This window comes from Hyalella azteca, unplaced genomic scaffold (genome assembly GCF_000764305.2).
Source record: "Hyalella azteca isolate HAZT.00-mixed unplaced genomic scaffold, Hazt_2.0.2 contig7219, whole genome shotgun sequence".
NCBI lineage: Eukaryota > Metazoa > Arthropoda > Malacostraca > Amphipoda > Hyalellidae > Hyalella > Hyalella azteca.
Window position 1 is genome coordinate 109,472 of NW_025937347.1, and position 144,179 is coordinate 253,650.

The following is a 144,179-nucleotide window of genomic DNA, read 5'->3' on the forward strand; positions in this document are numbered from 1 at the left end:
TACAGATGGTGAAGGTGCGGTGGCAGATGTCCTAAACATTAAATCTTCAATTGATCTGCAGTAAATATCGTCAGGAACTAAGATTCATGCAAACTCTCTTTGGCACTAGAAAGCAGCTCGTGTGAAGCTACCCTTGGGGTCCGCCCAGACTTCGGCCGGATAGTCACCACAGTCGGCGCCCAGTTATTCTGGGTCTAATGGGCAACTGATCTAAATCAGTTTTAGGTCAAAATCTCCTTTCAAACTATACTATATTTTAAAGTCGATTGAGAGTATGAGGAGGGTTGGCCGAGCCTAGTCATACCGAAGTAAGAAGCTGCTCAGAGGCTGCCATTCAAACCCTGAGTCTGCCATTCAAAAAAAATCCTCGAGTCTCAGGCCGATCCTAATGCAGAGCAGTGCCCACCTCAAAATTTTGTTAAGGTGAGCAATATTTGTCATTGTTATTTTAGCCTGCGCCAATATTAACCTTATCCCGATAGCAGATCTCAGAAAGGAAAAGTTCGGAAACGGAGTAAATTGGCAAACTGTGGGATATGTTTCACCTATTGATTTTGGAATTTACAATGATCTTCCAATCAGACTGAATAATTATATTGATCATTTGTATATGCTCAGATTATTTATGGTATACGCAAAAGAAACTAAGAAACTAAAAAACGACGAATAATGTAGTATTATTCCTATTTTACTTTAAAAACATTGAATAATTATTGAATTTCGCACACCTCATGCTCCGTACTCTGCCCTATAGCCGCCCACTTATCATTGTTTAATCTTATCACTATTCGTGAGACCCCGTCTTGTTTGGGTCGATGTCACTCGTGACTCGTGTGCAAATCTTGGGAAATGTTTTTCAGCCAACCTAATATTGAAATTACTTGCGTATTTCATCGATTAGATTTCTCAGAGAACCGGAAGTTGAACATATGTATATAACATACATGCAGAAAATATACAATATAACAATAATTTTATGAGTAGAATTCATAACATATTTACTGTGAAGTAATCGTTAAGTAATTTTACATACTTTAAGCATCATTTCCTCTGGTAAAGTATCATATTTTGTCAGCTGTAATGTTCTGAAGCTACATATAATTCCAGGCGCTCAGGAAGTTTTAAGGAGTCCCGACTTTCTGTCACTGGCTGTACACAGATAAAACTGAGATAGATAACATGCCAAGAGCTTGAAGTGATCACTTACGTATGTTTCTTAATTTAGCGGCACACACATTCAATGTTCTACAGTACACCTCATTGATCACTTCTTAAATTCCTTTTCCAACTATATTCTGTACATTATTCGTTATAAGTACTTATATCATTAGTCTGCTTATATCGCAAGTTCACAAGGAATTTAAAAGCAAAGAAAACGCCAAGAAAATTCACCATATCGATATTGAAAACGTTTCGGAGTCCAGCTCCATCATCAGTTCGACTAAACTAAAAATGAATAAAATCACTTTAAAAGTCAAAATTCAAAGACAGACATAAAACCTAAACAAGACCTAACATTATATCGAAATAAACAGGACTAGTTATGAACAACTTAGTCCTAGGGGTACGACAAGAATATAAAATTCTAGCGATTTACTATTTCCAGATTTATTATTCGTTATTTAGCAAAGGCATGAAAGTCACGAACAGTAAGTGGCAAAATCCAAGAAACAAACCGAGTCGGCCTTCTCTTTAATTATCAAAGTAAGAGAGAACTGACTCGTCTCACAAATATATTATAGATCAAACTAAGATTGATCACTGCTACTAAAAAAACGTACTATAAGAAGGAATGGCTTCTCTCACCTGGGATTTGATAAAAAAATTACATTCAATTTTTTTACGAAGAACTTTAGGCGTCAAAACTACATTCACATCTCTACCTGATAATACGAACGAAGTAATGGAATTTGAGTAATATGAGAAGCATTCCAATTACGTAATTATGACAACGGAAAAATGATTTCCTTAAACTAAATTTTTGGACTTGTGGGAACCGTCTAAATTATTTGAACGATCAAAGACATTTATAAATACTATAAATAAATTTCTATAACGTCTATAGATCGTCTCCGTCAAATTATTGGTGATTTACCTAAATTTGTTAGGTGACAGTAGAATTTTTTAAACAGGTGCATGTCTGGTTATTTAAAGTTCAATAAATTGATTTCCGCTGACAAAATTGATGCTGGTGAAAAAATAATTAAATTTTTTATATATAGGCTACGGGTCTCATTTACGTATATATGCCGCCAACGTATATATAAATTTTGATGAGCTTTCTCTCATTTTCAAATGCAAATATTTTAATCAAATATTTAACTTTATTGGATTCGGCAGACACCATAATATGTTTATAATTTAATTACGAGACCATTTCAGTTTCATAGAATAATTGAAAACCAATTTAATTCAAAATAGGTGCAACGCAGTTTATTTCTCGTATGCTGTTCAAAGTAATCAGTTTAAGTAATTATTTTGGTTAGCCGACAGCTATTTATAAGCTGAACTCACTTCAGTTGAGCCTGGTATGATTTAAACTATTTATCAGCTAATATTCATTCATATCAACGTTTTAAATAATAAATAAAATATTTATAGATGTGCTAGTCAACCTTCCGTCAGATAGTTTATTGATAAACTTTCTTCGCTAACCACTTCAAGGCCTTCACGAGGCAATGAAGAGGCCCACGTTTTATGCCAGATGAAAAATGAGAGAAGTTTTTCGATGACTTGCTACTTCATAAAATCTACAGAACCAAGTGTTAAATACGGGAATTTATATGACCTTTCATTCTTATCTAGCATGATAAATCACTACAAAGCTAAACCCTTAGCTAAAACATTGATTTATTGATGAATAAGCCACCCGGATATTTATATTAAATGACTACATCCACGAATATAGTCAAGTGGTGCTGCTGCGTTGTGCGTAGATAGACGACATCATGGAGCTAGTTTCTCTATCTATAAGCACTATCAGGGGACTTGGCCGGGCCACTTGGATGCTGATAACTTGTCTATATGAGCGCTGATAAATATACACGATAAAATATTCCACGAGAGCTGCCACATCATTTGTTCGTGAATTACCTGTACACTCATTTCAGTATCCGTAAGCAATTCGGAGCGTCAAGCTGTCAACAGTGTTTGTCAATTGGATTAAATGATTTGGTGAATAGACTGATTAATGCGAGCTCTAATTCGTCTGTGTTGAAGTGGAAAAATGGATGCACTAAACGTTCCCTTTAAAATTCTGGTTTCATCAGAGCAGAAAACAAACACAGTTTATTTATCGTGTGATCTGTTCATCTCGTGCGTTAGGCCTAATATGAAAACAAGTTTAATCAATCAGCTACTTAAGAAAATAATCACATATGCGGGCTTTGTAGCTCCAATATATGAATTTTTATCTCTAAAGTACAATGATGATTCTTGTTCTTTGCCAAATATTCAAATCTAGAAATGACGGAAATTCTTTTTAATATTGAACTACTTAATACTTCTCGACATACATTGTGTTTCTTTTTATGTATATTATTAATTAACTAATGAACCTTAGACTTCAATCAATATTACGTTTTTATGAGCATTGAGCAGTGACCTAGGAGCATACAGGTAGAACCGATAATACCGGCCAGTTTTCAGGAATAAGTAATCAAATTCAACCAACAAATACAAATTTGATGAGTGATCCAAATTTCAGTTATTTGGGTTGACTTATAAGTTTTATCACTTTCATTTTTTTCCCCTTTAGAGGGTCTACTATATAGAAAGCTTTCTCCTTAGTCCCCCATTCTCCACACTTTCTTCTGATCATTCCACTCTCAATCTTTTATCCTTAATCCACAATTATCCTCACTTTTTTCAGCTCATTCTAGTCTCAATCTCCCATGCCGTCAATCGTAGCATAACATAACATAACATAACATAACATAACATAACATAACATAACATAACATAACATAACATAACATAACATAACATAACATAACATAACAGCGCAACAGGCCTCACCCGAAGCTATGGTGCAACTTGGTTACTGAGCATTCATTCGTTGGTATCTTTCATCAGTATAGATTCTCGAATATTGTATTTATATTCTCCCTTTCAAAAATACTCATTTGGTTCCATGGAATTGGGTCATGAGAAATTTCATACTTAGCAAAGGTATTCAGATGAGATGAATATGTAAATTTAAATTCTCATTCTATAGGCATTTATCTCCGGGAAACGATTTTGTTTAATTACAAATGCACGTCAAAAAGGGAAATATTTATATTTTTTCAAATTTTGATATGAATGAAAAATCTGCTGTTCAATTAAAAATCTCTGATAGACTTGTGCTACAAACACTGGGAGGAATGCTTTCGTAGGCTGGCATATCGTTTACCGCTGTTGCGCTTTTGTAGAAGTTTTGTTTACATGAAAGGCAGGAGTTCTGGCTATAACTATAGTGGGTGTGCGAAGAGATAATGCAAGTAAAAATATATCTACATTTGGGAATATTTTTTACGACGCTCTCTCAGTTTAAATTGATTCGAAAATTTTTATTAATTGACCGGTGACATAAATTGATAAAATGAATAATTTATATCAGACAGGACATATCAATATTTTTGCAGCATTTTCACTTCGATAATTTTAGATGCGAATTTCTGTATTTCCTTGATTTATTCCATATGCGTGACTTATAAGTCGTATTGTTTTCAATGTATTATGAAATGTATTTATTCAGGTTAGTTCAACGTTATTCAACCGTCGTATAATTTGTGTTTGTTACAAATATTCGTGTTTTATTTCTTAGAGGGTTTATATTTCCATCTAAACTCCTGCAGAATGTGTTGAGTAAAATATTTCAAGATAGGCATCAGTTTTTATTTCGTTCTTGTAAATTACGTTTTGTATCTACGTTGTTAAAGAGCATTTCATAACGACGTCAAACAACAGCAGCCATACAGGATGCAAACTTCGATGTCATATGCAGTATTTCTTGAGCCGCGAGGGTTCATCAAGGTGCTGGAGTTTGTAAGTATCAGCAATCGTGGTCCTCTATAGAATATCAATTAAGTACTTTCGAAGAAAAAGATTTTGATTTTGTTTAAAGTGTAGATGATAATATTATTTATTTAATTTATTAGTATTGTAGCCTCAAATATTACGTACTGATGCAAATCAATCGTGAATCGTTATAATAAACCTCGGTCAACCGTAAATACCTGACCAGCAATAATTGGCCTAATTTATATTATCTTGTATCGTTATCATTTAATAATGACTTATCATGCAGCTTGGAACATACTTTTTATTCCTATTACTTTACACCGAGCGTTGTTGAAGTATTTTATTCGCTTAATTAATATCGAATTACTACGGCAAATCATATTTTCGAAGTGATTCTAGAAGAGACTTTTTAACGTAATAATCCAATGGCATGTCATTAAATGTGTTAAATTTGGCTCTTTTCGACATGCGTTTCTTGTAACATTTTATTTCAGTAGCGTAAAAAATCAATGAGCCTCGCTTTGCCCGAAACTGAACCTGGCATCTTCTATATGCTTATAATTTTACGAAGAAGAGTGGAATATCATTCGGTTGACGCTTATTAGCCCGCAATAGGAATAGAAACTTCGTCTAGATATTTTCTTACCTCAATGATAACATAGATGCGTTGAATAGATGGTAAAATTATTTTTCGTTTTTCCTTACTATGTAAAAAAGATTGTATAAAAATTGGACAACACTCGATGACATGTAGTGGGAATGAAACCAAAGTACTCTCAATGACATGTCCATTGCCCATGCATGTAACGGTTTTATATATGTACGTGGGTTACTTGATAAATATCTTCTTTAATCGTTTTAATTGAAAATTAATGGAACGATAAATAATGCTAACGCATGCCAAGGAGTATTAAGAATGAATCAGCATGATTTGATCACATTTTAGTAGATTCATACTTGCCTTAATCGTGCCTGTTGAAAGCGAGCTGGTCGCACGATACGAATGCACTGCAACTGCAATGGAATAAGTTTCGATTTGGAGAAATTAGTCAACTTCAAAACCATAACACTTTTCGTGAGCTGGCTAGCTGCATTAATATGGTGAATGTTTTGGACGAGCAATGATAATAGAAATGAGATTGACAATTGTAATAAAAGTTAATCGAATCTAAAAACGAAATCGTTTTTGTACAAATTTTAAATATTACCTGCTTCTGAAGAAAATTTGTATTTCTTAACTGAATTCAATCGGAAGTAATATTTAATTCTACTAACAAGTGTTTGACGTTCATTTATTTCAAGTTGGTGACAGGGTTTGCGGGAAAAATTCAAGGTAGGAGCTATTAACAATAGGCCTATTATAAAAAAAATATTCTTTTTTTTTCATATGAAAGTAAGGAGAAGAATCTGTGAGGAGGTATAACTACTTTAATGGAACGATGTACTTTTGATAAATTTTCCATTCGTGAGGTTCAGAACATCTCTAGGTCGTTGATTAATAAAAATTCTAAAATTGACGATTTGAATATTCCTTTCGACATATTAATTTATTCATCGATATTCGCTTCATTTTTACTTAAGAAATTGTTAAACAAGCAACTTTGGGTAGGCTAATAGTTTGCTCATGAATTTAAGTCTTTGATATTTGCAACATAAAATTCGATTATTTGCTCGTTTTGGGGTTTTGAATATAATCAAAATATCACAACAGATTGAAATTTAATCTAAAATTAATTTGCTTAAACTAAAGTATACATTTGACCTTACTTTTGGTGATTCATGACCAAATATTTTGGTATTGAGAATATAATTCATAATTGCCTCTTGACTCGGTAGATAATCAACTAACTTAGTTAACTAACACTTGGTCTACTGAAAGTTTATGTGTGAAAGCATGATTTCATTCATAGCAACCTAGCTGTTAATGTAAAACTTGACGGAACCGAGAAGATTGCGGTTTCTACAATAATGAATCTGCAATTATCTGATCAAATTTATGTCATAACCACAAAACTTGCACGAAACTTTGCACTTGGTCAGCAAATCCTATTTTGTGTAATGAGCAAAGTTTTATCACGATGCTGTCGATCATCCATCATGAGTAAAACCTTGAAACTGTTGCGTCATTCAATAGGAAAAATCCTTAATATCACGCAACCATTAAGTTGACTTTAGATAAATTTTATCAGAAAACGCCTTGTAATAAAATTCCTTATTTCATTGTTTTTAATTTTCTAATTGTATATTTTGAAAAGGATGGTTATTTATTTTTTTTTCACTGCAAGGTTTTCGTGATCTGCGCATTTGCGTGCGCTTGCGACTTCAAAGGTGACGTCGTGCTCAAAGTCAAGTGTTCATCAGACATCAACGTCTCCAATACAACGTCAACAACTACGGTTGGAACAACATCAACAACTACGGTCGATTCATCATCAACAACTACGGTTGATTCATCATCAACAACTACGGTTGAGTCAACATCAACAACTACGGTTGAGTCAACATCAACTACACCCATCCCAGAGATCCTGTACACGGCAGAGTTCAAGTACCCATTCAAGTGAGTCACAAGCTTAACTACAACGAGGATGTAATAACTATAAATGATCGCTAAATATTTGATAATTGTACAACTAATATGAAAAAAATTAATGAAAATCACATCTAAATAAATGGGGTGTTTGGATATTAAATTCGAATGACCCATGATGGTTCGGGTAGTGAAGAGATTACCTTATAATTTGTAACTAGCTGTGATATGTTTATTTGTATTAACACTTTATTAAATATTTTCAAATATTTAATTCAGCCTTGAATTAAATAAAAGATTTTTTTTAATGAAATTCAAACATTTTCTACCTGAAACTAAAAATTTGTTATTGAATGGTGATGCTGAATGGGGACTACAGGTCAAAAATAATTATTTTGAACATGGACGAATATATTTAATTACCATAATTGTATTTCCTAGGGCAACATAAGATCTTGTGCAAATTTGTAAGAAAAAATAGAGACTGAATTAAGGTCAAATGCTAACAGCAGTCTTGTCTGATGTTCATCTCATATACGACTACGCTTTGCATGCCTTGTATTGGACCGACTTGAGCCGTATATTGAACAATAATCAGTCGACAGCAGTCATAGTGTCACATTTTCGTTCAAATTATCTGCTAGTTTGTTCGAAGAAATATTCGTTTTACACCAGAAAATTATAAAACAGGGAGTAAATATGGTTTATAATTTTTTTATTTCTTATTTAAAAATTTTCTCGGTCAAAAGATAGAGTTTGGATAAATTGTTCTAATCAATTGTTTTCGATCGCAGTCACAAGTGGCAAGGTTTGAATTCTGCTATAGAAAGTCCAGTTAGTAATTTGTTTGATCATATTATTGATATTCAAACGACGCTAGCGTTCAATATACACATACACTGCTAGTGAACATACTAGCACCCAACTCTTTGATCATTAACGATAATTGAAGCAGTCCAGGCTGACATCATCCTTATAAGAAACGTAAACGCTTAGAAATAATTAGATCGCCCAGGCTAATCATTCTAATCAAACAAATTTCAGCAAGCATGAAAAACTAAGAATGCCGTAACGGTGGCTGCAGTTTGGAGAATCCTCCTATACAACTGCATGTGACCAGACTTATTTGTGTCATGACGACTAGTTTGTCGTCACTCGACTGTAGTTATCAATTCAACGAATGAAAATTCATTCTATTTTCTGCTGCAAGATAGTGGAAATAGAGTGTCAGCAATAAATAAATAGCGGCTTCGGCGTTTAGTAGGCCGTTGGCCTGTCGCCGATTCTCAACATCACAGAACATTCACAGCATTTTGCGGTCTCGAACTCGCAACTCACTGCTACAATTCTGCTGTACTTAACCGCCCGGCCTCCTTGCCGATTCTGACCAGAAACTGGCGCACAGAGCTGGGATCGAACCCGCACCTCTCTGCACCAATTCTGGTGCTCTGAACTGTAACCACTGGGCCACCATGCCCAACCAGGCAATATTATAGAATATTGTCCAATTTTTTAAAAATTACTATTACTGCATACATAAGTTTCCTCTCCTCATTATGTTACAGGTTGTATAAATCAGAATCGAATAGCGCCATCTCATGCAACGGCACAGAAGAAACCATGACGCTGGAAGGTGACTATTCATCGACCGCCTGCTTCTATGTCTTCGTCGGTGTGTTCTCCTTCCTCTTTACCATCTTCGCTGTGGTGGTGTACGTTTTCTTCCAGCCTACATACGAGTTCATGGAGTGGATACCTATCACTGTGAGTTATTTTATCAAGAAAAAGCCAATTGTAGGTAATTATTTGCAGAAAAAATATTGTCATCTTGTGATCTTGACTTGTCATCAATCATTGCTCTTATACGGTATAATCATTGTACAAAAAAAAAACACCAAAATATGTAATTTTGGTAGAAGCTCGTCTACCCGAAACTTGAAAGAAAATAAGTGACTAGTTTGTAACTGCTTTCAAAATATTTAATTTGTCTCTGTGGATTATTCTTATTTTTGTGACTAGTCGGTTATTTTTCTCCTGTGAAGAGCTTAAAATTTGGCCTAAAAGCGAAAATTTTAAGGTAATAACACCGGAAGCACCGCAAAATTTATTTATTCCTTGTAAGGCATCATTGCTGTACCTAGAGCAATATTAGGGATGTAAGTTCAGAGTCTAATCGAAGGACGTAAACGGGACGTAAACAGTTTCCTCGACGCTTTGGGAGGAGGTGATATTCCCCAAAAAAGAAGAACTGCAGTTTTTCGTCGCCTGGGGCAATACTTGCAAAGATGCAGTATAGTGGACACCCTATAAAAATAATCAATGCCTAATTCTTTTGCTATCTTCTTCCACACAACATCTACCTCTCCGTGGGAGCGTGACAGATATTCTAATTGAGGTGAAGTGGCAATTAATTAAAAATTTCAAGAAAATCAAGTTGTGCTCAAGCTGGGCAACTCTGGTTGATCTGAAGAACCGTACCGGTGCACTCAGTAACAGAAGATATACTTTCTCGTGTAGGGCGAGTTTGGCTACCGTTTAGATGTTTGCCGTGCAGCACAAGGGGGACATTTAGAACATTTATAAATATGTAAAAAACATTTTAGCGTTCTCTTTCCATGGATGCATATATTATGTACTTAAAGTACTTTATATCATTCCTTAAACAAATGCGAATTTATTAAATTGGGTCCATCATTTAGAGTAATCCTGTATTATAAAAATAAAATAATTCAACCTTGAACCAATTCAAGTGTCAACCATCGGCTCAAATTTTGAGCCGATGAATGGCAGGTCGAAAAACTTACTACCACGCTACACAAATTTTTTTCGTATTTCTTCCATGGAGAATGCTTGCTCCATCGGAGTTCGCCTTAAAATTTGTCTGAATTCGTTTTATCACTATCCCACACTATCCGCCGATTTATCACTATATCACCACTATCCATCACTATCCCACACTATCCCACAGGACACTGTGGTGCACGGAGTGCTCACCGTCTTCTGGTTCGGCGCCTCTATTGCCTGGGCTTCCGCCCTCACCGGCATAAAGAAACACACGAAGTGAGCGATCAATATGTTCTTGATTTTAATTGTAACCATAATTGATTTTAATCTTAATTTAATTATGATAGAAGGCTGTGGGTAGAATTTTTGGCCAGTATTTACTTCATTATTTGCACAAAATGTTTTAGATAGGGAATTAATCCCTGGGAATGAAATCTTATCTTATACTTTAATGGTTATAGAATTTCTGAAGATATATTCATCATTTATATTAATCAACTTTATATCTCTTTCATTTTCGTCCGATCCAAAACTGAGACGTTCGGTTCCATTTTAATCAAGAAGATTTTAACCGAAATGTGACAAACTTTGTACAGTCCGAAAGATTTTTTACAGTTCCAGTTCTCAAAGGTGAATGAAAAATTGTTGAATCGATCTCAAAAATTTACTGCTAAACTTGAATTGCTTGGGACTGTACTGCTTTAGACTTATTGCTTCACTGCTTACTGACTTACTGCTTGGTCAATATTATTATCTTATAGATTTGGCTTTTTTAAGCTCTGAAGAGATGAAGTCTACTGTGAGAACATAGAATAGATTCACATGATTCAAGATTCAGTCATTCAAAGTTTCAACTCCTAGTTTGACAACCATATTTTTATTCAAATTTGTATGCAACTGCTCATTTAATTCAATTTTCTAAAGTTCTCACTTCTATCGGAATTCCTATGAACGAAAACGAGGAGTTATAAACTAGAGTGGCATCCAGGTATGGAAAACAAGTAAAAACGCTGGTCTTTTCTTGTAAAAATAGATTTTTTTTCTAAATAAAGAAAACGATACGTTATTTGAATCACAATACTTTTTCTTTATATTGTTTCTATATAACTGCTTATTTCTGCTTGTAATTCTTTCGGGTAACGACTAGAGTTCTTTAATCGGACCGTAAATTAATTGTGCAAGTTTGAACCTAAAATTGCACATTATCCACGTTTTCCTTACCGGAACCACTTGAAGGTGCTCAAAATGTTTACCTTTAATTGTGCTGCGCAGCAATCGATTGAAGTACGCCATGGATGATTTTTCCTAACTCCTTTATTGTCTGTAAACATGAGTTGACGCCAAGTTAGGTAGTTAATTCTAAAATGTATATTGCTCCATTTAAATAATCGAATTGACGATTTTTGAAGATTTCGAATCAAGCTCATGGTATGTATCACAATGGAGTTTGAAAATTTTGTCTTCAAGTAAGGGATACTGAAGTTATTATTCTCATAAAAACTTGCTTCCTCCAATAGGACGGATCTCGTCGCCGAGGAAAATCCTGACATTTGCCTAGAAGCTTTGTCCTGTACGGTGGACAAAATTGAGTACCAGCTGCTGGATTTTTCTGTGGTGAGTATAGCTTCATTTTTAATTGTTTTAAACTTTATGCCTGCTAATGTGTGGATATTGTGTCCGTCAACGGACTTAAGCTCATACCTGTGCAATAACTATACCTCTAATACATAGTATTTAAGATTGAATTTAGTTTCATAGAGCTGTATAATAACCCAAAACTGAAGCAAGATAAAGTTAACGCATAGATATAGCAAACAGAAACGTGGCCTGAAAATCGCGAAAGACATGTAATATTTATCTTTATCACTAGCGGCCTAAATCTGGCACCCTAATCCCAGGGTTAATGGCTTTAAATGAATGAAAGAATTATGTAAAATCTATGGCATACATTTATAAGATTCTGTTTTATTCATATATTGTCGGCCTACGTAAAGTAAGGTTGGAATACTTGAAATATAGGTACACCGCTTAATAATAACTTGAATTCAAGCATTCTTCTTGTCACAGATTTTTGGCTTCTTGAACGTGTTGCTTTTCGGCCTGAACGTTTGGTTCGTCTTCAAAGAAACAAAATTCTTCGGGAAGGCTACACCCCCGAGCACACAGGCTACTTAATTGTGGGTCTTCGGGCTAAAAGTGACCGAACTGAGGTGAATTTCACCAACAAAAGTGAACCTACAGTCAACAGCAGAGTTATTCATTAATTTCGTAATTACAACAGAGCTGATAATGGCAAGCATACCGTAAATGTCAACAGGAAATTCAAGTCAATAACCATTCATGATATCTCATTTTTTTCCAGTTTGAGAATTATCTTCCTCAGTATGCCCACTTATTTTTCCTGAAGCACAATTTGAGGCATTTGATCCATGCTTGCTGCAGCAAAAAATTATGAGTGAGTGAGCTGAAGTAGTTTGATTATTAATAAGACCAAAACGGGATTTAGGTTAGAAGAATTTTAGCATATAATGACTCACATAAAAAGCGCTTCTTTGATGCGGCTAATGTAATATTCTGATTAAGTAGTAAATTCCTCAATACTAATAACATGAAGTGAATTCCGAATCAGCGTTTTTAGTATCACGTAATGCGCGTGATGATCGCATAAAATTTTTTAAAATTTAATTGATTCTTCTTTATGTAGTTATAAATATGATGATACTTTTGATTTTTCTTACTTTTTTTGCATGCAAATATTTTGAGTTAGAATTTCGATTCTCGAAATTAGAAAAGTTTGAATCGTAACTCCTGTGTTTATTTCGTCTAGCAACCATCAAACTATGACAACACATCTAAGAATTTCTTTGATTTAAAAGAGAGTATAGAATTTTGGGATCTATCATGATTTCTGGCGATTTGAGAAACAGGAAAAAGATCTGAGGATGGGTTTTTGTTCCAGTTTTTTTTATTGCAGCAAAATATAATGCGTATATTTTCAAGAAATCATAGAACAAATCTGCCGCCTTCATTTGTGATATAAAATCCGAAATTATATATTTCTTAGAGCGATTAAATGGAATTCTCTTTCCAATACCAATTGAGTTTTGATCTTCGTGTGAATATTTGTACATGTAAGCCATGGAAATTTGAAGTAATGTGGTTTGTGATGAAATTCATCTAACACATTCGGTCGGTTTATTTTGAGATGCAAAAAATTTACTTTGTGACTGCAGATGTTTCCATACAAAGAGAATATGCGACAAATTATTCATCACATCCCATTAAAGGAATATATTTATTTTTATTGCTTGTGTGTATGTGTGCTTTAGTGACTATATTCATTACAGTTTGACTTTATTCATATCACATCATATTCATAAAAGATGCAGTTAACATCGTAGTATTTGTTCTGAATGTTTCATTGACAAGCCAGACCATTCTAACATTCATGACGAAATAATTAGATCAAATCACAACAAAAAGACATTTACTACCGATAAAGTGTCAAATAAATACGCAAACTGATCGATATCTCAGGTTGGTTTCAACAAGCTGTGACCTCCCGAGCTCCTAAGATGGCTTCATATTGTCTAGTAATCTCAGCTTTATTCAAAACAAATGTTTTAGCTCATAAACTTCCTTTCCTGAAGTATCTCATGAGAACAGTTTCCCATTCTGTACTTGAATCAAAAATTTTTTTTATCGAGTAAGCTTTTTTTGAAAGGAATGCCAGTTTTTTGAGAAATGATTTTAGCTGATATCTTAAGCTAATTGTTCTCTTCTGACAAATAATGTAGTATTTCTCTATAAGTAAATTAATTCCGACTCTGCAAACATAATTTATTTTCTGCAGCAAATGTCACAAGAAAACAGTCGCATATGTGACCATCAAGTGTGTGTAGTAGAGTTGTTGTAGTCATCATACAATAAGCGTTCTAGATTTGATGGTGACGACACTTTAATTATTTATATTTTTGGGTGTTTCTGTGTGCGGTTTATTTGACCCAGTATTAAATAAATGTTTCTCAATATTCATGACTTTGATCTATAATTGAAATAGACATAACCTTGTTTATGTATTAATTGAATAATTGTTTTAGGGGTAACAACCTTTAGCAGTTTTTCGTGGGATTGATAACTCACGATATGATCATGCCAAAGAGAAGTGTTCGAGTGCTCAGGTTTTTGTTGGACTGGAAAGCTATTAGCATTTGAACAAGCCGATGGTTATTGGCTTCAAGCTCCATTAAATACGTAATTTATATCAGATTTAAATTCATAGGAAATCGCATAGTCAGGATGAATGCAATTAATATGAATTTGAAAAGAGTTAAAAAATCTTCCAATTTCAATTCTCAATTAGATAGTTTTTGTAAATCAGTTAAATGACTTTCTAAGTAAAGTTTTAGATTCTACTTGGATACAAAATTAATGTGCGGATAGGTGTTAAAATGTTTTTTTTTCTTTTTTCCGAGGTTCAAAATAAATTCTTTTCCTATATATTTACAGAAAATTATTTTCATCTGTAGATAGCAAATTTTGACGATTATTTTTTTTGTCTGGAATATTCGTATTTGTTTTATACGAAGAGTTTATCAAATATACTGCCCAGAAATTTTACAATTATTCACGGAAAACATTCCGGAGTTCTCTCAATTTTCATCTCGAGAAGGCCAATTTGAAAATAAGGTAATCAAGTGATCAAGTGAACGAAATACTAGCCATAAACTAAAATGGTCGGAGTCTAATGGAGAAAACGTATCTTGTTGAAGAAGCACCCCAGTATGACCTTATTAAGAAAACTCACCCTAGTATAAACTTTACAGAATAACATTGTTAATCCCCACTTTCATGAACGCACCCTAGTACAAACTTTACAGAATAACATTGTTATAATCCCACTTTCATGAGGGCGCTCCAGTATAAACCATTAGAGAATAACATTGTTAATCCACACTATCAAGAAGGAGCTCCAGTAAAAACCATTGGAGATTAACTTTGTTAATCGTAGCTTTCAAGAATGCCTATAACGGATTGGAAAAAATTTTTTCTTCATCTGCTGAGCAAGAATTCAGCTACAGTCGTACGACGGATGCATGTGAAGAGGCTATTAAAAAACAGAAATTGAATGTCAGAACTGCAATGTATCAACGAATTGGACTAAACATTCAAGATCGTAAGATGGTTCATTTGGAAATGCCAGAACAAGGAATGTATTAAATTCAAACCAACCGTGACAATAAGGAAAGAATCCTTCAACGCTAAATCCAAATTTTCACTTCAAAAGTTGATTCGTGTCATGCATCTTTGGAGTGAAGGTATTGGAGTAGAAGCTGCATCTCATCAGTTGGATTTAAGTCGGACAACGATGGTAGACATGTGCAGCTTCTTCCGTGAAATTTGTGTCATTTATTTGGTGCAAAACTCAATTAAACTATGCGCGCCTGCAGTTACAGTACAAATATACGAATCAAGCTTCTCTCAAAAGCCGAAACATCATCATGGTTGAGCATCAGCTTCTCAAATTTGGGTTTTTAGCATTGTCGATACAAGCATACACCAGCAGTTGGATACATGGAAATTCTTGAAAAAATATAACTCAGCACTCACTGCAGTGAGTGACAAAAAAGCGCATTTTCTCGTCGACAGACAGACGGACAGACGGACAAACGTACATGACGAGCATAATAGCGCTTTTTTTCCGTAAATGAGAAAATGCGCTGAATTGGGATGCTGCAACTCTTCTTCTTATAATGAAAAGGTTGTTTGGAAAAGATTTATCATTCACAGTGATGAATGGAAGGAATTCAACCAAATCTAAAGCCTTGGATACAAGCATAGAACTGTAAATCCTTCTCTAAACTTTGTTAATCCTGAAACTGGCGTAAACACTCATAATAAGGAATCTTATTGTAATAAACCGAGAATCCGAATAAAGAAAATGTTTGTCTGTAAAAGGAGTATCATTATTTCCTATCTTCAAGAATTCATAAGGCGAGATCGCTTCTCAAAAAATGCTTTTGAAGCTTTATGTGATCATATCGCGGCTCAGTACTTTGCCTAAGATGTTTTCTTTTGCATTGAATTATAATTCTACAAAAATGTTGAAATAGACTTAAATTGTTTGTGTTATTCATTCAATTAACATTGTTAAGAATACGCACCTTGCTAATGTTCTTGTTAAGAATAACCAGCCAGCAAACATTAAGTCTATTGTAGAATTTATCATTTTTTCAGATTCCAAATGTGTTATATTATACTAAAATTAGTTAATTGTATTGCTGGATTAATTTTTTCCAACTTCGTGCAAAATTCTGCTAGACAAAATCAGTCCTACCCAAAAAGAAAGATTCATTTTCCTTTTTTCATGGAGAGTTGTTTACGAATCGGTCTCCATGGTAACCAGATCACGCAACGATGCCCGGCGTCGTTGCGTGTGCAACTCTCAGGCGTCGTAAAACATTTGAATAAGAACAGAGTTGAAAAGGAATTCTTCCTTAGCTCTCGTGACGGGAGCGCCCCGTCATTCGCCAATTTTCCACGAGCGGTCTGCGGACTTACTCCTAAAATTTAGCGCAATGTACAGAAACGAGTGTTGTAAATACTAGTAGGAAATAATGAAGCTTCAAGAACTTTATCGTAGTAAAAGAGGGTTGAAACACTCTTTTAGATAGTTACCCGTAGGCATAGTTATTGATGGACTGCGAACAATTTTATTTGGCGCTTCAACTGGAAGTATCGATTAGCATGGATAGATTAGTGGAATTGAGGTTCTCTGGGGCACATGAAAAGGAAATGAAGAGAAGAAATAATAAAATAACAGGCGGATGCTTGGAGCTCGTTTCCTCGCATCGACCCACGGAGGCCATGTGTCTGGATCAGAGAGTGGGGGACTAGGCCAAAGAACGGCCACTGATCTGTTCTGCTTGCGATACGAAGAGCACTTGCTTCTCATTTCGGATGTACTCTTGGGAGCATTAATGTTGCATGAGTTCTGAAAAAGATTAAAGACATTAATATTCAAAGAAAAAATATGAGCTTTATGGAAAAAAGTTCCTGGCAATGATCAGAGAGTGTGTTGGCCAACCGAAGTTTGATTACTTATCTTCTTTCGTGACCTTAAATGAGAAGTAGTGAGAGACAAATGAATAAAGAGGAAACAGCAGTGAAAACGAGTACTTCACTTAAAAAATATTAGGTCGAGGGTAAATAATATCGGAAGCTCTGAGACAAAACAAATATATCAAGAATGTAAGGTGATTATCCGATTTCAAACAAATTTTATAAAGCATTTGAAAACCATTGAAGTATAGCAAAATAGTTACCGTCTTGACACGTCGAAGTCTTCATCCGTATCGCAGGTAGGTGCATCAGGCGCAGCATGCTATATCAAGTACTAAAATTGATTGTGCAAATCGGGCCGTATTACAGCCGTATTATAATAGGACTGTTTCTGAAAGTTTTATAATTGACGTAGCATTAGAACACAATATATTATGTAAAAATAATGGAAAAAAAGAACGTGCTAATTTTTCCGATAAAATAAAGTAATGCAAGTCAAAGTTTCTAATTAAAATAAGCGCTGTAGCAGATATTGACCATCGAAAGTGTCTAAAGAAAAATCAACTGTCATTCACCAATCGTTGAGATTTCTAATCGGGGTTCAATGATATTGATTGTTTCTTAAAATTGGGAAGAGGAAATTTATTAAGGCCCGGCTCGCCATTTCCTTCATAGAGAAAGACCGTGAAATTTAAATAAAAGAGTTTGGGCAAAATTTGATTTTTTAATGTTCTTTACATACGATAATCATAGGAATGTAATTTTGTTCGCCTCAATTGCTCTCAAATTTTCAAGTTGCTTTTCCGAAAAACTCAGTGTAAGGAGGACCAATATTGCCAATTTACCATGCAGATGAGAACCCAAAAGGCGAATAATGTTTTGAGTTTTCGGCGTAAAACCCTGCATCTATCAAAGAAATCATGCACAGGAGGCAAAAAGTTGAGTCAAGGCAACCAAGCCACTTTGGAGTACAGGTACGAAGAAGGCAATTCATTTCTAAACGTATGCGTGGCAAGTATAAACCTGCACGTTCACAACAAACAGTTCGAAGTTAAATCGGAGCTCAATACAATTAAAAAAGCTGAAAATCTTGAAACTAGTGAGAGTTTGGAGATTCGAGATACTTTTGAGAAGAGTTTTAATAACAGAACCAGAAGAGAATTGGAAGCATTGCAACCAAGAGAAGGCAAAGATGTAACAGAGGATAAAAAGTCTTCGGCATCAAAGACCACGAAGCCGGAGAAAGTCGTCAAAATCAATGTACCAGCGGAAGACGGTAGCTGCTTACTTCACAATTCAGAAAAGGAGAAAAATTCTGCCCGTGATTTTAAACTCGATGAATTGCGTGCATTCGTAAACGAAATTCTGCTCGATAATAATCGGACCAGTGGAGTGCGTTATGGCGTTTTGCCAAAGCGAAAAGCTCATAATAACTCGAAGCATAGCGCTAACGAATCTGTAATAAATGTTCAAGATAGCATTACAGATGCTATGGGAGGGTGAGTCCTCAAAACACATTCCTAATTTGCCTGAACTTATACGAGCTTATAAAGCCAGAACCAGCGTGGTTCTTAAAGCTGGCATTTGATGCTTAATTAGAGAAATTTCTAAGGTGATTTAGTGATCCATGCTTGCAGTTTTTTCTTAACGACGAGAAAGTGTCTCTTATATTAAGCTCTGCATAAAAGTATCGTGATATATCCACATAATAAAAAATTAAACTGTGTTTTTTACTTAACGAAGACTCTGGAATATTTAATGACTGTTTTGCCGAATTATCTGCATGTCCTAAACTGATGCATTTTCCATTTTGCATGTCAAAAGACTGCTTTAAATAATTAGCTTGCAATCATAACTGCTTAACTAACATTTTAATCGTTGCTGGTGTTAGCATAACATGAAGTTTGCATAATTGAAATTAAAAGATGTATGGGAAGTAGAGTTTCAGCAAAAAATAACGGAGTTCAGCGTCAGTTCAGTCTTGAATTTAGAGATTATTGTAACTAAACACGAACATGTTTCAGAGTGTGCTTAACCCAGCTATTGTGTGTACTTCCCTGTTATTCAGAGTGTACTTACCGAACTATTGTGTGTACTTCCCAGCTATTCAGAGTGTACCTACCGAGCTATTGTGTGTACTTCCCAGCTATTGAGAGTGTACCTACCGAGCTATTGTGTGTACTTCCCTGCAATTCAGAGTGTACCTACCGAGCTATTGTGTGTACTTCCCAGCTATTCAGAGTGTACTTACCAGCTATCTTGAGATACTCTTTATTGTTTTTGGGACAATTGGCTCGTCCTATGCTCGTGTCCTAACAATCCAACTATCTTTAAAGAGATATATATACGTAAATTAAAAAAATAACTTATCCACGTGCTTAAATAAAATTGATGCTTTTTCTGATGCGATGTAGCCAACATTTTGTTACAGAGAAAACAGCTGATTGCTAAGCAATAAAAAATATAACTCAGTACTCACTGCAGTGAGTGACAGAGAGCGCATTTCTCGTCGACGAAAACGTGAGGTCACGGACGGACGGACAGACAGACGGACGGACGGACATGGCGAGCACAATAGCGACTTTTTTCCATAAATGAAAAAAATGCGCAAAAAATGGCAAAAACACACCTTTACGGATCATCTCGCAACGATTACCGTGTATAAGTGATTACTTGCTCGATCAAAATCACCGGGTAAGGCAATTTCAATACATCAGATTAGGATTAAGGGAGTATATAGCCAGATGTTTCATAAAATTTAAACGGTTTCAAACATCAAGGTTATTTTCCTCAAAGTAATAGCCGCAAGCAGTGTCACTGATTCAATCTGCATAGTCTGCAGCATGTCATGTAAGTTTTTGGATGTTGTATATGGTATCAAACCGGATTCCTTAATTGAGGAAATTTTTCAATTCAACAAAAAAGGGTAAACTTTGATGAAGCTGAGGCTAAAGCGTGGGCTGCATGGGGAACCTCAGAAATGTAATTTGAGGTTTAATATTACGTGTCAATTTAGACGGTCACACATGACTCGCAGTGGAATAGAGAACTCTAATGCATATGAGGCTCTTGAATGACATCATAAGAGAGGTAGTGGAAGGATTTGATATGAGGAACAATTATTATATAAGGGACTTCAGACTTAATAGGGGACGTCAGTTGAGTGAATAATAAATAGATTTGTAATTTATTTATTTATTCTTCCATTATTAGAATTTTTTTCAAACTTGAAGGGTCCTCTGACCAGTGTCCATTTTTTAGGTGTTGTCCGTTTAGTGAAAAGAAATCAGAATCACGAGTCTTCCGCAATTTCTGAAACTGTTCTAGCTGAGCAATTATCTCGAGATCTTAGCCTGCACTTGCATTTAATTTAGCAAATTATACTATATCAAAGTCAGGTTAATGATTTGTCATTTAAAACCCTTTATTATTTGGTCGGTCACTATACTTACACACTTAGAGGGGCTTTAATATCAGTGATATTTATTTAAGGCTCCTTGTCTCATTTCTTCGTTATTAGATATTCCTTTGTCATATTCAAAATCGGTCGAGAATTTTATGGTCCGGACACTGTAATTTCGCCATATTGGTTCCCAATAAAATCATTGGTTTAAAATAAATTGATAAAATTATCAACTTAAATTCAATACTTAATTCGATTACTTAAATTTAATATTAATTACACGTCCTTATAATGATTATGCAATCATGAACCGATATTAGCCAGTCAAATTAGTGATTTGTGGAGACAATTGTTTTACTCATGTTCCTGATGTTATTTCTAGATTAATTGACAATATTGACTTGGTGGATCAAAACCAAATATTTCAAAACTTGTTTTAGACGAGGTTTATTATAGAAATATTTCATTCGTTGTCTATTTTTGTGATATAATTGTAATTTTACAGCGTAATAAGATGCATAATGCAAATTTGTTGTGAATTTTGCGATATCGATAACCCTATAGGGAGTGTCAGCAATTGGCCTTATTATTGCTGAACAAGAATATCTTCCATAAATTTATTACTATTAAAAAGTTTCGTATTGATCCTAAGTTTACTCGTCATGCTTATGGTGATACTCACCATATAAAGGATGGTCGCGTCAACTGCTCGGTAATTCGCTTTCGTATTATAGATTAACAGACAGTCATTAATTGGCAGTGCTGCCGAACGTGCTCCCGCGCTGTATATACGTTATCGTTGTATTTTCTAGCAACTTCAGTTCACCGAATTTTTAGTTTAGTTGCAATGCGTGGCAGCGGGAGTGGATGGATTAGAAAAATATAACTCAGTACTCACTGCAGTGAGTGACAGTGCATGAGCGCATTTTTTCGTCGACGAAAACGTGAAGTCACGGACGGACAGACAGACAGACGGACAGACAGACGTATAGACGGACGGACGGACATGACGAGCACACTAGAGCCTTTTTTCCATAGATGAGAAAATGCGCTAAAAAGAACGGATATTAAGTTTGTTTTTGTGATTACAGTTTAGTTCATATGTTTCAAGCAATACTGATTATTCCATTCATGTTCCATCATTGCACAACCATGAAAATAACATCGGTCGAATTTTTGCACTATTCCGTTGAATTGTGCGGGAAATAATAATAAAATATAATAAAAAATTATTGTTATATTGACCTCATCCGTGTAGATATACATATATGGCAATGTCTACCCTGCTTTCGAATCTAGACATCGCCGCTGAATTTTCATAGCTAACTCAAGCTTGGAACCCGATGTTCATCGCATCATTAATGGTGTTCGTAAGTACTAAGCCTCCGTATTAATCGCTTTGGTTAAAGTTCTTTATTTACGTAATATTTCCGCCCATGAAACCTGATAGACTAAGCCAAATTTATCAGAAATTTTTGTGAAGGTTTATTTCCACCAGGCCTTATGATTGAAACTAAATCTATGACTTTGTATAAGAGTAATAATTTTTACGCCTAATTGTATGGGACATATTGGGGTTCGTTCACTTACCCCCATCGATCTGGGATGGCTGACACTCCCATGTGCCTGTATTGTGGGGTAGAAGAAACAATTGAACACTTCCTCCTGATATGTGCCCTATATGACCATGAGAGACGGGTGATGGTATCAAGCATCAATGCCCTGGGAGTCCCTTACATTTCTGTGCGTGTGCTTCTTGGTGGAGGCAATTACCCCAGAAGAGTTCAGCACTCCATAGTGCAAGCAACTGCTACGTATCTCACACAAACTGGTCGTCTAACTACCTTATAGCCAATGAAGAGTACTGGACCTAATGACAATTTCCCTCTCATCGCTTCACATCATGAGAAACCAATGACAACGTGGAGAGCATGCACCAACGGAAAGGATAGAAATTGAAAATGAGAGATGAAGACAAGAATTAAATAATCATTGCTGAGTCCAAGTGTTACAACTTACAAGCGGTCGGCGCATGACTTCTTCTTCGCCTTCAAACCGGAATCAAATCAATTAAATCAATCAGTAATAATTTTTTCAAAGCTCTTCCGCGCCAGTGTAAAAAGTTTGCTTGTAGATTTAGTGCGAGAGCAATTTTGGGCAGTTTCCAACTCAGATGAATATTTTAGAAGTATAAGTATTTAATGTTTACATAATGAATTTCAGTTGGGCGTCGAAGATAAATTTAACGTTTTCTGCGAGACAATCGGAGAAACAGAAAATTTTGCGACCATGATTGGAGGACAGGCTACTGTAATATCCTGACTAGCTCTATAACGAAATTTAATGAAATGAAACAAGTTGCCTTTACAAATGAGATGCCTCGAAAATATTTATTGTAGCTTACGGTCTAGATTAATTCTTGAGACGAACACATATTACTGAATCTACTTTTCATAAAACATTCTGCTTCTTTTCAATGCTTTTATGCTCCCACGGTAAGATGGACTGGCCTAAAGTAGAGGTTAACGTTTCAGAACTTCAGAATAAGTGCAGTGAGTTGCGTGTTCGAGACACGCAAGCAGCTGAGAAAATTCTCGATATTCTGAATAGTAGATAGGTGGTTATTGCCTTTTCCGCAATGCTCATGCCGCAATTATTATTATATAGCAAAATTTAATTTTTGTCTGTATAAGCGAAATATGGCCAATGCCATCTCCGACGTTTAAAAACTATTAATATTGTCTGAGCTTTAGTGTTAGATTAAAATTCTCTCGAATTAAAAGCAACAATTTATTAACCAATTAAAAAATTGAATTTTGATTTCTTACGACGTGCTGTGAGGTGAAAATGCTTCATAACTCCCTTGCTTCAAAAGCATGTGATTTTTTTCAAATAATTTAATATTAACTTTGATCTTGTCTGAGTATTTCCTTGACTATGTTTGTGAGATTTAATGATTTACTCGTATTCAATGAGCCATCGTTAACGAAACATTATTTTTATTGACAAGCCTGCGAGTTTCGATACTTATAATTTTTCTGCCAATCATACTGCGTAAAATGATTAAGTATTAACCGGTATAACTTCTGACCCTAGGGCTGTTTTTTAGCAATTAATTGGCCATTGAATCTATTTATTAACACTTTTTTCTTTACTCAGCTTCGCGTTTGTTTGTTTGTTTGTTGTTAACATTGACAACGAAAATTAGCCCACTTCTGATTGCTCTAGAGATCTGAAATTTTGCATGCAGGCTATTTTTGCCTAACAATTTCAGATACAATCATAAAAACTAGCAATTAGAGACCTAAATTAGCTTAATGGAGTAAAGTATATATATACTATATACATATATATAGTATGACGTGCGGGCGCTCACGTTATAGACGAGCAGGCGCTGGCGATGCGTATCATCGATACGTACGTCAAGTCATACTTAATCAAGTCTTAAACGTTTTTCTTGTGGTCTAAAAAGTAGAAAATATAATACTTAAAAAAATTAAAAAAACACGTTTTTCTTGTGGACTAAAAAGTAGAAAATAAATTATGGCTCGCCCCAAAAAACGTGGGTCGGGCTGTACGTTCACCATCAAATTTCCAAAATTCGTGTGTTGTGTGCTTTTCGCTTCAATCATAAATCTGCCCGAAACACGTTTTTTGGGCGAGCCATAATTTATTTTCTATATTTTAGTCCACAAGAAAAACGTTGTTTTTGAAAAAGTTTTTGTAAGTATTTTATTTTGTATCAATTCACAACGAAGTTAAAGAACCAATCAAATTGAATTCATGGAACACCTCCTATGAAAAAAAAAATAATGAATGATGAGCTAGCCTTGAATGAAATGTATTTATGCTTTAAAGGTTTAAAAATGTATTTCTGCTTAACCTATAAACACGTATCATTTCATGAATGTTGATTTATGTCTCAACACGTGAGCAGGACCGGCAGTCGTGTTGACCAGTTAACAGAGGTTCCAATACCGTCGCTGCAGCTCCAGCCTACTAGTCACCTCTCTTCTTGTGAGGCGAGTGTGGCAATTTATTAGGTTATAATATTTAATATTTGCACGTTTGAAACGTTCCATTCAAGTTAAAATGATGTCCTGTTGCCTTGGGTTCTTGAGGCTTATTCTTCTTGAATGAATTTCCATTCAAATTTGCACTGTATAAATATCTTCGCGTACTGAATTACTAATGGAAAGTAGTCGAACACCTGAGTGTTCTAATATCCCTCTGAGTTAGATTTGCATTGCTGGCTTGCTCCCAAAAAGCTGTAAGCAACAGCAAAAGGATTAAGGTATTTAGCTGCAATAGTTCAGTAAAAGATTCAGCAATCTTCAGATAACAGTTTACACTCTTATGGAAACAACGTCGGTTTCCGTTTGATGAATGAATTTGAAATTTTACCGCTCTAAGAGGTTTGAATTAACTCCAGGTCAGCAGCATAGAGCACTCTGTCCGTTGGCATGGATTCATAGCCTTTTAGAATTTGTGTCTTCCCATTAAGAGAAAAGCGAGAACAATTGTGACATTGTAAAATTCTCCAATAATGCTATCGCGAAAATGCTATCACGAGGTAGCAAGATTCTCCACATTTTCAACTGCACTGTTATAGGGAAAGATAACAAAAATTCTCACTCTTGCATCAGCCTATTTAGAATCGTTCCTATTCAGGAGCGTTTATCGATTTTGTCCCAATATGCTACAATAGTCGTGGTAATGAGTAGGCAGAAGGATCGGAATTTTCAGATTCGGAGAATGAGATCCTCTAGCTGTGTGTTTTCAGAAGTATCATACTTTTCAGACCTGCAGAAGTCTTAAAGCTTTTTAAGGAACAGATTTATTTAAAAAACAAGGCGTAAGTACATATATTTTTGGTTATAGGCATTGGCTTCGTGACCTTGGCTTCTTCACGCCTTGGCTTCGTGAATGACTTTCACCCTTGGGGCCTAAAAACTTGCTATGGCGCTAAACGCCATTCCTGAGGAGCCTAACATTCATAAATCATTAATGTATTAAAAACTATGTTTAGGCTTTAAGTTTGCTACTGTTGAACATATTACCTTACAGGACATGGACACCGACGTCCCGGTGAGGGGGCCTGAAGTAGAGGAGAGAATGTCTGCGGAGGGCCAGGCCTCTACAGCCACCAACGTCATCGCCACGGCAGGTGACTTGTGACTTGACCCTTGACGGTATTACCTGTTATTGTCTTGGTAGGAATAGCATTGTGAGTGTGAACATAAATGTGCGCACCGAAGACGTGATGCAATGAATGATTGACGGCTTGAAAGATATCAAAGTTCAATAACTCGTGCGTGGTCTAGTTTTGAGTAAAGCAGTTCAAAATTATATAAAATGAACACTTATTAACAAATGTACAAAGATTTATTTTAGAAAACTTGTATTTATAGGTTATTATCCGCGTTAATTAAGCTGGTTCTATGCTTCTTTTGTAGCTGCAAACAATACGGAGCTAACTCAACAAACCGCACGTTCGTACTTCAGTTTTTGCGTGAGGCATTTCAAAATTTAAATGAAATGAACATTTGTCAACAAAATGTAGAAAAATTACTTTGAAAAAATCGAATTTATGCGTCATTATCCGCGTTAATTGCAATGTGTTTAAACTCATTTTGAAGCTGCAAACAAGACGCGTTCAACATTTTAGCATTCTCATTTTTTCAATCAATTTTACTCATTAGGCTCCACTCAACAGTTAAAAAATTTCCAAAATACGCCCTCTTAAAAGTGTAACTCCTCCTACGATTTTCTAGCTACAAAGCATTGAGAGACATGACATCCGATTCATAAAGACCAAATGTAGCGAGCGACACTAGATGCACTTTTATCTGATTCGTACATGGTTTGTACTATATACTGAAAAACTAGGGTGGAGGAGTAATTTAAATTTAAGGTGATTTAAATTTAAAATATGTACCTAGATTCAATAGATATTTTCTTAACAACAGCACGTACATTGAAGGAGATAGATTTATAAATGACCAACCATTTTGCCATTTTATACACATTTTACGTTTCTTTCATTCATTTATTAAAAAAAGTTCACATGAACAATTTTTTTTCTTATACACAAATCTTATACACTATTTTTTCTCTTACACAAATGTGAACGAAGATTCACAAAGATCCGCCGGTAAATAAATTTGTTTTTCTTACCCAGTCGTTCCTCTCTACGCTGATTGCTTGTGCAGTTATGAAGCTTGTATAGTATTATCTCAATAGCTTCTCGTATAGTCTTGAATCTTGTATGGTTTTGCTAGTATAACTTAGTTTTATGGTTATAATTTAAAAATTCCCCACATTTCAGGTACGGCGGAAGGCAGCGCCCCAGCCTCTTCGCAGCGGCGTCCTGGGGCGTCCAACGAAGACAAGAACTTGCAACTGCTGCTGGCCCAGCGCAGGAGGAGCCTCGAGAAACAAGCCTCTCAGGTCAGAGCAGTCGCTCTAGAATTGATAACACTTGCTTTAAAGAATTTGTTAAGTTTTGATCTATAGAATTTGTTGAGACTTGCTCTAAAAAATTTGTTATGATTTGCTCTCTTGAATTTGTTAAGACTTGGTCTCTAAAATTTGTTAAGTTTTGCTCTCTAGAATTTGTTAAGACTTGTCCTCTAGAATTTGTTTAGACTTGCTCTCTGGAATTTGTTAAGTTTGTTCTCTAGAATTTGTTAAGACTTGCTCGCTAGAATTTGTTAAGTTTTGTTCTCTCGAATTAGTCAAGTTGAAAAAAGCGAGGGAGAATCTCAAATAATTTTGTTTGGACACTTCATAAAATGTCTTTATGATACTCAGGTGTACGATTATTGTTAAATCTCGAGAATATCGCCACACTTAAAACCAAAGCCCATTGCTTATTCAGGAATTTACGACATGACATTTTTTAAATTAACAATCTACAACCAATTTACACTATCTCACATTGCTGATATTGAGATAAATTATTTCAATGGAGTGTATCATTTCAAAGTAAATTTCAACTTCAAACTGTAACTTTTTATGAAATTGAAATTTCATGCCCAAGAAATGAATTTCATATTAGGGTTGGGCCTTCGAAAACCACGAGAATTTCACAAGCATAGATTCTGTCTAATCTGTTATGATTTTATAATTTTCATTCACTAATCCATACCATTATTACTCGTTGTTTTCATTTATTAATTAACACATCCAATTGACATCAGGATCTTCTGGAATATTTAGTGTATCAATAAGTCGGGCTTATCAATCCTTAATGCTGAGAATCATGATTCCCGTAAAAGAATTTTTTCAAATGAGCCTTTTAAATTCTATGACCAGCGTTATTTTCAACTTACCTCATTCTCCAAACCAGGGGCAAACTCTTTCGAATTTGGGGAGAGTCGAAGGTTTTTTTATAGTAGTTAAGTTTGGTCTTCCAATCTGGAGTCATGTCATTCAAACATTGAAAATAACAATTTATACATAGTCATGTTATAAATTTACGGTGTACTTTTTTTTAGATACAAGCAGCCCAATTAACCAGAAGTTAACCGAGATTGGTAATCCATGAGATGTGGGAACGCCGTGACTCCTAATCCAGTAATCCCTAATCTTGTAATCTCGTATCCCGTAGCAAATTTAATAGCTAAAGTAACGTTAACAAATGGAACTTTCACAAATTCACATTCAACATTAAATTTTTATGCAACTACAGTTCTGAAAGTGGAGACAATTTAATTTGTGAGTTATGAATAAAGTTAAACCTACATGATTAAAACAAAAAGTACAGCCTTAATAGCCTATTAGGACTAAGTTACTGCTCAGGAGCCGGATTATCAAAACTTCATAACTTTTTGTACGTACGGCAAAAAAGTTGCGTGTTACGTAAGGATTTATAATTTTGGCATTATCAAAACTTTCGTACGCAAGACTTAGCTAGAAGCGTATTATCAAAACCATCTGGCTAACTGACCAATCAGAGGCTTTGGATTTGCTCTTCCTGTCTCCAGTAACCTCATCTCGACCAGTGCGCAGTGCGCTTGGACGAAAGCAGGATTTATGGTGTCAGCGACATTTGCCGATTTGCGGTGCCTGACGAGGGTGTGTTTGGATAAATGAGTTAGATATTATCCAAATAGCAATTCACTTGTTGTTGTGATTATTAACCGAAATTTTTTGCAATAAGGGCAAATAAATGCATTATTCCCATTCAAAGTTTGAAGAATTTTTTAGAAGGTCACAAAGAATTTAGAAAATTTCGTGAGTTGGAGTTTCGACTGTCATAAAAAGAAATTAATTTGTTTACAGAGAACTAGAAAAATGGTTGGCTTGTCAACCTCAATATAATTTTGAATCAAAAAGGCATTAAGATATTGTTCAAGTGAATGATCATAAAACTCTACGATATGATAATCAACATTTGCTTGTAAATTAAAGCACAAAAGGCAATTGACATTTTTATCCCAAATGCACCGTTCAGCACGATCACATATTACATGTCGGATTATTGATAAAATTCTATCACAATTCACCGTGCTGCTACTTGCTAATAAATCAATAGTTTCCTATTGCTACAGCAGACACTCTATAAACTTGTGCGGAACTCCACTTACGACATCTCCGAGCAGGCATACAGTTACGTTACGTAGCTTCCCGCGCAAATGTTTTGATAATACCACCGCTAGAGTTCCGTCATCATATCAGCACTTTCGCCACTCGTAAGTCGATTTTGCGTACTTTACGAAGTTATGATAATACGGCCCCAGGACAATGCTTAGGGAAACGCCGCTGGAACTCATACATACAAATAAAATATGCCATGAGGATTTATTTCAAGGGTTGAAAATACTCTCGGTGTATGTTGACTCGCAGCTAGCTTTAGATCAGCCATCACAGGAGCCAACGAAGACTACGAAGAAACTTGCCCACGTAGACGCCGATGTTAAGCGACCTACGCCGCTGATAACAACCAAAGAGGCCACTCCGAGATGCAGTCCTCGCTCAGGCAGTGGCGAAGAACGGAGGGAATATCCCGACTACGACTTGATGACTTGGACGAGAACCTCGTCATCCAAGAAGAAGGCCAAGTCTCGCTGGATGCTCATCGGTTTTGGCCAGTCAGTCGAAGTAAAGGTTGAGGACGACGATGCGGACTTTGATGGCACGAAGGGAAGCGTTGACAAGGAGGAGAAAGGTGTGTCGTTGGATAGTTTTTACGACCCAATTTGTAACCTAGGAATTGGGCGAAAGGGTGGCTTGATCCAGTATCTGCGCATGGTTGGTCAAGAAGCAAAGCTGAAGAAAGGCCAAGATAATGTACCCAGCGGACATTCACTACACCGACAATCGTCGGTTGGCAACGAAGCTGCGCGGAAAACGCTCAAACCCGTGAGACACGAGACACGATTGTCCTTCCAGTTGACACTTCGCTGTAAAGTTGGCACCAGTTTCATGTTCAGAACGTGCACACTGAGTGTATGTTTTTCTCTCTGTGGATTTACTCGTACTAATTGGGAGTATTTTGGTGTATACTATTGATACCAGAACTACTATTTATCCAACTAAATTTCATTCATCTTGTAACCTTGTTTAAACCAATGCTAAAATGGCTACTAAATATGTGCCTTTTAAACCTGTTTAACATAGAACACTAAGCACTACTAAAACTTTTCCTAAAACTATAAACTGATTCTTCAAGCTTACTACTCAGTAAACCTGTGTTAAACATAGTGAACAAAACTAACCACTTTTTTACCTAACATAATATTATTTTTTTCCGATAAACAAAGTTATTTATTATACATCCTCCATAAATCGCTAAACAGTTCAATTTGAGCATTTAGTGTAATTTTTTCATTCGATTCACGAACAAAAAATAAATATTCATCGCACTAGGTTATATTGACAACTCTTTATTTTGTTCCATCTCAATCTTTTGTGTTTCAAATTGATGTGATCATAGAAATCCTTTTTAAACCGTATGCAATATTTTCGTTTATTAGATGTCGTGCTTGAATAAGTAATTGCATATAAGCTGATCTATTCAAACATATACTAAGAAGTTTTGATAGTCGTAATTATGTCCCTTTGTGCCTAATATTTTCTACGATTGGGTTGAATAATATTTGGATAGTGATAAAAAACTTGACCATTTCGACGGCCGAGGGCTAGAGAAGCAAATAAATAAATCAATTAATAAAAATAAATCAATTAATTCCAAGATATTTTAGGGATAATTTTTTATAAATATTTACGATGATTGTCATTAACGAAAGAAATTCCTTAAATGAATAGATCCAAGTAACAATTAAACTCTAAATAAATTTATTTTATGATGCAGTACAGTATGAGCGTACAAAATGTTAAAATTATATCCGAATTATACCGCACTCGAATTTATTGAGGGGTTTCAAGTTGAAAAAAGCTTCGAGCGTCTGTTCATATCAAACAACTGTCATCAATAATTTTTTATCAATTTGTTTTCGTGAATGTTATCATGTCTCAAAGAATATTATTTTCTTCTGCTTCATAAAGATTTTTATGAACGTTCTTTTTTGTTATTTATACATATGTTTTGTCTTAATTTTCAGTTGTTTGATTGTAAATATGTAATTCCAGTGAACTGTAAACTGTACAACCTATATTATTACCTATTTCTAAATTTTACTTCAATGTTGTATGAGAATACTGAAAATACATATGGTGCTTCACGTGCACGGAGAAGTTCAAACTTTCGAAATGAATATGCATGATTTTTTAGCTTATTTTCAGCCCATGGCTTGAAGTCCTCTACCGACATCGAACCAAAAGCAACATAAAGAAAAGCATTTGGTATTCTGATGGTGCGACTCTGTCGAGAGTTCAAACGCACGGGAGATTGCGTATGTCAGACATGACCTCAAGCCGATTATTGTGAGAAAACATTCGCTAGAGTCAAGTTTAATTATTCAAAACAATGTGATTAAAGCATGCAATTTCCTCCTATAGCTTTATAAAAATTTCCCTTTTTGTAAGCATTATATTTCTTGTAACGATATTTTCAATATTCATACTGAATTCTTTTTTCCTTAATTAATTATTGCGCATTATCAAATAGAATTAATTATTGTACGGTGTCAGTGTCGGTTATCGGTTTTTTTATAAAGAAATATCAGCTGAAATTTTAAAGTTACTGATGCCACGAATATTGACAATCGATTTACGCACCTAGGAGTATAAATTTTTCTTGAAAAATGTCAGTCCCAAATTTATCATTTTCAAAATAACGAATAATTATATTGGCCACTAATGGTCATGAATGATAAAACTAAGCTTAAACCTTTGGGCAGAGGTTCCTTTCACGCCAGAGAGAAGGTATTGATGAAGTGCATCAACGTGAACGTGAACGGACATGTCGAACTTATCGTATCAAAGGGACTGATTTCATAAATAGAATGATTACTATGAATGAGAATTAGAATAAGAGTTTAAAAGACCCGGCTTCTTAGTCAACATCCTGGCGCGGTACCTAAATATGCAAAGGCGATTCCCAATCAAAATTGATCTGTCGTGCATTTTCGTCGGGTAATCCTGCAGCATAACCATTATCTCAGCAAAGTAAGCACATTCCAATGAGGGTTTATAAATATAATTATTTGTGTGGATCATTTAATAAACACCCGTTGCCACAGATAATTTGAACAGCACAGAGAATGCACAGAATAAAACGTTCCCTTTGAGGTTAAAATCTCAAATAAAATTCCCTTTGAGGTTTTTATTACATTTCTTTGCCAAGAGTTATCGAAATAATTTTTAATCATAGGTCCCTTTATTCTCAGTCCTGGCATAAATAGACAGTCTCAATATAATCATGAGCAATAATGTAATTAGCAAGTCTCTTGTAAAGGAGTTCCTAACGATTTTTGCCAACGATGCACTCAGCAATGCATTGTACTCGTATTTAAGCCATTCAACTAATGGGTAATTGGTTTATGGACTCATTTTTGCATATTGATCAACTTCTCTGGAGTAGCTTTTCAGACTTTCGTGATTCTTCGTCTCATTCCTACCTCCTGCTGCCAGTCTGTCAATGCATTAGGGAATTTTGCCAATAAAACTTTGTAAGGGTGAGCATTGAATGTTTTCTTTGGTAAACATCTGCGAGTGAAGGAAATAACGCTAAAAGATATTGTATTTTAGTCTGATGGACAAATACATCAAGCAACATAAATCGTTGTAGCGGATTGAAAATCCCGCTTAAGGTTCAGTAATATCTTCTTTTTTTAAATATAATTTAAAAATTTAAATGTAATTTAAAATTTAATTTTCTTCAAATGTAATTAAAAAATTTAGGGCTGGAAGCTCAGTTGATATACCGGAATTAAATTTTTTTATGCCCTTTTTACACGAACGATCGAGTTCTAATATAAGGTTACCTGGCTATTTTTTCAGTCCAACTGTTTATCTAAGGCGGCCATTGTTGACTGAAAACTTTTTAGCACTATTGAAGTCAATGAAATTGATGAAAAGAAATTTATGAGGATGAGGTTTAAAATGGTTGAAAACATATTAATTCCCTTCCTTCGGTAACTCAGACATACTCAGTTTAAAATCCATTTCCACATGTATTACATTTTTTCACTGCCTTTCCCTAAGACAGGCCTACTAAGTTTAAAATCAATTCCCACGAGCATTGCTATCTCAATCAACCGTCAGTTATGGAAAGATCGGGTTCCGAAGGCCGGATCCCTTGTGAATCAAGTCACGAAAAGTTCAAGAATCGGCAACAGGCCATGGGCCTATTTCTTCAGTGCCGACACTTCTATTATATTCTATGAACAAGAATCGGCAACAGGCCATGGGCCTATTTCTTCAGTGCCGACACTTCTATTCTATTCTATTACAGCACTTAAATAAAGTTATAATCAACGCAAGCTGAGTTATTTTATACCAGCAAGCATTCGAGTACTACCAAATAGAAAGTGGGAACTGCGGTTACAAATTTAACCACTCATGTTGCGTCCATATTACGGATTAATTTTATTTTATATTATGGCTACAATCAAAGATTGAAAATCACACGCCAAATGCCGCATATGGTACTAGAACGGAAGTTTTCGAATGAAGTTGATGATGCGGAAACGCTTAAAAACAAAGTAAGAAAGAAATCACTAAATTAAGTTCGTATAAATATTTTTCGCTAAGCCTATGAATATCAGAAGAAAAACTCTCTTATAAGATGCAGATATGGGACAAAATAGGGAGAAAAGTAAAGATTGAGACTAAAAATACCTGCAGGAAATCATTGTCATTTTTTAAATAGTCTGAACGCTATCAGATGAAATTTCGGTAATACACTTGTATTAACATAGTCATAATCATCCAAATAAACATCTTGCATCATTTACAAAGTTACTAAAAAGGCCTTTACAAAGTTACTAAAAAAAGGCTTTTACAAAGTTACTAAAAAGTTACTAAAAAGGCATTTACAAAGTTACTAAAAACTAAGAAAGGCCCTCTAAATAAATGTCATCACTATCACCGAAAATATAGACAAAGAGGCAAATATACTTTAAATTTCGAATGAAACCTGATGATTTCACGAGTTCATTAATTCAAAATATATGAAACACTGATCAAGCATGATGCCTACTACATGGAATAGGCTCACTATTCCTTTTTCTTGTAACGGACATGAAAACAAAACTTGATTTGAATAACACGTTTAGCATATTGCAACAAAATACAGCGAATCGACAGACGGAATTGCGAAATTTGTAAATCGAATTGTTTATCGTGAGCACTCAAACATATGCACGTTTTCAGCATGAATGCTCCATGTGGTTCTTTGTACCTAAACTTCCACCACTTATACATATACCCTGAAACTGGGATTCCAGCTATATTCAGCATCTGTGGTTTATATAAATTTGGTTTTTGTAAATACGTATTAGTTTTGTTATTTAAGCCTAAATACCTTATAGGTAACCTAACTTCTTCTTAATGTCTTCCATTAGAATGTTTTTTTTTTGTTTCTACTAAAACTCAGTTGAGATTAGAAGCTAAGTTAAAGCGTAAGTCATAACTATGAATTGAAAAGCATTTATTCTTATAGCATTTTACAATTTAAAGTAGGAGGCTGTACTCATTATTGACAAATTTTTTTGATAATAATGATGTTTTTATTCCTTCTCCGTCATATAGCAGCAGCCTACAGGCATCGGCCCCAGGAAAAGCAGCAAGAGGGCCAAGTAAGAAACTATTCATCAACACCAAAATCATTTTCCATAGATAATCATGAAGTCTGTGCTCATTTATGTTATCTACTCTGTATATGACATTCCTCTCTATAAACATGAACAACTTGGAACTTCTATTTAAAGTAATCGATGTCATTAACATCTATTTTACTTATTGATAATTTTGTTATCTGCTTAAGAATAGAATGTGATACATGAATTAAAATTCCGTAACTCCAACGTTTCCAGAAGCTGATAAAAACGTGAGATAGTATTAAATATTGTACAATTTATCATGCTTGCTTCAAGTGAACATAAAATAACCTCTCTGCAAAGTTGACGACTCTCCTCAAATTGACTAGTCTGTCATGAAAATCCTGAACTAACTTTTTTGGTTTCTGAGCAATAATATTTCAGTTGGATCTATTTATTCGAAACTAACTCACTCCTAATATGAATAAAAAGCCATAAATATAATTGTGCGGGATAAAGCGCTACTCAGTGCGGCCGCTGCATTGCAGCGCTCTGATTGCTTGCTCAACTATCGCTTTCGTCGTTGCCTTTGACGAACACGATGAGTTTTATGGGCGCTAAGTGAAAAGCCATAATTTGCTTCTTGTGTTTGTTCACTTGATTTTCTGTTATCTATTTTGCGGTCCAAGACAGAATGTTATGGAAAATAATATATTTAGCTGCACAGCGAACGAAATACGGCGTTTATAAGATAAAACAGATTACCTCTCAATTGTTGCCTCTGGTCTCTGTACCCGGGGTAGTAGCGTGCTGCGGGTGCAGGCAAACGAGTTGGAGTAAAACTTTAGAATTTTGCTATCAATTCACTTATCTCGAGTTTAGTTTGAATCCTGAGAAATGTTAACCAAACGAAAACGGAAATTAAATTGTTGAATCAACAAACACTTTTACTATTTCACATATATAGGCCTACGTCAAATATTACAGAATTTAATTTACAATGTCTTTCAGTAGAGCCTACAGAATGAGCAGATATTTTTGCAATTCTGTAATTTCATTGTTAACGAGTCTCAGCGTAGAAGCCAGCAATAAAAAATTTAAATCGAATAGGAATGTAGTAGCGCCTCTTGTAGTGATGCTACTGGACGGAATTGTATGTGTCGTGAGGCTGCGACATCGCTCACACCACGTCGTGAAGCTGAGCCTCGGCTAATGCAGCAGTAGCATGCCACGGCGTACTGTCTTAACAGTCGCGTGTCGCACCAGTTTTGCTCAGTTCACTAGCAGTCTTTGTTACCCAAACGGTGACACAACACGCAATTCTCGTTTAAATTTACTTTCCTTAATTTACTTGGAAGCCGTATATGATTATTTCAAACATAGGATTATTTCCTAGAAAGCTTAAAACGTAGAGATTAGTATTTCAAAGTGATAAAAAATCGAAAACACTTTCTTATAAAAAATTAGAATTTCAAGCCACAAACCGATCATCAGAAGCGTCAGTTTTAAAAATGAAAATACATATAAGCACTATATAGTTGTTTTAAAATATCTCAGAGTGCACAGTAATTTCTACTAAAATCTGTGCTCAATTATTCGCATCGAGTTGAAATTGTCTTTAGTAACAGATATATACCAGCGAGAATATTTTGCTTAGAAATATCCCAGATGTTCGGCTAACGCAGACATCAGCCTACTTTCATTTTTATATTTCGGTTACTGAACAAACTAAATTTATATCTGGAACGGAATATTATATTCTAAACAAACTTTAGGGTCATTCGAAAATATTTTTTCGTTAAGTGTCAAACATATTAATATTCATATAGTGATGCAGGTTCTTAATTGAAGCGAATCCGCATTTGAGATCGATTAATGCATTAGATTGACGCTAAAAATTATAGCATCATTTGCGTCCATTATTCATTATTGAGAACTAACTTTGTTGTAAATTTGTGTTGCCGAAATGTTGTCTTCAATTCCCTAAGATGCTAATTAATTATATAAATTAACAATTTGGCTTACACAATAAAATTCCCTTTCTTCGTGACCAAGATCTTATTCGTGTCAACAAGTTTAATATTTCATACGTAATTTAGGTCAGATTTATTTAAGTCTAAACATTTCTGAATAGATTTTATGCCTTTTAGTCTGTCTCTGAAGTATTCAATTGTCTATAATATAAGAAAGATCCCAATAGATTTTCTAGACAAAATTGGCCAAGGAGGAACCATGTTGACACTCAGTGCTCAAAGAGCGGGCAGAAATGAAGACAATCAGAGACTGGAAGGCATAAGTTTTGTTCGGAAATCATATATGCAGCATTGACAGATAAAAATTTTATGCTCTGCTGTAAATAGGCGTTGTTTCTTTCTTGTAAGCTTTCGAAAGTCCCTGCAATGATTGAACGAACTTCTGACGACATATAGCGACAGCTGGGAATTTTTCCTTGCCATGCCTGATTACGAAAGGAAATGCCTATTGCATGGAGATAATTTTGTTCGCTATTTGTGAGACATGGCTGTACTTTTTCGTCCATAAGAGCAAAGTATGATTGAAAGTTTCCTCTTGGGCGACTGATCAAATTCAAATTCCTACTTTTAAATCCAAAGAATATTCGGAAAATGAGGAAAGAAGTGCAGAATTTTGTCTGAAGCTTCAAAACAAGCCGTTGTTGGGCATCAGATTCAATGATAACATCTTGAGTAGTAATACATGAACCGATGCACGTACGACAAGATTTTTGAATATGCTCGTCCCAAATCTCTTTGTCTTTCTGCTGGAATTCATAAGTAATTACTTTTGAAGTGCCGATTTATTTGCATATTTTGTGTAGAATATTTTCAGGATATGTGTTGTTTCATTATAAACGTATGCTTCACAAAAAAAGCCGAGAAGATAGGCTTGAAATTGAAGTCTTTTAAGAATTTTCACGCACGTTACCTCTGATTTATAATTCCTGCATCTTTTTTAATTTGCTGAGGAATGATTCGTGTTTTAACTACCACTGCATTCAGACAACATATCTTTGCCACAGAGCATATAATATATATTTCTTTATTACATACTTTCTATCCATTGCTCATGGTACAGGGATACCCCCCAAAAAAGTTGGTAAAAGTAAAGGCTTATAATTCGAAAAGTATTAAACGTAAAAGATGAAAAAAAAACACATGAAAGAGTATAACTTGCATATGTACTTGCAACGGTAAATGCCAGATAAACTCACCACCGATGCCCAAGAGACATAAAGAGTGCGCGCCTGTTTGCGGTCGGAGCTGTGATAGTTCTCGTCTAAAACTGACGCTCGCGTGACTTCCAAGACAGCAAGTAAATCGCGTCTATTTTGAGGTGCCCACGCAAGAGCTTAGGTCATACAATGAAGAGCAGGTGACTTCAAGTCGCTACAAAATTACACCAGCTTCGTACCTCACGAGCACATTCCACGTGTATGGATGGTATGCAACAAACGTACAGGATTGCCTTATAGATCGGTAGGATTCGGTATGATTACTACTTCTGAATTCGTCTTGATCGGGTCGCTTGATAAAAAAATTAAACTCGTAGTTTTAGAGTTCTTGTGAATTTTATTGAGAACGGATTCCTGTGTGGGATAAGCCATAGGATGATACAAATTGATGCACGCGATCACAAACAGTCCAATGTTTTAATTTTCATTAAATCGAACACTTTCGAGATCGACAATTTTATTGATTGTTTCCTAAAATCCAATGATTCCAAATTAATCTTTAATACGAAGAACAAAAAAGAATCATTAACCTTGAATTGACAATTTTGGTGAATTAAATGAACGACTAGCCTTTAATAAAAATACGCATTGTTGGCTAAGAATTATATAGATTACACGAATTAAATTCAGTGAAGTTTCGAAAAATTAAAGCCAAGGTGATATGTTAGAACTGATTCTATATGCAATATATTTTTAAAACGATAACTAAATATTGATTGAATAATTAAATATACACCGTTCAATATACATTGAAAGGTGTGTATTAGATTTATTAGGTAACTGGATAACACAACTGATCAGAAAAATCTCGTTAGGAACGACCTGTGATTAGAATATCGTTCAGCGCTGATAACCTAACAACCAACCGATAATTTCTAAATTATTTCTCCAGTAAATACAGGACTGAACTATCAAAATTATTTACTCGTATACGCTCAGCGTTCGAACAAACCATATCTTCCATGACGACGCACGAAAAATACTTTCCATCAGTTATTGTTTCTGTTCTTTATAGCATTCAGATTAAACATGTATAAAATCCTGTTTCCATGATTGATTACTAGTCGAATGTAATTAACAGACGAGTTTGTTCCACTATCTCGTTTATTACTCGTTAATTGGTATTGTTCTCTTCAATTACGCTTACTAATTATTCGGCATAATTCGTTATGAGTCCTGATGCTAGGTGCGCGTTATTGAGTGATGTCAATGACCTGAACAAAGGTTCATTGAAATGAGCTCAAATGATGACTTATATTAAAGATGACTTAGTTTATATATTAAAAACTCAGTATAAGTACGTATTGTTTTTCAAATAAGTTATCATGTACTATATTTGTTATTACTTGCTTGAGATTCGGCCTATAATATACCCACAACGAACAATCAAATTTACCATTCAAAATTAGAGAAAGTTCGTCTTTGATGCAAAAAAAAGTTAATCAATGTATGTTTAACGGAGGGGGGAAAACTTCCATGAAATTTGTGTGAACTTACTGCTGTAAAATTTTTAAAACATGTATTGTGAGATGAAAATTCATTTGGATAATTTTTCGAACACTAACTTATTATAATATATGATGAATCAATAATGAAATACATATATTTATGCATGAAACATTCCATATATGATTTAGAATACTCATATTATAACGTTTAGAAGAACAATAATTTTCGCCGTTGACAGAAGTGATTTTCAGAAATTGCTATCCAATTACAGTTATGGGCTTCTCATAGAATTTGACGACGTATAAAAATTAGTACAGACCTCAAGAAAGAAATTTGAATATGAGAATGGTTTATGATGGTCCGTGTTCTTAAAATAGTTTTGTATGGGAGCATCGATTTCATCCTTTTAAATTAAACATCTTCATCACAAAGGAGCTATCGACTGAAGCTACAGAACATTACCGCAGGGTAAACAATGCATGAAGGTAGCTCCCTGACCAAAGACTGCCAGTTTCAGAATAAAAGTAAAGCTGTTTCTCTGCTGCCTGCTGATGGAAGAATGGCTTGTAATCAAGCGAATGCATTAAGACAAAGCTCAGTTTTCACACGAACTCTGCACATCATGCACGTATTATCAAGTTCTGCACAGCACGCAAGTAACTTATTTTCTTTTTACTAATCTCGAACTACCTCTTTTGTTAACTCAAATCACAGTCTATGTACCGCATTTGTATTAGAGATTTCTCACTAATAACATTGCAGATTGTATAGTGAATGCAGAACCTGGTAGGGGCTTGAATGGTGAAAATTAGTCTTTCAATAAGTCTTTTGTTGTCACATTTACATTATCATGAAAGATCGTGAGTGTAACAATTACCGTATAAATAAATGCAACACATCGGTCAGGCACCGAGTAAATTAACTTTCATCGAATTTTTTTTTAATTATTTTGTTTCGAGAAATTTTGCTCAAATTATCATATCTATCATATTTGCGAGCGAAATTATAAAGATGATTTTAATCAATTGATTCGTATAGCGCTGCATGGACCGCTCGCTGATGTAATATGTATTTAAAAACTCATCCGGGTACGGGTTTCTATAGCATAACTTCTCATACGAGCTCCTTTTTTAGCGCATTTTCTCATTAATGGAAAAAATGCCCTATTGTTCTCGCCATGTTCGTCCGTCTGTCTGTCTGTCCGTCCGTCCGTCCGTCCGTCCGTGACCTCAAGTTTTCGTCGACGAGAAAATTCGCTCTCTGTCACTCACTGCAGTGAGTACTGAGTTATATTTTTTAGCACATTTTCTCATTTATGGAAAAAATGCCCTATTGTTCTCGTCGTATCCGTCCGTCTGTCCGTCTGTCTGTCCGTGACTTCACGTTTTCGTCGTCGAGAAAATGCGCTCTCTGTCACTCACTGCAGTGCGTACTGAGTTATAATTTTTATTTACATACACTGCAGCTCAAGGATCCTTAAGAAAAAATTTCACTGCTGCTGCTATTATACCCACAGGCTTATCTGCCTGATGAGCAATATGAATTGAAACATCCGTGAAGTTTGTAGAAATTGTAGATGGACTTTATGAAGCGGAGAAATCTAATACATTACACGTTTACAAGACACCTGCATGCTCTGATTATTATTTGATTTTGTGATGTAATTTATTAAAATTACGCTAAAAAGTCCCCTGCTGTGATTATAATTAAATCTTATTATTAAATATTTTAAAAGCTAAAAAATTCACCTGCTCTGATTGCGATTAAACCTATTGAAATTAAGCTAAATACAGCGTTCTAAAAAAGTTACAGGTTGTTTCCGACGACACTGATATTTCTGTTTCGGAAGTGATACCCGCTAAACTTGTAGATATCAACGAAAATGAGTGTGGATGCTGAATAAAACGTCCAATTTAGGGTCTTCAATTCCGATCTACCTAATTGAATTCTTAAACTAAGTCTTAATACTCAATCTCAACTAAGTCACAAAACTTAATCTCAATTAAGTCATAAAACTAAAACCAAACTGAGTCATTAAACTCAACCTAACAATAATAAATTCGATTTTTACACAAAGTTTCACATGGAACAAGCACCGTTCGTTTCTCATAAGATGCCAGCTGAGATGACTGCGACTATAGAAGCCCAATTCCGGGCCTATACTTTAAAAAAAAGTTAAGAGATCGTAAGTTCATCAGCCAATCATTGACGGCCTTTCAAGCAAAATCCACCAATCATCGACAAGAAAATAGAGCGTAGGTACTTACGTTCATTTAGCGAATTTTGAAAGTATGGCCCCTGAAACCAATGCAGAAGTCTTACCCTACATAGCTAAACTTGAGCTAAATGCCTAAGCAATTTTCACAATCACTGATGTATATAATAGAATGTAAAAATTAAAATTTTTGGTGTAAGACGCATCAAGCTCAAAGTTGATAATAATATTCTAAATAAATGCACGCAATTTGTTCTATCGAAACTATCTTCGTTATAGAAACCAATTCTTACTAAATCTATGCATATTGCGGAAAATGAAATTCCGCGGTATATATAAAAAATTGAAAACTGTGTGAATATTAAATTTACATATTCTTCAAAACTCTCCTCAAGTTAATTAAAAAATGCTGTCTGACCTATGTATATATAAACCCTTAAAATTAAGTTGATCAATTCTCCACCCGGTCGTTAGAAAATTGACTGTTCATCACAGTTTTACACGTTGACCATTTTGTTTTTGTTTCCTGTCGATAGATTGTAGGTTTAACAAATTTCTTGTAAGTAAAATGTAGTATATTTGTAATCAGGGGAATAACAACATAATTATAAACGGATCAAAATCCAAGTATATTATCATAAAAACAATAATACATGAACGATATTTTTATCGAGAAATGGGGAGCAATTTGAATCGGAACTGATTTGACCCTTAATAACGGTTATAATTAGAGTTCCATGAAATAATGGCTGAGGTCGAGTGCAAGTATCATGTCTACAACATGCGTGATCTGCCTGACAAGCGCCGTCTCTGTTACGCCATTAATTTTCCCTCCAAGGTTATCCTTCTATTTAAAAATATATTTTCACGCAAAAACAGGGCTAAAGTGATGCGGTTGCTAAACCGGAGTTTGTGAATGGCTTTTATAGTCTTGGTTTGTGCTTCAATTGACAGAGTTACGTCGAAAAATATCGAACAATATCTTGATTTTGTAAACTGAAGCAATCTTATCAATAATTATTAAAGTGGTTGTTAGATTTAAGGGAGACAATAATTATTGTTGGTGCTAAATATATATTAAAAATAATTAATTTGATCGCATCATAGAATATTGGGAACTATGTGAAAACATGTGCCTTTGATTTAGCCTGCAAGAGCGTTTAATTTTTTTGCTACATTGTTGAATTTCTGTTTTATTTCAAGTATTTTTAATAATATTTTTCATAACATTCACCCGCCCCGATAACTTTTCTTGTTTGGCATAAGCAACATCATGTAAGAATAGAATTTTTACGATTACGATTTTACGATTTTTATGTAAAAGACTCAAGATTCTTTTGCAAGCTTCCATCGACCTTCCACCAGATCCATCTGTAAATTCCAGAGTAATTTCTCGTTAAAAATAAAACCTGAGCGTTTTGGCAACGGAAATTATAAATTATTTATGCAGGGATTTTCTACTAAAATGCAATTTAATTATTGACAAAAAATATAATTTTTAAATTCATTGTTGAACAATGGGTAATATGACTGTGCCAACTCGTTGATTGTGTGAAGCAATCTGCGTTACGCTCATCCAGTTAATGGAGCGGCAGTTGAGCAACGATGGAGCATAAATAGCAGCAGTTGTTCGTGACCTGACGCACATCCCTCGTGCGACGTGACCCAGCTTAGTGATGCCGTGACTCTTACCTGAGCAACTAGCAGCATCGTCACTGACCAGCTCGATCAGTGCTGGTGTTTTCAGCACTGATCGACCGTATTATCGAGCGATATAAACGGCGGTGTTTTCAAGTTAAACGGTTCCGTATTCCTCAATTATTTTTGAACAGACAGTTGCTGATACTAGAGAATTTCATCGAACTTTCTATCTCTGAAGAAGAGATAGAAGTTCTTTGAGGAGAATCTCATGGAAGTTTATCTAATACTTTCATTGGTTGAGCGCCAGAACTTGAATGAACTATTGATCGTACAGACGTGCTCTGATGAAATATTGATCGTACTGGCGTGCTCAGTCAGTGTAATGTACAACCGAAGATTTTAAAGAGTGTTATGCTTACGAATTGATAGAAATAAAACTTTCCAGCAATGCAGATGTCCATTGACAGGCCCTATCTTTGCGATAAAATGTGGTTGTCGTGACGACACTTCGAGGAATCTCCTTTCTTTTTAGCATTCCGAGAAAATGTTTATATTCTTCATTCGCCGATTATAGGAAGTCACATTTAAACGCGACCGTGGATGGTCTAATTAAATTCTAACCAAGATTGTATTGTGGTATATATTAAAACTGCTAATAGTGCGGTTCCTATGATAATTAGACGTAAAAATAATTTACCTTTTGGAGAGTCACTTCACATATAGGCTCGATTGTTGATTTTTAGGCAGCTCGTGAAGTGCTTTATCAAGCCAATGTTTGCAGGCTTGATCTCAAGTTCTCTCTGTGGTGTATAATTTTATCGCTGGTGTTTTAATTTATTTTCTTGACTATTATGGAAAACTTGACAACTTTGCTAGTCCTTTTTCGATAGTAAACATTAATTAATGATCTCACAATTCAAATAGACAATATAGATATTAATTCAAATATATTAACACGATCTATGATTATATATATCATAAATTTTGTATATGTAAATGTCAACAACTAATTTTATTAATTTCGAGGCGAAATTTATTTTACTCAGATTAAATTACCGGCAAGCAAGAAAAATATTACAAATGATGCTAGGAACGATGAAATGGCAATGTTTCAAAAACATGAGCAAAATATACACTGAGAATATTCTTGTTTTCAATCGTGAAAATTATATTAAAACGCTCATTGTAGCCATTTTACTGATATTTTTCTTCCATTTGAATTCGTTCGCCAGGCTGTAGCATGGTAACCCATTTAATTTGATTGAAGGGATCTCAAAATTATATAAACCAAGTGCGAAGTGAATAGAAGTGAATTCAGCATTCATTGGAACAATATTAAACATTGTTAAGAAGCAAGACAAACTGTGAAGAAACAGAACATTAAAAATTGACTCCAAGGAAAGTATTGTTCAGCGCCTAATAAGGATCACTACACACAGTCGTGCACGAGTGTTAGATGCTTGACGTTCTGCGCAATTACAAAGTGAGGGAATTGCTGTTGCTTAATCTTGGACCATTAATTGAGACATATAGTTGATTAAATTTTTATAATCAAAATGATTTTCAGCTGACTTCTTTAGTTAAAGTAATTTTTGTATAATACTCATCCACCTTGCAAGTATAATGCTTCATTTGTTGTTCTTGTGGATGTTAGCAAAAGTGTTTTGTCGCATATAAGAAATAGAAATTCAAAATATTGAAAATTTACATCCGAATACGTGAAAGAATTTACAGATGTAAATTTAATATCGCATATATTCAATCGAAGAGAATAAGATTAATACTAGCCTATACTAAAAAATCATATATACAAATCACTCAAATCATATACCGAACGTAGTTGGAGAGAATTTATTTTACCCAGATTTTAGTAAACGCTATCAAAATATCGAAGTAGCCTATCAACCGAGTTCAGAATCGTGAATGATAAGCTCGAGGAACGTAGTGACTTAAATATACAATTAAGTGCGTACTTGGTTTTTGGTTTCTCGAATATTATTATTTCATAGACACATTTTGTTATCAAGCAAGTACCTAAAAATGTTTTAGCTAGATTGCTGATATATTACATATATTATATATTACATCCTTAAATTCTCGTCCAAAATTTGGTGCTTCGACGACCTATATCAAAATGAATGTCATCATGTCGCTTAAATTGTGCATCTGTATTGAAAAATAGTGTTGCTTTTTTACTTCTGTTTTTCTAAATTTATTTTCATATACGCATCCTTTGAATATTTATCCTCTCTATTCTTAGTTCAACGAGTCAGGTATAAAAAGTATTCATAGTATTTTATCATTAATTAAGAGTATTTCATGTTGCAACACATGGAAAAGGCCAAATACTCTGGAAGACCATAACAGCGGAACAGCTGATCTGTTCAGCAAGAGAAACATTCTTCACACAAAATGTTATTTGCGTCTTGTTTAATACAAAGGAAGCTATTCATTAAGATTGGTTAATTACAGGGGGAAAGTGGACGCTGTCAAGTTACAAAGATTTGGCCCATCGTTATTAAGATCAATTGGTGTGGCTTAGCCGTTAATTCAGAGCAGACTCTGGCTCCTTCATTTATTTTTAGTCAAGTTGCACTCCTGTCGTCAGCAGCCATTAATATATTAAATAATGGACATATAATAACAGTTTATTTTACAAATGAATAATAAAAAAAACGGACTTGGGACAGATTTCCTCTACTGGACTTGCATTTTTCATACATGTCTCAGCAAGACTGCAAAGCTACTAATTAAAATATTTTCACGTACAATAAACGACAGTTTCATTAATGCGCGCTGGTATTTATATTGATGAAGATTGATATTGATACTGTAGTGATTTCGAGTTAAATAATTACCAATTTTTTTCAATATGCACCTTTCTGTTTATCATGAACTTCGTTAAGATTATTTTTATATTTTAATAATAATACAGTAATGAATTGAAATTTGTCATGCTAATAAGAGACAATGACTAATTAATGTTTGCATATGGAAAGAAAAGAGAATATAATGTGAATAAATCCACGAAAATGAAATTGTATTTCGATTTGAAGTTACTGTTTTCAGTTATAGGCTGCGCTTACCTAAGCCTTCTCTTTGATTCACCATCATTTTGTAATCGTTGCACGTCAGTCATCAATCATCAAACAGTAAGATTGGTTCTGGCAACATCATGAAATATTTTCAGGTATATTCTGAATTTTGCTCAAGCTTGAATATTCAAAAATATATGGAATAAGTTTGCTCATAAACACTAAAAACGATAATTAAATAAACTGATCAATATGACTTTATCTCAAACTGGGACCGATAAACGGTGGCATAGTTCCAGCTAGTGACACTGAAACCAAGTCTTGAACGATGCGTTCCATCAACTGCTTTCTATTGATGAACGTGAACAATTTAAGATTTTCTACTTGGAAAATCTTTCTCTTTCGTTTTTTTCTTATTTTAGAGTTAAGTAATGCTGTATTTTAAATGCTTGCACCTATTAAAATTTTGAAACTGATAGTAGATATCCATCCAAATGTATATTAGTTAATTGATCAATGGATCACTTATATAAAAACGTTCAGAAATGAATCCATTCACGCAGAAATATTTAAATAATTTCATTTTATTACTGGAAATTGTTGTAATTAGTACACTAATTTATAGCATAATTACTTAGAATTGCAGTGATTCCATAAACTTTTCCTGAAAAATCACTGAATTAAGTGCAATGATAGGCAAATCTGCAATAGAATTTCAAGCATTTATGCTTGGTTTTCTGCACTGAATAATAACCAAAATATTCAGCTTAGAAACAAAGCTTGAGGTTTCTCTAATTTATATCAAACAATAAAACTTCAAATTTCGAATTTGGAGCGCTGCTTCTGAAATTTACAGTCAGACGAGACAATATTCGGTTAATTAAGTGACAGATTTAGTGATGCTAAGAAGATAAAGGTTAAGGGGACAGTAATTATCGTTCAAATTCAATATCTATCATCAATGAATAAATTATATGAATTTCAAACTTACGACTAGAAAAAACTGTTGAACATTTTTTATCCCATGATTTTAACGGGAACTCCTGATTAACTTTCATTTTTTGAACTGTATGTTCTCCAGCACATCAAATTTGCCGAAATCTCCCACCTTTAAGATAACCAGGCTAACTATATTCGTGGCAATGCTTTTTACAGTAATTTTAAGTTTCTTGTTTTGAAGAGCAGAATCAGCTTGCAATATTTATCTGCGTTCAATACCCATTGCTAATTTGTTCATTATTTGGTGTAATAACCCACATAATTTCTCATTACCACGAATAATGTGATGGTACATTTGAATTCATGAGTCGATTTATCTTTAGTTGTTTTCACTGTCCAATAGAGAGGTCATTTTCATGTTAACTCAAAGTTTTTACCGTATTAACGCATAAACTTGCTACAACAAATTTTACGATCGAAAAACGTAAACAATAATAATCGAAAAAACAATAATAATAATAATAAACAATATTAATCGAAATTTCGATTATTCTTGTTCGCATACAAATGCATTAGATTACTGCGTGACCTTCTCCATGACTCTTTTCATGACTCCATCTCCATCTGGAATTCTTTGACGCCATCAAAGATTAATGACATTATTGGAATTCGTAAAAAAATTTCTAGCTACCAATAATAGAATAATAATTACCTTATATCTTACAGAGAGAACACTCCTCGGCTACGTTCGAAGGGTGCCAGCCTCCTGCTGGCGAGGGAGCTGCAACACAAACGAAGGCAGGCAGGACAGGTATGGTGTTAGAAAAAACGGTGAAAAAACGGTCCCACCGGCGTTCTAGTGGCCGGTCACCCCGTGAAAATAAACTGTTTCGCCGTTTTTATAAGATGTTTTACGGATTTCTAGTGTTAAATTAGAATAAAAACGGCGACACAGTGTTTCTTTTCACGTGCCGACAGGCCACTGGAACGCCGGTAATACCGTTAACGGTAATTTTTTTAACAGTGATATATGGTGTGCTTCATGATTGAGCTAGTATAAGGTTGACCCATCAGAAGCCATTTTTGCGGATGTAATCCGTTTTTCGCTTGTGACGTCACTGATCTCAGTAACTTCACGGGCATTAACCAATTACCGATATGCGATCAAACCAGTCAACCAATCCGTTATGGGAATGGCGGGATTGTTTACGTTTCTCGATCTCAGTGACGTAACAAGAAAGCTGAACTGAAATACGGAAATCCTCGTGGGTCAACCTTTTATAGTTCAACCATGGGTGTGCTTAGGTTACGGTTATACCGAGCACAACGAAACAAAATTAAGTGAATCATTGTTTGTGAAATGATGTCTATTTCCATTGATGGCAGGTGTTATTTTTTTTAAATCAACGCATTGTCGTTAATTATGACTTATTGAACTTTCAGAAACTTGGTATTATTTCAACTTTAAATTAAAACTGCTGATGTGAAGATCTAATGTCATTAGAAACTCAATTAATTAAGTAATGATGATTCAAACCAAGGTTGCTAAAATAATACCTACTTGTGAATGATTACCAAATTCACGGCTATTCGAAACAAAAGGTAATTTAATTCCAGAAGAGCTAAAAATCAATGATAGTTCATTTGTATTTTGTTTCCAAATTGAATATAAATTCCTTGATGGCAAAAAAAGTCACACCCAGTTTCATTATTAACTAGATTAAAACTGTCATTAAATAAAGAAATTTAGCTTCAATTGCGATACAGCCAATTTTATTATCATTACATTTTTCTGCAAAATTTATGTAAACTTTATCTCGTTAAACCTTCTTTTTATTGCATTTTCTCATTTATTGAAAAAAATGCTCTAATTGTGCTCGTCATGTTCGTCTGTCTGTCCGTCTGTTTGTCCGTGACTTCACGTTTTCGTCAACGAGAAAGTGCGCTCTCTGTCACTCACTGCAGTGAGTACTGAGTTATAATTTTTTTATTTTAACTCACATGATAAAATTATGCAGTTGACCGGACTGAGCGAGCAGTACACCGACAAGGACAGAGCGGCAGCCGTCACCATGGGCGACCAAGACATCAAAACATCACTCAAGGTGAGCGACATCGTTGCCATGGTGTCTTACTAATTCATTGTGCTGTTGACGAGCTGAATAAGGCGTTACTTTCCTCAATATTTAAACATTTTCTCGGGTCTAATTGTTAACGCATTGATCCGAAATGTACCAACCGAACTTTTACTTGTTACTTGAAATTTAGCTAGCGAAATGAACGATCTGTTCTGTTTCGATTCCTTTGTGGAGCTTTGAGGAATGATTCAAAAAGTTTGTTCTTGACTTCCCTCATTGTAACATTTGTGAATCTTAACTCTATAAAAATTTTTGTTCGTAAATACCTTATGCGATGCTATCATAGTTTTCAACTGTTCAATTTTTTTAGTTCAATTTGCTTCTAACTATGTCTTCAACCATGTGAAATTTGTGACTGAAATTCTGGTGTTAGTAATCATCTTATGGGCCGCAATAATATCATCAAAACTGCCCTGCTATATAATAGAAATTCTTTCATCACCGACTATGTCGTGATCACCAGGCATGCCTTTTATTTCTACAGTTGATAATAATTCGACTAAATTTGTTTAAACTGCAGCATTTATGTGAATTTAATCTAAGCAGAACATCGCCTGTACATTAGCTAAATCGCTATTTTGTGGATGAAGTTTTTCCACATCTTGGTCGAAACATTACAGGGCAAAAATTTCAATTTTTTTTCATGATTAAACAGTAAACCTCGACATGTCGGCCAATTAAAGAGGGTCATACAACTAACGACAAACATTTATCAGTCAGATATTATCAGTATCAATATCAATATACAGCATGACAAATATGCTTTCATTGCAATTTTCACGCAAATAATGAACACAAATCACTCTATACGACCACCGCACTTTTCCACACATCCAATAATCATTTCATAGCTGAATCGTTGTCGGTGTTCACATCAATCATTCCCTGAAATCTGTGTCATTTGCACCTGTTCCTATGAATTTAATTATGAGTACAAGGGTTTTGAGACTGTTATGATGCATTTGATACATCGGGTCAGCTTCAAATTATTTTATTAATTACTCCTCTGAAGCATTGTGGGAATTTAAAGGAAACGCTCGTTGAAACATTTAACCGTAAAATCGTTACTAGAATGGAATAATAAAACTAAAAAAAACATTCAAATTTCTACTTCTAACACGTTGTACGCTAAACTCATCTTTCGGAAATCTAGCCTGAATTTCCGTAAAATTATTGAGCATTTAAGGTCGCAAATAAACTCACAGAGGCGTCAATGTTGCTGGTTAAGTGAAGTCTTTGCTTTACCAATAACTATGGAATTATACTGTAAATGTATTTCACAGCATTTCTAAATGCATTGTAATATAATAAACATGAGTTCTCACTGAACTTGGAAAGCTGCAGCATTGGAAACAAATATATTTATGAGAGATGCCTCATAATTGTAATTGATCCGTTCCCTTAATTCGACATCGTCAACTCTATTAGGCATATTGATGCCCGTCGACTGCCGAATGTATGAATTTGCCAAAATTGTGCTTCAGTTTTCGATCTACATTTAGTCCTGATAGTCTGTATTTCGGGACATCTCCGTTAAGTTTACAGATACAATTCTTTGTAAATGGTACATTGCAATCTCTGTAGCTCTCTGCGAAAGATTCTTAATCCACTCAACACCTATAAAACATTTGTGCACGCATTAAACAACCCATGAAAACGCAAAAATCATCATCACAGGCATCCCCAATAACTCGATGTCACCACACATCCCATCACCGCTACCCCCCACCTGTCCCGAGTCTCCTCGCCAATCGTTTGATGCCATCACCGCCTAATTAGGATTTGAGGGGACGACAAAATTAAACGGGAAATGCGGCCCTGGCTTGTTTATGAGGAAGGCATTTGAGCGGCAAACTCATACGGCGTTATGTGATGAAGCTAACCCCTCCCCCACCCCGGTCTTAGGCGCCTGGGGGCGAGGGTTTTTTGAGCAACGGAGCCTTTTGAGCCACGGCGCTTCAGGGTTTGATGCGCAACGCATGAAGGCATGCCGGGCACGATGGTTTTGAGGCGCAATGCGTGAGCGCAGGATGGTTGTGAAGTGCCGTGTATAAGTGCGGGTTTATGAGTTAACGTTTGTAAGCTGCAGCACTTCTATGGCACAGATCGTGTGAGTTACGACAGGTGTAATGTGACGCGTTAGTGAAATGATATACGTGTAACGCACAACGCTTTCGTGCGCGGCGCAATGTGTTGGTGGCACATTGTTTAGATGGTATACATGTTAGGCACGGCGTGTACATGTTAGGCACGGCATGTACATGTTAGGCACGGCGTGTACATGTTAGGCACGGCGTGTACATGTTAGGCACGGCGTGTACATGTTAGGCACAGCGTGTACATGTTAGGCATGGCGTGTACATATTAGGCGCAATGTTCAATGTGCGCAATACCTTTGGTGTGCGACGCCTGAACAAAGAAGGCTTAGCAATTTTCTTGCTGAAATTTATAGGAAACTGAAAATTTTAGGCTTTAATTTAACTACGATGCATTTAATTGCATTGCATTGGTGAGGTTGCGATCAAATATTTCAATTCTTTTAAGAAATGATTAAATTTTAACCAGGTTAAATAAATTATGCAAAATATACAATTTCATGGGTGATGAATAGTACACCAAAATAGACGCTATGGTGGCGAATGAATTTTTCAGGAAGGAAAATAAATTGAAAAATAAGGTAGTGGCAAATAGGTGTCGTGAAGAAAATTGAAATCACATGTTATTTTTGTATTATTTTTTTAAAATACGTGATTCGTGTCTTTTTGACATAGAATTATGCCAGCGTGGAAACTGCATCCGAGTCACTGTCTACACAAACGAGCGAATGCAAAAAATTTACATACGGGCTTAGCAAGAAAAATTAAACATGCAAAATGATAACTCCCCGCTAATATAAATCCTAAGAAAACATTAATTTGATGTTAATAACCATATAAACCACGATAGAAATTTTCAGAACGTTGCTGTGCTGTACATCTTGCTGTGCTGTACATCTTGCTGTGCTGTACATCTTGCTGTAGCCATCGGACAGAAGTTAAGCTCCACGCTCAGGATGACGCAAGATCTGTGAATTTCCCTAAGGTCTCATAACGCATTTTATATCGCAGTATGAGGCAATACCATAGTGAAAATCGAGGATATATAATAGGCGGCCAGCTAACGGCCATTTCTGTGTCATCAAACAGAAGATAATATTTTTTAAGGTTGTAATCTTACTCTATGGATGGCTTCGTCGTTAAGTTACTATACGAATTATACAGTGAATTTCAACGGTTGAGTCCCGCAATCAGGCCACACTGAAAATTATTCTGACGTCCCAGTACGTCTGTGAGGTCAAAGTATTAGGCTGGAAATAATTTAACTTAATTTTTTAATGAATCAACTTTTGATGAAGATTCCATAATATTGCAAAATATCTCAAGGCTCAAAATAATGATTATATAATACAGGGTGCGGCGTGGGAACTTACTCTTTTAAAAAAATCACAAAGTAAAAAGTATTAAAGATAGCGTTTTAATTCTTTCTTTTTTACAAAGAGCTACATTTAAAGTTTCGTTGGGTTTACTTACAAGTTTAATTCTTGAATATTACATCTTGTAGGTGACCTCCATGCTGTTCAATACATTTTGTCAGACGAGATCGGAAGTTTCGCTCCACCTTCTCAAGCATGTCTGGACCAATGTCAGCAATAGCAACGCGAATGTTGTTCTTCAGTTCAGCTAGGGTCCTCGGACGATTGGTGTACACTAAGGATTTCAAGTATCCCCACAAAAAATAATCGCAGGGGGCTAAGTCCGGCGAGCGCGCTGGCCACTGGAGATCGCCCCTTAAGGAGATCACGCGTTATGGAAAGTGTTCGCGCAAGAGAGCCATTGAAGCGCGTGCTGTGTGAGCCGTGGCCCCATCTTGTTGAAACCACACATTTCTTACACCAAGTTCATCAAGTTTTGGAAGGAAAAACTCTTGAATCATCTGAATGTACCGTTCAGAAGTGACTGTAACTGCCCTATCGTTCTCTTCAAAAAACCATGGGCCTATGATGCCAGTCCTGGATAAGGCACACCAAACAGTCACTCGTTCTGCATGAAGGGGCTTCTCATGAAGTTCTCGGGGGTTCACACCACTCCAATATCGCATGTTTTGCTTATTCACACACCCTGACAGATGAAAATGTGCTTCATCACTAAAAAACACAAGTGCGTTGTTAGGCAAGTTTTCAACGATGGCTTCACATGCCCTTTGTCGTGAAACAAAATCACGTGGATTTAGTTTTTGCACCACTGCCAGTTTGTAAGGGTGGAATTTTAAGTCTTGGTGCAGAATTCGCCTAACTGTGCGATCGGAAATTCTAAGCGCAGATGCATGTTTTCGTGCGGATCGCTTAGGTGATTGCAAAACCGCCTGCCTTACTCTCTCGACATTTTCTGGCGTCCTAGTGGTTTTGGAAGGACCTGGTTTTTGTTTCCACACACTGCCTGTATTCATAAAAGTATTCACCCACTGAACGATTGATGTACGACCAGGAACACGACCAGTGGGCGCGACATTAAACTGCCTCCTAAACGCACGCTGGGTTGCAACGATAGACCGGCCACTAGAAAAGTACACAGAGACTGCGAACGCGCGCTCCTCTCTCGACCACTGCATGGTCGCAACTGAACTGAATGGACGAAAAACTTCATAGCCCGCGCACCATATTGCGCATGGCGCCACCTTCCTAGGACTAATGGCCGCCACGTGGCGCGCAATTCAAATAAGTAAGTTCCCGCGCCGCACCCTGTACAAATAAATAAGTAATAATTAGTAAAATTTAAATCGCAAAAACTCGTGTAAACGATGTCACCCCAGTGGTAGTTCAGACGGTAACTGGCGTTCCTCGCTAAAATCCCAGATTTTTGTTCCATTAGCGTCTTGTCGTGGGTGAAAAGATTGAGAGCCCTCGTGTCTACCGGTCGACTTGCCTTCAGCCTTCAGGGGTTAACGAAACCTCTTCTCGAAAACCAGGTGCACAAGACACCTCCCAGCAGATAACGCTAAAGTTTCTCCTAAACGGGCCTTTAGAGCAGGAAAAACTTAAATGACCGGCCCAGAAAGTTAGGACAAATTGAGAACGAGTCTTGGGGACCGGTGTTGGTTTTTGTCTGACGCGCTTGAAAAGGTCGTCAAAGACTGCGTGGTTCTTGACCAAGAACTAAGCGCGTATTCGTAGCATGGAACTGGATACGGATCACTTACAGATTTGCGTTGGTGATGGAACAAAATAATTTTAGCTTAATCCCGTCGTGTACGTTATGCTTATGAATTTATAGATTATGTTTAAATCACACATTTTCAAATGTCAGAGTCAACAATAACTCAAATGCTTCATCATTTGATATTAAGCAAATTAGAAATAACTAATTTTCGTGAGATAGCAATATAGGGAATATTTTCCTGACTCAAAGGATTGCTTGCATCTAAGTATCTCCTAAGTTTTGTACAAATTATTCAGGTTTGAAATGTTCAACAGTTGTGCAATTACAGTTTCCCAGCATGTGCCTCCATATTTTTTCGAGCACTCAATTTACTATTTATTCCACTGTAACCAGTAAATTAATTAAACTTCACCACAATCTTATCTTGTTAGTGGTGTCCCTGTGTTTCCTAAATTTCATTCGGGTCATATTTCGCTGAGCTCCATATTTCATAGTGGTCCCTATTTCATTGAGGTCCATATTTCAGAGTGGTCCCAATTTCATTGAGGTCCCTATTTCATTGTAGGCCCTATTTCATTGTGGTCCCTATTTCATTGTGGTCCCTATTTCATTGTGGTCCCTATTTCATTTAAGTCCCTATTTCATTGTGCTCCCTATTTCATTGTGCTCCCTATTTCATTGTGGTCCCTATTTCATTGAGGTCCCTATTTTATTGTGGTCCCTATTTCATTGAAGTCCCTATTTTATTGTGGTCCCTATTTCATTGTGGTCCCTATTTCATTGAGGTCCCTATTTCATTGTGATCACTATTTCATTTAGGTCCCTATTTCATTGTGGTCCTTATTTTATTGTGGTCCCTATCTCATTGAGATCCCTATTTCATTGTGGTCCCTATTTCATTGTGATCCCTATTTCATTGTGGTGCCTATTTCATTGTGGTGCCTATTTCATTGTGGTCCCTATTTCATTGTGGCGCCTATTTCATTGTGGTCCCTATTTCATTGAGGTCCCTATTTCATTGTTATCCCTATTTAATTTAGGTCCCTATTTCATTGTGGTCCCTGTTTCATTGAGGTCCTTATTTCATTGCGGTCCCTGTTATTCCTACACTAATTCCTACTTTATTCCTGATACTCAGTCAGCATCCTGTATGCGCTGTAAAATTTTCAGGTGAAGAGGCGAGGTGAGAGGCGAGCTGCCCTACCGGAGGACCTCGACTGGACCGTTTACCTGACAGAGGCGCACAAGAATATCACCACGGGCCACGTCGAGACTGCGCTCAAGTGTGCTCAGAAAGTCAGTAGACCGCTCTCAAGTGTGCTCAGAAAGTCAGTTGATTATTCTATGTCATTTTGCTGTGGCGATGTTCTGTTTCTGTCACTCGAATTAGGTGCTGTTATGTCAAGGGTTTAGTTCAGATAGTTCAGAGTTTCACCGATTTATATAAATTAGTACAATTCCCTAACAATATTGAAATTTCTGAATTCATTTCCGCTTGCTGAGAGACAAAATTTCCACGTTCCGCGAATTTGTGTTTATTTTGTCTGTGTTACTGTTGCAGCTAGCAAACAATTCTGATCACCTGATTTTGGAGGATTTATGAAAATAGTAATGTTGACATAAATAATGCATTCATATATCAAATTATCGAGTATAAACATATGCAAGTCTGATGAAACTTTACTAAACTCTACGGGTTGCTCCACAATTGAAAATCCACAGATAATTTCGCACGAGTCGAACCAATCTCTCGAGAAAAGTCTTGTAAGTTAATCGGTAGAGATGTCATTATGCGTTTTTTCTGCAATTAAGTGAATTACATGGTCATCGTGCAAGAAAGAAAATCTCTTCGTAATTTAAAATTTGTGTTTGAAATATGCATGTAGATATTTTTTTCATTATTTCGGAAAGCTGTTTTGTATAATTTTAATACCTATTTATAAAAACTCTATCATTAGAATACGTTTCATTGTTCGATATTTAACTTCCGATAAGAGAATAATCTATTCTAACGCTAGAAGAATACGCTCTGGCCGTGTAAAATACGCTCTGGCACATGAGAAATACGCCCTGACACTGGAAGGATACAATCTGACACCTGAAACATTCACTAAAAATGAATGAATGCGCTCATACACCAGCATAACCCACTCTTAAACTACATGAATTCGCTTTGTCACTGAATGAACTCGCTCTAGCGCGGGAGAAAGTTACTCCAACTTCAAATAAATACGTTCCACAACTAGATGAATACGCTCCGACACTGAAAAACACGCGACTACTCAAGAAAAATACGTTCAAACACTTGGGTGAGTAATATAACAAGCTCCAGCACTCGAAGGATACGTTATAACACCAAGTGAATACTTTCTGACACAAGGAGAATAGGCTAAAATAATACGAGACAACGCCCACGCTGAAGTGCCGCAATAAGCTGCGACACTACAAAAATATGATCCCGCGATAGAATGATATAAAAAATATAACTCAGTACTCACTGCAGTGAGTGACAGAGAGTGCATTTTCTCGTCGACGAAAACGTGAAGTCACGGACAGACAGACAGACGGACATGACGAGCACAATAGAGCATTTTTCCATAAATGAGAAAATGCGCTAAAAACGTGGAAAGAGTATGCTGTGACACGAGAATAATACCTTCATCCAGAAGGATAATACAAAATTTTGTAAGCTCTCGTTCAAGATCGCAATTATTAGCGCATTTTTCTCATTTATGGAAAAAATGCACTATTGTGCTCGCTATGTCCGTCCGTCCGTCTGTCTGTCCGTTTGTCCGTCTGTCCGTCCGTCCGTGACCTCAAGTTTTCGTCGACGAGAAAATGCGCTCTCTGTCACTCACTGCAGGGAGTACTGAGTTATATTTATTTTGACTGTGTCGGCATTCGCAGGCAGTGGCGTGCGGAGGTCGTGACCCAGGGGCGCTCACGACGCGCGGCCGCTGCTACCTGCTGCTGGGGCGGCTTCAAGAGGCCATGCAGGACGCTCAGGAGGCGCTGCAAGCTGATCCTACCATGGTCAAAGGTTCTGCAATAATATGACTTTAATTTTTCATACTTTTTAAAGAAAATTGTTCTTGTTTTAGAGAGAATTAAACTGTTTTAATTTTATGCTTAACACGAAAAATGATTTCCGAACAGCTAATATTCCTACTGACTTTTAAAAACTAAATTGTTTAAATAATCATCCGTTCGGAGATCTCAGGCAGATGAATGTTTTGTACCCGCGTCAGCCGTCCTGGTGCAGGCCGAGGCGCTGTACGGCATGGCGGAGTTCGAGCGCGCGCTGGTGCTGTACGAGCGCGGTGCCCGCGCTCGACCTGACATGCTGCAGTTCTGCAGGGGCGGCCACCAGTGTCGCGAGGCCATCCTCAACGTCATTGGAGGTGCGTGAGTTTCCCGTAGAAATAACGTAGGTTGTGCAGTGAACAACAAGAGGTTTGTTATCTTGCCATCGTGCATCAGGTGGCCCAAATGAGGGCGGATGAGCGATAATCAGCGGATGGGCGGATGAGCGATCTATCGTTGCCTGGGACTGCTACGTCCCAAACATATAACAAGAAACTAAGGAAACGCGCAGGTTTGAGGTGCGCAAACTAATCGTTGTCCGTTATTGCCCGATTATTCAGAGGTTTCGCGTACATTAAAAAATACAAATTTATACCTGGAGTTTCATTTTGAAGGGCAAACTGAATTCTGTACGTTAATAGTCCTCGCAATGTATTTAAGATTATTTCATACAGCATTTTATAAGGCCTACTTAGAATGTCGTGTTATTCAAAATAATATTCGTGCCGGACCAATGTTCATTTATTTGTTATTTTATGATGATTTATGTGTAGAGTTAAGGTGCACAACTTTCTATGGAACCATAATAGAGCGAACAATAGCTGATATGCGATGTATCTGACATCGTTGTCAGTATGCCTTTTATACTCGTCATATACAGACTGCTGAACCTCGTTCACGCTTGCCAGTATACGTTCTGTGTTACACTGTGTTTCACTGCCAGCGGTGCGCTGTCTGGTTACCTGTACAATTTATCCCTGTTATCTCATTTTGGAGAGTGTGAATACAAAAGAGCAGAGCAGAACCAAAACAACCTCCTTCGAAGCCTTGTTGGGGCCCCTGAGGAAGTATTTAGTGCGGCTGGAGAACCTAGATAACCTCAGCACATTCTATAATTTGCTAGCCTATTTATCCTGTGATAAGTACATATATCATGTTATAATTTCTTGTTCATTACTAGGACGAGCTATGATCAGACGATTGCCTTCAGTTACGTGAATTACTAAAAAGATAATTTCGATATTTTTGTTAGTTCATCGGTGGAAATATCTTCAAGTAGTACCGACGCAATAAAACTTGATGATCATCGTTGGTGTTTTTTAAGCAAATAAGTAAATGTTTCAGCGGTTGAAGAATCTTTCCTACAAACTAACTCATCATCTCAAGATAACGAACTTGACCGAGGTTTGTGATGTGATTTTCAAGCTTAAAGTGCTTGCTTATCCACGGGGCCAGTATTAGATGCGAGTATTCGCACTCCAAATATTGTGATGATTTATTCTTCAGATGCAAGTAGCTGATGCGTTTGCGTCTGAAACAGTTTCAGTGTAAATTTGCGGTTTATTATTGGTAATAAGGCTGCGGAAGCCGTAGTGTGCACATTTGTGTCGCTCTGTTTTCTACTTGGGACAAGTGTTTCTATTGTAATGAACTATGTCTTGTCCCAACGACGACGTTTATATGAACGTCCATAGGTCTTCAAATGATATTGAACTGCTCTTTTAGTTGTTCCAAAAGTTTGATCGCTTGTGAAATGTACGTCACGATAAATATTTCAACAGAAGCTAATTGAGGAAGTAGTGTTTTCAAACTTGATCGGGACCTAATCAGTCTCTCACCCACTCTCTACGCTGATTTAAAAATTTTTTCACCTCTTCATGCAAGAGAGGCAAATATGCCACCAACTGCTTCTTCAAAAGCACCAGCGGGCTGTTTACCAAATCTATTCTCGTGTATAGGCTTTCAGCCGCCAAAACTATGGGTGTGAAAACTCGCAGCGAATACTTGCAGCTAATACAAGCACCGTGTATAAGCATCTTTATAAAATGATAGTTCATTAGGCCTGGAAAGTCTACAGTCTCAAAGTCTCATTCAGGTGAATAAAATTCAATTTTGCTTCAATTATCTAATCTTAGAATTCGTGTTGACCAATATTTATCAAATCAAAATAATACTTAACTGAACTGCAATATACATGTATTTTTCCTCTCTTCTGAAGAGTTCATAACGAGTAACTACATATATTTGCAATTTTAGTATACGTTTTAATTTAATTTTCGCTACAGGCCGAGTATTTCCAGAAGCGGTAGAGGAAGAGCAAGAACAAGGGGTGGTTGATCAGCAACGGCAAGCGGTTGTCTTCACTGCGACGCCTGCGGGCTCGGGTGGGTTACGGACTGACGTTCTAATAGCAATTCATGATTCTAAATTAGTTTAATGAATTTCTTTTGATAAATTTCTTTCGAACAGAAGTCCGTTGATTTTTGTTTGAAATTATTTTTAATTTAATTCCTGAATCAAAATGTTAATTTTGGCCCATCTTACATAATCCTTCCACCCATGCTACTTTTTCACGGAATTTCTCTAAAATTTTAATTAAAATTTGCAGAACCGTTCGTGTCCGAGAGCAGAAATCGCAAGGGAATCGCTTCCGAGAGCCGCTATTCTAATTCCAGCCGAGGGTTTGGGTCCAGGAGCTCGCGAGGGAACGACTCGAACAAACCACGTCTCCTCATTCCTGAGGTCCAGACGAGTAAACTGGCTTCTAAGGTGCGTTGCAATTGTAGTTATTTCTTTAAAATTATTGAACATTCTTATTACTTTACTTCCTTGCGATTAAATTGGAAATTCTAAATTTATTACTAAGGTGGGTTGAAAGCATTAGTAATTTATTGAAAATTATTGAACATTCTTATTACTTCCTTGCGATTAAAATTGGAAATTCTAAATTTATTACTAAGGTTCGTTGAAAGCATTAGTTATTTATTGAAAATTATCGAATATTCTAATTACTTCTTTGCGATTAAAATTGGAAACTCTAAGTTTATTATTAAGGTGCGTTGAAAGCATTAGTTATTTATTGAAAATTATTGAACATTCTTATTACTTACTTGCGATCAAAATTGGAAACTCTGAATTTATTAAAAGTCGAAATTTAGTAAGTTTTATCACTCTAAATTTGACTGGGGAAGGCGGAACAAAGTTGTTTGCGGAACACTAACCTGCAAGACATGACGATAAATTTCGACTGATCACTGAAGTCCACAAAAATATTTTCAGATACTTTTTATTTTTCAACTCAATGTTAATGCAGCTTTTTTGAGCATTCCGTATTAATCCTGGAATGTTTCAAAAACGACGTCTACAGTGGCTGTAAATTTTGGTCATCTATAATCCTTATTTTTCTTCAGTCATGAATTAAAATTTCCCCCATTGACAATTTACTACATAATTATCTTCTCTATTAATGCCATATCGAAAACTGTTTCTGAAAATCAAAATGAAAAATATAAAACTCAAACTGCGAAAGTTATTGATTCATTTAATCAGGTCATAATACGACAATAACACAAACATATTTCAAAATCAGTTCAAAGTGAATTTGCAACCATCATCAAATGTTACGGCCTCACCATACTGAAGCAACAATCGCTTGGCAAGAGTTAAAATCTAACTTTTTGACCCTCCTCAACTCGGCCTTCAACACTGATATTTGTCAGTAATTGGCATTGAATCTTGTGCATCTGTAAATCTTTCATTACGTATCTAGCAGCATATATTCATAGGTAAATATGCGTTGTCCATGATTTCGAACATATTCATCATTCAAATTACTACGATTATCCGTGTACAGCTCGCTGTTTCTCTGATTTTTTAAATCTAAAATATAAGTAAAAAAAAGCTAGCCGAACTGTTGTTTTTTACCGCATGAATTATTATTTTGATAGCAGACAAGACCGCCATTTGTAGTGAAATCCCAAAGGTTATATTTATTTAAATATTTTGATCACATATTAAAAAAATATTATTTTTACGGCAGGCAAAGCAAACATAACTCAAATGATGAAAATGTTATAAATATACATAAATTCAGAACAAATTATTCACGAATAAATGCAATTCGTGTTACCGATTCGTCATAATCGTTCGGCTCTGCAGCGCCTGGCGCTGGGACTTTCAAAGCTTAAATTGATCACGTTCACAATAATCGGGAAAAACAATTAAGTGTAAAAATGTCTCAATAAAAATAGGAAATCCCGTAGCCCAAATTATAAAAAATTAACTGCATATTCTGCAAACAATTTTGCGTGCTGGTGCATGAAACATCAGCAATTATTGAATTTCATTCAAATTATGTGTGCACATCCAAGAAGAGAATCAGACATTGGAATTGTGAACGCGTTGTCAGCAGAGCGCGATTCTTTCGGCAGCGGTTGTCTCAGTCAACATTAATTATGAAACACTATATGGTTTCCATGATGTATGAGACGAGGTCACGGCGCTGTGATCATAAAATCTGGATAATATATACTAGTGGGTCGAGGCCAGTGGTCTCTGAGCTAGTGAATGCTCATCATTCATTCATGCGACGACAGCGGTAAAGGCGAGCTAATCAACTTCCTCGCTAATTAATGCCTTTCAATAGCAGCGCGCTAGCCGAGTTCTGTCAGGGAACGTACCTCAATGGCAATTGTGAAGCCATTGCTTCATAAGCGATGGTAATTACAATATGACAGCAGGGCCCTTGGGGGGGGGGGGGAGGGGGGAAACGTTCGCTTCTCCGACGCGCTTCATTGAGTTCGACAAGTTTTTACATTTTGGCGTGTTTTCAATTTTGTGACGAGTGTTATTGCTTCTCTAATTCGGAATGGCTATCTAATTGACAAGAAAATTTATGCGCTCTGTCATGGAAATGTCATAGCTGTTCTTTTTATCTGTGTGAGTTGGCTGGTCATTTGAATTTCAACATTCTTCACTCACATGTTAAATGTCGACCAGCTTCAATCTTATTTTCCAAAATTCTTCCAAATACATTTTTTTTGCGAAAGTGCTCCATTATCAAACCTAAATTTCAAATGCACATCTTCATGTCTTGAATTCTTATTACATTTTTTAACAGAAACCAGTCATAGTTAAAAGTTACCAGATATTGACAGAAAAACAAACACCTTTAATCGGTATTCTCAATGATTACGTCATCTATATGATTCACTCTTCAAAATTACTGTGAACCAAATGATGTACATGTACCCACATTTTATCAACCGAGTTTTATTTTTCGGACTTATAAAATGACGCTCGTTTTCTGCTTATGACTCTTCATAATGATTTGTAATTTAAATTTTTTGCTGCCCCATTGTGGAGTGATGAGGACACATAGAAATAAAATAATATACTAGTTTGTCAAGAGCGCGATGAGAATGGGGATTGTGGAGTGGAGAATTGCAACTCAAATATGTTTGACGGTGTTCGACATTAATTTGAGTTATTGAAGTATACTCTACGGACTGTTTATTCGTTGAAATTCGACAAAATTATAAAACTCGTTTCGATGATGGAATACAACATTTTAATTTATAAATCGCTTCCGTCTGAAAAGATGGATATTTGAATGCGTATCCATGCTTCAAAACTCTGATGATAAGGCAGATAAGCATATGGTACATCAGTTTAAAATTTGAATGTCATCTTTTAGGAAAAAATGTGATATTATGCAAATCAAGATCGTCGAATACCATTTCTAATACAGTATATTTGAACGTGGAGTTTCATCTCGTACGAAAACTTAATAAATTTGTTCATAGCTGGATAAAAAGCTAGTAAAAAAATCCGCAGCTATCTCCTCTTGATTACTACCTAAAAAATTAAAAGATTGTTTTTAGATTATTCATTAAATAAATTTACCAGTCCACAGATATTTGTTTTCTGTTGGATTTTCCAGTGAGGAAAAATAGATTCGCATATGACCTAGCGTATCGCTGTGAACATTATTTGGAAGTTTTCAACATATCTTCCCAGCGATGCACCAGTTCATATGCTAATCTCTTTTTTCCTCAGCGGAATATCCAACAGACAACAATTTGTTTTTCCAATTGTGTTCAGGGCAAAACCTGATCTTATGCGACTTTCCGTCTCAGAATCTGCGCGTCTGAGACGAAATTTTGCATCTCACTTTCCGACGCCGTTCTGCGGAAAGGACGAGTTAATTTATACCCAGGTTGATGACTTCATTATCATGGGAGATTCAGTGTAATGGCACACGCTGAGGAACCCTCACTAAAAGAAGCCTTTAATGTTTCACGTCGTTACAGCAAACGAGCCAGTTACGCCCTCAAATGTTCGTTATGAAAGTCATGCTTATGACTGCCACACTTTTCTTCCCTGTAATGAAGCGTAGAAGCTAAACTAAACCTCGCCTAATGCTGCACAAGAGAAATCAAGAACGATTTTTTACTCAATGTAATCCGAGCATGAGCGATACAACGACTGAAAAATTATTATTGTTTTTATTGCCAAAACTTGCCGAAATTGTGATATCCCAGAAAAAATTCATGATTTCCTTCAATTCAAGCAAAACGAATCAGAATTTTTTTCGCAACCAAGTCAATACGAATTTTGTTGAGATTGGATATAAGTATTAAAATCATTTGTTTACGTAAATCGCTAGTTAACCAGTGGCCATATTTTCAAAACTCGCTAAGTGAACGTAATTACTTATACGCTCTACTTTCTTGTCTATGATTGGTGGATTTTGCTTGAAAGGCCGTCAATGTATGGCTGATGAACTTGCAATCTCTTAACTTTTTTTGAAAGTATAGGCCCAGGAATTTAAAAGCGAAGACAAAATCACAAAAATTCACCATATCTTTATAAAAGAAAACGTTTTGGAGTCCAGCTCCATGCATTGTCAGTTCATAACACAAAGTTCAGTTCAGCTTCAGTTCATAACACCATGAACGGGGAACCTACTTGCACATCCACCTCATTCTGCTGTATGTGTTCATGCCGAACAGTGCAACACCTCTTTATCTGATAGTGATTTTAAAATTCTAGCTTGCACGATACTTTAGGTTCTTGAACGGTAATGTGTAAATTCAACAAGGAACGTACAGAATTCACTTCCGCATTACAAAATTTAGAACTCAATAGACTGAACATGTTAACATGTTCAAAAAATTTCAGTTCTAATAGTCTATTCTATTTCAGTTCCAACAGTCTAACATGTTCAGTCTATTGAGTTCTAAATTTTGTAATGCGGAAGTGAATTCTGTACGTTCCGCGTTGAATTTACACATTACCGTAATTGGGTTTCCTTATTTGGAATGGGAATGAGAACATATATTAGTAAAATTGCATTATTATGAAGCGTTGGGTTTGAACATGAACATATCTTGGTTCGAACATATTAATTTTTGAAAGTTACTGACAAGTTCTATCATTGCCATTTGAGTGAGCAACAATATGGCTCTAATTTTTCCACAGCGTTGCAAGCCTGCTTTATTTTGAAATCTCTATTAGCACTTTGATGGCTGTTTGGCCGTAAACATGTACTTGCATCATAATGGACATCTTAACGTCATTTCCATAGATGCTTTGTACAGTGTTTACAAAGTACCACTCAAATATCATTGAATATCATTATTCCATCTTATACATATATGTCTCTACGTTTGTTGAGGTTCCATTCCACCTTAGAGGTCATTTTCATTTCACGTTTTTAACGAACAATAAAATCTTTTTATGTTTCTAATCATTCCAATCATTAAAAATGTTCAACAAGCATCCTGTTAAATTTTTAGCAACGAATTTCCTAATTTGAACCATAAAGAGTTGAGTGATGTTCAAGAATTTAAATATTCTGAGTAGTCTTGGCTAATCTGTGTACTGATGAAGCGAGTAATGCATTTATAGTGGAGTTTGTGAAAAGTTTTGAGGAAATCGTAAGTTTTGCAGACATAAGTTGTGGTTGCAACGCGGGAACTGCATTAGGCAGTGCCCAATTTTATGGCTCCAAAGTATTGTTTCTAATTCAAAACGAGGGACGCCAGTTTCCATGTATACTAAATTCTCGACTCACTCGTCTATGATGCTGCCTAGTACATAAACCGATAACATTGTAATTCTTTTTTGTCTTACATAAATCGTGCAATTTGGACACGTATAAATCGTTCATGTATTGTTCGCGTATAAATCGTACATGTATTGTTCACGTATAAATCGTTCATTTATTGTTCACGTATAAATCGTTTATTGAGCATTGAAGGTCGAAACTTACTTTGTGGAGTAAAACTTCAGTGCAAAGAAATTAACAATACATGCCTTAATAATGGTCATTAATTTTGAGGCAAAATTTAAAGTAAAAGTAACACTGAAATGGAAGTGAATGAAAAATGAAGTGAATATTCATTTTCTGTAATATATAAAATTAATGTAAAAATATATTTTCTGTAAAATTGTTTGAATGAAATCTAATAATAATAATAATAATAAATAATAGCGGTTTCAGCGTTTATTAGGCCGTAGGCCTGTCGCCGATTCTGAATATCGCAGAACATTCACAGCATTTTGCGGTCTCGAACTCGCAACTCACGGCTACAATTCTGCTGTGCTTAACCGCCCGGCCTCCTTGCCGATTCTGACCAGAAACTGGCGCACAGAGCTGGGATCGAACCCGCGCCTCTCTGCTCCAATCTTGGTACTCTGAACTTTAACCACTGGGCCACCCTGCCCATATAAATCTAAATTAAACAGAACAAAAATTTTTCTGTTTGCAAAGGAAGAGAAGCATTTCAGGACCCGTATAACATCCGGTTGCATCAGTATTTAATAACTTAAATTACAACCAAATTGTTATTTCGAGCGACCATATGCCCTTCTTGCAACATAAATGTTTTCTGACAATATACGCTACCGGTAGCAAAACAACATCGTGCCTTGTAACATACGGAAAATATATGCTAGTCAGGTACAATAATTTCTTGAATATATAACACGTGAAGGAGTAAGAAGTATAGTAATAAACACATGCAACAGGATTTTGAACTGCTTTTAACCTATTTACAAACGTGTTTATCATGTCCATAAATAATTTTGCCATTCAAACCTCATAACACAGGAACCATGAGAGAAATCGTGCATGATGTATAGCAAAAATTAAGTTCGTAAAATTATGATAATATAATTATATAATTATTATTATATATTTATTAATTATTTTAAATATTTATTCATTATTGTTAAATAATTAATCATTATTAATAAATAATTATTAATTATTATGAGAATAATTATTTTATATGAAGAAATTACGAAAGATTCGTGGATGGAAAAAATACTGTCATTGTTAACTAATCTTGTTATTTCCGACAGCGGTTGCTGGGAGGGTTGAGCTGCGACAAGGAGTTCCTTGCTTCGCTGCTGAACAGGCGCGGCCTCACCAGAAGCGTCGTCGCTACCGTGCCTGAAGAGACAAATAAATCTCGCAATCACAGCCGTGAGCATCGCATAGCAGAAGATAAAAATATTGATGATAATTGAAAATAAATTTGGTTAAAATACAGTTTGAAAATATTGATTATAATTGAAAATAAATTTTATTAATATACAGTTCGAAAATGTTTATTATAATTGAAAATAAATTTTATTAATATACAGTTTGAAAATATTGATTATGATTGAAAATAAATTCTATTGATATACAGTTTGAAAAAATTGATTATAATTGAAAATAAATTTTATTAATAAACAGTTTGAAAATATCGATTATAATTGAAAATGAATTTTATTAATAAACATTTTGAAAATATTGAATATATAAAATAAATTTTATTAATATACGGTTTGAAAATATTGATTATATTTGAAAATAAATTAAAAGGATATACAGTGTGACGCTTGAAGTTAGCACTATCTGATGATAGTGCTAACGTAAAAATGTCGATCGAAAAAATGTTTTTCGTTTTCGTAAAAGTCGATCGAGCTGAACGTGTGGCACACGTTGAAAAGCAAGTAATTGTGAATTATCGAACTGTAAACCGGCATTAATTATTCATATATGTTTCTCATGAATGGCTGGATGACTTGCAACTACCAAGCTGAGCAAAATTAAATTTATTCAATAAAAATTAAAATAATTAAAGTAAAATAAAGAATTAAAAATAAAATAAAAAAAAAGATTCCTGTTTTGTTTTTTAAATCGCTGACTATATTGTAAATTTAATTTTATTTACGCTGCAAGTAACCAAATTGACTTCCTCTTGAGCTCGTAATTAAGTTCTGCCCTTTTTGCGCAAAAGTCGAGGCTTTACGGAAACTGACAGCCGGCAAACGATTCTTTAATTCCTTGCTTCTGCTGAATTTACACAAAAATTTATATTTAACCAGCATAGACACATAGTTTAGAGATAAATATTAGTTTTAGATTCCTAAGTAATTTATATCTTTGCCGATTGATAATGAATGAAGCTACTGGAACGCAAAGTTGAAAACCTCTTCATATATCAAATGATTTCCTTCATAATAGCAAACAGTGAACATAGGCGATAATAAAAAATATTTGTCACCAGGAAGTGATTCATTTGTTGTTATAATGAATCATGTGATGTGTTATATTGTTGTGATGTGTATTTTGTTATTATGAAGCACCTCTTTCTAATATGAAACACACTTTCTTATTAAAATGCACACTAAAGCACACTATACACTGTACTTTACTATACTATAATATACTATACTATACTATACTATACTATACTATACTATACTATACTATACTATACTATACTATGCTATACTATACTATACTATACTATACTATACTATACTATACTATACTATACTATACTATACTATACTATACTATACTATACTATACTATACTATACTATACTATACTATACTATTGTTGAAGCACACTATATTATTATGTAACGTATTACTGCTGAACTGAAGTGGTTGCAGGCAGGAAGGATGAGAGCAGAATGTTACACTATTATTGAAGCACATTATACTATTATGAAACATAGATTATTATGAAGAATAAATGATTATGTAACGTATCACTGCTGATCTGAAGTGGTCGCAGGCAGGAAGGATGACAGCAGAAGTCGTCGCGGTGACCGCGACTCTGATGAAGAGGCAGCTGCGCGCCGTGCCTCCCTGGGCAGCTCTGGCGCACTCGTCGCCGCCCAGGCTAAGCAGGCGCTCGACTCCCTCCAGGTCGAAATTTATTAATTGATTCAAATTACAATGAATATATTCTAAAATAATTACTCAGAAAATTAGAATGAATTAAAATTCAGTCTTACAGCATCCCAATGATCATATTATTTCCACTTTACTTCCCGGTACATTCAACTGTAGTGTTCCAGAAATATAAGATAAATTTAGAGGAAGGCGGAATACGACTGCAACTATGATAACGGAAAAATTTATTGACATCATATCAATAAAGTGCGCTTCTCATTAGTTGAATAAACTTCCCAAGTTCCAGTTATTTGGGCAATGAAGCTTCGAAATAGTGATTTGCAAGATTTTGGGACAGAGAGTCAAAACTATGTCACCTAATGAAAAAAAAATTAAATCAGTACTCACAGCAGTGAGTGACAGATAGCGCATTTTCTCGGATAGTCACGGACGGACGGACATGACGAGTACAATAGCGCCTTTTAGCGCATTTTCTCATTTATGGAAAAAAGCGCTATTGTGCTCGTCATGTCCGTCAGTCTGTCTGTCTGTCTGTCTGTCCGTCCGTGACTTCACATTTTTGTCGACGAGAAAATGTGCTCTCTGTCACTCACTGCTGTGAGTACTGAGTTATATTTTTTTCCATAAATGAGAAAATTCACTATAAATGGAAAAATCCTATATGTATTTATTCCCCCAGTACCTGGAGGCATTCTTATGGCAGCGTAACCCCGCGGGGGTGTCCCGTACGGGTGAGGGGATGAGCGTGGGTGTGGGCAAGTCACGGGGGCTGAAGAGGTCCGTGGTGTCACGGGGCCGCGGGATGCGTAGGCCGCGGTCCGAGCAAGCGAGGCAGAGGGCGGCCCTCGTCAAGAGGGTCTCGGCGGTACTCAGGAAGCTCGAGACCCTCGGTGAGGGGAGACTATTCGGCCTCGTGGAAATTATTATTGAAATAATAAGTGGAATTTTTTAAAAATAATATGTGAAAATTATTAGTTAAAAAAAAGGTGAAAATTATTATTTAAAAATAAGTTGAAAGTATCACTAAAAAATAAGTGAATATTATTATTGAAGCAATAAGTGAAAATTATAATTTAAAAATAAGTAGAAATAATTATTAAAATAATAAGTGAAACTTATTATTCAAAAATAAGAAGAATTATTATTCAAATAATGAGTGGAAATTTTTATTAAAACATAAGTGGAAATTGTAATTATTATAATATGTAGACATTTTCATTAAAATTATAAATGGAAATTTTTATTAAAATAAGAAGTGGGAATTTTTATTAAAACAGCAATTTTGAATTATCAATGACAATAACACAACAATTTAATTTTTCATCACAGTTACGCATGTAAATAAAGGATGCTTCGCAGCACGCATTTATAGTGTGCGTTTGCTGGCAACATCCGAGAATGCAATTACTAATGATTTAACTCGGAAATATAATGAAAATCCTGATCTTTGCTATGTTAAACTTTGCTTATTTTAGTCTGGAGAATTTAGTACTATGGGTAAATATTCTTTCCCAGGCAAATAAAACAGGCTTTACATGTTTTTACGATGTTATTACAGACAAAACTGGAAACTAATGATATTATGGGAAGGAGATTGAATTCTCGCCTAGTGAGTGTAGATTTTATTTGTTGGATCAAATCATGCATAGCCATAAAAAATCTCTTTAAATAACTAGAACCATAATCACGTACGTTTTACATTTCTTTCCAGGAATAATTCTCTACCTCCCTTCGCCTACCAGCAAAATTTTGATAGAATATTTCATCATCATAAAAATGTTATTTTTAGTTTCATTAAATATTATTTTTGAACATGTGTTTGATTGTTATTAAATTAAAACTCATATTTTATACATGCAGATGGACGTAAATGGGCGGGGGCTCTGAGGGAGGGGGAGATGCTGGTGGGGGAGGTGCGCGAGGGGGGAGGAGTGGGGGGCGATCCACAGCTTGCAGCAGTTTTTTGCAGGTAAGTTTTCTGTGAAACTCGGGCACGTTAATATTAAGTGTTCTTGGAGCACTAAATGGAATATTATATTAAATACTGACTAAATTTGGTACACTAATTCCGTCACAGTTATTTTTGCTACAATCATGATTCAATTTATGAAGATTAAAATCAATGTGAGTTGAAATATATTCAACGTAGATAATTGCTATAACTGCATGGTAAAATATAAGAAGCAAGCTTGTTTGTAATCAAAACAAGCCAAACTATGAAAATGATTTCTAATATCTGCTTCTCGCGGATACGTCAGACAGTTGAACGCAATCAAGATCAGGTTTCACCCAATTAACTGTCGTAATTGAAAATATTTTATTATTTATACCAACTATAAGCGTTTCTTAGCTCCTGAGCATCTTATTCGAAACCCGGTGTGTTGAAGACGCAGCATTAGGCTTATTGTAATACTGGGTCGATATTTGCCCACCTAATTGAAATCTGCGACTAGTAAAGATTGCTTTGGCCGAGTCATACCGAGCTTGCATGATATGCACAAGTCAATCCATTCAATTCAAGTTGGAGAACATATGTGCCTTTTTTTATTATGCTATGTAATTCATCATCATGTACATAAAACGTTGGGACAGTCATTGTAAAGCGACGGAAGTTTTTTTACAAAAACTATTTAGAATAAAAAAATCGCGATTATCTATAGTTATTTAGAAATAGTGAAGCTCATCGAAACGTGAAACCGTATACACTAGGTATATGCAGCGAGTGACTGTGTCTACTACAAATCAATGCTTATTTATTATAAGCGTTTGAAAATACAAAAATAATTAAAAGGTATCCCCTTCACGAATAGTAAAAAATTCGAAACTTACTTTTTTGATCGTGGACGACAAAAGTGAAGCTTGTCACTGTAAAAAATGGATTACGCACCCTGCTGGCAAGTGGCAATATCATTGTACGGAGATAATAATAGAGAATAATAAAAATCTACGGCATTTGTTTCTGTGCCTTTAGGCTGCTGGTGGGCGTGGGAGCAGCGCTGCCTCGCGCAGGACGATCAGAGGACGCTCTGGCGCTGCTAACTGACGCCGCGCATATCGCGCACGCTAGGTACGTTGTAAGCAAAAATATTAGTGGCGAGTGGCATACGCTTAGTGAGTCATGTGCATGTAGTGAGTCATGTACGTGTGGTGAGTCATGTACGTGTGGTGAGTCATGTACACTCACTGAGTCGCGCTCAAACCCTAATATACGACCCCTAACACTATCTCACTCCACAACTGACCCTGACGTTGGCTTCTAAACTTTTATCACAGGAACTACTCGTATGCACCCAGGTCGGAATCAAGCAGCGTATTCTACTGCAGGCTACTGAAAATAATTTATAAATACTTGATTATATAGCTTGACCAGAGCTGCTCAAGTTATACACGTATCATCGGCGTCGAAATGCAGGAAAGTAATTAAATTTCAACCTACTACATTTTAAAATGGATTATTTGTACGAGATTTTTATCTCTTTCCATGTCAACGCAACGAACGTAGATGAAGTACAAAGTTATCGGAAATCAACTGATATCGAAGTTAAAAGATTTAATGATAATTACGTAACTAAAAAGATCAATAAAAGATGTTAAGAATCGGTATGCTCGCTGTTTGACTGGATTTAAGCTCAAAATTAATCATTTACGTTGCGTACGAGGTCATTACTGATAAGTTAATTCCTGGTGCATATTATTTTAACTTTTTCCAAAGTAAATTGAAAAAAATTTCAGGGAGTTGTGCCAAAACATTGCGATCTGTTTGTATCACACGAGGAGCCAGCCACAAATTTCACTACAAAAGCAACATCACAGCCAAAGTTTTCGTTCATTAACTATTTATGATAATGAACATTTTTCTGCATCCTAGCCAGAAAACTTTTACATGGGCAGCAAATCCAGTGCGATTAGCGAGCTCATCGCGCTGCTCGCTAATATTAAAACTGCGGCTAAAACTGAACGTCGCGGATTAACGCCGCTGCCGGGCCTCAAAACAAGAAAAAAGTCCCGGAATGAATGCTGTTTTTCCGAAAAAATCAAACGAGAACCGTCGATTTGGTGATCAAGTCTATGCATGATTGGTGACTCGCTTGCACTTAAAAGTACACTCGACAATTATCTAATTTACAGCAAATAGCCTTTTTGGCGGCACAGTCTAAAAATCCTCCGTCCAATCTGCATTCAATTAGATTTTTCGGTCGCAATGATTGGGTGTTTAAGTCGGGGGCGTTGAAAGACCGTTTTGCCGTACCCAATAGCAAAATTCTCGTAATTTAGTAGAATCGAATCGAGTTGTATGATATTGAGGAGACGATCATAGGAGAGCTTCAGTATGCTTCTACGAGCATACAAACACGATCATGCCAGGCTTGGCTCGGTCACATTGACTTTAGTTATGAGCTTCATCGCAAACTGGGGCCATACTTTCGAAACTCGCTAAGTGAACGTAAGTACTTACGCTCTATTTTCTTGTCTATGATTGATTGGTGGATTTTGCTTGAAAGGCCGTCAATGATTGGCTGATGAACTTACGATCTCTGAACTTTTTTTTTGAAAGTAGAGACCCTGGTCAGCTATCACGGTCAGCTACCATAACGAAGTAATTTAAGAGAATGCTTCCCGGGAAGCTCATACTTTTGGACTTCATAAACGTTAACGTTTTTATTTTCTAATTAAAGCAAACATTATTGATAACCTACGGCGATTATTTTCAGACAGAAATTCAAGATAGAGATGCATTTTAGTTTTTACTGCTGCATTATTGATTCGAAAAGAGGGTAGTTGCAAAATAATTTTAGCTTAGATTCTTCACAGTTTGCAGAATTTAGTCCAGTAACCTAGAAACAATGAACTTCATTAACTCACGGAAATGACAACGGAATTAGATTTTTTATTCTGGACAGATTATGTGCATAAAAATGACGACCGGATCTGGCAAAATGCGACAAAAGTTGACCATGTATTCTATATATCGTATCAGATAATGGTAAGCCTTTGCGATTTTTAAAATTATTTTCGAACATTCAATCGTTTTGATTTATGACCTTTGATTTTTAGTAAATTAGACAGAATATTAAATGAAAGTTACAGGAATGTTTGTTAGTATGATGTATAAATACGACAGCCGGTAAATACTTTTACATGCATCAGCAGCCAGAAAAAAATAGCGAAATGGAAACTGTCAAAACGCAACTATTTTTATTTTTTTTTTAAACTTCGAAATTTGAATAACTATCACAGATCTCAATAACAATTCGTGCGGTTTTCAAACATCTGATTGAAGACGAAGCATTGGGCTTATTGTAATACTGGGTTGATATTTGGACACCAAATTGAAATTAGCGACTTGTAAAGGTTGCTTTGGCCGAGTCGTACCGAGCTTGCATGGTATGCCCAAGTCAATCCATTCAATCAAGTTGGAGAACAAATGTGCCTTTTTTTATTATGCTATGTAATTATTATGCTATGTAATGCTATGTCATGCACAAAAAACGTTGGGACAGTCATTGTAGAGCGACTGAATTGTTCTTGAAAAAACTATTTAGAATTAAGAAAAATTTCTATAGTTTTTTCGATTATCAATAGTTTTTTCGAAATAGTGAAGCTCATCGAAACGTGAAACCGTATACACTATGTACATGCATCGAGTGACTGTGTGTACTACAAATCAATGATTATTTATTATAAGCGTTTGAAAAACAAAAGTAATGAAAATGTATCCCCTTCACGAATAGTAAAAAATTCGAAGCGTAATTTTTTGATCGTGGACGTCAAAAGTAAAGCTTGTCACTCTAAAAAAATTGATTACGCTCCCTGCTGGCAAGTGGCAATATCATTGTACGGATATAATTATAGAATCTTCGAAAATAATCGCCACGTCGTTGCTTTCATACAAATCTTGAATAAGTACGAGTCCTAATAACTTCCTACTCTATTTCAATTCTAACATCATTAATGGTGCAAACAAACTGGATGTGAAGGTTATCGTCTGGATGTATCGTCTCCTCATTTGCTCAATTAAAAATTGCTGCACTTGTCCGTTTATATTTATATTTTTAGTGTGTTATTATCAAAAGTGTTATGATTGTTATTGCGTATCGATTCAAAGCGAATGTAGCTTATCGATTCAATGCCCCTTCTTTTTCATGAATGGATAAAATGGAGCAAGTTTCTTTTGTATTTTTTCAGACTCGGCCATCGTGTAAACCGACGCTTTTAGCGCCTGCAGTTATGCGGCTTCCACGCAACACTCAGAACACGTTGTTAATAAATTATATATTGACTTATTTTTGTCCGGTAATTGTACAAACTATGTATATATATATATATTATATATATATATATATATATATTTACAATCTGAAATAATTACAAGGAAATTATAAATTATCGGCTTCACTTTGACCCGTAAACCATTTTTTACCTGCAGGGATGGGGATCCTCAAGGAAAATTTGCATCATCATGAATGACATGTCTTTATAATGATGCAAATTACGGACACATTTTCAAATATTACCGTCAAATTAAAGTCATCTCACGGACACAACCATATAACTGAAAAACGAAAATATTAGACAGAAATAGGAAAATTTGAATTACGTGGCATCCGACGTGTTGACGCTTGTTGCATGATTGCTTGTTTGAAAATTAGCAGATGCGTAGAGAATATACTCGTTAGGCGTGAATGGTAATTGTGGGTAACTCATAAACGCTACTCATGTGATAGCCAGCAAAAATTAGAAGTAACTATATAACTAGAAGTAGCTTTAAAATAATTTTGCTTTAAAACACAGTGACTGCATGGTGGCAAACAAACAGAAGCCAAATAGGAATTATTATAGGTTAACAAAGACTTGATAAAGTGTAGGAGCTTGAAAACATTATCCGTTCGACCCACATGAACATAGCTGTTAGATCCATGAAAACTATAATTGTTCGGCTAACAGAGACTTGCGCTGAGATAAGTAGGAATCTAGAAACAATATTTGTTTTACTAACAGAGACTTGCTACAAAATAGATATTTGTATATAAACATTCCTCGTTGGATCAACAGAAATTTGCTACGAAATAGCAATATGACTGAAAACAATCCTCGTTTGGCCAACAGGGACTTGTTAAGAAATATATGCACGTCTGAAAACAGTCCTTGTTGGATCAACAGAAACTTGCCACGAAATGGGCAGTCGCCTAAAAATAATACTAGCTAGTTGGATCATCAGAGGCGCACAGTAAAATGAGTAGACACCTGAAGACAACATCTGTTGGATCAACAAATACTTGCTACGAAATGATGTCTAAAAACAATAGATCTCTAAAACAATAAAAACAATACTTGTTGCAACAAATATTGTTTTAAAACAATACTTGATGTCTAAAAACAGTACTTGTTGGATCATCGTTGTCTTGCTACGAAATAAATAGACGCACGAACACACTAACCCTAACAAAATTTAGAGTTGCCCCAGCTTCTCGTAATCCAAATCAGAAGCTGCCGCGTCTGTAAATTTTCACTGGGAAATTTTCTTTGTTGACCAACAGAGACTTGCCTGAAGACGAGCAGCTGGCCAGCGAGTGGCAGGGTCGCGTGTTGGCCAACCGAGGGCAGCACGAGGAGGCGGTGACGGTGTGGCAGATGTGCCTCAGCCGCGCCTCCACCCACCAGCGGCCGACTCTCTTCCTACTGCTCGCTAGGGGGTACCTCGGTGAGCGGCTATTGTCATCTTTATTATCAGAAATTTTTGATGAATGGTTGTTGTCTGCAGTACTCCTACAGCTGCTTAATTCTTTCTGCATTCCAGGGGATTTACTTATGCTTAATAAGTTATCCCGAACTATTACTGATATTCACATTGTAATCCTCTAATTCCAACGATAGACTGGTTAATACCCATTTAATTTTTTAAACTTTCGCTGAAAATGTGGCAACCTTAAAATACTTCTGCTTGCATTTATTTTCCCTCTGAGGAATTAAATTTATACCTACCTAACGAATTTCTAATAAATGAAAATTGTTTTCAATGGTTATTCACACTATATAATCTCAATTCTTGCAAGTTTCCACGTGAATCCTTTATGTTGAAGGCGAAAAAAACTTTTCTTTTATGCAAAGCGTTACATTTCCCTTGCTTTGTACGGCCGTTCTAGATGCATCGTTGTCTACGAGTATTAGATTTTTAGCGTTACAGGTACTACATAGTTTGTATAGCATTGCTTGATTAACAATGTTTTGTTTACAAATCACCTGTCCGTGATAAAAGCCTTATAGGACTAGGCTACGAACGAGTTGCGTGGTGATTTTGTGTGAAACAGGACTAAAATCTGCCACATTTTACAACTAATTTTCTAAACCAGACCGTGATCATTAATTTTTTATTAGATAACAATTTTGACCGATACTCGAATTATATATCAATGTCAATATGTTAGGGACTAAATAGTTGATTTTTTGCAAGCACGTATACATAAAAAATTTTCTGCGTTGGTGTTATCGCTTATTTAATGTTATTGGATAATGATGAGACTTTGAACGACCAGTCCCTACAAGCACGGATCAATAACAATTTTTCTGCGTTGGTGTTATCGCTTATACATTAAATAGTGATGAGACTTTGTACGACCAGTCCCTATGGAAGGCGAAGAAGCTCGAGGTTCCTGCTCAGATCGCTCATTCGTTATAGGCTTCACGTGGTGGGCTAGGTAGGGCTTCCTCCATTGCAGCGTCAGTTGATCTAAGTTGCTGATGAAGAAGCCTCGATTGCTGAGCCGCTTTCAGTTCTCTAAAGCAGCTCTGGGGCGAGCTGATAAGACTCCTACTTTAGTTCAGTTCATCCCAGGCTTTGTGATAATTACTGACACTGACTGCAACCTCAACTCAAAATCTTCCATCTAAATTACGAAAGCTCTTCGCTAAATGTCGTCCACTTTTACAATGTATACTCGGCGGCTCAACAACCAGCTAAATAAATATTTGATTTCTTTAGCTGGATCCCTCATTGATTAGGAGATTACAAGTTTACGTATTTTCGTTAAGGGTATAAGTGAACGGACTAAAATATTAAAACGTGAACACAACTTGATTGGGGTTTTCAGCAGCGCTGTTCAATTAACCCAATTTTTGTTTAGGAGATTCTAATATTCTCTTATCAATCTTTCAGCTCATCAGCCTTCCATTCTTACGAGCCGTTTGGACTGTACGATAATTTTATATATTGATGGACCACGAAACATAGGAAATGTAAAAATGTGTAAAAAAGATTATGACATTCAGATATGAATGGAAGGTTATCAGACCTAGAAACTGAAGGCTAAAAAGGTTTTCTTGACATTGCGTTAAAATTAATATCTTCGTAATTGAATATTTTGTATTTTCGAAATTGGTATTATACAACAGTTATGTGTGATGAACTTAAAATATTGAGACGCGCATAATTGAATAGCCGTCAGTTCGAAATGAATTAAATTTTTCCTCGGAATCTGACCGCAAACCCTTGGTACTTACCACACACTTTATTATCCGCAGCAATGATCGAAACTGAAAAAGCAAAGCAGTTCTGCAGGATGTGCGTTAGCGAAGCTAATGCCGAGGCTTCGATCTCGTCAGCCGCTGGCAACGAACAAACCACGCAAGCAACAGCCAGTGGGAACGATGACGTTCCTTTCCAGGAATCTGAACTAGGTAATGCAAGCTGCAGTGACAGCAATTGTTAATAATTTAATATGTTTTTTTTTTCTGATAGGTAATGCCAGCTGCAGTGATAGCAATTGTTTATAATTTAATACGGTTTTTCTAACGCATAAAATTTTATTGTATATTTTATTATTATATATTATTATATATTTGAAGCTAGACGCTTCAAATATTCGCTAGTTTCTATTCGATTGCCTATACACGATTGCATAGGCGAAACTATTGTCTCATACATCACCTGTGACTGAAAATTCATTTCACTTTTGGAATCATGGAACATGTCATAACTGTCGGTGGGATTAATTTTTAAAATTTACTACTTCTGGATTTAAATTTTATGCGTATAAATTTTCTTAAATAGCACTTGATTAAACTCCTGTTTAAAATTTAAAGCACGTTGCTTAAGTTAAATTCAATGTTATTTGGAAGCTTGAACGAGAATTTGTACAATGAAGATTTCCTTTGCTTTAACATTGCTTACGTTATAAAAGAGAGCGCGACTCTAAAATCTTAGAAATTTTCATCGATCCCCATTTGCTGGTTGTTACAATAATTTTGAATGGCATGAAAATTTGAATTATTTTAGGCAAAAATGACATATTTTAGACATTGTCTCATCTGACAATGTGATTTAATAAATTTACATCTATAGGATGAAATAAGATACCAGAATATGTTGTCTAATATGCAATCAGAATACGAAAGATTACAACATTTTTGTAGTGATACCTGATTTTATATCGACAAAAGTGTTTTGGCGAATTACAAGAGCACAGCATATTCGCTCCTAAGGTATGCAAATAAAATTGCTTCAATAATTGACAGCACATAATGTACAGTGATATAAAAAATACTATATGACTTTAGATTAAAAATTTCATACTCCAGTAAGGTCTTGCTCATAATAACACAAACAATATTTGGTCAAATATTGTTGAAGGTATAGAGTTAATCGTCCTGCAAGGCTGAGATTAAGGTCATATCATCCACATATAATGGCGAAAGAAATATTTTTGGCACGATACAACTTTTGTGACATTTTTGAATAAGTGAAGAGATGTAAATTGAAAGAAAAAAAACTTTTTCAACCTTGACACAACTTGGTCTGTCTATAAGTGAAGTAGCGTGATACAGAGATAACAAAGAAAATAAATAAAAAAAAACTTTCCGAGTGTTGTGCCAAAACATTGCGATCTGTTTGTATCACACGAGGAGCCAGCCACAAATTTCACTGCAAAAACAACGTCACAGCGAAAAGTTTGCGTTCATTAACTATTTATGATAATGAACATTTTCTGCATTCTAGCCAATATCCTGTTGAGGCATCCTTTTGTGGCATTTTTGAATAAGTGACTATTAAATTGAAAAAAAATCATTTTCAATTTTGACGCAATTTGGTCTGTCTAAAAGTGAAGTTGCGTGATACAGAGATAACGTTTCCACTCTCAACATTCAGACAACATCGATGACTGGCCGAGGGGCGATGGTTCAGAAAAGTCTCGGGACGAGCTCGCCAGCTCTGGCACGCGACGCAAGGATCTCGAGCGCCGCGGTAACTCCGAGACCGCATTGACAGCTCTGCTCACGCTCGCTGGCATTGAGGGTAAGTTCGAGGATTTGTTTATAAATATTTAAACAAATCAAATATTTAGTTATTTGAGGCATTATGATGTTGAAGTATGTGGTTATCTGTAGTGCAGATATGTACCAATAGGTGAAATAACACATGAATTTTCAAATCAATATAAGGATCTATTTATTCATCGGAATTATTTTTGGTTAATTAATTTTTGGACTCGCCGTAAAGTTACCACATTCAATCGTTTGTTAAGTGGAAAATACGCATGGAAAAATCAATTAATTTTCGAAAATAGGTGTAGGTGCAGTGTTCATCAATAAGCTACAATATTGAAGTTGTTCTTAGGAAGAAAAACGGTCAAGAATCGTCGGGCGCTAGCCACGAACCAATAAACAGTAACCTGCTCTATCGTTCATTTCGTAAATAAATCGTTTGCGCGTAGACTCATATAAAACCAGCAATATAACTAAAAATACTTGCTTGCTTTCTAGTTATCAGTCACAGTTTTCCGATATTGTGACTTATTCCCTTGTCAGTAAATCAACTGTGTGCTTCACAGTTTTTTAACCAAAAACGCCAGCATTTCTTGAAAAAAAATATGACCATAGTAAATAGATGTCTATTATAATTATAATTATTCAATTTCAACTGAAGGAGACAGTAATTTTCAAACTGCCAGAAAACAAACAAAAATTAATTAAATTAACTCCCCAAATGGAAATTTTACCTCTCAGTTATGCATTTGGTACATTATTGACTGTTGCAGTTACATGCAATGTCCCATTGTTGCCAAATGGGACAATGAATGTGAAGCCAAATGTTATCCATGTTACCACAAGCTGGCAGCAACACCGTAATAAATTGTTTCGTGAACATAAACATGACATCTTCTGGAAAAATGTTGGCTTAAAGTGTTTACAGAATACTGAAATCGGGCAAAATCAAATGTCACCAATATAGGACGTCGCCACATAGCAATATTGCGGTAAAATGTTGCTTAAAAATCAACTGTCGTAATGTATCTGAACATTGATTTTTTCAATCACAAGCCCATCGATAGAATGTGATTTTATTCTATCATGATCTGTGAACGATGCATTCTATCATTCAATCTATGATCTCATTTCATTCCTTGTAGTTATCTGGTCTTTGTTTTAACAGGTTCGTACCATAAAGTCAGGTTTTATCGAAAGGCATCATTAAAATTGGAAAATTTAGTTTATATATTTAATCAAGATGTTCAACATTAAGTTAGTTGAATTCATTTAAAATTAAATGCTAATAATACTCGTATAATAACGAACCTCATTTTCCAGCGTCTATAGTTAAAGTTTTTTCATCGACATCTCGTTGTTAGAATGGCATTAGATAATGAGGAGGTTCATCAGCCAAAATAGACTCCTTGTATACCTGTAGCTCTGACGTGGTTAATACAACAGAGTGGATGATGAATATGGAGAATTTGACTGAATTTGACATAGACTATCCATCTGCATGGCTGGGTTCGTACGTAGATGATTAGAATTTTGAGGATATTTTACTACGTCGTCGTAACGTTGATTTTTGTTATTTAATTTCCCATTAAGTAGGCATAGATGCGATTTATTTTAATGAATTATTCATCAGTGAATCTAGTAATCAATCAAAAACAAGATATTTGGTTTCTTTTCGCGTGTTGAGTAAACTTGAATATTGCAACTGAAGTGTGTTGTTTAATGACACTATATCTGTATTTCTCAAGCAGTAGTAAAAAGTTGTAGTAAAAGTAGTCTCAATTAAATGTTTGAAGTAGTAGTAAAAGTCACATTGGAATGACTTTATTCCAATGTGACCAAGTTCCAATTCCAATTCCAAGTCACATTGGAACACAATTTATTTGCGCAAATACCCTTGCGATTAACAATTATTGCGTACGATTCATCGCGTAGAAGGCGATTAGAGAATGGAGGCTATCAACCGTGGGAGTTATTAATTAGTAAAATATTATTGGAAGCTACTTGTTATTATGACGCTGCATTTTTTACTCGACAATAATTCTGCTCAAAATCAGTGAGATTGTTGGGCGGTTAAGTACAGTGGAGATTGGTGCAGTGAGTATCGTGTTCGATACCCGCAGCAAGCTATAAGAATTCTGCAATGTTAAGAATTGTCGACAGGTCTAATGGCATTATCTGCAACGCTGACACCGCGAATATTATTATTAATATGACTAATGAAAAAATTAATAATTTCTTGACTCAGTTTTCATCAAATTTTGACTCGCATTTTGAAATTGGAAGCTTACTTCGTGGTGTTCCAGTAGCAATCTACAAATTCACTTGGAGAAATTTCCTATTAAATATTATAAAATTTTCTTATTATGTATTATAATATTATAATAATTAGTAGAATATTATAATATATATTGTTGAATGTACTGCGACGCTGGATTCTTGTACACACAATAGTATTGATGCTTGAATTGTTCATGTCAGCGAGTGAGTGCAAAGACAGCGATATCGGTCATGTAGGATTTAAGAAGACAGGTGCCACTGACCGTGAAACGGCGTTTGTTGAATTTATGCAATAAGCTTGCAAGTCCTTTAGACAACGCTAAAAGTTTTTTTTCGTCTTGCTCAAGAAAAGACCGCCACGTTGCTCGGTCTTGAACTATAGTTGCTCTCAAGTCACAGCGTCCGGATCTGAAATCCGTTCTTTTTCGTCATCTCAACATTTAGATATATGCGGAGAAATTCATCTTTTCAAGACTGGCCGGGTATATCCATTCAAAGTACAACCCACAAAATTAATGCCACAGATATTTTGGCTAGTGGTGGGAACTATAATCAAAATGTGGCTAGCATCTTTTAATCTCAAAGTGGCCACATCTGGACTATTGTTAGTTAATCCCGAGACATTTTTTCACATCTTTTAACAGCTAACAAATCGCGAAGTACAAGCGTACATACATCACAACAGGATAAAAATTGTACTACAATAAGAGAAATACAGTAGATTGCAGTACCGTGCGTTATCCCTGCGTTAGAGTCAGTCTGGTGCGCAGATTATAATCTAACAATTAATTCGTTTAATTATTCATTTTCTCATATAAACTTTTATATTTATGAGGATATACTTAAGTAAAGTTTTTAAGGCAAATTGTTGCATTTCAAAGAAATGTAACACAAATTAAGTCACATTGTTTCTTTATCTGTTACTTTTAATTACAAATTTACCCTCGGGAAAATGTTACCATTGCTAAAATAGAAGAGCTAGCAAGGTGAAATTCTGACAGAAGGAATAATTGATACAACAACATGCCGAGCTCAACTCTTGATTATTCATCATAAGACAGAAATACTTTCTTCACTCCGGCCAACAAAACATAAAATTTCAAGTAGGCAAAATTTGCCTGCAAGTTCTGTCGGAATTTCGATTTGACCTTCGCCATGTACGAGAAAAGGACTTAATTCTGCTCACGACAGTATTCCTACGAGCGCAATTGCCTATTTGTACTGGACTGTACTCCCGTGTTTTAATAAAGAATTTAAAGCGACATGAAACTTGCAGTGCGCTGCTTAAGCCCGCTCAAATTTTCTCAGACCTGAGAACTTTGCGAAGAATATTAATTGGCAGTTATATAAAATGTTGGAAGAATACAATCTTGGATCTAAGTCATGCTAAATTTATACAATACATTAGTGGGACAGATGGGAGGAAATTATACTAAGGAATCGAGAGAGAATAGTTCTTCTGATCACCGATGCCTGATTTCTGGATAATTGGACTTCCTTTTATCATGAATTCAAAAAGTATTTAAAATTATTGGGCCAATCGCAATAAGTGTTATGGGAATGTCGGAGCCTGAACAAAAGTGCGGTAATTTTCGAAATTTAAAAGAATTACCAAAAATAATATATATAAGGTATGCATCAGAAAGTGTGAGTGCTTATTCATAGCTATTATATAGTTATTACTCATTTATCTATGCATATTTATTATACATAGTTATTATTAATTTGTCTGACCAGACAAAATAGAGTAGTGAGAAGTCACAATCAAAAACGCAAAGGATTCATCATAATTTTTTGTCTGCTAAGTGTGGGTAGATAATTTGCCCAGTGATTGCTCAAAATCATAGTGGTAATAACTTACCGCGGTAGTACCTCAGAATCGCAGACTTAAGAAATTACAGGTAATGTCTCAAAATTACCACGGTAATGACTTATAAGTAATTGCTAAATTACCGTGCTAATAATTTGTCGGTACTAGGTACTTCAAAATCATCATCGTAAGCACTTACCAATTCGTATGAATTCAATGTGGTAACGACTTACCAGTCGTTACCACTAAAAATCGCCGTGACAGAGAATAAAAAATAATTATTAAAAATGATTAATCACCTCGGTGATTTTTAATCGCCGAGGTGGTGACCTAACGGCAATAGCTAAAGAACGTACTAAAGACTATCCAATAATGGTGAAAATCAACCTGGCAATTAATTAATTGCTAAAACAAAAAATCTTAGTAATTTGGACCAAGTTATACATATTATACCTTTATAATCGGTATATAGAAAATTTTTCACTTATTTATATATATATATATATTTGGATATAATATACAACCCTTCAGCAGAGCCAGGCCATAAAGTTTGTCTTACGTCAACCAGAGCCAAAACGAGGATTGGTTTCCTTGTCAATGGGCCAATCAGGCGACCAGGGCGAGTCCTACGGGCCTCTTGAATTTTACGCAATTCGAGAAGTCAGTGAGAAACAGCCTCTATAATTCGTCGTATTGAAGGATATGTCAATTAATAACTATTTATGGAGGCCAGCCTCTCGGTTTCTACTGACCCAATATTGAGACATATTGCGGTCGCTGTCTTCAAACGATGGTCTGGTTGACTCGGTGAGAAAAATTTAGAACCGTAGAATGATTATTATCAAGGGCTCTCAATGGCAAATTTTCAGTCCAAGTCCAGACTCATATTCATTTTACGGTATTGTAGATTATTAAAAGCTGGGAGATACTGCGTTGAAAATAAATATGATGCTAAATTGTTATAGAAAATAATCATCTGGTCGAAGAGTTTGATATTTTAAGAAAAGTTTGATATTTTAAGGGTTCGTCTTACATTAGTAGTAAAAAATTTATCGCCACCATCTTACCGACGTAAAGGAACGGGAAGTTCAGGGATTAATCCTGTTAAGTCGAAACTGTCTTTTGACCGTTTAATGGTAAGAAAAATGTAACAAATGGGCTTAATTTAGCCTAATTTTTTAAGGAGGGGAGAGGGGAACACAGAATATTGTTGATAACTTTCAGATTAGAGTGTATTAATACAACTCATAGTGCAGTGTACACATTTGTATTTTCAAACTTTAAAACGAGCCGTCAAATTGTTATGAATTAATGTAGTATGAACTTTATCACGACGAACTTCATGATTCACTCCTATTAGGTTTCTGTAAATATAATGATTGATGAATGGAAAAAAAATGTGATTGGAGTCTTGCTTCGGAAGATACGCCGTTATTTTATTATCATTTAAGTTCAAGTAGGCAGTTCATTATAGCGAGGTCATTGAAAAATACGCATGGCATAATTATGAACGGTTTGCGTGTCGGTAGGATGCGCCAAACTGAGAACATACTGTGATATACAATTCATAAAAGTGAACTAAAACGTAATCTAAATAGCTACCAATCGATTATTCGAAGAAAAACTGTTAAAATCATGTAAATTTGGCAACAAACAGTCAAGTGATACTGAGAAATGGATATTTAGCTGATATATACCTTGTCTTCTTATCTTGTCTGCAATAAGAATAACTGCACTTGTGTTTGTGTTCGTCAAGACTTCCATTGCTCTAAAAGATTTGCAGGTGTTGGTTCAAAGTGCAAAGCTTTATAAATTGTGTAAAAAATTCATGATGATCTTTGATCGGTCAGAAGGATGAACGATATTCAAATTATTATAATAATAATTGAGGCGCGTTCGAAACTGTCATTGGCAGTCCAGAAATTTTTGAAACCAGCAGTAGTCCGAAAAATTCTGTACAGGAAAATTTCTTGACTGGTTCCTGGGAAATGAAACTTCAACTATATGAATCATAAGATTCGAACCACCGCTAAATCTGTTATCGCTTATGAATAAATTATCAGTTAAAGGCTAAATATTTCAGTCCACACTAACTTGGAAAAAGATTTCATTCATCTATTGAATTGAAATGTTCAAATACGAACAAAGTTTACAAAACCAAAAATCTCCACGTTGGCCATTTGAATGTCCATTTAATCGAAATAAATGAACTCATATTATGTTATTGTCTCTATGAAATCGATATCAGTGGGACACATCGTTGAAGTGTAGAGTAAAGAAGGCAAATTGATAATGTTTGGAGCTTTTTTTGTAGTGCATTTCACATTCTATTCAGATCTAAGATATTTCTTAATTAATAAGCAGTATAAAATTTTTTTGCTCAAGTTTATAAGAATAGGTGAGGAAATTCTTTGTTGTTGAAAAATTATACGGTTTATTGAAAGAGAGTGAGACTAATTGAGCAGGTAAGCAATCATGCAAAATTTTGCTCAATATCTGCTTGCCTGCCCATGCACCCTGCTCTCCTGAACAGTTAGGCGTTCCTGTGTCGCAGCGATTTTAACATTTTACACTCTACCTCTGGCGATAAAAATTTAAAAATCATAGAATTCAAACTTTTAAACGAAAACCTCGCTTAAGTCTCATTCACAATTTTCATGCCTGTCAATCTTCACAAATTGCCTGTTAATCCACTGGTTTTTGCGATACGGTTTCAATAAGTGATAAGGAGTGACCAGATCTCCCATATGTCAATTTGGTTGTCTCATTTGTAATATTTTTATTCTTGAAGTTTGAACCGATTATGAAGATGGTATCTGAAAGGGTCTTAGTTAGAAAATTATGAATTTATTTGAAAAAAATACACGAAAACAATTTCTTTCGTTGTCATTGGGACTTATACTGGGGCATGTTTGGTGTGACTTATTATTAAGTGCTTCAGTATATTGTTGTTACTTGTTTGGATTTAAGTTAACAACTAATGAAGCGAAAGGAACATCGGTTCAAACATACATCAAAAATATCGGTTGGACATTTTATGTCTTTGGTTGACCTAAATTCAATCAAAATGGCACTAGCATTTTTGACGTTTTGACAGTGCAGTCAGTTAAGGGCAAAAGATGTTGATGCCGAAAAAAGTCAATCGATACAGGTTTTGATCTTCTTGCTCACATACTGTATTAGACAAAAATTTAGCTTACACTTATAAAAATGGATATGTAAAACTGTTCCAATAGAGACACTTTCTACGTGCTTTTTCCTGGACAAACTGGGTCAGATGCCACAAGATAAAAAAAGATGCATTGCTATTTGAAAAAAATCTCGCCCATTTCTTTGAGTGTACAGTGACAGTCTTGCACAGCCGCATGGCAGAAAAACGATAGCAATTTTTTTCATATACTGAAGCTTTCAGAATAATTTATGAGAGACGCGACTGATTACTGAATCTCTTAGAAACCGGAGTACACATAGCGGGGAACATGTGCTGCTGAAATAAAATTGAGGGTTCTCGCAATTTTCAATAAGTTAGCTGAGAGAGTTGTTAACTTAATACATAATTCAACAGTGAAATAATGACGACCAACACTTCCACAAATAATTTATTTCAGATATCGCCAATGATTACCATATTGTTGAAATTCAAACGGCAATATAGATATGGTATAGATGATTTTAGATGTGAAATAACTTAATTAATGAGTGAGATACTAAAAATCAATGCTTATTTTCATTATATATTGGATTTTCAATTATAGCGGTCAATCGAAAATTGCCGATTCTTTAATCCGGTGCACTGCTGAGTCATTGTGTAACGATTTTTATTTTTAATAAAAAACAGCTAAAGCCTTTCTGGAACCACCAAACATTGTCTGTTTTAAAATTTTTTTCTAATTCAGCGCAAAAAATAGGACCACTCAAATGTTCAGTTAAGAATAAATGACAAAAATGTGACCATGTCGTTCATAGAATTTTTTATATTCAAATGTATATGATTAAATAAGAAGCAAAAAAGTTAATGCAAAAATGTACGCATCTACAACGAGAAGTTATAAATGCGTAAATGAAACCAAATGAAAATTTGACACTTGGTCAGCTCATACCCAGCGCTGTGGATGCAGCACAGTTCCCCTCATCATCAGCAGCAAATGCAATCAAGCGCCGATGTTAAGAACATAGCCATTCATTAGACGTTAACTATCTCAGGTCACGCCGAACTGAAGGGCAATTTGAGCAGCGTTTGTTCAATTTTAATTACAGTGAGCCGGAAGCGTGCCGATGGAAGGGAATGTGTTTACAGGGGCAGTGATAGATGACGTTTTCATAATTGCACCCATACGCCGTCCACGTCGAGTACCCATGCGTACGCCCGATGTTCACCTTTCAATGCTACCTATAATCAGTCCACGATCGTTGAAAATATATAGGTTGGGAAAATATTATTGAACATATACTTAATTTGCCAGTAATAAGCTCCTGTGTTTACGCCCGATGGACAGACTTAAATTTTCTAGCCTCCCATATACTTCCCATAGCGTCCGTATTGCCCCCAGTTCGGTGAAAAGAGACTCCTGCTTCTATCGATGCTAATTACGCGCTTCTCTTTAATTGGCCTGATTTGATCGGCCTGAAGCCTAATTGCTAGAAGCTCGACTTGCCTGCCTCGCACTGCTAAGTGAAGGAAATAACCAAGATTTTTCATGTTTGCATAATTCGACACCTGAATTATATAGAGTGAATTGAATATTGCTCGATAGGAATTGCTTCTTGGAGAACAAGCAATGAGTGATATTAAAAATGTGACTGTTGGAATTAGAGAACATCTATAACACTGAAACAAACTTGCCACTTCACCACGACCAATTTTGCTTAACTAATCCAAAATAACTCGTCTAACACATCTTTCACATTGTGGTAACATAGATTTCATCTGCTCAATGAAATTCCCTATTTAATCTAGAAAATATCGAATGAACAGCCAATTTCATATCATTAATGTTGACGTGTCATGTCTTTGTAATCTTATTATAAGGACCCTTATAACTTATATTAGCCAAAACATATGATATGAGTACGGGACCAGCGATGATAATGTCCTTTGATTTCTACAATATGAAGGGCATCACTATAGGGTTGTAACCATTCTGATCAATTCGATCAGGCCACAGCAACGAATATTCGATCGAAAATCACACGAAAAAGAAAACAGCCGTGCTGGTAATGCTTGACATACTTTTTTTCATAATATTGTCAAAAGGATTCTAAGAAATTAAACCTATTTTTTTACTGTGAATGAAAATTACGTGTAATTCATTCAATCCAATAATAACATTTTATTTCTTAGCCATGCGACAGTAGCACTACTTTATAGTTGACACACTTCACTACGAGAACATTTTGTTTTCCGTGTTACCCTGCGTGTGGAGGTGCGGACAGGTGGCCGAGCGGCAAGGCAACTAATGGGATAAGCTCTGCATTAAAATTTCCTCTTCGTCCGAAAATTCTTTCATTTATTGTAAAAAACTTTTTTTTGCGATAATTTTACGCAGCATGAAAACAATGGCAACACGATTTCAGGAGCATTGATGAGCATTAATTAGATCAGTACGTATACTAAGCTTTATATGTAATTACTGTACGCTCCACTGTATAATATTAAATAAAAAATACAAAAAATATGATAAATAAAAATATATTAAAAATAAAATAATATAATAATAAAAAATATAATAAATAGTACCGTATGCAGTAATATTTATATTCTGCATGTTTACATATGAGTGAGACGTGTGCAAAGGCGCAATAAATATAAAGGGCTCATCAGCATAATATTAATTCTTAAAATACAGAATTCAGCTCCGCATCGACAATTACTGGAATGTTGCAGCGTCAAGCCCGCAACCTTGAGCTAAAAAATTGTGCATGCTAAACAGGCTCATTGCAGCCATTAACGAACGAGTAATTTTTCGACAGCTTAACCTACTGCTCTTTTAACCTACTGCTCTTTTAACCTACTGCTCTTTCAACCTACTGTTCTTTTAACCTACTGTTCTTTTAACCTACTGCTCTTTTAACCTACTGCTCTTTTAACCTACTGTTCTTTTAACCTACTGTTCTTTTAACCTACTGCTCTTTAAACCTACTGCTCGTTTAACCTACTGCTCTTTTAACCTACTGCTCTTTTAACCTACTGCTCTTTTAACCTACTGCTCTTTTAACCTATTGTTCTTTTAACTTACTGCTCTTTTAACCTACTGTTAGAACGCAACTGCAACGCAGTTTCTGGACTACAAAAGGGGCGATTTCGATTCAAGTGAAGCGAATGCAGTGCTGTTTCATTCTCTCTTCATCAGTTTTGGTAGAACTGATATTGTTCATTCATTTGATTCATTTCTAAATGAAAGGGTACCTCGAGTAATGTCCAATATTTTTTATCAATACTGTAGACATTTTGTCAGCTCGAATGAGGAAAGTATATGATAGATTTCATCATTTGCCGGAGAACGAACCCTGAAACATTTTTGTTCGAAGTATAGCTTAGAAAAAGTCAATTATATTTCCCACATACAACCCTTTCTGAAAGATTCTCACGGATGGAAGACTTGTCGCTTCAATAGTGTTGTAGTGCTATTAACTTCTATAATGAGCTACTATAACAGTTAATTTATTAAAATATCTGGTATACTAATAATAAATCACTCTCTCCTGTACCTAACGTTATACAATGCATATCAAGACGTTATCAGCACCAGAAACTGCTGTTAAGGACCATAAGCTCTATATGGCATCAACATAAAAGTTTGTAGGTATGTGACTATAAGACGTCACGAAATATATTTTGGACATCACGTAAACAATTACCGGACATCAAAAGAATAAGCAACAGGCCAGATTTGGCCTAAACTTCAACGCCGACATATAGATGCTTTTGTGATATACTTTTAGTAAAATAACGATACCGGCAATTGAGAGGACTAACGATAATAAACTAGGCATTTTTAGATAATTAAACATTGACTTTAAACATTTTTTGTGTTAAAAAGTCATAACCAACTTTCCAGATTAATTATCTTCTAAATTATCAACCATATAGAGCATTAAGTTCGGAAAATCAAGTAAAAATAAATTGATTGGTTATTCGATAAAATGAAGCTTTTTCACTCTCAATTTTATCTAAAACATGTAAAATTTAACTATCAATCTTATCTAAAACATTAAAGAAACCCTATCAATATAATACTGATGTCACAAACGAAAAGAGAAACTCGCCATGATTTTAATTTATTATTTATGCAGCTCTACTTATAGCTCTGTAAGTTCTTGCCAATATCAACACTGGCCTGGCGCTGCTCTAGAAATAAATCAATAGTTATCAAGACATGGTTTTATCGCTTTAAAGCAAGACTGTGGTTGCTGCGGCAACTTTACATGTTGACTGCAGCTTTACATGTTGACTGGCATAATGGGTAGATGTTATTTTATGAGTAACATTCATCGCAAATTTCCATAAGAAAATGATGAAGAAGAAAATTTTACTGACTTATATCCGCCTTATGTCGCCATGCAGCATGTTAAATTCCGATGTTAAATTCAAGTTGTTCCTTTGGCACAATGGTATTGCTTTAACAGAACAGATAAATGTACACGATGCATCTCTCGCCAGTTTGCCACACATGTGACGCATTTTTGAACCACCAAAAATGTGCTAACGAATGAAAGCAAACGAATTTTTATCTTTTTTCACGCGAACACTAGGTTGTCCAACGGATTGCCACAAATGGTGGTGTCTAAAGCGTACAAATTGAATCATCTACGAGCCGCGTTTTAGATGTTGAATCGAAAAAAGAATTGAGTATGGAAGTGTACGATAAATATCCAATGATAACGAAATATATTCGGGATAAAATCCACAGATGCAAGTTCATTCGATTGTAAATATTTCATCAGGGATAATTTCCTCCTTCTCTGTATCCGTCATCTTTGTGTATAAATATTACCCACCAAAAAATTTTATCGTTTCTCAACTATGATTTCGAAAATATCAAAAATTCAAAATGGTCGTTAAATTTTTGAATTGTGACTCAATTTAAATCGTGTTTCGTAAATAATTAGAAGAAAAAACTTATGACATATCAGATAATTGATCACCGGATCAACATCATTCATTTCAGAATGATCATTATTCGATTACCATTCATAAGGTGCGGGTTTCTGCTACCAGATGAAATTTTCATAATATTTCATAAAAATAGTGCATCGCATTATATTACATCTTTTCTATGAGCCGGTCTTTGAATCCCAGAACATGAACACAAGTTTATTAATGTTGTAAAACTTATTTCACATGCTTATTGTTGTAAAACAAATTACATAACCATTCATGTATGATGGTTATATACCCATTCAAATTGTATAATAAATATAAAGGAATTATTGTCTTTGTCATACGATAAGAAAATGGTAATGAATATAGTTAACCGTTCATTTCAGCGGACAGCGGCGACACAGCGCAGGCCTTGGCCACTCTTGAGGAAGCAAGGCCACACTTGGCCTTCTGTCCATCACTGCTGCCTCAGTTCACGTCACTCAGGCAAAACCTGCTCAAGGAGAAGGAAATCAAGCTGAAAAAACTCAATGGAAATATCACCCTTGATCATGGAACAGTTAACGATCTGGAAACTTTGAAAAGTTCAAATGAAGAACGTGATGTGGGGAAAACTCCTAATTATGCAGAGAAGGATCAGAAAGAAATTTCGTTAACTTCCTAGATTATTCGTTCGTGGTTCGAATAAAAAAGGCCGTGAGGCTAGAAACTTTCAAAGATAAAAATGCTGAATAATCTGCGATGTTGAAGCTTCAAAGAGGTTTTTGTAAAGGACTTATGTTTTATATGCATGGTTATGATTGAGGTCAAAATATACAAACTACTGCGACTTTGTTATTATATAGTTGAACCTTCGTTTTAAAAATCACGATCCTCGACATCACTCATGATTTTAGTGACAATTTTCGGCATAATCGAATGTAAGGAAGGATGTATGGAATGTAAGGATGTATATTATAGTATATATTATATTCCAGGTAAAGTGAACTTCCATAGTATCTTTCATTGACTGTCCACATTGCGACTGAATCCAGAATAACAGACAATTAAATGAAACTTGGAACATTTTATTTTATTTAAAAAACTTAAAAGTATTTCAGGCGGGAGTTAAAGATTTAGACGTACCAATTAATTAATAATGGATTCAACCTTGTTGAGCGGTTCAAATGGCGCCAATGTCAAGACATAATTTAAATAATTTTATATTATGTTGCGTAGAGTTCAACTCGAATATAGATTAATTTCTTTCCTAAGGAATTCTGAGATTCTTTTTTATGAGTTACAAAAACCTTGACATTTCTACCTGTTTTCATGATAACAATAATTTTGTAATGTTTTTTTTTGCATTTTGTGAACGAATTTGGTCACAAGTTCCAAATTTAAATTGCCTTAACTTAATAAATGATCGACATTAAAAATTGCTTCTTTTCAACGCGAGTAAAACTTGGCTCATGGTAACTTTTTTCTACCGAAAATATTTTTACAATCGAGAAAAAATTATTGATCAGCGTCTCTTGGGATGATTTTCAATTTGAACAATGACTCTTTGTGAATATAAACTGATTCTCAACGTTGACGCTGAAATAATTAATCTATTATTACTTGCACAAAGATTTCGCACTAATTTCAGCCTATAACATTGAGTTAAATGTACCGTAAAACTCTTACTTGCTATGAATCAACACCCTAGTATCAGTAATACACTTAAAATTTCATTTACTTCTTTCATACTCACATCGACACAGCGCAACGAGAATCTTATCGCAGTTTTTGAAAACTTTTCTTGAGAAGAAGCGTCGATTTTTTCCAACGGCTGGCAAGTAAGAAGGTATGGAAGACCGATGAAGTTTCATGGAAATATCGGAGAGAAGAGTTTGGAATTACACAAAGTTTGGATCATTTTTCAAGACGCCGTTCATTGCTCCCTCTTGGCTGGCAGAAACTCTTGCCCTCCACAGAATCGCTATCATTGTTCCAACGACGACTTCAACGCACGAAATTCCAGTCGGGCTTCAATATCGGAGGCTCAAACTTGGAAATTGACGTGCCGCTGAGATAGAAAGCTTCTTGCCACTCGCCTACATGCCGTGCTCTAACGGTGCTCACTACGAAACTTGTCTGCAAACTCTTCCTATCACATCTTCAAGTATTCTGAAGTATTATTTCATGTTACATTTCTTAAATAAATATTTGCATTGAATATCCATGACCACTCATGGCGATGAATCGGATTTCGAATAGTGAGTTAAATATTACGTGAATATCCCGTATACTTCTCTTATCCTCTGCATATGCTCCATTGAGTCGTTTTATCTTATTAGAAACAAATTAAAAACAATGATAAATGATCATAAGAAAAGCTTACAACTAATAAACATTGCAATTGTTAACTATGTCAACAACATCATTATCCTTTTTATGAGTAAAATAATATGACCATAGAATATATTTAATTGCGTTAAGTCCTCTAATCGGGGTATAGGAACATGATTATTGCTTGCCGCTTGATTTCTCGAAACCCAACATGAAAAATAACCTCGTTCAAGAAATAATTTTTTTTAACTGAATGCGTACAGTTTCATTCATATGTGACATATTCATAGTCTAATGATTTATATGACAATGAATTTCGTGTTTATGAGAGTTTATTCCCAGGCATAATTAATGCTCATAAAAAATTAATTTCATCAATTGCTAAGATATAATAACCTGATCGATTTATAATTATATTTTTTCTTAGTAATAACCGATAATGAGTCCAGCAAATAAATTTGTATAGTGAAATATATTTCGTTCCATTCTGAGTTCATTATACAATAACTGAAGCACTCGGATCAATCAAGTTAGTTAGTGTCAATCTAAGCCTTAAATAAAGAGCTCAAGAACTTATATTTGAAATGCAGAACATTTAAAATGAAAATATTTTTCTGAAGTCAAATCCGAAAAATTCTTAGTTATATTTTTCGAAGTCACTGATTGCATATTTCAATTGAATCGGGCGAAAGACTTTCAGTCCAAACACGTAGAGTGAGATTCCAAATTAACTCTGATGTAAATTCAAACTTTAGATTGGATTCTTTTAACCGGTCTAAAACTGTATTAGCGTTTCTTCAATGAGTAATGTATTTTCTTTAAAGTGAATGTGCATATTCCTGAAAAAAACTGTTTTATTATCTGCAGAAATATCTAGGAAGAATATCTCGTGAGAGAAAGTACTGCAGGCGCGATTTCAATTAAACTCAACGTAGATAAAACTTTAGCTTGGGACTCCCTGATAAATTTTCTAGTTTAGACGAATTTCTCGGTTGCAATTTGCCAGTTTCCCGACAGGCGCCTTCGTTACAAGCACCGGCTTAAATGAGTCCAGTTTCGTCGGGACTTCGGGCACAAACCGAAAGCTCGTCCAGAAGTGTTTGTTTAGTGAGCAACTTTAGTGATTGCACTCGACCCCAAACAGTTGACTAGCTCTCCTCAGAGGACCAAGTTTCGTGTGCCGGAGCTGACCGCAACAGCATCAATATAAGCTGAACTGCAACCATGCAAATACTATACATCAATTCCAATAAGACTGTACGGTATAAAAAAGTGGATGTGCTGCAATTCGGAAAAGTGGATGTGCTTGCAAAGGAACAATTCCTCTATAGTGAAATATTTAGGTTTATGCATCGTAGAGTAGAAAACACCGTAGCATCAATATTAATGCTCAAAATTTACAAATTGAGTATCAATTGAGAAACTTCAAAACTTAATGTGACTCAACGGTAATGACGCACGAGAAACACAGGCTGTTGTATGTAAAACGGTTTCTTAATGAAGCGCTGATTTTTATTATTCGCATGAATGTGGCAGAAAAAAAAGGCAAAAGGAAGGGTACAAGTGTTGCTTAAGAGTAAGAAAAAGAAGCTTCATCTTGTACTTGCTTCCGAATTATTCACTTCATCGATAATGCTTGCTAACTGTTATGAAATGAGCATGAGCAATTTGAGATGCTATCTCAGCATTTGATCCATTGAAAAATCCATCGTAAATTTCCAACCAATAGCCTCGACACGCTGAACCATAATGATTCTGATACAAATCTGGAAATGTATGCAATTCCATTAACAGAAATCGATAGCCGTTCCTGATCACACTCCATTTTGTCGATAGCCGTTCGCTGAGGCACGAAGCAAACAAGAGTCTTCACTCACGCTGAAATGCGTCCTACTTGAGACACCTTCGTCCTTGAGACACCTTCGTTGAGACCTTGCGTCCTTCGTTGAGACACCTCAGGCACGCAAGAAGTTTCATGGAGTCACGAACTTTTAAAAGCAGTTTGTGCTGGAAAAATTCAGCGGATATTTCATGAATTTAAAAATTAGTAGGTAAGCGAGAAAAAGTGATGATTGTCCACCATAAAACTATTGAAAGTTCATCGCATTATAGAACATTTTCAACACATTGAATTATTTTAAAGGAAATTGTGGGAATTTGAATCGCTTTGTTGAAACAAATTGGGAAATGTTGCAGAGTGTTGAAATTAGTTGCAATAAGAAATACCATAGATAGTAAAGCCCATAGATCAAAGTCAAAAACTTTGCATTAAATTATTGATAGGAAAATGCACTGAAAACACAATCTGGAAAAGGAGACCAAATCCTAAAAAATATATTGAGAGATTATCAGAGTATGTTGGAAAATAATCATAATTATCCGGACGAAAGCGAAATTTAAGGAAAGTTCAGAAGCAGGAGTCATATTTCCAATACTTTGAATTACAAAGAGGATCGTTGGAAAGTTCTTCGTTTGGTTTATTTTAAAGTTGTGTTGCCCCAAAATAGTCCAAATTTATTTCCAATTAATTTTATTGATTTTTCCATGCTCGTTGACGATGACAGTTAAATGAAAGTAAATTATTCTCTCATTACTTCGTTGGTTTATTAATGAAATTAATTTGAAAATGCTCATGTTGTATGAACTCCAGGACAAAATACTTGTTTTTTTATTAATAATTACATGCATGATGAGTGTTACATCGTAGCCTGTGGTTCATAACAGCCTGTCGTCTTATTTCGTCACGTTGATTAGTAGTTTACGTCATCAATCGTCATCCAGCCTTCTTCTTGTCATTGACTGAAGTTTATTTTCTCGCCATATTCAATATTCTTTTAAATTCATATTTTAATATTATTAATAGCGTTATGCTGTCCAAGTACCTTTAGGCAAATCGACAAGTCCCCTCCGACGAAAACATGTTTTTCAACACTAATAACCATGCAACGGAAGAGCATGTGATGAAACAAGTCTTCATATACAGCTTGTTATAGAACGACCTTGATAAGAGACGATTTAGCACATTATTGGGCCAATTATTGTGCATTATTGATGTAATGTTGTCCGGTTAATAATTCCGTCTGAATGAAAGTACACGTGCGTTTGCACCGACTTATCTTTGAGAATTTATAATTAAAGTTAGCAAACTTATATCTAAATTTTGTCTTGATAACCGAAACAATCGCCATAATTTCAGTTTAAATTCTTACATCTAATTCAGTAGCACGTTTTCCGATAACAATCACGAAAGGAACCTCAATTGATAGTTCATATGCCGCAGTGAATATCGTGTTCATGAAAGGCATTGATCAGAAGAAGTAAGTTGGGAGATAACAATCACCAAAGGAACCTCAATTGATAGTTCATATGCCGCAGTGAATATCGTGTTCATGAAAGGCATTGATCAGAAGAAGTAAGTTGGGAGCTTTTAATGGCCCTCATCTCGTGCGCCACATGAAGCTTGTCCCGTTTGCATGCTAATGCTCACTTGGGCGCTGCTTTATTGCCGCTCCCAAGCAATTGATGACCAAAAAGCATTCAAACTGAGCTCGCTGCTCCATGGTATGAGGTTTTTGTTACAGGATCCACGTGGAAATTGGAAGTTTCATCACATTGTAGAGCAGTATAGCATTATAATATATAATTTCATTTTGATAAACCCTTTCAAAAATTTCTGAGACACAGCTCGATGATAAATCTCAATTGATTTCAAAAATGAATCATTTTCAATCTAAAATTCGGCTGATATGTACATTTTGTATGTAGTCTGGGTTGATAAAATTATATAAATATATACTTCACTTGATAACTTGAGACGGTGTTGTAAAACGTAAACACTTATTTATTAGTTGTTGTGTAGCAACATTCTATTCATGTTCCTTTGCACGTTGTTTATTATAAGTACTTGAGATAAAGAGGAAAACTAACCTGTCATCTGTGCATGGTTCAGGTTGTTAAATTACAATATACCTAAGCAGTCTTTAATTTTAAAGTATACAGTAAAGTGTGCATATTATTATGTATAAATTTATGAGGAATGTAAACTTCCCCAAGTTTCCAAGTCATGGGCCAACATTAACCTCCATGAACAACCACGAAAAGACTTAATTAATATTTGTTAGAAGATTAGGACGAGCATATTAATATGATGGATTATCCAACGAAATGTTATGGTAAATCACATTTAATGAAGTAGTGGAGCTGAAGGGTGCTTGATAAAGTTTGCTAGTGCACACCGCATGGGCTGACAAAAGTCCCAGCAATAACAGTTCTGACAGCAGCTGGTCAAGTGGTCCTCAAGAACCCATGACGGGGCTCTCGAAAATTCCAATCTCAGATAGCAAAAAAGTTGTCATTTTTCCACGACTTGCGAGAGACCGTGAAGCAAAGGGGCGAAAGCCATTTTATTTCTCTGGGAACGGTGGTGTGTGAGACGCGGCGCAGTCGCTGCGCGGGCTGCGGTGGTGTGTGAGACGCGGCGCAGTCGCTGCGCTGGCTGCGGTGGTGTGTGAGACACGGCACAGTCGCTGCGCGGGCTGCGGTGGTGTGTGAGACGCGGCAGCTGCGCGGGCTGCGGTGGTGTGTGAGACGAGGCGCAGTAGCTGCGCGGGCTGCGGTGGTGTGTGAGACGCGGCGCAGTAGCTGCGCGGGCTGCGGTGGTGTGTGAGACGAGGCGCAGTCGCTGCGCAGGCAGCGGCGACGAGTATCCTTAGCATTTGTTTCGGACGTAGCAGTACCAGGCCACGATGGATCGCCGCCTCCGATAATCGCGCATCTTGGGATCGTAATGTGATGAAGCAGACGATCAATAGAACCGACGTTTGAAAGCTACATTTTTTATAGTATGCCGGCTTGGGAAGACAGTATTTTTATAGTATTCCGGCATAGTATTGGCAGTTTTCCGATTGTTGCATCCACGTTTTCTTTTAATAATAATATAGCGGTATCAGCGTTGATTAGGCCGTAGGTCTGTCGCCAATTCTTAACATTGCAAAACATCCAAAGCATGTTGCGGGCTTGAACTCACAACTTCAAATTTTCTTTGCTTAACCGCCCGGCCTCCTTGCCGATTCTGACCAGAAACTGGCGCACAGAGCTGGGATCGAACCCGCACCTCTCTGCGCCAATCCTGGTACTCTGAATTGTAACCACTGGGCCACCCTGCTCATACCGTTCTGACAGCAGCGAGCTTTTGCTTCCAAATGTTGAAAATTTGTGACAAATCTTAGGGTGAGAATAATTACAGTTCATTCCTTTATTCTTCCAATAGGATTTGCCCTGAAGAAATCTCCAGCAAATGCGTTTCTTACCCGTTAAATGCCTCTTACCCGAGACATTTAAATGGGAGAGGATAGAGCAAAGTAGTTGTCAGAGATTGGGGTGGGCGGGAAGGGGAATTGGGTGGGGTACTATGTCGTGCAACATGTGAGGGAGTAGCGGGTAGCAACGCATGAGTAAAAACCTCAAAATATGCCTAATTCGGTTCACTTCCCACTCTGGAACAATCTGCTCTCGAACCACCACTCTTCTATACTCATTTTCTACACATGAATGATGTATATAATGTCCTAATATGTACTCGTCTTGCAGGTTGGTATTCTTAAAGTAGTGAATATATCAAGGGATGAACAGGCTGCATTAGTTACATCCTCGAGCCTACTGTCGAAATTTTGTTCGTTGCATTCAAGACTTTCTCCGGTAGGCTTACTAACACAAACTTCGGCGGCCATGTTTACTGAATCAATGCACTTATCTTCGGTATATTTTTGCTCTCTCTCACTTCCTGACTTTGGAATAAATTTACGGGCGGAACTTCATGCCAATTTACTGCAGATACATTTCCTCAATTATTATCTAAAAATGAGCAAACACTTTGACGTATGCAATGTGAAACGATGCATAGTTAAACATGGCGATTGAGTTCTTTCTTGTCCACATTTTTACGAAATATGAATACGATTTTAAGTTCTTTCCAGAATAAGAAATTCCTTGGAGTTACCATGCTCCGAAATTTGTTGAATTTTTTGCATGTTCTAAAGTTTCAAGTTTTTACGTTTTTAAATTTAACTCTGACACAAAAAATTCATTAAGAAGTGGAGATGAAATTGTCGAGACAAGTCCCAGAAAAAAAAGCGACGCTCACGAACCAATTATTCTGGGGATTTTTTCGACAAGTTCAGAGTTAGGAAGGTAACTTCCGGATCCTTCTTATTAATGTCTCAAAGTTGAGAGATGAATGCAATTTTGCATTGAGTTCTGACTTGAGAAGATTTTCGATGACAATTAGGAAGAGAAAAGTTGCCTTTTCTTGATTGCACGGACCTGTTTTCCAGTGGTCGTGATGAAGCAACTATTAATAAATTTTTAAATCAAACAATTTTTTCAGTTTGAATTAAGTGCTGCTTGGGTTTATTAACTAACTTCCACTATGGAAAAAATAAGCAGCAAAATTCTATTGTGGCACGTGAATATGATATTCCATTTAGACACAGAACAAAATTATCTCACAAAAAATCAAACTTGTTGAAGCTAATCTAAGTTCTTTCGAAAGCAATTGTAAGTGGCAGATTTCATTAGAACGATTGGCCGTAGGTACAACTGTCTTTTATAAAAATGATCCCCAGAATTACTACGACTTTGCTATATGAAGTAGGCCAAATCTCAATTACTTTCTTCCGCATATTAACAAGACATGTGTGAAATCGATTGAATTAAAAAAAAAGTTCTCTGTAATGGATTTTCATTAACTTTTTAGCACAATTTGTAGATAGGACAGATACATAAATTATTGTTTAAGGAACTTAATTTCATGAGATTTTTGCAGCTTGATCGACTGATTGCATGGAATCCAGCGAATTGCATCATAGACAAAGTTTTTGAACGTTGTTCCTAATCTTATTGTGAATACATCCATACACTTCTTTTGTATCAATCTCGAATCACACAAATAATGAAGGACAATATGTTGTCGTAAAATTATACCACATTCGTGCTGTTTGTAGAGACATCTTTAAATTGATGCAATTTGTTTCCTTTAGATAAAATAAAGATTTCGATTTTTGCAATATATAAAAATTTCTGCATTTAATTGAACATCAAAACTAAATAATAGAAATGATAGAACCTCAGTTCTAGTGAAAAAGAATAGCAGGTGACGATCAGTATTTATATCACTGGCCCGACATTTCCGTAAATATGTTTGAAAAAAAATTGTTCTGAAAATATTTTACTGATAAAACTCTCTTGTTACCGCCGCTTTGCGAAATTGATGAGTTTTTTTAATTTCAGGTCGGAGTGTTGTTCTGGAATAAATTAAAACTTCGAGGCGTTATAATAGTAGAGAATGTCAAGGAATCGCTGTAAAATATAATTTATCTTAAGTATAGAAATTCCAGGATTTTCCATCGGGAAGCAACATGCATTAACGAAGCGACGAATTTGAAGTCGTAAAATAAGGTCAAATCGAATCATTATCTTGTATTAATCAATCAATATTAATCAATTTGCAGCATTCTCAGTGTGGATAATTAATCTCCAGATAAACGTTATTGTAGTTATTGGCCTCATGAACACACAAATCGTAGAGAAGTTGGCATAGATGCGTCAATAGCGATATATGTATGCTTCCTGCCCTTTGTTTATTGTAAAGTGTCAACTCACAGCGCATCATGTCTTTCCACACTCTTCCGAAACATTCACAAATTTGTCCTATTGTCTGCTCAGGAGTGACGTTATGATGATCTTAAAAATCCATACGTTTCAGTAACTGCCCTAATAAAAATAAATAACAGATAAACATAAACACTGATTTATCAACATTTATTATTGGAATAAACAATTGGATTGGACTAGCTGGAAACAATTGGAATTTTCTTCAGCTAGTTTTCTGTTGAGACGCCCTGTAGGGATAACTAATTATTTTACAAGCTGCTGGCTAGAAGTCAGAGCTCATCGATACTCTGGGTGTACGAACAGTATAGTCCTTCGTTTGTGGCAATTACCTATTGCGGATTGAACATTTTGGAATGCAGAATAAAAAAGTAATTCTGAATCGTTAGATTTTCGTGTGAAGTAATACTTGTTATTTGAGGTGATTAAGTTCACATCAACGACAACAACAACACTTACCTACACAGATGATGACTGCCACAACATAATCACAACAATATAGCTTGTGAGTTACAGCAGGATAATGTCAGCAAAAACAGTAATTATTTTTATGTAATTAAAGAAAAAAAACATACGAATAGAGATGGTTACCTGATGACAAGGCCCAACATACTTTTCAAAGCTTTTCCCAAACTTTTTTGGGAAAAGTAACGCAAATTTTGTGCAGTTTTTATGAAGCGATTCATAATTTATGAAATGAACGATTCAATGTCTCATCTTGATTTTGAACATATAGTTTACCTGTTAGAAAAAATCGACTACGTGCTTAATAGCGAGCGATAAATTACATTGATCACAATGTGAACGATTTTGATCGCCACGTTCTATTAACAGAGGTTTTTTCAAGTACTTTGATAAAAAATACAACTCAGTACTTACTGCAGTGAGTGACAGAGAGCGCATTTTCTCGTCGACGAAAACGTGAAGTCACGGACGGACAGACAGACGGACAGACAGACAGACGAACGGACAGACGGACATGGCGAGCACAATAGTGCATTTTTTCCATAAATGAGAAAATGCGCTAAAAACTTGGGAGGAATTTATTTCTCCGGTTTTTCACTGATATTTTATTATTTTCACTGATATTATAGAGTGTTTTGGGAGTAAATCATCGCGGGTTAAGGCAGTTTAATCTCCCATATTCATTATTTTTTTAGTCCAACACTCCGACACTCGTCAAGTTGTTCTCACTCTACTACTATGGATGACTCGTTTGCAATGTAATGTGTTGGCACACAGCCCACGGTGGCAGGGAACGCGATAACCATGCACGTTATCCCGAACATGGAAATAACATCCCTCAGTTACGAATATTTTGTGAAGCTAACAAGCGTTGGTATAGACGGAGTCATAATTAATAGCTTCAACATTTAAATAAAATTTCCGTGGATTATTATGCTATTTTCAGTACTCACAGTAATATCGACATGAGTTGAACGTTATGATCTAACGAGTGAGTCAAAGATGAATGACAAAAATGAATTTCAACCTGTAATTCGACTTCAACATAACGAAAGATTCGAGATATATCTTCAACTTTCAAATTGATGTCATCAGTGCCATTTACTCAATTATGAAATGGAGATAAAAGAGGTGACGCTAATTTTGTAAGAATTGAACTTCGAATTCCAAGGCGTGTATGATGTTCCAGAAATGAAGGCTTCTTCAATTTTCATAATAAACTTACATATCAACATATTTTCAACGTTTTAATTAAAAAGATCGGATCACGCGCCCCATACATGGCCAGTTGGATTTTGTGCATGTTTGGTAATAAGTCAGAAGAAAACAATCATATCCAATAAAATTCTCACCTCGATTTCTTCTTCGTATACGATGGTTGTTCTGAAAAGTATCCACATGCATAAATATTCCTGCTGTGAAACACAAATGAAACACGCAAATGAAACACGCAACGTCTGGACGCGGTCATGCCAGAAGCGGGGCCACATTGGCACAGACTTCATTAAGCAGATGTTGGCGAGAGAAGTCGTTCCAGACGCATTCTGTTCGTCATGGCGCTTTGAACGCTGCCTTTGTAGCCGTATTAATAGTTGATGGATATTGCCTGCGTATAAAATATTCCTTTACGATGAATAAAGAAGTCCTTCTTTCTCTCGGCTGCCCTCGAAGAGTGGAGATACGACCCTCGGTACGAGGCGTTCTTCAGTTCCATTTATTTTTTAATAATGTTACCTGTGAGACGCAAACCAAATTAGAACCCATATTTTTCTTCGATGTATACATTTCACGACTGAATCTTTCAAATTTGATAAAATTTTTACTGTTGATCTGTCAGTTTAATAATACTATACATTGTATAATGTGTCTGTAGCAGTTTGCGCCATTTTCTGCGTTTAATATCCAGAAATTATTTGAGCAAGTTAATGATGATCTATTAATTTGCTAAAACAATCCACGCTTTCTCTGTATAATTTACAATTTTTACCGCATGGAAAAAATTGCTCCACCTCACTTACAGAAAATTTCAATGTTTTTATTCCATTTCCAATAACATTGAGTTTGTGCTGGAACAGATTTTCTTCATCTTCATCAATATTATAATACCTCGAGTGCTATTGCTTCATAATACCAACATTGCAAACTTCGCTTAAAAAACGTGCTTAAAACTATGGCTGAGACGATATGGAATTTATAATGTAAATTGTTTCTGAATTATATTTGCATGCTACGTTGTGCGCACTAGGAACCTCGTTCGTAATCTTGATTCCACAACATTTAACATTCTACTTATAAAACACAACAATTTCACTGAGCAGGACAGAATTTAACGAGTAACTGAATATTTTCAATTCAATTACATTTTATTTCAATTCCACCGAATAATCTGATTCATCCACTTCATATATAGTTTGTACCTAATTTTGACTAAATATGTTTATTAACTTTTAATAATGATTTTTTTCCATTTTAGTTATTATCCAATACACTTACGACACCACGTACATCGATTTAATTTCTATCTTAAAAGGCATAGTTCATATGTTCAATGTTCCGTATGCCTGCTGTGCCACACGTGCCTCGTTCAATTATGTCAATATTTCAGCCCATGTGTCTACATTTCTTTATTTCAAATTGCCATTGAAAATTTTTTACATGCAGCTGCATGTTCATAATATTTTGACAAGATTTATTGTCCGGGCAGAGTTATACACCCGCTGCTGTGTAAATTTCTTTTAGGTTCTTTACAGAAAATTATGCACTTAAATAAATAACATCCATGCCTTCTGTCATCTTTTGAGCTTGTTCTGAGGAACTTGACTATACGTTATTTTCATTAAAATTGATGTTATTAAAATGAGAAGTCTTATGTGGTTCGCAGAGTTAATAAACCCAGGTAGGAGGCAAGGATTGCTCCCTGCCTGGTCACTGAAACGTGTTTTGTTAGACCGTTGCATTATTTTATGAATTACATTATTAAAAACCATGATGCTAGTGAGCTCTATTTCCTGAACACCGTTAAATGACATATAATCTCAGTCAGTTCGCCCATAATATTTCCGATCATGGGTTAGCATTAATTACGACAGCTCATCTAGGTTTGTAGTAATTGGATAAATTTGGCAGTTTGTTTTCTTTTTAGCGCATTTTCTCATTTATGTAAAAAAGGCGCTTTTGTGCTCGTCATACCCGTCCGTCCGTGACTTCACGTCACGGACGGACGAGAAAATGCGCTCTCTGTCACTCATATCAGCGAGTACTGATCTAATTTAATTACTACTAATATGGCTGCAAAATTGCGTACATGACTTGCCAACGCTCAAAAATTATAATTTTTCTATTTGCAGGAACTTGCCTCAGAAAAAGAGAACAATCATTGACCGTCATAAAGTGTTCAATCTCTACGTTCTTGTAAATAATCTGGACGAACAGAGCATTTCATTTCGACCATACACAAACAATTTCCATATTCACGTCGAAGCTTATGCCCTGAAAACCTACAACTGTATCATGAATTTCAAGATTACTCAATGTAAAAGAAAATCATATATGTAGTGCTCAAAAAAGTAGTATGTATTGTATCAGATTTCAGAAATTATACAAGTACATGAAACCTTGCTAGATTCATAGAGGCAAGTAGTTGCGTGAAAGTTATTTCGACAAAGAAAGAAAAATATTCAGGCCCAACCGAGTACTCTCAACGTTCTTCTCTTATCTCGAGAAAATAACTTTCATTTCTATGCTTTTTTTTCTGACATTGACATCTGAATGCGAGGGCTCCCTTATCGCAGACGCTCGCTCAGTTCTGCCTCTGACACGGTAAATAGAAAATACACCTGAGGTCTTTAGAAATAGTGTGCTTAGCTTCATAATTTTCTGGAACATTTATATGTAGTGCAGGGGGAGAGAATGTGCAATCGAGCACTCAGTAAACGAATGACGCAATGAAATGATTATGATCACCATATGCAATATAATTTTGATTGTCAAATAGTGAGTCTGAGGCTAAAATCGCTATAACGTTTTGGCTATAATGCCGACCAGTGTGCATTTTGACTATATTAGAGTGTATATTTTGGAGAAAATTCTAAACAGAACTATACTAAAAAATCCTTACACTTTTGTAACGGAATATTTATGTGCGAGTCGACATGAGCGACTCGCGTGTGATGATACGTTTATATACGAGTTATATACAAATATTTGCAATTAGGAAGTAATTAAATATTTTTTTTAATCTAAAGTTAATTTCCATGAAATATCAAGCCTAAAATCTGCTGTCACTGAAATACAGCTTGAAGATTTGATTAAAAGATCCACGCAGCTTACATTACACTTTTGACCTTCTGTTATTGAAAAATCAGTCATGTTTTTTATTCGCCTTCACGGATAGTTGAAATTAATTTCTAATAATATTCTTGATAGGAACTTTATTTATTGTTAAATAAGATTTTTGACGAGTCGACCTTGCAGTAACTTGATTAAATAAAATTCGTTTGTAATAAAATAATTAAGTGAAGTTGTCGATTTTTAAAAACATTAAATATTGATAAATATTTATTAAAAGCTGCTTGAATTCACATCGTAAAGAATAATGAATTGTTATAAATTTTAAATTTAATTATTTTAGCATAACCTGTTAGTTTAACGTTCCCGAGACATGCGGAAGCGATGCGACGGAACTGACATCCGTTCTCCCTAAAATTTAAAATTTGTTCGCCCGGCCTCATTTCGTTGCTTCAAGTTTATCAATCTGCAAAGTTGGACCTCCAAAGAATATGAACGAGCACCCAAGAATTGGTGTGGCCGCGCGCGAAATTTCTTGAGTAACGTTAGAATCGAAGGCATTTGTTAGACATTGAAGTTTCTTTCTTTTAGCCTATACTTTGAATTCAATTCATAGAACTAAATTATCAAGCTGTGAAGGTATCTATTTGCCAAGTCACTGTGAAGTTAAACGACAGTTTCAAGAAAAATTGTTCCCTGGCAAGTACGTTTTCATCGAAATTAATTTGTAGATCTACTAATTTTTTTCCCGTTGGGCGGATTACTCACGTCTATATTCTGCTCAAAGCTGAATATAGCGAACACAAAAAGGCATACTCGAAATATTATCTTCATAGTCAAAATCCCTTAATTCGACGTAATATCTGTCAAGCAAGCTACATTATTAGAATAAAAAGCCGGGACGAAAGAGTCTGGCGACACGTCCGCTCCAGGCACTTTTAAGGCCGACCCACACGATCAGAAAAATTTTTTTAATCGGGTATGTTCAGAGAGCCAGGTAGCCTTCCTATACATGAATTTTGGTACAATTGGAAGTAAAAGATGTCAATGTAGCGAAGAAACTTTATTGTAACGTCAAAAGAAGTATGACGTTACAGTATCCAGTATGAAATAATAAACTTGGTAGTGGTTCGCACTGAATGAGAGATAAATGACATTAGTACAGTTACAGAGATTAGGAGTTAATAAAATAATGTTCCAATTAACATGAATAAATCACTGTAAGGAAAGTCATGTTTCTCTCTCTCTCTCTCTCTTTCTATCCATTAAATCGCGGGTTATAGAAAAAAGCTTAGTAGCCGGTTACAAAAAAGCAAACTGACAGGTTTGATGGTCCAGTTGCATGTTACGGAGATTGGGTGGATTCTTATGTGGTACGAGCTGATAAGAAGTTAGAACCTATCCTACAATTAACTGAAGGTATAACGCAAGTCATTTCAGAAAATTTTGAACAACTAAAATCCGAACAATAATCAAATTACCCTACCTATTTGTTTCCTCTGCATGGGGAACGCCAAACTGAGTTTACATTGAGAACTATGAGAAGGAAAAAAGTGATAATAGTACAAGGCGTGTTCGTTCGTACCTACAGGTGTCAAGTAAGGGTATGCATGCATGCGAAGTTAAAGCCAAGCTCTATAAGAACAGAAGTTAAGTTAATTTAAGCGTAGAATCTCCACGGGGCTAAGCAAACCCAACGAGGTTCAACCACAGGCGTGAATCATGTACAATCAAGATCTAAACGAACAAACACAGAAGCGAGAAAATGCAATAGTAATGAACAAAAATAAATAAATGAACTCATTCGCACAAACACAAATTGAGCCAAAGAAAGCAAGATTTAACGACGGTAGAAATACGGTTTAAACTCCAGATCAGCACAGAGGCAAAGTAAAGATAATAATAATCTCGATCGAGCTAATGAGCGTCGACTACGCTCCTAACACGAGACTAACGAAAAGCGTGCAACCGATAATGACGAAATTATATTACGTGTCAGGTAATTAGCCTTGCGTTTGTTAAAAAATTAAATTGATTAATTTGCAGATTGGCAAATATCATGCCACGAGGTTTTTGATGATGATAAAAACAATATCTCAAACCAATATCTTAAAAACAATATCTAGGGCTTATGGCCAACAATCGTACATTAGATCAAAGCTCAAATATTGGAGCTGGTACTCGCTCGAGATTTTGACATGCTGCCCGATGAATGTTTTCGGTTGAGATATCTTTTGGATTCAATCTGGAGATACTGAAGACTTTTTCGTCACTCTTCAACAGACAAGAAGTCTCTAAGATTTATTTTTGGGTATGTTCAAGATCTGATATGTTTCCTCATATTTCCAGTGACAAAAGTTATGGTTTAGGCAACAGGTTGCAGGAACAAACTCCAATATAGTTTGTCCACTGGCCTTATCGCAAAAAGCTTTGAGAGATTTTTACTTTTAATTCGAGAGGGTTTCAACAATAACTTTATTTTTTTGTCAGTTGCAAATGCTCTCATGCAGTGTTTTTTTGGATAGCATCCACGCAGTGGAAAAGTAAACCTGATAAGTGAAAGTGAAAAGGATTGGACGACGTAACTACATATAGACACCTGCAGCTGCCTTGGCCATATATCACTCATGTTGGGACAACTTTATTATTTGTTAGCTTCTGTGATCTTTATTCATATTCATATATAAAGATCTGTGATCTTTATATATGAATACATAGAGATCTGTGATCTTTATATATACACGCGTAACAGTCACTTCCAAGGGCCTCTATACTATTAGCGATAATCCTCAGTCATTATAGTCGGCTTCTGGGATCCTTAATCATTTAATCATAATCGTTAGGTAATGTAAGGCAGTCTCGGGGTTCTAAAACATTTAATAATACTCCTTGCGTAATACAGTCAGTTTCAACGATCGTGAAACTTTTAACAACAATCATATGTTGATAAATTCAGTTTTTGTGTGTTCATGCATTCATCAACAATCGACTGATACTATGATCTTTCGGCATTTAACTTCAACGGTGCATCATAGTTGACTGCTTTCAGCTGATTTTATTTCGTTGATATCAAATGACGAAGCTTGACCAGCTGCTATTTTTAAGTATATTACGCAGATTTGGCCTACCGGGCAATTAATTGACTTCCAAAAGAGGCTGGTAAATAGAAGCAAAACACCCTACGTGGCCGACTTGCTCCTGATTCACCCCTAAGCCGAATATAGTTCCTCTAAAACGACCTTAATCGGCACGAAAATTTTGACAGGGTGCTCCTGATTCACCCCTAAGCCGAATATAGTTCCTCTAAAACGACCTTAATCGGCACGAAAATTAATTTTGACAGGGTATATCATCATTAGATAACATGCATTCTCCGCCTGGGGAATATGGTCAGAGCAAATGATCCGCACTTTCATTGGCCCAGAACCTATGTTTCCTTCCACGTTTTTTCTACGATTTTAGCATAGAATTCCAGCCAGATTTGCAGAACCCGTGTAAAAACTATCATTTATAGTAATGGTTTAAGGACATTAATAAAAAACATAATTTATCTTTTATTTCGGTCTTTGCTAAAGCCCGAGCCGCAATGCATTTCCAACGCTTTTAAAGCCTAAAGATATAACCCACAGTTTTTCAAAGCATTAATTAGCAGGTAGTTTCATCATTGCTTGTATTTAAAGACTGAACCTGCATAATGTAACTTGCATCGTGAATCAAGGGATTACCCCCTTAATTTATCCTTGTGAATTAAGGGCTTGCGGTCAAGTTACCTCCTTAATTTCTCCTTGTGAATCAAGGGCTGCGGCCAAGTTACCTCCTTAATTTCTCTTTGTGAATCAAGGGCTAGCGGCTAAGTTACCTCCTTAATTTCTTCTTGTGAATCAAGGGCTGCGGCCAAGTTACATCCTTAATTTCTTCTTGTGAATCAAGGGCTGCGGCGAAGCTACCTCCTTAATTTCTCCTTGTGAATCAAGGGCTTGGGGCCAAGTTACCTCCTTAATTTCTCCGTGTGAATCAAGGGCTTGCGAACAAGCTACCTCCTTAATTTTTCATTGTGAATCAAGGGCTTGCGGTCAAGCTACCTCCTTAATTTCTCCCTGTGAATCAAGGGCTTGGGGCCAAGCTACCTCCTTAATTTCTCTTTGTGAATCAAGGGCTTGCGGCCAAGCTACCTCCTTAATTTATCCTTGTGAATCAAGGTCTGCGGCCAAGCTACCTCCTTAATTTCTCCTTGTGAATCAAGGGCTTGCGGCCAAACTACCTCCTTGCTTTCTCCTTGAGAATCAAGGACTGCGGCGAAGCTACCTCCTTAATTTCTCCTTGTGAATCAAGGGCTTGCGGCCAAACTACCTCCTTGCTTTCTCCTTGTGAATCAAGGACTGCGGCGAAGCTACCTCCTTAATTTCTCCTTGTGAATCAAGGGCTTGCGGCCAAGCCACTTCCTTGCTTTCTCCCTGATTACCAGCAGCAGTGAGTCGGCAGCAAACACTCGATAGCGCCCCGCATATTTGCTCGCCTCTACAGCGCGACTCGAAAAATTGACGAACTTTCAGTTCCCTCATTCTAGGCGATCAAAGGTTTAATTGAAGATTAATTAAAGTGCATTTTAGAGACACTCCATGTAAGGCCGATCAGCTTTGCGAATGGAATCAGGTAGAAGCTCTTTGATTGGATTTATTATAAAAGTAAAGATATTTGTTTTCGTACAGAGCGAGGAAATCAATTATATAGGCGGTATTTCAGGTATCATAAAAAAGTTGAGTATTAACAAATCTTGTAACTCGACTGAATAGTTTCCGCCAATAACTTCCCATGATACACCCCGATCATTTGTTAAAAATGGTTTAACTTTAATTTATTTCAACTCCTTCGAAATGACAGCTATTTTATAAATTTGAAACTCGTACACGACTTATATTTTCATTTGGCAGCAAAAATTAAAAAGAGTTTTGATATTAACAATCACTAAGATCACAGAATAAAATTGTAAAAGGATATATATACAATATACAATTGTCAATGACACAGAACTTTTCTCATTTTCTAAATATTATCAGAAATAAGTCTCTTTCTGGAGTTGTAGAAGACATTTAACGTATTAGAATATTCCCAACGATCACACGAGCACTGAATATCATCTCAAATAATAAACGTTGACTTAATGGGGATTACAAGCATGTGTAATCGCACGCCTATTGATTCAGCAAGCCGTGAATATATATTGGGATCTCCGGACAGACCAACACTGCCAGCATGATCGTACGCGAAGCAATTGGCCCTGACCAGCATCTCTCTTACTATTCTCGTAAAATCACTTTATTGCAAAACTCTTCTTGTATTACATAAAGTCCACAAGACGGTCAAACTAATGCTACTTGACATACAGTATTCACTTATTCAGCTCAAGTTTCAAAGCTCAAGTCTTAAATGAGGCTTTCCTTCGCTCGATCAGTCTTCACACTGCTCAAAAGTCTATTAACGCATACCTTCGAATTTCCAGTTCTAAACGAAAATTGAAATGAGCAAAAGAACGCGTGAAAAATACATGCGTGTATTATCATGCGCTGAACAATCGAGCTAGCAAGGAATATAATATCAAAGTATTTAGTTTCATTATGTATGTAAAAGCACATGCATGCAATATATGTGCCTAAAGATTGGACTATCTCAGAGTACAGTGAATTGGTGTAACGTGCGTTCAGTGCAAGCTCACAAGTATTTACTGCTTTTACCGTCATTACGCGTCATCACTTCCCCCATAGCAATTATAAGTCAGGAAAAAACCTCTGCTACAGCAGAATTTTCAAGGGAGAAATGTTGGTCGAGGTTCTACAATTCAAAGCAATCTATTCACAGAAGGACCCAAAATGAGGGTTTGCATAGAAAAATAGAGAACGACGGCAGCTCAAGCGCAAAGTTTGCTTGAGTGAAGGGTAGATTCTATGGGCTTAAAAATAAATATGTAAATTCTAGATGATATGCTGCTACTTCAAATTAAATATTTAAATTATTACTTCAATTTCATATGGGCAGCAATGCAGTATAGTTGGATAGTTCATATACCAGGATTTTAAAGAAATAAAATGTGGAGAATCAAGTAGACCATTATTAATGTGAGAATATTCACCCGTTTTCAATTTTCTAATAACTTATTCATTTTTATTGATGGGTATTCAGGAATAACCACTTGGATATTGGATATTACAAATAAGAATATCTATCTAAGTAATGTAGTGTGCTTCATTTATCAACTAATTAACTTATATTAGTTATTTGATTATCACAATATCATACAGTTGCTGCACATGTGATACGTATATTTCATGACCATTACATATATTGATAGAAGACAGGAGATTGATATCATTAGCGAAGCTTAGCTATAAGCTTATGTAATAATAAATAGAAATGTGGATTAAATTTTACTACTGCATAAAATTGCAGGTTATCAGCCATAAATTGAAAAAAACCATCTCTCCTCTTGCTCAGAAATTGATGTAATTTACATTATGTAACTTGATTTGCAGGGAATTGTGGGAAACCAAGATTATTACATTATTATTGACTGGGTCATTATTACATCAGCATATTTAAATTAAAATCGGCGAGGATGATGAGCAAAATTTTTTAGGTTTCTGAAAATCAACTAACAACCGATGAGTTTTAATGTTTGATATATATTTGAGCGTTATTTTTCTTTTGTCGGATATTCGTATAGATCTTGTTCGGAAATGTCAGTCTGAAAATCTGTCCTGAAATGTCAATGTTAATTTTTAAAATCCTGTCCAGTCTTATGGACATTTCTGCCTCGACTTCATTCCCTTTGTTCTTGCCCGTGTAAAAAAACTTATTTCAAGATCATGTCTACTTGTGAAAATCGAATAAAGATGGAACTTTTAAGAAAAATTTTCACTCATGGGTTGGAGTCAGGGTATTTCAGGTTCAAGCGTCCAAAATTACCAAAAACAATATTAACAAGAATTTAGTTCTGCCTCTAAGCCTTGGTTCAAGTAAGAATTCTATCCTCAATTCCTGAAGCTACAATGAAAGGGAAGATATACTCTCCTGTGAGAGCCTGTGTTAAATTCCTTAATACTGAAGAAAAATCACAAGTTTGCGTCTAAGTAAACTAGATACTGCTAGTGCAAGGCAGTCAGGGAGACCCGGTCGTATCTCGGCTTTGTTATGAACTTCATAGCTCTTTAAATGCCTATCATGAGCTGAGAGCGCTGCTCGTTTGAATTAATTAACAGAGGCTGGCAAGTTTACTAAGTAATACTGTGACTCTCACAAACAAAGTCAAATTTGCGCGCTCACCCTATTACGGTACATCCTTACTATGTTCGAACCGTATTATGCAAGCACTTAGTATGCTTATGGACACAGTAAGCCGCCAATGCATCCTGAGGGACAGGGTTCATGTTGGTCTGATGATCCTATTCCAAGAACATTGCCACGTTTCCTTGCGAACTTTAAAATTGAGTTGATCAGATCCTACGGGAATGTGGAGACACATCGAAAATAAGGCTAAAATAACGATACTGAATATCTTGATTCATATTTAGGGTGAAATTGTAGGCTATAGGATTCTGGTATTGAAAAATTTGGGCCGCATAGAAAAGCCTAAAATTTGATTTTAAAGAAAATATGATAAAATTGTTTTAAGTTTGTGCATGAAACAGAATAATACGCACCACTGGGCAATTTATACGTGACACCATATGCATATGAACCTGATTAATTTTGTCTTAGGGTGGGTATTACCTAAAAATTTCAATGAAATACTATACGGTAAAGCTGACGTAATCATTTTAGGTCGAAATGCATCATTTTATTCTCTAAGCTCAGGAGTTTCAAATTGCTTTATGCCAGCATAGAAACGAATATGAATGAAAATTATTTTAAAAATTTATTTCAAATATTACAGGAGTCGGTTGAACTCAAAAACATAATAACTTACAAGGAATACAAACCTACTGTCAAAAATTTGATGTGGACGTTTTGTACGCGCATTCATGAATAAAAAATATACGTTTACCAGCGTTGACATATTGGTAGAGATTGCCGGGCACAATCGATAGAGCTTCGATGAATCATCGCAGGCGTGTCCGCTCTTCGATAGAGTGCCGATGACCACTTTGCGAGTAAAACGCTTTCCCCCGATAACTGGCCTTCACAGTCACATGCACATCGATATGCCGTCGGTTGTCACTTCTGAAAATTATTTTTATAGTTTTTATAGTTTCCGAGAGCACCTACGCGAGATATGCAGCGGCCGTATTTCCACTCCAACCTTCGATCTTCCAACCCCATGCCTATCGAAATTTATGGGGGTAGTCAGCTTTTGAATTACGAATGCCTTAAGCTCGATTTGATTGTAATTTAGCGGCTCCACCCTAACAAAATTTAGAGTCGCCCAAGCTTCTGATTTGGGGTACCAGAAGCTGGGGCGACTCTAAATTTTGATAGGGTATGTTCGCTTTACGCTCTGGTTGTATGAGCAAAATAAGCGCCTGATTAGAATTCGGTCTATCCCTTGACAACCGTGGGGCGAGTGCGGGGCGCGCGTATTTGGCACCTAATACCTTCGGGACAGACACGGCCGAACCTGGAAAGTGCGCTAAGAAATGCCCCCTTCCTTCTTCCTTATACTGAGGAGAAGGGATCTAGGGCGGCTTTCATTGCATACATTGCCTTTTGTATTACCCGATTCTACCTCCATGTTCTACCCCATTCACCAGTACCAAAGATTCTTCTCTATTCTAGGTAACATACATTCACCTCATTCATCAGTGCAAAATATTCCCTCACATAACCCAGTGTGAAGCGTTCGCTCACATATCACCAGTACCATGCATTCTCTTACATTCACCATTATCAAGCATTCTACCTCATATACACCTGCATCATTACCTCGTATACACCAGTTCGGAACATTCCCCATCAACACAAGAACACTCAAACACGTACTGCCGCCAACAACGTCAGTGTCTGCGTCGTCCCTCTGCATTACCCTAAACCAGGGTAAATTTTAAACATTAAACGTGTCGTGCAAAAAATTTTGCGTTGCGAATACAATAAAGTATTTCTGCGAAATAAGAACCGTAAAAAATTGACTAGGTTTTGTTTCGATGTCGTTTGCTTGTCGATACATCTGCCAACAGCATGCATATCAGTTATTTATGTTAAAATAAGGATGTAAAATTACCTAATAGAGCTAAAGACACCGATTTTATTTGCTGTCACGTACTCATTATCGAGTGTGTTTCACTTCTTGCATCCCTTAATCATGTTTCCGTGCCCTCACCAGTCTCTGGTTTATAAATATGCGATGTAAAAAATGACGGCATCTTCATATAAAAAAAAAAGATTTTTGTCGTATAAGTAATGAAATTACTATCTAAATACAACGTAAGCTCAAAAAATTAGTTAAGACAAGTCTCATCTTGATCCATCTTATGAGTTACCAAACGTAAGTGTGCACGCCATCCTATGAGCGGGAGATCGTGAAATGCTCTGCACTATCGATATACGATAGCATCATGCAGGCAATGCTCTCTATATCAATGAACGGTACCTACAGTATTATAATTCAGCGATGTCATTCATTAGAGATCCGCCCGCATTCATCGCCCTCTCAACTTATATTTTTTTTATTCAGACAAGTTTCGGCTGAAGTTGATCCTTTTCAATACGCCAGTATCGTAATAGGTTCAGAGATTTGATAGGTTTCAATAATTAATTATCGTAAATCGGGTTGCATAAAAATATGTCGTAGCGTTTCATGTAAGCATCATTGTTGCTGATTTCCGATGACATGACATTGAGTTTGCACGATGTTTTTTCTGTTTAATCTCTCACAGAGTGCGACTTCCGAAGCCTGTGAACTTCAAACTGAAAAACTTGGCATCGTCAAACACTGCCATGTTCTCTTCTTTAATTATTACATAAAATCATGATGTATAACGGCCACTGATTCAGTTTTTTTATGGTGAGCTGACTGTAATTTTGGACGAACTCTAGAGTAAGTAATGAATCAAGTGCTGTCTGTCGTTAATATTAGTGCACATATATAGGCTTCATCAGAATTAAGCGTCCCAGGTGTACCATACCTTTTCATGCATCACTCGAATTTTTATTCACGTTAAACTTTCCTTCTTCACCATATAAAATTTTAACAAAATGCTTCTATATCGCATTTGTAAGTATATGTCATCAATCCATCCAGTCTCGTGATTTGTTGCTCAAATTTTAAAGCTTTTGCATTTATTTCGATAATCGGCATAACTAGACGTGTATAAAATGCCAAATTGGTGAATCATACAAATGAATTTTTAGGAAAACAACCTGCATTATAATATGAGTTACTATGACATTTTCCAAATGTTTTTTGTTATGTGTAGAAAATATTTGCCGACTAATATACTTCGATTCACGAAAATAATAAATGTTCGCTTCTTTTTCCTTGCAAGTTCAAGAACCTCAACCATAAAATTCTAGGAAGTTGAAATTGAATTCGTAGACGCTACATTTTAAATTTTTTCCTGTAGACTTTTTGATAAAAAAGTCTGCTGAACCATCTCCCCAGTTTCGTTTTTTTACTTCAACTCTTGATTCTGCTCTTGAAGACCGTTCTCCCAAATTTTCGATACATTTCCAAGATTTAATTTTAGTAAACTCTTATTTCCAAACTAGGCAACGGTATTTTCTCATTCCGTTGTCTTCTTCAATGATTGTAACAGCTTTAGTAAGTTTTACATTAGAACTTGTTCACTTATTAACTTGTTCACACACAAAAAAAATCGTCTATTGAAAATAATGAATATGAACCTGAAATTAATTAAGACATTATTACGCTTTAGAGACAATTTCCATTCAACTTATCAACTTATTATGAAAAATTCTGAATAGAGTGCAATCAGTGACTTTATGACCCTGTAAACGCTTTAAGTTTTCTGAAAACTTACAACAACAATTGAAATAACGGGAAATTTTTTGTTTGCATTTCCAAGAAACAAAAATTTTACTCCCAAGATTGATGAAAAGTTCAAACTTGTTTCCATGTAGGTATCATATGGTAGTATTTCCATATGTAATATCAGCATTCTATGTGCGATTATTTATGGAATATTTAATTGAATCCTAGCCTCCACCGTATAAAATGCAGTTGTTATTTGTTAGCCTTAATTCATTTTATTAACTCTTTCGCGAGTAAGCGACCACATGTGGTCACTTTAAATCTCCACCCGAAAAGACCAAACGCTAAACCCCAATTATTTAATAATAATAAGACCAAAACCCAATATTATCTGACCACAATAATCCCCACCATGCCCAGTAATTAAAATATGAGCAGTTAAATGAAAGTTAATTTTCACCCGGGCCACGAAATATACACGCTCTTTCCGCATTTTTTTAAAACTCCGGAAATAGCATTATCTTTTCAATTAATTAATTTGACGAGATGAAATTTTATTTAATTGAAGTTAGAAAATTACTCTTTATGTTCTGCTACTTATATTTTAATTGTATTGAAATTTTTTTGAGTAATGGCCTTATTTAACAAATTCATCAGCTGAGAATTACTCCTTCAATATGCAACATTTAGGAAACTACACACGAGTATATATATCTTATGAGTCTTCATAATTTTTCATACAGGTTTCAGAAACTTGACTTTATTTATATTTGTAAAGCTTCTCCGCGAAAGAGTCAACAATTGAATTCATTTCGTTGGCAAGTTAACGGCATATGTTAAAAGCATGCTAAGACAAAAGTAAACAGTCTCTGGGTGTTATACGTGTCATAAATTCACCGCACCTCGCGATTATTAATAATATTACTGCCTTTCTTTCTCATTTAACGCTATTTTCACGATATTTCACTGTTTTCGAACAGCATTCCCAACTTTCATCTGTGCACATTTTTCAATATAAGCATCTGTGTGGGTAGGACATTTTTTTAAATATACATAGTATATATATGGTTCAATTAAGATTATTTTATCACCCAATGTAAATAAGCACAAATCACCTTCCATTCCCACCTGACCATTACTCCTACCAAAGGAGTAAAATAGTCTCCATATGGACTGGTCATTACCTCAGCACTGCAATAGAGCGTCGAGTTACTGTCATTCGCCTGTAATCATCGTGGACTCATTCATACCGTCTCATTTTAACCTATATTATAATTATGGACTATATCGTGTTAATGGCTTTTATATAATAATTCTGTTCGATAGCTTACATGTGCAGCGGCGTAGTATGTAGTCTTTTCAGATTTTAGCCTATGAATAGGAAACATAACTAAAGTAATTATATGTAATTGGGATAACTTGTGAGTTTGAGTTCATTATATTTTCTCGGTTCAATAGGTCTGATTGACCTGATTTTCTACTGGCATAATGTGACAGAATATGCCATAAAATAATTAGAGCAACGAAATCATCTAAACAGTGTTCCATGCCTCAATTAAGTGTTCATTTTGCTATACCGCTGTATATTTTATCATTAATAAAATTTATTTAAAAAAAAAGTAAGCGTTTGGTTGATCCGTAAATTCGATGGAAGCTGTGATATGATTTTTGAAATAAGAATACTTGTTGCACTATAGTTCGAGAAGACATGTTAAAAATATTGTGATTGTTCAAATAAGTATCACGCTTAAATTTGGGGAATAAAGTTTCATCACAACCCAATGGAAATTAATACACGATACGCATGTTCAGTGTAACATAGCAATACAGCACTATAGAATTACAATCTAACACGGAATACACAACAATTCCATTGAAGAGCCAATGGTTTCCAAGCACGTTTATCTTTAGGTCGATATTAAATGAAGTAAACGTACCCATCGACCTCAAAGTGAACCCCCCCAGTGACTAAATCACTACATGGAGCACCTGAGGGACCTTCTTATATAATATAGATCTTCCGCGAGCACGACAATTTGTCAGGGTGATACGGCTGTCTTTCATACCGCTAAAGTTCCCATGTTTCTCCCCCTAACGGGCTTCTGTTACGACTTCGGCTTCTGTTACGAAGCATGTTACGACTTTAACATGCTTCGGTTACTACAATGATTGCCATCTCTTACTCCAGTAAAGGGCTTTGTTATGCCAGTAACGGTTGCAGCCGTTGTCGACAAGTGGCATGTGTCAGTCAGCAATGACCTGAACATGGACGAGCGAGGTTGTTGAGATCCGCCCACAACATTCGCGATCTAAAACACCGGGATCATATAATTGAGATAATTGCCACTCCATCTTTATTTGACTACAGCCATTGCTGCGTTGGTTAATCCACCACTAAAGGCAAACTACAAGAGTCAAGCAGGGGAAACGCTCGTATCCATGTGCCATTCCTGAGCGATGGATCCGTCATCATGGAAGTATTTCATAAGCTGCAATATTCCCAATGTGCATGAGCATATGACACGCTAACTCCATCATATCATATCAAATATTAAGTTCGGCATGCGTAATTTTCATAGCCCAGCCCAGTGTATAACAATATTAGAGAAACCTTACTGTTTCCAGACATTAATTAGGCGATAGCACAGCGAGCGAGGAAATCGCTTGCTGTATTTAATGAATTAATCGCTTACTTAATTATCGGGAGGAAAAATACATGATAATTATAACGAATTTCAATAAACTGAAAATAAAAGTTCGAATGCGAATAAGGTCTGCTCTGTTACCACCAAGCTAATAAAGTTGATGTTTTCCCGGGTAATCCATCTTTTTCGAGAGACATTTCTATTTCCAGTTAAAAATTTATTTCTCGGTTTTCTAGATGTTCTGAAAAAATAGGGTTACAATGAATTGTGAACTAGCGATAAGCACAAACGTTTCACAATAACACAATTCGAATAAAAAAAGTGGAATATTCACAGCATTCACAATTACCTAATAGAACCACGGAATTAGAACGAATATGACTACCACTGTTGGAACAAAACTAAAACAACCTCATTCCTCAACATTAGATTCATGAATAAAAATAAATTTTTACAAAGAATGTGTAGCATGGTCAAAAGCATAGCCTGGATCCTTGCCCAATAAGCAGAAAACTTTTTCTCTTCTACAGCCGGCGTGGTTATAGAAATGTCAGTTTGTCGAGTATACTCTAATTATTCACCTATATTATTCGATACGTGATTCAATGAATGCGCTTTAGCTGGCTTCTCATTTATATCACATCACACGATTTTTTTGACTTCGCATTTAGGATATCACGCTTATGTATCGACGTATTGTTTACTCGCTCTACAAAATTTTTGATGAAGTGTATTCTAAGCGATGGTTTATATAATGGCTACTTCTCGCATCATATGCGATGGAGGTTGGTTAAAAATTGTTCCATTGTCAAGTCAGATATCATTGCTGCTCAGATGTAGGCAATGAATTTCGGATCCTAGAAAAAATCTCTTTTTAATTTGCGAGCCAAATTATTTCTCATTACTAATGAAAATTACTAAATTATCTTTCATGGTTAACATTGCTTAATATTTTTATATCGTTCTTTACAAAAACGATTTGGAAAAGCCTGAATTTTTCAGTTGATGTATTTTTAATATAGCAATTGTGTTGCGGCTATTTCAGTCTCACATTTATTTCATTCCTTATAGATAGTATGGGCACACAATTATCTGTCTCTATAGCATTCACAAATATGTCACGGTGAAACCATCCACTGCATGTGCAGAAAATGTTTTATTTCACTATGTAAAACAAATATCTCACCGATGTAAAGCATATTGAATACTTGCTAGCCAAAACTACTGCACCTACACATTATTACTCTGATAAATACGCATGATCATATCAATAACTAAAATTAGCCTTGTCAAATTATGCCAAAAGCCCTTCCACATGGCGTATGCAGGCATGTCATTATGTCTTAGACATATCGTATAAATAATATTTGTTTAGCATAACACATTGACCATCTCGCGTCAGGACAATGCTCAGGAAATCTGCTAGAGAATAACAGATAATAGTCTTCGTCAATAATAAATTCGTAACTTATCGTTCACTTCTGCTCCATACGTTAAGCCGCTCGCATAAATTTTTCTCAATACCGGGTTCCCGGACTCGGGTAGCAGATATCATATAAAAATAAATGACAGTCTCGTGTTAAGCAATGTCGGGCATTGCGTAATTATAAAGTCATACTTTATTAGCATTTCAAATCTTGCATGCATTCTATCCCTATTTACCGTTCTTGGTAGATTTGTTCACTGTAGTCCAAATATAACTCCACCTTGATATAAAAGTTTACATTTTCACATCTCTTATATGTGTAATCCTACAGCAGTTTGACTCCTTTATTAGACGACCATCTTGGCAATCCACATGTCTTCAATATTTTATGAATTTCCTCGTTCATTCGGTCCTTATCTCCACTCTCTTACTAACTTGACATGACACAGGGAAAAAGACCTCATTCATCCTATCCATCTTAATCATCCATGTCGCTTCACTTCTCCTCTCCCTGGAATTCTCGCTCTGGGGGCCCCCAGGGAGAAAAAATAAGAATTGCGAGTAATTTCTCTGCAAGCGAGGGCGGTAAAGTGAAAGGACATCTGAGGATTTCTGCAGGTCGGTGGAGATTAGCGCCGATAACTCGACTGTGCGACTTTGAGAGCGACAAACCTTGGAGTAATTAATACGAAATCAAATAAAAATCACCGGAAATATCACTTTTAATCGTGAAGTTCTTCGTTTGTGTGAGATATTTAGTTAAAGTCAAGTGTTCAGCTTAGGAAGAATAAGCTACATGCGTGAACATCATTATAATTAAAGCGTGAAAGAATGACAGAAATTTTCCTTCTCTGCAAGAGCCTCATTTTCACCGGTGTATATCAAAAACCTATTTAGCCAGAATTCGTAAAAATATTCTAAAAACTATAGTTGAAATAACGTTGACAATCATGATCATACATAATTTTTCTACAAAGAGGAATGATTAACTTCTAAAACCATTGCATAGTAGGCTGTTAAAACGATTAATGATTTTAGACATTACTTAATAGACGACACTAGTTTGAGGTGGATTTAAAGTCGTTCGACGAGTAAACTACGATAGAGAATTCCTAAAAATGACAATCGAATTCAGTCGTTTATGTCATCAGTTGAGCGCGATTGCAAACTTTCGAAATAGCAGAATAGAAAAACGACTAAGCAACTTATATTTATTTTACTACTAGATTCTTCGACCTTTTTATCATAGGCCATGAAAAAAATTATAAAAAAATCATGATTTCATATGGCTAAATCTGTCATGCGAATTTTCTAAAAATCGAAACATGATGAATATTCTCGGTGCAAGAATATTGTTCCGCTCGAATTGAACTTTAACACAATTAGTAGGTCTACATGTATATAATAATATCTCAGCATTATTTAATATTAACCTATAAATTCCAATATAAACTTGTCGTTTGGCGCTCATTTACTCATTTTATTCAGGATTTTTAGAGCAATTTCATCTGGATCAAGAGGGTAACGAACAATACCTTACAACATGAGAATTTATCGACGTAGAGATGACCGAAGAACTACAACACGAGAATGATAAACAAAAGATCAACTCTGTATTTTATTTTAACCCGAAGTGGTCATTTCGGAGTAATTCAGCGAGTGGCATTTGTGCAAAATCATAATTAGTTTAAGGCAAGCGATAGTGAACAGTTACGAAAATTTATGCAGTAAAGTGTACGAAGGAGTTGCCATTTTGCTAGGCATAATTATTCTTATAGTTCTATAAAGTTTTCACATTTTTTCGTTTACTGTACCGGTACTCGAAAACATGCTAATGTTTTTCACCTACATAGCATGAAAAAAAACTAGAAAATTGCTTCAGCTTATGATAACAAATTTTAATTAATTCGAATATTTCTAAACGACACTGCAAAGCTCAGCATCGTATAGTTTTTCGGTGATATTAAACGAAAATGCATCTCTAGCGAAAAGATTTGTTGCTTCTCGGAAAATTTAGTGGTGTGAAATAAAACACTTTTCATAGTTACCCATCGAATGCCGTCGAAGGATTATACCAACACTGAGATCCTGCACCATCTCAATGGACAGCGATGACTGCACTTCTACGCTATTCCTACGAAGCGTTGCGTGCTTACGGCCGCATCTATGGGTATTGGACAGAATGACTACAGCACTACGCTATTCTTACGAAGCATTTCTTGACTAGGGCAGGAGAACCGAGTATAAGGCGGGAATAACTGCTGTGTAACGCTATTCTTACGAAGTGTTTCTTGCATAAGGCAGGAGCACCGAGTATACTGCGGCGAAACTGCTATGTAACGCTATTCCTACGAAGAATTTCTTGACTAGGGCAGGAGCACCGAGTATGAGGCGGCGATAACTGCTGTGTAACGCTATTCTTACGAAGCGTTTCTTGACTAGGGTAAGAGCTACGAGTATTGGGGGTAATCTCGCATGACCGTGTTTTCCCACAGGCATCATCTGAATAATCTACCGCTTTTGAAGGATGCTTATGGCTTTTTGATTTACCCTGAGGAGTGTAGCACTCCAAAACGATCATGAGAAGATCCCTAGGCAAATAAAGACCGATTAGGACGGAAAAAAATATTTCGGCCGAGTGGTCACGGAACTCTTGAAAATTGAAATAAATGAGAGTTTTCCAGTCAGATCGGCGAAGAGATCTAGTCGAAAAATAAAATTTCACTATATGTATAGGAACTTCTAGTCGCAGTTCTTAGATATTGCTTCTATCTTATTGCAACTTGAAATAAATGTTTTAATATCGATTATAAATGTAATACATAGCTTCCATAATCGAAATTCTGTTACGAGCAGTTCTGCTGATTTTACGCCTTTTTTACGCGTTGCGTACAATATCGTAGCGTTTGGAGAAGTGATCAGAACATTTCAAACATGCTAATATTTTTTAAATATCCAGTCAAATATACAGCTGACAAACGATGGTCCAGGTAGCTGTCGCGCGGAATTTTCGTCCATTTTTAAACTATTCTAGCCCGTGAAAAATTCTAAATTAATTCATTTTACTAATCTATGGCGGGCGCATAAATATTTTTATAAGAAATGTGAATTTCTAAAACGAAATTTCAATTATTCACTCAAAAAATGACAGCATGTGCATGTCTTAAATTAGCACATTCAAGGTGCTTGTAATTGGGCCACGTTTTCCACACTTTCAGCCGCCAGCCATTATTGCCTCCACCGGCAGTTATTACAATAGTTACAATACTTCCTACACCACTAGTCAATACTTGTCACTCAGCCCTCCACCCCACTATCTCCTGCTCAGCGCCCTCCACCCCACTATCTCCTACTCAGCCCCCTCCACCCCACTATCTCCTGCTCAGCCCCCTCACTCCACCCTACTATCTCCTGCTCAGCCCCCTCCACCCCACTATCTCCTGCTCAGCCCCCTCCACCCCACTATCTCCTGCTCAGCCCCCTCCACCCCACTATCTCCTGCTCAGCCCCCTCCACCCTACTATCTCCTGCTCATCCCCCTCCACCCTACTATCTCCATAGTGGGGTGGACTTCACCCTCACTAACTTCAGCCCCCACCTCTCACTTACTGAAGTTAGTGCTCCTAATGAGCAGTGTAGTCTCCGTGGTTATCAGGTCTTTCTTCTTTCACAGGCAAGAATCCTTCTAATTTGACCTCAAGTCATTTCGCCAGCTCAAAGATGTCAAGTTGTACTACTGAGATCTCTTAAAGTTCCCTAAGCCGAGCAACTTTGTAGAAAAAATTCACTTTACAACTTGGAATGAAGAAACGGTCATTTTACTGGAATATAAGACTTTTTTCTGTTTAACTACAGACATGAGCACGATGTTTTCCCCGACTAAAGAGTGATAAGATATATTTTGTACAAATTGACTCAATATAATACTTGTATTTACTCGAGAATGAGGCAATATTGAATTTGACGTTGAAAATGCACTCGTAAGTGATTAATTTCGCCTTTAAGCAGCAATGGAAGTAAATTTGCTTCATGAATTCAAGTTGATCATTAATTTACAGTCCCGAGCAAACCATTACAAAAACAAAGACGATAATGATAATTAATAGAAGGTAAATATTTTTCTGATATCGATAATTTTTTCGGAAACCAATCGTTAATCCTTTTGAAAAGTGCGTCTGTTTTGTGGGGATAACTCAGAATCAAATTTTCTACAAACGTATAATACAACTGAAGACACAAAATCTTCCAATTTCTGATTTATATCATAGATCTTAACGTATCAAAACAAATGACTCTACATATTGAATTGAAGAACATAGCATAGCAATGTTCTTGAATACGAATCAGTTCAGAGAGAAAATACCCAAAGACTATCGTATACGAAACTCTCACACGAAGCCTTTGAGTATTGGCGCTTCCGCAAAGCGAGTTAGTGCAATTGATGTAGCAGAGCTTTTTGCTCTTGCCCCTTTATATGAATACGGGCCATATCGCCCCATTCTTCAGACCCCTGTTATGAAGGGTGTATTCGGTATCAACGCTATTGCAAGTCCCCTTCCCAATTCCATAAGAATCTTTCATATCCCGAATTCTTTCAGATAGAAGGGAAACGAAAGCGACGGGAGCGGCCAGCAACCTAGCTGAGGTGCAGTTGGCGTTCCAGAGATATACGTTTTGGAAAGGTTTATTTGAAGAATATATTAACATGTTGAAAATAAAATACTTAAAAATTTTTTTTAAAAACCACGTTTTTCGTGTGGACTAAAAAGTAGAAAATAAATTATGGTTCGTCCCAAAAAAACGTGTGTCGGGCAGTTTTATGATTAAAGCGAAAAGCACACAACACACGAATTTTGGAAATTTGATGGTGAACGTACAGCCCGACCCACAGAAGTGGGCTAATTTTCGTTGTCAATGTTAACAACAAACAAACAAACAAACAAATAAACAAACAAACGCGAAGCTAAGCTAAGAAAAACGTGTTAAATACTGACGAAATTGTTTCTAAGCGAACGGGTTCCACGGGATAATTTCATTAATATTGTCCTAATGAAGATTTGCGTTCTATCTATATAACTTAAATTTTATGAAAACACAATTTCAAATTAGAAGGCGACACCAATCGGCTTTCATTTGCAGGTTATTACGTGATATAAATTTATATTTACGATGAATAATTATATTTTTACAACAATTTAATTTTACAGTGATTGATAAAAGTAGATTTTTCTGTTACCCGATATGAAAACTCGATAAACAGAAAAATTTAATAGCAGTATTTATACCGCCCTCTGTCTCAAAGTATTAAAATGATCAACATTCATGCTTCTCATGTGGATATTGCAATGGGAACTACCAAAAATTCCTCACAGGCAATTTTAATAGAAAATCACCCTCAATAACTTTACTCCAGTCTTCCTTCGCCTTCTGCATAATTATTGAGAAATGTCTCTAATGAATGATGGTGATTGCAGGAAATGATTCCCATTATTTCGAAATTGCTAGTGAATATTATTGCACATAACGTAGCCATGCTGCCTTATAGTGCCTATAACTGTACGATTCTTTAAAATTATTTTTCTTCTATGTTTGCAGAAATTTGAAAACTGTGTCAGTGCGCTCGATTTACATCTGAGAGGAAATATGCATGCAATGTTTCCTAATCCAGTGTTATACAACGTCGATAATATGCCAACAATCATAGCGTCATCGAAACGTTGATAGTAACAATGAAAACAGTACTATTTGATAGCAATATTTTGCTGTGTGATTTTGAGGTTTTATGGAAAACTTTAAATATGTTTGCATAAAATCTTACAAACAATATAATTAAATAATCTGTTATCAGCAAACATTATCTGGGATCGTTGCAGTTGCGGAATGGAAATAAATTATTCAATCTCGGAGGATGTCTTACGAGAGATTCACTGTCTGAGATCAACGAGTCGACTGATATTATCCCATTCTGTAGGACGTTTCTCCCACAACCTTCTGGCTTGCAGTAAATAATAGACTATGTTTGGGCCAAAACAAGCCCAGTATCCAACCTGGAATATTGTGTGTGGATACAACTTTGTATTGGCTCATGAATTTCATTTGTGAATGCAGAGCTAGACACATCCATATGCAGAGTCAGTAGAATTATGCTCGTGTCGTCTACATCACGAAATTCTGGAGACTCAAACTGAATTCGTAACAATTATGGATTGTAATTCTATTACTGAATAATCATTGCCCGATTACAAGTTTTTATTAAATTTTCCTATTAAAAAGTCCATAACAAACCAGAAAAACTACGGTATACTCGTTTATTATTGCGGTTTATTTATCAAGATTCCCTCCATTGGTACACAACTTCGCTTCCTATAACGTCGTGAAATTTCTGTTATAGCGCCCGCATGTATATAGAGTATTCCGTACTATACTTCCTACGAGTAAGTTACTTCGCTCTAGAACTAATGACTATAGTTAGTATTGACTCGACTCTAGTACGTTCATGACCTAGAACTACAGTTCTCCTTGTAAGTATTCCGTAAATAGTTTCTTTATTAGTAAGACTTTCACATATGAATATATTCCCATTACGTTACCGTTTCCATGTTTTATAGTAGTGTTATTTTGTTCCAGGATGTTTCGTTCTTGTTGAATAAAACTCTTGATGAGTTAGCTCGGCTTTCGCTTACAACACATAAAGTAAAATGTACCGTGATGAATGACAATGTATCCTGTGCATTGAACTCGTAATTAAGTCGCTCGTAATTAAGTCAATGACTTCCACTCGACTCCTCGCAACATCTTAATTAGTCAGTTAGATTTTATGTAGGTCGGATGCGAACCTCAGTTTACAAACAAGTCTATAACAGTTTACATATTATTTATAGGTGAGTCTGTTAAGCGTCAATTTGTTGAACTCAGCCTTCAGTGTGTTTTCGCCGATGTGGTTTGTCGGTATATAGGCTTGAGATGCGTTAGATGTGTGTTGGCAATCAGGGAAAAGGGTTTAAAAAATAATCAAATAATAATTGTAATATAATAACAATAATAATAATAATAATAATAATAATAATAATAATAATAATAAATAATAATAAAATAATAATTGATTGCTCCATGGGGTTGATGAAGGATTATGTATTCGTAAAAATATTCAAGAATTTAATACATCTGAAAACCACCTTGCTGAATGGAAGAATTAAAAATTTTCAGATTGTTATCCAGCCAAAATGACTATCCTGACTAATGCTACAGCGGCCGTTTTGATTTTGTTTTGTAATCTCAAAATTCTGATTGTGAAGGAAGACTTGCTAGCTCTCAAGTTCCCGTTAACTTAACGTAGCGCGGGCCTGAAACCCAGCCTCACTATCCTTGCTTCAAGTGTTTTTAACGCGTTTTCTTATTTATGGAAAAAATGCACTATTGTGCTCGTCATATCCGTCTGTCTGTCTGTCCGTCCGTGACTTCACGTTTTCGTCGACGAGAAAATGCGCTCTTTGTCACTCACTGCAGTGAGTACTGAGTTATATTTTTCAAGTCTTCATGCGCGGATCGCATCTGCTCCAGAGTTTTCCCAGTCCTCCCCTCTTTGGTAGCACCGGAAAGGCGCAAAACAAACTTGTGAACTTTGCATCGTATATATGTGTCTCGACTTGTCATGCAATGCAGGAAGATATTTATATTGTAAATTGGTGTGTGACAATTTGCATATGTATGTGAAATCCATTCAACTTATCGCAACTACTTTGATGTTGTGCAACGTTTGATCTTGTCTTAAATTCTTTATCTGATGCGGTTAGGCGTTGAATTTATTCAGTATTATATTGCTCGTAAGGTACCTATGCTTGTTTACCTTCGTTCACCCAATCGCACCTATAATCAGTCTTCTCGCTGTTTCTCTCTACCCTACAGGAAAATGACATTGGAACAATGTTTAGTGCTAGCCTATTTAGTTCAAACAACGTTCTGCACAAACATTTTTATTAACTTTATATGCATGGTGCATGGGTATATGACACGGCACCTGTAACCTGGTAGTCTGTGTACCAGGGGTGTTGGGGGTATGCAAATTTTTGGTGTCGCTGACCACGTCATTCGAGACTTGTCTTTGGTTATTTTAACAAATGATAAGTAACACACCTATGATCTGTTTTTACTGCAGCAATACAATTAATATACCTCCCAGTCATCCTTCAACCATTGAGATTATTTTTTTGCTCAAGTTTTGCTCCAGTATCTCAGGATATACATTTGCAAATTTCCCTATAAACATAAATATTCTTTAACGCATCTCTATAGGGTACCGAGGAGAGCATGAAAACGTTCTCATCAAAGCCGTGACAACACTTGTTAAATTTGAACCATGGATTTCCTTAAAATATACAAAAATCAGCGTGGCCAAAAGTAAGCAACATTGCAGGGAATGAATATATGAGAGGGCTGCAATATACCTCAACATAATTTGTTCTCTTGACAGTAATGCATACACAATGTGTGGACGAATTATATTTCATATGTTTCGTAGTACTGCTTCCTGTTATGTCTGTAACTCTGAATTGAACTTGTGTTCAATTGGATATATACATGGGAGACTCTATATATATATGGGACACTTCAAGTGGGATCATGTGTTTTTAAGTACATGGGATCATGCGTTTTCAAGTACATGTGATCATGTACTTTAGGCGTTGTGGTACCCAAACTTTCATTCATGCTTCCATTTCAGGATACCGCAGCAAATATATAAAACATTCTGCAAATGTTATCCTCTCTGAAATATAAATATTTATTTTATAACACTTAATAGTGAAGGAACTTTATTAATTTTATTTGAAACATTTTCATTTAGAATGACTTATGTAAAATTGCCTAAACATCGGTGGACTGGAAGGAGTAGCTCGACTTTATTAAGGGATTCTTCTCTTCAGGCACTGTAATAACAGCTTAAAATTATTTTATGTTAAAAACTATAGCAATAAATTCGCTTTTATTTTATTTCTTTTGTCATCCGATTCAGTTTGCTTTTTATTTATCACGAATGTTCATTACATGATTACACTAAGGCTTTGTTTACGTTGATACGACAATACTTTACCGGGTCAAAATATTTTTATTTGATTGCTTAAATGATTTTGAGATGCTTAAATTTTTTGAAATACTTAAATGAAATTTGTAGCAATTATGTACATTGTATATTTGTTCATGTGTAGATGAGGCTGCTTATGTCATTATTCAGAAGCACGCGGATATGTTTTTTTGTGTGTCTGCATCAGTGTCCGCGTCAGCGTTTCTATGGTTACTTGAATAAATTGGGCGAGCCACGGCAAATGTTATGATGAACTCTATTTAATAGTTGATTGAAGAATAGTTGATAGCGTTAGGTAACATTAATCAAGCAATAACCTTACTTTTAAGTAAATTAGATCATTATCTGAAGTTGATTTTTTGTGCACATATGACAAAAATAAAATATTTAGCACAGTTTTATTTAAGAATATAATTTGAAATCATTTTTGTTAATAATTTTAGACAATTTTTGCGCACCCAAAGGGTGGACTAGAAAATTTTGTGAAATTCTTATTAGCTGGATTTAAGTCGATATCTGAATTTACATGCTAAGATTATGGTCCATCATAGGAACATACTCAAATTCTCTGTCAACAATGACCAGTCGAAAATTATTCAGCGTGGAATAAGTTTCTAAGCATATGCAAGTGTTTCTTAATTTTCTTCTTATCCTCATGTCGCGGGTCAAAGCCGAGACAATTTTAGGCTTAAAGTCTCATGGCGCAGATGGAACCGGACCGGAAAATGTCGTTTTTAGATAATCCTGTTTCTTCGTGTCGTGTGAAGATGTAGTAGCTTGATTTTTAATAACTGAGCTGAATTAACAAACGAGCACTCAGTAACAAAATTTTCGATATTAATACATAATGTAAGTTACTCGTGGAACCAGATCCGTAAATTATGTATTATTTAACGAGGTGTTCGAAATGCAACGAGTGGCGAAGTGTATTTAGTTTCAATATTTAATAAAATACTGCTTGAAACAGAAATAAACTACTGGATTAACAAAACTATCGTACTTCAAAACTTTGGATTGATCATCTAGCATGTCCACTATAGTCTGGCAACGTGAAAAATCATAAAATAATTGCCTATATAGGACTTACATGTCGAAAAGTAAGGTACGGCTCCGTACGAGGTCTTAGAAACTGTTGGTGAAAAGTGAAATTTCGAGCCGAGTGAGAGTATAGAGAGCAAAAAAAGTAAAAGTATAACCAAGCTAAAATTTTTTTTTTGCTCATCCTGGAATTTTTTTCCCCACCTGCACAGCCTGTCGGCATCAAACGTAACCCATTACTCACGCTTGAACAAATGCATGAAACGTATTTGGATTAGCCTAAATCGGACAAAAAAATGAATAAGAATTATTTCATTATCTACTTTTTTATTTACTCATTATTCCACTATCAAATCTATTATTTTTATTATCAAATTATTTAAATCATAAAAGTTTTATTCGAATGACTGCTGGGAAATCTATTATACGAGGCAGATAATGTATGCAGGTCACGGCAAATATTTGATGAAATCAAATGGCATGGAACTTTTAAAATCAACTAAACCCGAGCTGAAGTGCAATCTACTATCTAATGTCTTTGATTTTAGCTTTAATGTTTCAGTAGTCCAGGTAGCAACTTGAGCACTTAGTTTATCCTCCGAGATGGCGCGCGTGGGAGACCTACAAAGCTAACTAGACTGTTTAAAAGTTCCTGTTTCATGAATGCAAAGCGAACGACGATAAATGATTTAGCCCTGTGAATTGGTAGACTTTCTTCAAAGAGTTTTAAAATAGGTTTCATAAAACTATTTTGATAATGAAAACCAGTTAAATGTTAATCCAAAATTTTCTAATAACATTCTCTACGTGTTGCAGACGCTTCAAGCAACATTTCCCTTCTCGGACACAATAAATCTCTAATATTTATATCTACCATTCCAAAATTTCCCATTACTCTTAACGCTGTTTTACTTGATATATTGGTGTACTATTTACACACACATTTATTGGTGCTTGCATAATTACCAACGTTATCCACTCATGAAATTGCATGAATTCATGATAAACGACAGCTCGAGCGTTTCGATAGCTAGATAAACATTCGCTTGCTGCACTTATTGGTACATTTATACCAAATTTATGCAGGCATATTTTTTCCTCCAGAGACGACTGTGACGACAGATTCGATCAAAGTGAACGCACTCTGACACGCCGCAAAAAAACTTCGGAGTTGCATGTTTAATGGTGCGTTAAGAATATGATAACAACTTTGCTTTAACTTCACAGCAGAGAGTTTTTGCTGCTATTTATGAACGTCGCCAATGGCGTTCTAGAGTAAGATTATCAGCGGGCTTGTACCCTGAACTACGTTGATACATATTATATTCTGATGGCTTGTGTATAATATTTCTACGATATTTTTCTTGTTACAAAGCCCCATTCTTTTTGAACAAACGTCAGTGGCTTACAAGTGTTACCTTATTTACAATTGAATTGACAGAAAAAAATTAGCACAATTTTTTAGTTCATTTACATTGATTGCACAACATGCAAGCTTTGAGCTTTCATATATTGGGGTCCAGATAATGCCTTTTGATTCTTTTAGCTTTTTTAGTTCTAAGCAGGCACTTTTTCCATGTTTTTTTTTTCGAGCAGGCACTTTGTTACGGAATATTCATAAATAATGGGCGATTCCTACATACTCAAACTCAACACGGGGGCATAAACAATGATTCCGTCGATAAATGTCAGTAATTAATCACTATGCAAGACAGATTGACACATATATTAATTATATGTGCGTCACACTCACGCCTCTCATGAACATGAGCATTATGCCTTAGATCCCGATCATCGGCCACCGGTTGTTCAAGGACGTATTTTTGGCGCAAAACTTTGCTTGCTCAACGTAGATGATTTTCTGACGGTATGTCAACGCGTACAGCATTCATAACATTCCAGCCGCCCCGACTGCGGTCTTGATTTTTGGTAGGGTCGCATCACAAATCCGTGATACGCCCTGTGGCAAGTGGGGTGGTTAAGTTCACCATTCAATTGCGGATGAATTGAATGGTACCGCAAACATCAATATGAAAGATGATGCACGAAAGTTTTTCCGAAGGACCGAAACGGAGTCAAAATATCGAACATTAAAATGTCACCATGATAAAAAAAAAACAATTTATTTGAACTGAATAACCAGCCATATTTTTTTAGTGCAGACATTGATGGTCGGCTTAATTAAATTAATTTGCTTATAGTAAGAAAAATCTCTGAATTACGCCTAAAGGCAAGAGTCTAGAAACATTCAAACTACAACATTCTTTTGCGCACTAATGCCTGTTACGAGAAACAGTGCAGTGTTCTTTTGCAAAATTCAAGTGTGCCATGTTAACCTCCATATTTCCTTCAACTTTTATTTGCAAGTCTACCGAACATTTTCATAGAGATTCGCTATACGGTTGACTTCCGAGGTTCCATCGTGTTAACCCAGCTTTAAAAGTTAAAAATTTTGCAAGTAAATTTGCATTATAACGTCATAATTCAAGAAATATCATCATCATTGACATTGCTTCTCGGAACATATTTTATTGCAATTCATATTGATGTATGAAGTCTGAAATTTTTTCCAATCGCAAGCGTCATACAAATCCAGTGGGAGATGGCCTAATTTACGCAGCTCTTTCTAAAGGCTTGAAGGCCATCTGGAGGCAATCAAATTAATGAAATTTTGATAGACTAACTTTTGACACTGGAAACTTCTGGTCCAGCCATTGACGATTCAGCAGCTGCGTCGTGCCCCGTATCTCTGGGGCTGTCGATGATGATTTTTTTTTCTTAAGCTCAGTACATGATTTGTAGAATCAGTGTCCGTAAAGACCAATGGACAATATTATTCCGCAGCAAATAAGCTTCTTCAGCAAATATACGTTTTGCTTATTTCCTTCTGATGTTCATTTTTCGTGACAGAATCGTAAAAAATTTAATGATGTACTTTACCTTAAAGTCAGTCATGGCGATTAATTAATGCTTTCCAATGGTTGTGATCCATTGTGTTAACATGGCGATTAATTAATGCTTTCCAATGGTTGTGTTCCATTGTGTGTTAAGGTAAGTGGGCAAAATATCACCTGGCTGAGAAATATCAGTTTAGGAAAAATTAAAAAAATATTTCTCTGCCATCACATTTCATTCACTTATGAATTGAATTTAAATTTTTTAACCCGTGTAACTCTGATTTTTCACCTCAATGTTTAGCTCTATATCATACTTCGAACTCTTACTTATATATCTCGCGTGTAAACAAGATATCTTAGCGATATTTCTCATTTATGGAGAAAAGGCGCTATATTGTGCTCGTCATGTCCGTCTGCCCGTCCGTGACTTCATGTTTTCGTCGCACGAGAAAATGCTCACTCACTGCAGTGAGTACTGATCTAATTTTTCATCTAATACTATACTAAACCAGCTTGAAATTCAATTTATATTGTCATGTTCCGTCTTAGGAAGTATAGATCAGAGTATAGGCTCAGAAGTTCCCAATGTCCAGAAATGTCAGCGGCAAGTGAAATTGTGAGAATCCCTCAATACCAAACTTTCAGAAATACCGACAAAATTTTTAGATTAATTTATAGGTTGCCATTAATTTACATGTAGTTCTATAGGAAGGCATAAATGAATGTAGCTAATTTCATTATAAAGAATAAGTGATTGATGCTGGATAGTAGACAATGACAAACTGGCCAAGCAATTTCACGTAAATAAGAATAACTCAAATGATGAGCTGAACAACTTGGCAGTCTTTTAATGTTTATCGAACGATACGCGTTGTTTACAAACAATTTTTGATGAACATATCCTATCGCACCCAGCCCCTACACCACCCGATATACCGTAAGAAATTTTTAAACCCTTCTTCCATAACGTAGTGTTATATAGATCGTGAGCATGTACTTGTACGTCATTCATCAGAAAGAATATTAGTTCTGCCAGATATTCAAGATTTATGGCGCGCACCAGTAACCTATTGTTCTCCCAAGATTACTATTGTGATAGGGATGTGGTTATTGACTGGATTACATCATGAGATCCATATTGTTATTTTTAAAGCATTGTTGTGCTTCTTTGTTTAGTTTCTTGGCCTGCTGATACATGATATTGGTGTCATGATACAGAGGTGTCTTTTTAAAGATTTAGTCAAAATGTCTCCATATGATAAATCCATTTTTTCTTACTTTAATTTCCGCGACCTTAGATGCTCAACTTGATAAAGATGATTAATAATTAATCAATCTAAAAATATTGCCAATAAATGCTCAACTTAGCGTTTTCAGTCGAGATGGCTGTCAAAGAGGAAGGACATTAAAAGTCAGTCGCCTGAGACTGGCTGAGTTGCGAAGTTACAACTGTTACAACTTGATTAAATAGGGATTTTTTTGGGAATATTTTTATATATATAGAGAGAGACGTTTCCTATCGTCTCATATCTTTTAAAGTTGGGTGAATCGGAGTAAGTGTAGGCCTCAAGGCAGTGTAGGCCTCAAGGCAGTGTAGGCCTCAAGGCAGTGTAGGACTCAAGGCAGTGTAGGCCTAATATAACGCCCACAGAACTGCGCACTCGAACATTTCCCCCAATTTGGCTACCAGCGTTCAACGTAAGACGTGCATCGGAGGCTTGTCAAATAACCGACCTTGTTGTCTTAACTTAATACGCTGAAGAAAACAACGCATACACTATAGACAATGTCTGCATTTATACTCCAGTGTATGCTCAACTCCAAAGAAAACATATGCTGGTAACTTACTGTTCTATATTAAAACTAAGCTATAACAGGACTATCCGGATATTGTCACCTTTTCCTCGTTGAATGAAGAGGATGTAGTATGTATATGAACCATTCAATACAATTCCCAAACTCGTATCGGGAATCTCAGACAGTAAGAAATTTTTAAATAAATCAAGGACATTATAGCTTGGGAATAATAATAATCGATGCCTCGTATCATATATAAAATTTTATTTTAACCTTGCAGGATTGAAATGCGATGCCATCGATCAAAGAGAGGCACATGGCTTAGCCACGAAATTTTCTTGGTCAAGTCTTGGAGTAAAAACCTTCATTTAACTACCCTCGCAATGTATAATTTCGTGCACGATGGATATAAATAAACTGCATCCATTACTATTTTTCCAGTAAACTTCCGTACCGTAATAGAAGAAACGCATTCAGCTTCTGTATTTAATTTTATGTTTCATCATATCGATGGTTGTATTAATATTTTAACACTGAGACTTCAATGTTATTATCCTATAGATTCCCTGCTTCCTAATGATGTCTTCTCGCAGTCCTAGCTGACTCTGCCTTGCGCGCTCACTTGGATCTCTTTAACCAAAAAATCGCTGTCGTCCTCTGAGGCTGAACGCGGGAATTAGCCATTGATGAAGCGGAGTAATTCGTTCGGCAGCTTCGATTAAAAACATGGACTTATGGGCGAATAAACCCGTTGATTGGGTCGACACCGGCAACTGAATGATCGGAGCGACAGCATCATGATACGGCGGCAGGATCCAAGCACCATTTGAAATGAAGAGATGTAGTACGAATGAACATTTGCTTCCTTTAATATCATGAATATTGTGATGCGTTAAGTCACCTATTTCATTTAAATTAAAATTAAAAAATCAAAAACCAAAGTGTAATATTGAATAAATATTTTTTCAATTGTCAGTTCATCCTAGGCATGGCAGAAACGAAAGTCCCGGCGTCAAGGTGCATGGCGCAAAATATATAATAGAATTGTATAGAAGTGTCGAATTTGCAGCAATTTGAAGTCTATTGAAATATGTATTATTATATTTTGCAAGCAAGTTCTCAGGAACCTTAAATTGAACCTTGAAGAAAACTAAGTCGAGAATATGAAGCTCTAATAATTTGAATGAAGACGTGTGAACGATCATTTTTATGAATACGTTTTACATAAATTATTGCAATACTCATATGAACTAAATTCATGCATTACTCATAAAATGAATCGGTATTATCTCGTAAAAAGTGCAAAATTTCTTACCCAAGCAACGAGCTGAGAGCGGGTGTAGCATTGATATACACACTTTAGCCCAGCATTTCTTACAGGGATTGAATGGTTTAAGTTGGTTTAATTAAAGCAGTGAGAAGAAGATTTCAAAGTTACAGGAATCTATCAAGCTACAATTTCTTAGAATATTTATGATGCACAACAACTAAATAGTAATTATATGACTAAATCATTTGTTTGAAGGTCTAGCTCCCTGAAGTTTTGAAGCATTTAATAAATGCTTGCGTAGTTAAATATTTAAGCGTATTATATTTAATAATAATAATAATAAGCACAAATATTTAAATGTTAGCGTAGTAAAATATTTAATAAGCCATAGTTAAATATTTATATTATGTACAATATTATTGCTAACTCATTATTCGCACTTTCTGTGGTATTAAAACACGAGCAATATATATAAGAAAATAAATTTTCATGTATCATTATTGGACTACGAACATTACATTTATAAGTGGCATTTAATTTAATTTGAGCATTACATTTATAAGTGGAAAAATGAACCTATTTGATTCTAACTCTAAAGTAGCTAATGATTTCTTTATTGTATGCAAATTCAATTCTTATTTATTGCATTAGAACGCCATGCTGAGTATGAAAGTAGAACGTGTAAATACGCTTAAGCTCTCTTATAAAACCGTAAAATAGCAACAAAACCATATTATTCATTTTATTCACTTGCGTTGGAGCAACATGCCGCTATATGTAAATTACTCAAAGGCTCTTTCTTAAATGAAATACAATCATTTATTTACGATCTAATATACCACTAAAGGAGTTCTCTGAAATTTTATTTAGCAGCGACTTAAACGAACAATAATTCTGAGAATTTCCACAATAAATTCTGACAAATTTTCCTTATAACACAAAACTTTTTATATTCACTAAAAAATAATAATTTTTCTATCGTTGTTTTTAATAATTACTGATTATTCATGTTTTAAAAAATTATCTATAATATTGGTTATGCAACAATTTTAATAATCATCCCAATAGGAAAATATTGATATCCATGTAGCTTGTACCACCATAGGTACATAATAATTAGACTACCATCATGGCAAACACGAAAAAGACATATTAAAATTTAATCAGTTTCATTTCTAAAGAGGATTTTCGAAATGATGCCTTATAGTGCGAAAATAGGCAAAATGAAATAGAAATAGTGCGTCAAGCGGCAAAAAAACATACACATAACGTGGTGATGAAAAATTACCATACCTTCAGCAGAAAAATAATTTAGGGATCCAATAATAACACGTGAAGATATGCAGCATAAGTTGTAATGAAGAAACGCAGCAAGTCTCATTGCAAGCACAAGTCACAGATCTGGAGGCAATTTAGCGGAATTTTCACTGTTCCCTTTACCACGTTTTACTGTTTCAGATTTTCACTTTCAGAGCTGTTAAACAGTTAGGTACCAATTAAACCCAGTTTAGGCAAGGGGCTTTATGGACTAGTTTCCAGTGCTCATATAAGAATAAATAAGAAAAGGCAAGTTAGTGCGCTCTTGTGGCCGCAACATCGCACCGCCGGCCACATCCAATTTTGGTCTCGATGAGCGTCTCATGCAACGCTTGACTTGCAATTCGGCAGCGCTCCACCCTTTACATGAGAATAAAATGTGTTGGGCACACAATAACACTATGATGGAGATTTTCGTTGCAGCCGCACGGTCTAGAAGAGACGTTGGCTCGTTTAATGTAGAATACAATTGCAGCGTTCTTTTCGACATGGGAGCAAAAATTGAACAGAAGAGTTTAGATGAGAATAAAATCAAAAGTTTGCTCAAAGTTTCGTTCGCGTGACCCTACCAAGCTGTTGACTCAGTTGGATGTACACAGGTCTAATACATGCAACCAAGCAAATGAATCTCTTCAATTCTCTCCAAACGTCAATTACTATTTTTGTTCACTGATATAGGCATTCGAGCGCCAGAGTCTATATCAAGACGTTCAAGCTTCTCATGAGCTACCGATGTGATAAAAAATATGTTGCTGCAAAAAATTTTCTGCCATGGCAATTAACTTGTTGTGGGGCAAACATTCCTCATGTTTCAAAGTAAAAATTGAAGAAAGTTGAGGAATCTCCGCAATGATACATAGATTATTTTATCTCTGCCAGAGAGCGTTAAAGTAGAACACATGTTTGAATACATAGTATCAGTTCAACCATGGTGGCGCATTTTTCCTGGCTTCAATTTCAGAGGAAAGCTAAAGCAGGAACTGAGCCTCGTCCTATAACTGTACAACCCAGAAACAGTATAGTGTGATTTTCATTTAAGTCTCAACAAGAAGTTACGATGCATACGATAGATCGCTTTGCAGCGATTTCATAAGTACGAATATAGTCTACAACTATGCATTTGCTAGACATGAAGTAAGCGTGTTAGAGCAATGTCACCATGCCAAAAATAATTCATTGCGGATTTCAGTATTTATGTATAATGTTCATACAAATGACCAGACGTATCGATAATCTCTTCGTGGAATAACTGAATAAAAAAACTATCGCGCAAATAACACGTTTAACCTTCGTCTAACTGCCTAATTAGGTAACGGCATAATAGGGCCTATAGGGTGCAATTGTAATAACATTTAATGTTGTATATATGAACTTTGCTGTCCTACGTGCAAGGATTAAACATCTGTTGGTCACGAACGAGTTACTTACCAAATAAACAAGTCGGCCCTTCATCAGAAACGCATTTCATGAAATAGTAGCAATTCGGTTCATCGAAGTGAGACAGGGTGGCCCAGTGGTTAGGGCAGGGTGGCCCAGTGGTTAGGGCAGGATGGCCCAGTGGTTAGGGCAGGGTGGCCCAGTGGTTGAAGTTCAGAGTTCCAAGATTGGCGCAGAGAGGCGCGGGTTCGATCCCAGCTCTGTGCGCCAGTTTCTGGTCAGAATCGGCAAGGAGGCCGGGCGGTTAAGCAAAGCAGAATTGTAGCAGTGAGTTTCGAGTTCGAAACCGCAACAAGCTGTGAATGTTCTGCGATGTTAAGAACCGCGACAGGCCTACGGCCTACTAAACGCTGAAACCGATATTATTATTTTTTTCAAATGAGAATTGAGATGAATAATATGATCAGAAATAAACTATCTTGACATTTGTTGTTTAATATTATTTTTATGAAGTAGCCTTGGACCTTACCGAGTCATATCTATAGGGCAAGCAGCTCGGCTTTAATATCTAGGTGAAGAATATCAGGTTAAAGCTTCAGATTTATGGACGTGGCTTCGTTGGACGAGTCTGTGGGGACGGATACACTCGCCCATTTATTGGTGACCTGATCGCTCCTATATATGGACCCGGTCGTCTGCTTTCTCTCCTATATAGTGCGTTTAGTCTTATATAGTGCGTTAAGTCCAACTGCGTTAAGTCTTATATAGTGCGTTAAGTCATCTCGAAACAACCGCGCCGCATTCTTGGCATTCTTAACATCTATGCATAATACATGTTCAATATTACCTACTGTCAATATTACCTACTTTATTCAAACTGGCTATTACAACTGGCTGTTGTAACAACTGTACAGAGTTTTACAGTTGTAAAACTCCGACTGTACAGAATTGCATGCACCTCTCGGACAACAATATTATTCGGCCGGAATCGCGGCAGGTCTCGGGGCTGGTCTCCAAGATTCAGTGAACATAGGATATCTCCCAAACTAATGAACGTAGTTCGATGTAACTTTGTACATGCGTTCATTAGGACCTAAAAGTCATGATCGGGCCATGATTATTTTTTTATTTCACCTTCGTTTCTAACTTATCCGGTCATACGGGCCCAAAATTCGTAGTGAACATAAAATATTTTGTCGACTTCTGAATACATTCGAAGGTACCTTGAATATAATTTATATTCTTAACACATAACAGTGAAGCTTATAGTTGAGCAGAAATTTATAATAAAGGCTCTGTTCTCAAGTTATAAGGCTATATGGAGAAGCAACAGGCATTCTGCGGATGATTTTCAAATTTGCAGTGAACTTGAAATATCATCTAAATTAACGAACGTAGCTCCATGACACTTTTCATAAGGATTCATTATGACCTAAGTCCTAACAGTGATTTATAGGTCTTGATAATTTTTTCGATTTCGCCTTCCATTGTGACGCAACATCACTTTATTGCAGTTCACTTACGTCGCCAATGCTCGTAAATTCAAATGTGTACACCCAAATTTCCACGATGTGTCATGCAGCGAAGTTTTCCTCAAAGTCAATATTTAACGCACTATATAAGACTTAACGCAGTTGGACTTAACGCACTATATAAGACTTAACGCAGTTGGACTTAACGCACTATATAAGTCTTAACCTGTCTCTTATACACATCTAGATGTGTATAAGAGACAGGTCTTATATAGTGCGTTAAGTCCAACTGCGTTAAGTCTTATATAGTGCGTTAAGTCCAACTGCGTTAAGTCTTATATCTGTCTCTTATACACATCTAGATGTGTATAAGAGACAGGGCCTACACTGCCATGAGGCCTACACTGCCTTGAGGCCTACACTGCCTTGAGGCCTACACTGCCTTGAGGCCTATACTGCCTTGAGGCCTACACTGCCTTGAGGCCTACACTGCCTTTAGGCCTACACTGCCTTGAGGCCTACACTGCCTGGAGGTCTACACTGCCTTGAGGCTGACACGGCTTAGGCACCAGCGAGACACGACCGCTGCATTTACTGTCGCTGCACACGCTGACCAACAGCGCAGGCTTGGTGCTGCACAAACATTACTTCGTCCTCTCCTCAGCACTGTCTTGTGTGGCTGACCATGTTATTTTAACCTAAATAAACTATGCGATCATTAAATTTTCTTGTTTTTTTTTTTGCATATACTGTACATCTTAATAAAGTATTTCGATTTATGTGAGTTGCAATTAGATTTATGCGTAAAAACCACTAATAGAAGCGAAGACAAATTTGCACGTTAATATTTTAAGGTACATATTAGTAGGAATTGGGTGCGTCAAGACCTTTATATCTGTCATTTACGCTGCATAAAAACTCTTTTACTAGCGTGAAAAAAATTCACGTGACACTCGGCAGTTAACAAAAGTTATATTAACAAGTATTCACAACAACCATGAAAATACTAAAACAATCCCTTGTGCATGTCAACATCCTGAAAAAACAGCAACAATGTACTAAGAACATTCGGCATTCATAATCTTTTCTGTATTTCTTCCTACACACGTGCACTCTCAACATGGCGTCACAGAATTGCATTGTGTTCCTGAATGGACAGCGATGAACACCTTCCTAGCAAAACGTAAAATAATTTCATAATACCAATAATTTAATATCGTTTCAGCTTCAATCATTGTTGAAAATCAAGCAATTACCAACAAATTTTATTCGCAACGAACTTCTTATCTGAGGCCACCGTTTGCTCCAAGGGATGATTTTATGGCAAGAAAATAAAATTCTAGCAACTACCTACATTGAGATATCATGATTCCATATAGATAATTAATTAATTGTTAGTAATCAAAATAAAAGGTTAGAAATAACAAATATTTATCACAATTATATTTTAATTGGTATGAATTTCGTGTGACATGATATGAAATCGTGCATAGGTAGTGACAAAAATTATAAAAAATTATTATATTATATATAACGAATGTTAACAGAATGTGATTGCATCAACCTCTTTGATCATTGTTAACTCAATCCTAACCTCAGGGATAATTAGGTTTTTAACTTCATTTGTAACTAATATTTTCACAACCAACTTTATAAAA

At 35.8% G+C, this 144,179-nt stretch overlaps 3 protein-coding genes across 3 annotated transcripts; all 3 read left to right on the forward strand.

Annotated features, from left to right (window-relative positions):
• The first annotated feature begins 4,824 nt into the window (after positions 1 to 4,824).
• Positions 4,825 to 14,356, forward strand: LOC108677891 (synaptophysin-like protein 1). The gene is made up of 6 exons (XM_018166195.2): positions 4,825 to 5,028; positions 7,290 to 7,564; positions 9,100 to 9,298; positions 10,503 to 10,594; positions 11,836 to 11,932; positions 12,386 to 14,356. Exons 1-6 carry the CDS (start codon positions 4,963 to 4,965, stop codon positions 12,491 to 12,493), a joined length of 837 nt encoding a protein of 278 aa, XP_018021684.1. The 5' UTR covers positions 4,825 to 4,962; the 3' UTR covers positions 12,494 to 14,356.
• A 10,344-nt stretch (positions 14,357 to 24,700) lies between these two features.
• Positions 24,701 to 94,766, forward strand: LOC125178111. Its single transcript, XM_047881157.1, has 20 exons — positions 24,701 to 24,805; positions 25,851 to 25,950; positions 27,112 to 27,233; positions 34,944 to 34,990; positions 48,207 to 48,291; positions 49,499 to 49,585; positions 55,984 to 56,109; positions 57,721 to 57,853; positions 58,062 to 58,214; positions 60,183 to 60,281; positions 60,506 to 60,666; positions 67,267 to 67,390; positions 68,981 to 69,114; positions 69,782 to 69,992; positions 70,963 to 71,071; positions 72,074 to 72,169; positions 76,641 to 76,804; positions 78,622 to 78,777; positions 80,246 to 80,392; positions 92,939 to 94,766. The coding sequence occupies exons 1-20, from the start codon at positions 24,701 to 24,703 to the stop codon at positions 93,214 to 93,216; spliced, it is 2,637 nt and encodes an 878-aa protein (XP_047737113.1). The 3' UTR covers positions 93,217 to 94,766.
• Positions 94,767 to 125,255: 30,489 nt separating this feature from the next.
• Positions 125,256 to 126,157, forward strand: LOC108677884 (extensin-like). The gene is made up of 3 exons (XM_018166187.1): positions 125,256 to 125,264; positions 125,493 to 125,887; positions 126,130 to 126,157. The coding sequence occupies exons 1-3, from the start codon at positions 125,256 to 125,258 to the stop codon at positions 126,155 to 126,157; spliced, it is 432 nt and encodes a 143-aa protein (XP_018021676.1).
• The last annotated feature ends 18,022 nt before the right edge of the window (positions 126,158 to 144,179 follow it).

Bases quoted from the DNA above. Each gene is read 5' to 3' on its own strand.
- LOC108677891 (XM_018166195.2), top strand. From the start codon at position 4,963: ATGCAAACTTCGATGTCATATGCAGTATTTCTTGAGCCGCGAGGGTTC. The intron at 5,029-7,289 runs GTAAGTATCAGC...TTTCACTGCAAG, and splicing joins TCATCAAGGTGCTGGAGTTT to GTTTTCGTGATCTGCGCATT. The intron at 11,933-12,385 runs GTGAGTATAGCT...TTCTTGTCACAG, and splicing joins AGCTGCTGGATTTTTCTGTG to ATTTTTGGCTTCTTGAACGT.
- LOC125178111 (XM_047881157.1), top strand. From the start codon at position 24,701: ATGTCTCAACACGTGAGCAGGACCGGCAGTCGTGTTGACCAGTTAACA. The intron at 72,170-76,640 runs GTACGTTGTAAG...GTTGACCAACAG, and splicing joins GCGCATATCGCGCACGCTAG to AGACTTGCCTGAAGACGAGC. The intron at 80,393-92,938 runs GTAAGTTCGAGG...CGTTCATTTCAG, and splicing joins CACGCTCGCTGGCATTGAGG to CGGACAGCGGCGACACAGCG.
- LOC108677884 (XM_018166187.1), top strand. The intron at 125,888-126,129 runs GTTAGTGCTCCT...GTTTAACTACAG, and splicing joins CCCACCTCTCACTTACTGAA to ACATGAGCACGATGTTTTCC.